General features: G+C 37.6%; 8 protein-coding genes across 12 annotated transcripts; 3 read left to right on the top strand and 5 right to left on the bottom strand.

Annotated features, from left to right (window-relative positions):
- Positions 1-4,308: 4,308 nt before the first annotated feature.
- On the bottom strand, positions 4,309-21,850 carry nhlrc2 (NHL repeat containing 2). Its single transcript, XM_056771695.1, has 11 exons — positions 21,685-21,850; positions 21,237-21,389; positions 17,124-17,579; positions 16,209-16,330; positions 15,928-16,057; positions 12,075-12,156; positions 11,409-11,640; positions 9,291-9,413; positions 8,841-9,050; positions 8,528-8,744; positions 4,309-5,369 (listed from the first exon to the last, which is right to left on the bottom strand). Exons 1-11 carry the CDS (start codon positions 21,845-21,847, stop codon positions 5,113-5,115), a joined length of 2,145 nt encoding a protein of 714 aa, XP_056627673.1. The 5' UTR covers positions 21,848-21,850; the 3' UTR covers positions 4,309-5,112.
- A 243-nt stretch (positions 21,851-22,093) lies between these two features.
- On the top strand, positions 22,094-32,347 carry dclre1a (DNA cross-link repair 1A (PSO2 homolog, S. cerevisiae)). The gene is made up of 9 exons (XM_056771639.1): positions 22,094-22,715; positions 22,847-24,235; positions 24,466-24,599; positions 24,941-25,059; positions 25,189-25,332; positions 25,596-25,741; positions 26,928-27,082; positions 28,518-28,656; positions 31,845-32,347. The coding sequence occupies exons 1-9, from the start codon at positions 22,316-22,318 to the stop codon at positions 32,006-32,008; spliced, it is 2,790 nt and encodes a 929-aa protein (XP_056627617.1). The 5' UTR covers positions 22,094-22,315; the 3' UTR covers positions 32,009-32,347.
- A 201-nt stretch (positions 32,348-32,548) lies between these two features.
- On the bottom strand, positions 32,549-37,533 carry plekhs1.1 (pleckstrin homology domain containing S1, tandem duplicate 1). Its single transcript, XM_056771640.1, has 13 exons — positions 37,439-37,533; positions 36,936-36,974; positions 36,708-36,799; positions 36,511-36,626; positions 36,060-36,215; positions 35,842-35,887; positions 35,503-35,586; positions 35,276-35,386; positions 35,144-35,193; positions 34,921-35,001; positions 33,646-33,735; positions 33,423-33,555; positions 32,549-33,340 (listed from the first exon to the last, which is right to left on the bottom strand). Exons 2-13 carry the CDS (start codon positions 36,952-36,954, stop codon positions 33,296-33,298), a joined length of 1,023 nt encoding a protein of 340 aa, XP_056627618.1. The 5' UTR covers positions 36,955-36,974; positions 37,439-37,533; the 3' UTR covers positions 32,549-33,295.
- Positions 37,534-40,264: 2,731 nt separating this feature from the next.
- Positions 40,265-54,556, bottom strand: LOC130439399 (uncharacterized). The gene is made up of 30 exons (XM_056772014.1): positions 54,490-54,556; positions 54,000-54,081; positions 53,817-53,905; positions 53,620-53,723; positions 53,386-53,538; positions 53,206-53,302; positions 52,831-52,899; positions 52,278-52,373; positions 52,081-52,166; positions 51,755-51,799; positions 51,180-51,260; positions 50,977-51,066; positions 50,773-50,865; positions 50,526-50,652; positions 50,387-50,431; positions 44,768-44,845; positions 44,305-44,347; positions 44,094-44,200; positions 43,787-43,908; positions 43,552-43,704; positions 43,368-43,458; positions 43,203-43,265; positions 42,991-43,104; positions 42,813-42,898; positions 42,616-42,678; positions 42,028-42,114; positions 41,867-41,947; positions 41,367-41,459; positions 41,079-41,211; positions 40,265-41,002 (listed from the first exon to the last, which is right to left on the bottom strand). Exons 2-30 carry the CDS (start codon positions 54,019-54,021, stop codon positions 40,934-40,936), a joined length of 2,580 nt encoding a protein of 859 aa, XP_056627992.1. The 5' UTR covers positions 54,022-54,081; positions 54,490-54,556; the 3' UTR covers positions 40,265-40,933.
- Positions 54,557-56,189: 1,633 nt separating this feature from the next.
- On the bottom strand, positions 56,190-60,417 carry plekhs1.4 (pleckstrin homology domain containing S1, tandem duplicate 4). Of its 5 annotated transcripts, none has more exons than XM_056771692.1 (9): positions 60,354-60,417; positions 59,587-59,620; positions 58,784-58,854; positions 58,595-58,710; positions 58,375-58,509; positions 57,331-57,406; positions 57,188-57,247; positions 56,612-56,722; positions 56,190-56,519 (listed from the first exon to the last, which is right to left on the bottom strand). In XM_056771692.1, exons 2-9 carry the CDS (start codon positions 59,591-59,593, stop codon positions 56,514-56,516), a joined length of 582 nt encoding a protein of 193 aa, XP_056627670.1. In that variant the 5' UTR covers positions 59,594-59,620; positions 60,354-60,417; the 3' UTR covers positions 56,190-56,513. The 5 variants fall into 5 exon arrangements, with proteins under 5 accessions (XP_056627670.1, XP_056627671.1, XP_056627672.1 ...); XM_056771693.1 differs by having other exon boundaries at positions 56,612-56,719; XM_056771694.1 differs by having other exon boundaries at positions 56,190-56,722; positions 57,086-57,247.
- Positions 60,418-61,961: 1,544 nt separating this feature from the next.
- si:ch211-28p3.4 (E3 ubiquitin-protein ligase TRIM39) lies at positions 61,962-63,854 on the top strand. The gene is made up of 6 exons (XM_056772012.1): positions 61,962-62,218; positions 62,296-62,391; positions 62,525-62,746; positions 62,830-62,849; positions 62,972-63,114; positions 63,277-63,854. Exons 1-6 carry the CDS (start codon positions 62,201-62,203, stop codon positions 63,852-63,854), a joined length of 1,077 nt encoding a protein of 358 aa, XP_056627990.1. The 5' UTR covers positions 61,962-62,200.
- A 1,123-nt stretch (positions 63,855-64,977) lies between these two features.
- Positions 64,978-71,382, bottom strand: casp7 (caspase 7, apoptosis-related cysteine peptidase). Its single transcript, XM_056771566.1, has 7 exons — positions 71,250-71,382; positions 70,394-70,516; positions 68,253-68,401; positions 68,024-68,152; positions 67,216-67,391; positions 66,880-67,018; positions 64,978-66,559 (listed from the first exon to the last, which is right to left on the bottom strand). The coding sequence occupies exons 2-7, from the start codon at positions 70,513-70,515 to the stop codon at positions 66,333-66,335; spliced, it is 942 nt and encodes a 313-aa protein (XP_056627544.1). The 5' UTR covers position 70,516; positions 71,250-71,382; the 3' UTR covers positions 64,978-66,332.
- Positions 71,383-72,789: 1,407 nt separating this feature from the next.
- Positions 72,790-88,669, top strand: nrap (nebulin-related anchoring protein). Its single transcript, XM_056771358.1, has 42 exons — positions 72,790-72,967; positions 73,125-73,219; positions 73,357-73,444; positions 75,230-75,334; positions 75,428-75,532; positions 75,873-75,977; positions 76,066-76,173; positions 76,265-76,369; positions 76,458-76,565; positions 76,647-76,751; positions 76,840-76,947; positions 77,656-77,760; positions 77,974-78,081; positions 78,246-78,359; positions 78,526-78,624; positions 78,710-78,814; positions 78,932-79,033; positions 79,457-79,564; positions 79,692-79,889; positions 79,972-80,076; positions 80,152-80,250; positions 80,341-80,445; positions 80,547-80,654; positions 80,753-81,064; positions 81,165-81,269; positions 81,999-82,097; positions 82,240-82,344; positions 82,457-82,564; positions 82,646-82,759; positions 82,845-83,042; positions 83,134-83,238; positions 83,378-83,476; positions 83,554-83,658; positions 83,836-83,943; positions 84,108-84,419; positions 84,799-84,903; positions 84,993-85,091; positions 85,168-85,272; positions 85,362-85,469; positions 86,145-86,456; positions 87,121-87,273; positions 87,679-88,669. Exons 1-42 carry the CDS (start codon positions 72,896-72,898, stop codon positions 88,015-88,017), a joined length of 5,451 nt encoding a protein of 1,816 aa, XP_056627336.1. The 5' UTR covers positions 72,790-72,895; the 3' UTR covers positions 88,018-88,669.
- The last annotated feature ends 16,274 nt before the right edge of the window (positions 88,670-104,943 follow it).

The following is a 104,943-nucleotide window of genomic DNA, read 5'->3' as shown; positions in this document are numbered from 1 at the left end:
TGTTATGAGCTAGAAAGCTTAAATAGTGCTTTGAAGCTTTCCCACATCAGTCATTCTGCTGAACAGGACAGACGTAACTTTTGATCCTTTCTTAGTAAAACAACTTTTAATCATTTCAAACGAGTCTGTTCATAATAAAAATATACATCTTAAACTTCTGTGTTAATGTTAAGCCAGCATGTAAAAACATGCAATTGTTCATTGATGATTAATAGAGTTTCCAAAGCTAACGGAAAAGAAAAAACTGAGTTAATTATTTTAAAGTGTTCTTTATTTCATTTAAGCACGTGTAAACTACAGTGGCAACTTTCCAAACATCTGGAGAAAAACACAACAACACCGCCTGACAGCACAGAGCAATTACATAGGCCCCTGAACTGATATGGTGCTTGTCTGCAAACTTCACAATGCTCGATTCAGTTGTTCTATAATTTCCACCATGTCCCAGCGCTTTCCTGGGACAAACCACCACCAGCCAAGCTAAAAAAAGAGTAAACAGTGGGCCACTTGCTTTCCTTATGAAATCTAAACAGTCCGGGCGAGAGATGTTTTTCTAGCAGTAGGAAACCGTTACTGTTGATAAGATCATAATTGCAGCTCCTTATAGCAGAGACGCAGTCAGGAACATTAGACTAATGCTGCAGCCACAGAATTTCTCTTTATCATCTACATTCCAGCAATGTAGAACATCAAATCTCTTTGCATGTTTTGAATACTCGTAACTTAAAAATAAATATTTATTTGCACAGATTTGTAATAACTTGGTGCCATTACCTCTAATACAGGGTCAACCCTTTTGTCATTGTTTGATCCATCAGATAAAGTCCTGGGACTTTTGTGAACGCAATGATCTCACTCTCTTTAAGCAAGTGAGAGGAAGTCTACTCATGTTGCCTGGCGACAGAGTCTGTTGCAGGATGCAAAGGTAATGGTGTGCATGGAGTTATGCAATCTGTGTAGCCTAAGTGCCGTTCAGGTCCGAGAGGATTTGTGGGTATGGCAGTATGATGGGTTGAACCTTTAGCTAAAATTAGGGCGGGGTCTACATGGCCAGCCAACTTAGTCACAAGACCAGGCATTTTGGAAGGGGTGACCTAAGCTGGCTGATTGGGTGTTGTTAAATTTTGCTGCACAAATCATTTAAATCAATGCTGAATGAGACTAAACAAACCTCATATTTCTCTGGCACTAATGGTGCAAATGAGGATTTGAGCAAGAAACTAATAATTTATAAAAATGACAAAATCTTTAGACATTCTGCTTGGTGAAACAAAACCTATGGTGTTTCTAATGCAACATATTCTAAAGATAAAGAAGCCAGTGCAAAGCAAGTGCTACAACAAAAGAGGAACATAGTATAAAAATATTATACCCAGAATAATTAATGTGAAAGAATAATTTCATGTGGTTTTATATGAAGTACTGTGAGGATTATATAAACAAAACAGATAGATAAACTATTTCCAGCCTATGCAGTGTAATTAGTTTTATTTAATGAATCTGAGCGCCCAAATGTAGAATATTAATACTAGATTATTCCAAACTTAAATGATCTTTCATTGCATATCTGCATATTTACACAAATACCTTTTTATTCAAGATTATAGAGTTACCTTTAATGACCTTTAATGATATGCTTAAATTGCATAGAAAAGATTGGCTAAAGAAACGGTTAAAGACATTTTGAAGTTCGAGCCATGTGCAAACGTTCACACTTTTCATCAAAATAATTGTTCCTGTTTTCATAAACCCTTTAGGTGAAGCTTTCATTTTGAGTACAGTAAACATCTGTCTGTCAGTCCATGTACTTCACACCCCATATGTTTCTTACATTCCATACATTTTACGCTCCTGGCAAATGTCAACCTCTGTCTTTCACAGATCAAAAACGGCATCTGTCTTCCTCACTTCTTAATGGACAAAAGGTTCAAAGGGCCGTTATCTGCAAAACAGCAGCCTTGGATCTTAACCACCTTAAAAACATGTTTGTTCATTCTGTAGGGTCTTCACCTATGCAAACACACGTTTCTATATCAAAAAGGTCAATGTCTATCTCGATGTTCTGGAAGTGCAGCATTGTTTTTTCTTCAGCTGATGTGTAGCTTTTTATTTCCCTGCTGTTTTATTGCTGACACATTTAGATCACAGTTAACAGCTGTTAGGATTGTAATGACATGGTTTATACTCTTAACACTAAACAACAACTTTACAACTAACAATTTTAAGCAGAGAGTATATTTATATGATTTAAATGAGGTTTAGGTAGGTGTTTAGCACAACGGATGTTTCAGTATGTATCATCCGATCAAATTGTATTCTGCGCGATCAAAATGTGTTGCCACATTACTAGGGTCGCTTTGGGTGCTCTGGGTGGTTGCTAGGATATTCCTGGTGGATCCTATACAGTTTTACTGGAACAGGATTGAAACAACCCATCCTGGTATTCTGGCTGTTCGATATGAAGCTCTGGCACGGCATGGTGAGCGAACAGTCCTTGTTGTATAATGTAGAGCGATGCTAAGGAGTTCAATCATCACCTGGAGCAAAGTTTAATGTGTTCTGGAAGCCCAATTTTTTATTTGTTGGAGTAGCTTGAATGCAGTAAAATCACCTGCCAAATGCATAATGTTAAAATGATATGAGGAAAAATTGCTAAACACTTTTATTTGAAGGTGAGCCTTCAAGATTTGTGCTTCTTTAGTCCAGATTAAACAGACATGTTCTTAGCAGTCCATTCAAATAAGTAGGGAGCTTTCAGTTTACAGAGTAACGGAAGTAAAAATTGTTCTGTGATTGAAATAAAGTGACCCCAATTTATTTGGAGGAACAAATGGCAACTGGGGACAAGCCACACTTGTTGATTGACGTTTCCGTCAACCGTCACTGTAACACCAAAACAAACATTTTCTTGTTGTTTTATTCAAACATCCATTACATTTTCCCGATTCAATGCTGTTTGAGCATTCTGGGGGTGCAGGTTAAGAAAATAAAGAAAATCAATGCTGTCCTCACAAAAAAATACGTAATAAATATTTTTAGGTAAACTCAAACAAATAACAAGTATATTTTAATATACTTTATGTAGTAAGTGTACTTACTACCTTTCAATACTTTTTAGGACTAAATTGCCCCAGTTTTTAGTTTATAAGTGTACTTTTAAAAGCAACTGTGTTTCACGAATTCTGACTTCTTTACAATGTTAAACTTGCTGTCTTCTCATGCTTAAAATGGTAAATTTGAGTTGGGTGAGAGTTGGGTGAGAGTTGGGTGTATTACGTATTATTTCTGTGGTCGATAAACTCCCGCAGCGATCGTACAGGTTTCGGAAAGTTTTTTTCGAACATATAAAATTGTTTTTATATACAACTTTTCTTGGTCCCTTATTGGAGAATTCTCCTGGAAAAGCACGCAAGCATGCTGGCCCTGGCCACAGGGCAGCAATGAGAACAGAAGGAGCATGCGCAGATGTCACTTTCACTTGTAAGCAGGAGAGAGAGAGAGCATACGTTAGTTCACTGCATTTTGGTGATGAATAATAATTTATTAATAAACTGTGGATATATTGGAGATCGTTTGAAACTGATAAATGGAGCCGTCCCAGCGCTAAAAGATGCCGGACATGAACAGCATGCCATGAGTGAAACTGATGTCTGTGTTTTGTTGACAATGGGTGCGCACGTGCTTTGGTTCTTTTTAAGCCGCACTGCAACAGGGTGTACATAGAAATATCCGATTCATTTGGCTCTCACATTAAATGTTCTTTTTTCTTATCTACCCTCCTGCAAATCCTGCAAAGACCCACGTAGGTCTCTGATTGGTCATGGGTTTCCATTTAAATATTAGCATGTAATGGGCACCGCAGTTTCTGAGGGAAATTCTTGAGTGAAAATCAACATACTGATGGCATTCAGTGTTTGTGAGATTTAAAAAGATCACTTTCAGCACAGACAGCATAAATTTCACAGCTCAGCTTTACAGGAATGCTGAGCAAATAATGCCAAGGCAATGGAGCATGGTGGCGGTTTAAGACAGCTGAGCGGGATAGCATATGGTGAGCAGGTGTATGTGTATGTGTGGACTGTAACTGAAATAAATGTATGGTCAGAAATCTCTGTCAGAACTAAACCTGTTGATCTCATAACCAAACACTTGATATCTCATTGTCACTGGCCTCTATTGTGATGTTTACATTCTGGATCAATGTGACCTACATTTCTAAATGGGATAATATTATTGATACACTGATATAGTATCAGTATGCCCTGGTTCTTTTGTGTAGTGAGGAAAATAAAATGCTGAACACACAAATGCTGAGAAAATAATCTTTATTAGTCTACGGCATCCAATTAATCTGTTAAAAGTGCAGAAATTGGAGGCTTTATAAAAGAGCAGCCAGCGGGGAGACAAATACATATATATTTTATTAAACAGGTTATAGCCAAGAAGGCTGCCATGGGAAAAGCACAACTCCATTATGCACTTAACGTGACCGCTTGATTTCCAATTATAGTGTATTGCTAATTGAAAAGGCACTAAAGCCTGCTAAAAAAACAATAAATAATGGAAATTAAATAGCATTAAGCATTAATTTATCTAGAACGCTTCCTTATGATATGATACAGTGAGAGAAATGTAAAAATATAATAAAAAACCCAATTGCGAAGTCCTGTCAAAGAGATGCTACATTTTAAAACCACACCGCATAATTTCGAACAGTATGTGCGAGCATGTGAGTAAATGAATGAAGACGGCAAATAATGATAACAAGATATAAAACAAACGCATTACACAGGCTTTATCATGTGAAATACCTCCCTACACAAACTGTTTAGCCTAACAGAACCACAGTAGCTGGGTACAAAATATTGCTGATAAAAAAGAGGCACTTTGCTCCTTATGTGTCCGGTCGGATCATTTTATACCTAGTGTGGCTGTTCATCCCACAAGTAGTAGCTGCAATCCATCAGAAGCATGATGAACATGATTTCAATTTATATATAATCAATTCAATCTCAATTATAACAGTATTTGTTAGCTATACGGCATTGTTCAATAATGAAATTAAATGTGCTCAAGACTCAACCCAAAAACCTGGAGGACAACAAGGTTGTTCTAAAAAGCATGCTCAAGCGTCACAATAACGGAGCCTTCATGGGAGGCAGAGCCAATTAAGAGAGGCTGTCTGAAGGACACCGCCTTCATCATACAAGCCCCGCCCCCTGAAAGGCAGCAGTAAATCCAGGCATCAAGCGTCAGCGTGGGGTTTGGGGACAGAGGGGCTGCTGGGATTGATGTGACGATAGAGATGGGTTCGGAGAGATGCCGGATGTTCCCGGTCACATTGTGACCTTCCAGTAACCACTCATTACCTGTGAAAAGAAAACATTGTGGGCTCAGTGTGCGGTCAAAAGCAATTCTTGTAATGTCTGATATTTCTGGCTGATGTTCGTTTGAGAGCCATTGATTCCTGTAGCACCTTGTGCTTGGGTGCAAAACAACACAGATACACCCTGCCAACATAATGAAAGATTTCTCTTGCAGGAAATGGGGACTTCACAATGCGTCCCTACCGTGGGGCTCAACAACCCATTCGTAGGGGGGTATGCCAACACAACACCCCTGGCTGTTTAGTTTCTGACTGTTCTTCCCTTTGTTCATCCTCTCTGAGTTGCATGCTGCATTTATCAGTTGTTTTCGTGCTCCTGATACAAACATGCTGCAGGGAATCAAGTGCAATTGTGGTGAAGGAAAACGCCTTTGTTTAAGGCATTGACTGTTTTGCAGTGTGTACCAGGTGTGTATCAGTGCCCTTGAATCAAGGGCAGACTACAAAGGCAAGTGCCGGATAGAATTAGGACGCCGTCCAATCAAATGATCCCTAGTGAGGTAGAACAGGAGGAGAGGAACAGAGCAAATGTCTACAGGGCTGGGATGGGTGAAACAACCATGTAAAACCAGTGTTGGTAATGTACTTTGTCATTAAAGGGATTATTTATCCCATGGACATTTGTAACCTTCGTTAGGGTTTCTCATTTTATATAGTCGTCCAAAAAAAATTGTCTCATGAGTTTGTTTAGATCCCCGTTACTGTTTATTTTCATAAATTGAAACCGGAAGTGTGCCAGTGTCTTCATCTTGCAAAGTGGTCATAAGTAGGGCTATTATAATGTAGTTTCGTATGATAGGAATAGTTCAGCCAAAAATGAAACTGCTCTCCTTATTTATCCCCCCTCATGTTATCCCATATCACTCCCATGTATATGACTTATTTTTGAAATATTATGGTTGCACGTCTCTTGACAAAACATGCATTTTACAACTAGTCATAAGACACACAAGGACCAATGCGATTTTAATGTTTTAGTGCCTGGTTGTGATTTAAACATTTCGGGTTTTGCTCTCAGTCTCTTTTTTGGATGAACGCTTCCTTTAAACGCTCAGGTTGTCTGATCTATAAAAACAGACAAGCTGAGACAAAAGCCTGGAAACAAAATCAACTACATCATGCATTTAGGGGGTCAAAAAATATAGGCCCCTCACATTTGTTTTCCATATAGCACACAAAACACATTAACAGTATTCACAGAAAGCGTCCCACAAAGTATTCACAGAAAGCTTCCCACAAATAAGCGCATACAGCGCTTCACTATCGTCAATCAATCAAAGTCAGGCAGCACCAATAATTGGGATCACGGAACCTTCATCGCCCACTGACGTTTATTTTTTTCCAATAAAGCCTAATGGGTATCTTTGTTCTGATTATGCACAATAACCCCTTGGGATTTTTGTCACTTCGATTAAGACCACCTGTGTTAACAAATTAGATGCTTGTTTATTGGATGGTACAACGTTCTTATGCAGAGCGTAGACAAATAACCCATGTGATGAGCAGCCAGCTCTGGTGCCCGGCAGGCCCGGTTCCTGCCAGGTGCAAAGGGAGGACTAGCAGATATCCTGGGTGGGCATTTACCACACACAATATATAACCGTAAATTGTTTTAAAGATCATTCCCCCCAAAAAAGGTACAATTATCATTTTTTTATCTCTGTGAAATTCTGACAACATTTCTCTCAAATTTCATAAAAAAGGTTGTATGTTTTGCAGAAAATGAACTGGAGAAAACAGAGTCAAAGCAACAGAAAAGACGATCTGAGATTATAAAACAGAAACAGGGTTTCATATTGCTGACTGTCACTCTTAAGGTTAGCTTTTGTTGGACTTCAACAAACACTGCAATATATGACTGCAAATGCAGGATTGAAATGATTTATGATGTTATAAATATAAAAAACACGCATTCATTACAGAACACTGAGAGATAAAAAAAAGAATTTTTGTTGATTGTTGCCTTTTATATAGTAATTGTGTGCGTATGATTTTAATGATGTTTTACGCATTAATAAAGCAGTAATGTAAACTGGACATAAATAGAAGCCTATAAAGTGGGCTAAGCACAATCTCCATCACTGAACGATCACAGTTTAATTTCGCCAAAAATCTCGTTTTAATGAATGAATCAATTACACTGTACAATGAACTTTACATCATATCTGCTGTTGTTTATGAGGTATGTGAGCGGGCAGCGCAGCTAAACTAAATAATTTGCATAGTGTTTCGCTACCACCTGCAGCGTGAATTGGGATGTTGAGATTGAGAGAGACAGAGATGGAGCTTTCAGTGATTACTGAGGGTCAACAGGTTAAAATCAAATAATAGCTGTTTGTTAACAACACAAAACAAGAGGGGGAAAACTCCCGTTATAATAAATGAATCAGACTTTACATGCTAAAATCAAAAACTAAAATCAAGCGTGCAGTGCGCCTAAAATTCCTTTGCCCAGTATTTTGCTTCCACCATAGCATGTAGCATGCTTCTCTGTTGCAAACTAAAGCCGCTATGTGACTGAAGAGTGGCGTTGCTTCCAGCCAATAGAAAAATACTGCAATTTTCGGTGTTATTTTTTGTTCTCATTGGGTTGGCCAGACATACGTTTAGGTGTGTTTATATATATATACCGTCCATGCCTGGAGCCGGCCCTGGTGCCCGGGCTGATTATCATTCGCTGGAGATGCGCGTTTGGGCAGAATTGGTGAAACAAATGTTGCAGCAGACGGACAGAGGATGAAGCAGAAATGATTACATTAAAAAAGCGAGGAAGAGCTAGCGGAAGCAAAAAACGGAGGCAGACGGAGATGGGTAGGGTGAGCTAGAAAGAGGGGTTTACTGTGTGGTAGGAGGCATAAAGGAATTGTTTATTTATCCTTGGACTGTCTCCCAGTATGGCCAGCTGGTCCCTGAAGCCTGCTGAAAATGTGTGAACACAGCAATCAAAGTAAGGAGCGCTACACTGCCACATATAGGCAAAACAGACGAACTACACTGAAACTGAACAGTAACTGCACTGACACTAAAGAAAGCGGTATGAAAGTTTCAACTCAAAACCTTTGTTTGGGTGAGTAACAGACTGAAATTAAGTCGCTGTGCACAAGAACATGACAGAATTATTCAGAAGTTGTCATTTTGTACCTTCTGCAGATAGGCTCCAGAAACTGGGAGCTTCTTCAGTCAGTTTGGTTCCAGCTGGAAGTGCCAGTTTCAGTAAAAGAGTGACAGAATGTCCTGCAGACACCACAACAGATGGCATGGTAAGGATCGGGGCCGATTTGGGAAGCCTGGGAACCTTTTTTACCAGAGGTGTGCTGGTGGGGATTGTGTCAACTGCTGACTCCCCTACAATGGGAAACTAACAGAAAAAAGACAAACCAGCCAGTCAGTCAAACCTTAGAAATGTGTATACACACATTCACACCTGTTCAGAAAACCCACATATAGAACTCACCATGGAGACCGTTTTGGCCTCAAGGTCCAGGACTTTGATGCAATGGTTGTTGGTGTCTGCCACATACAGAAGCTTCCGCCCTTTATCAAGGCACAAGCCTCCAGGTTCATTGAAACTGGACTCCAGGAAATTTGGACCGAGTTCATTCCCAGCCTTCCCAGTGCCTGCCAGAACCCTGCACTGCTTAGTCTTTGGATCCACCACTTTTATCTGCAAAAGAAAACATCTTTTATTCCTGAGTGCCATATAGTTAAAATACGAGGGTTTCTCGATCATGCAAAACTTCTGTATGGTTGCTAACTTGCTACCTTGAAGCTCCACATTTTTGGATAGTTGCTCTATATGTGCGCCACAATTTCTAGGCAAGTCAACTGATGTAATCTAAAAGTCATTCTTAAAAGCTGCAAAATAAACGTCACCCATTTTTTTGGTTGAGTTAAACAGACTGACCTTGTGGTTGTAAGAATCGGCCACATAAAGGAGGTTGTTGCCATCATCCCAAGACACTCCTAATGGATGCTGCAATTTGGCATCTATACCCTTGCCATCAATGTCTCCAAATGCAAACAGGTTCTGTGTGAAAACAAAACAAATTCAGATGTCATGCATACGCCCATGTCTCTTTATTAAGCAGGTGTTTTTTCAGCTGTAAGTATATGTATGTTTTTTTTTTAGAAAGGGGATCCCTCACAAAAGGCTCATCATATTTGGGGGTCCTTGGCGTTGTAATACATCTCCATAAAAGGGAAGGAAGGAGGCAGGAACCGGCAAACATTTAAACATTTAATAACAGAAATAATAACAGCCGGCGGCCCCTCACGGACGACCACCGGCGAACAAAACATAAATACAAACCACAAGAACATAAACATAAACTTAACATGTGTCCGGGTCCTGTCCTCTCTCTTCGACGGTCCGGTCTCTCGTTCCTTTTATATGCTCCCTATCTCCCTACGTGATTCGAGCCCGGTGTGCGCACAGCTGGCGCTAATTCACAATTACTCACCGGACTCGAACCACGGTCTCGCCCCGCCTACTCTACTACAGGCGTAAAAAATGTTTGAAAACACCAGGTCAAATGTACAAACCAACTATCCAAAATGTTAGCAAGGAGTGCGAAGCGCTAATTAATCCAATGACTGAATAAGATGAAGTCCAATCCATTTTCATTTCCCTGGCAGAACAAAAGTCTCCTCAAGGAATCAAGCAGCTCTAAAGAATGTCTGAAGAACTGCTTCAACGACCGGAGAAAAACATCTCATTTAAGTCGACGACGTTCATTAAATGATCAAAATTGCCCCACAACTTCATTTATTAAATGTCTTCTTGCATCACAGTAGGCTTTGGGAGCTCGCACTGCCAACAAACTTGTGGCAAAAACTGCTTTACACAGCATGCAATGCTTTTGAATCTGTCGTTCAATCATCTGCCCTAATTTATGACCTCATAAAAATCGAAATCTCTACATGTGGTGCGTTTCTCCTAAAACGATCTGGATAATGGCACCATTCTACTCTTATAAATCATGTGTGGGACAACAAAGCGCTCAGCAAGAGGAAATCATCAGATGCTGATCAGAAGACATTAATGGACCTGGGGACTCAGACAAAGAGTCTCGTATTCCACAGTACAATAATAACACTCTAGGGATGCTGACCCAAAGGAAATAAAAATAGTTATTTAATCATCTTCGTGTCCTTAATCCATGTATGTATAACATGAAACATTACTTTTTTAACAACACCCTAGTGACCCGAGGTGAGAAAAGTGCAACATTTTAGACTTAAGTACTTCTTTTCATGGTGTCTCAAACGAGAAAAGTTGAGTATACTTAATACATTAAAGTTTATCTAAAAAATACAAAAGACCAGATTTTTAAGTATATTAAGTACAAACTTAATGTGTGAAAATAGTACACTTTCATAAGTGTACTTAAAGTGCTCCAAGTGTAATTAAATAAAGTGCATTTTAGTGCACAATTTTTTACCTGGGACTCTTTTCATATAATAAAAAAACGATATACTATATAACTATATAAATAATAAACAGGGGTTGCCCAAAATTCAAAAATGACAGAAGAATCATAAAACTAGCCCAAGTTGTTATTCAATAGTAATCTTTTTCTCCAGTGGGCTGTTAACTTGTGTAACTGGATCGTTAAGTCAATAAATTTGAACTCAAGAACCAGATCAGACCGGTTCATGAACAAATCATTCAGACTGGTATTGTGAACCAGATCAACTGATTCATTGCATACTTCACTGAACATGTAGTTTAATATCGCCTCACCTACATCTTAATTTAGAAATTGGGTTTTTGATCTTTTTCAAAAACGCCGCCCTACAGCTCCTACTGAAATGCATCACATTTACAATTTATTATTTTATTAATTATAAAAAAAGCTGAACTCCTTTACGGTTCAATCTTGTAAATCAACAAAACTTCCAAAGGCTGTAAATACTTTTTATAAACACTGTAATTCATCGCATGAACCCCAGCTGTTTGGAGGCACCTATAACACATTACGCAACCATATTTGGACCTGTAAACAAAGTAGGCGGGGCTTACCAGAGGGTCTCTTTCTCCCCCCACCACATGTTTGACTGCTCCGTCCTTCAGAGAGACGCTCCGAATGGTGCTGCTCTCACTGTCCGCGATAAACAGGCACTCCCAAGGCTCCGTTGGGGCTAAAGCCAGGCCCGACGGCTGCGCCAGACCCGCTTTATGAGGGTACGCGTTATTTCTGTTCTCCTCGTTCCCACTGCCTGCAAAGCGCACACACGTTCCCTTTCTGCAGTCACTGGAATACAGATGAGATAAAGATGCTTGAGTCTGATTAGGATGATTATATGGGACGGCTGAAAATTTGGCCGACTTCATTTGGCCGACTCTAAAACGAGAGCCGGATTTGTGATAAAACGGATTTAATATCCACCATTAACATCTAATGGCATGTAAGGGCTTATCAAGTTTTTAAGCAAAATCTATGGCAAAATGTCTATTTTAAAAGTTAAATGCTTTTTTTAACTCGCATGTGACGTTAAGGCTGTTGTCTGTGAAGTAAATTAACGAACAGCATGCCAAGTTACGAAATCATTTTGTATCGGGACAATCAGATCCGTTTCCGCCAACAGAGCATTTGTAAGCCAGCCCAGAAAGTGACATCACTTGGGGAGTCTCATGGCCGCTTCGTATATGTACATCTTTGTCTGCACTGAACCGAGACAAGCTCACCTCCCCTTGGGAAGCTTTCCGTCCTCCAGGAAGAGAGCCCAGATCTGATGCGTTCCCGCCATGGCTACCCACAACAGATCACCTGCATAAACAAACACACAGTACCATCCATCCATCCATTTTCTACCGCTTATCCGAACTACCTCGGGTCACGGGGAGCCTGCGCCTATCTCAGGAGTCTTCGGGCATCAAGGCAGGATACACCCTGGATGGAGTGCCAACCCATCGCAGGGCAACACACAGTACCAAAAAAAGTAAACGATCTGCACTTTCTAGCAGATATTAATCTTTCTAAACATAACAAGATGAATTCTCAGTCGAGTGTGCATGAATCTGGAGGGCTTGAACAAGCTTCTGAAGGCTAAACAAGATGAGACATTTAATCTTTACTATGGGACAACCATCGTATTTTATCTCTCCTCATTGAACTGCATGGTCAATCTCATTATTAGATTTCATCCATGTATGCGTTTTAACAGGATAGAGGTCTAATATGTATTCTAAAAGTGTCCGCTTGTATACTGTACTGTATATAAAATAACATATGGGGTGTGCGGTAGGTGTCTGACTCGACCGTCTGTCACATGCGAATACATGTGAGCCATTGCGACTTCAATATCACTTGTTAGCCGTTCAAATTCGTATGACCGTCTCATTTTGTGTGAACTGTTCCTTTAAGTTCCTATTTGACTAATATTTGAAATCTTGATTTTTCATTTTTTAAAGTTCTACGTATCAAAAGACTATTGAAGTATTGAGTGCGCTGGAATAGGAAAAGAAAGAAAAAATAGAAAATTACGGAACGTTGACCCGAGCCTCTGCATTTACATTGCAAATTAGTTTTAGTAGCGCATTGAGTGCCACTAATACTCAAGAGCATTACCCTGCGTTCTCTCTTCGAGGAATCTGGAATGAGGCGCTCTGTACTTTCGTCTAACAATAGTCTCCTAATGGTACCGCGCTTATCAGAAACAATTTCGCTGCTGGGCTGGAGACTAACCATGAGCATTCATGAAAAAGCGAGACAAGAGTGGCGTGGGGGGAAAAGCGTGAGTGAGTGAATAAGTAGTGAGATAGAGAGGGGGGAAGCAGAGCTCTTCAAAGGGAATGGAGATGGATTGAAAGGTGAAAACGGAGGAAGTAGCAAAAAAGTAGATGAAATTGGTGATGAATGAATGAACGAGTGGTGCCGCAGGATTTACATGACACTTAAACTTTAAGGGGAAAAACAAAAGAGGTAAAGCAGACAAACTTAATGTAACATTAAGTAACTAACTGAATGATGACGGTGAAAATACAAGTTACTTAATAGACACTGTTTGTAAAAAACCTGAGCTGCGTGTATGAAAGAGATGATGAATCGAAGAAAAAAAATGCAAGATGAAAATAATACACAAAATTCTGATATTTCACAAATGTCTGATATTACACAAACTTCGGATTCAGAAAGTGACCAAGAAGTGTCTGTAGCCTCTGTAGAAGATAAGAGAGGCCACATTACAGTGGCTACAGTTTAGAAAGAATGAAAGACTTTCTACAACGTACAAAAGGATTGAGAAATGTTGAGGTGATTATGTTTTTTCAAGATCTCTCTCTGTTTGTGGACTCAGCAAAAATCCTAATGAAGCAAAAAGGTGGAAAATGTTTGTCGATTCCAGAGGTGTATAGCTTAAGGAAGATTTTGCAAAAAGAACGTGATAAGAAAAAACAAAATGGTTCATAAGAGTAATGAAATTACATTTTTTACATTTGTCTTTTTTCAAAATAATTTTGGCCAATGTTCTTGAGAAAATACAAATGAAAATGGTAAATTTTTTCTGGGACAATTTACACTGGCTACCTAGGGCGGTGTTGTATCTCCCGAAGGAAGACGGAGGACAAAGCATCGTACATCTTAAAGGGAGGAAAGCAGCCTTTAGGCTTCAATTTCTTCAGAATTTTTTATATAAGCCAAAGGTATCATGGAATGGTCCAGCGGCTTGCCTTCTTAGTAAGGTTGGTGGGTGGGGATTTGGGAAAAATCTCTTTTGGTCAGACTGTTCTAATTTGGATTTGAAGTGTATCTCTCCTTTTTATGAAAGTATGAGAAGAGCTTTGTGTCTGGTTCAGGCCAGGAGGTCTTTAGCTTACAAGTCTTTACACTGGTTTTTGGAAGAACCTCTGATTAATGGTGCACATTTGGATTTTTGTGGCAAGACATCAATTTGGCCAAAAAGAGCTCTAGTAGATTCCAACATAGTGAAAATGAAAAATCTAATTGAAGTGGCTGGTAATGCTCTGGACAATACCATTGCGGTTGCAAAAAAAATTGACATAAGATCAACAAGGACAGTTCAAATGCTGTTGGAAAGATTTAAAAAAACATTGAGTGAAGAGGACTGGACTTTTTTATCATTACAAACTATCCCAAATGAAATGGATTGTTTTCCAAGCATGGTGATACAAAAGACTATTTTCAACACAGAGAGCTCATCATCTACTTCAAAAGTTTTAAGAGACATGGTCTTTGAGTCAATGGGAGGCAAGAGTTTGTATCAAGTATGTGTTAAAATGATAAATAACGAGAAACTACAACGTGTGGATACGCCTTGGAGAGACCATTTAAATGTTGAGGATGATATTAAGCCTTGTTGGGGTTCATTGTACAAGCCACCATTGACTGAAAAAGTTGTAGATCTTCAGTGGAGTGTGTTGCATGGCATTATTGAAGTAAATGCTTTTGTTTCAATTCTGGATCCAACTGTGCAGGATAAATGTGTTTTTTGTGATGAAAAGGAAAAAAAAAATCATTTTTTACACAGTGTGAGAGACTGAGATCTTTGTTTGTTTTATTGCAGACTTTATTTTCTTCTGTTGATGAGATGTTTAGTATGACGGTGTTTATTTTTGGGTTTAAATATTGTAAAAGGAAAAAAAGGAAAGGATGGCTGTTAAACTTCATTCTGAGACAAGCAAAAATGGCTATATACTTTAGTAGAAGGTACAAAGTGACTCATGACACAAATTCTGATGATGGAACTGTTTTTAAAGGGCTTTTCAAAAAAAAGAATAAGACATGATTTTTTTTTTATTTTTCTATGAAGGAGATGGAAAAGTTCAAAGAAATTTGGAGTGCAGAAAAATTGTTGTGTTGGGTAGAAAATAATGTCTTACTCTTGACTGAGAATATTGGATAATCTCAGTGTGTAGTGATAAAGGGTTTGTTGTTTCTTGCTAGAATTCTGTAATTAAATAAAGGTGTTAAAAAATCAAAATCTCTCTCTCTCCCTGAGGGACATCATCTGGTCTTGGGCAGCTTCACATTAAGATACCGGCATTTCAAATGCAAGCCATAAAACAAAACAGCGATCAATGGCGAAACAATTTGTTGAAGGGACTGTTTATTTGCAGCCACAGCCACATGAGTTCCTATGATCATATCGCCTTCTTTTCTTTGAATTTGAACTCGGGCAACACTGAAACATCAGCTCTTAGTAGGTTAGGTAACGCAATTTTTTCTCCAGGGCCACGCCGCACAACAAGAGGCCATTTTAACAGAACAAAGCTGATTTTTTTTCTGACCCGTCGCAGTACAACACTTGTGAAAATCAAAGGCGAGTGTGGTATCTACAAAGAGAGCACTTCTGAGAATGTTCTCATGATTCAAAGATGGACAGGGCAGATAGGCAAAGATGTGAAGAGGAAAGAAGGATGAATACAAAGGCTGTAAAAACGCTCCCTGTAGAATAAAACGCAGATTCGCATGATATCACATTTTATGAACGAGGTTGAAAGAGGAAAGCAGTGTGACCCTAATTTTAAAGGAAGAAGTAGAACATACTGGAAGAGACTGAGCAGAGGTGGGGATCAGTACCTGCGTTGCCTAGGGTAACGTCCCAGGGAGAGCTGATTGGCTGTTGAAGTCCCAACGCTCCGCCTTCTTTATCAGTGCCTTGCTCCCCGATGCCAGCTAAAGTCGAGACGTTTTTCTCTAAAAGGTCGATCTGAAAAGGGAACAAACATCATCAGATTTGATTGAGGACAGACATAAATGGTAACATGAGGGGTTTTGTGTATTTGAAGCAGCAATCAGAGTTAATCTGGGTCGAGAGCTGCCAGCAGGAATTCTGTCTTGACCTGATTTCACTGATTTACCTTTCTAATAAGGTGGTTCTCTGTGTCGGCCACGTAAACCGTGTCTCCCTCCATGAAGACCCCCTGTGGAGAACTGAACTGGGCCTTGGACAAATTTCCATCTCGCTGTCCACTTGTGGGACCTAAAAAAAGAAACAAAGCAAAGATAAAGGGTTGAAAATAGCCTGGAACATTCTCTGAATCTAAAATTAGCAGATTTTAATTTAGTCCCCATTTACACCTGGCACTAACAGTAATGATTGACAAAGCTAAATACCGGTGTAAATAAGATTTTGCGTGTTTGGTGATCAGATCACTCAAATTTTTTTTATTATATCAATTTTTTTTAGCTATTAAGATTAAGAAAAACATAAAAAAAAAATTTAAATTTTTTAAAAAAAATAGTCATAATACTATAACAAAAATATATAATAAAAAAGGAATATAATATATATTATTTTTATGTAATTTTTTTGGTAAAAATATTATAATTTTTATTTTAATAAAATAACTTACAAAACAACAAAAAGAAATGTAATAATAAAAACATAATAATTATTATTATAAAATATAACATAATGACAATAAAGACTATAGTATTTATTATTATTACAATAATTGTATAATAATTATTATCATTATAATTTTTTATTTCAATTACTAATTGTGCTTTTTAATTTTAGCATCAATCGGATACAAGTAATCTATATTGTGATTAAATAATTAAATAATAACCTGATCACAAATGTTTCCGGCAAACATATTTACAACACATTGAGATGTTATTATGAGATGTTATTACCGAGTGTAAACAGCTGTCGCTCTTAGCTAACCACCTGTGAATGGATCACAAATCTTAATACCAGGTGTAACAGGATCACAAAAATGGCACATGATCCGCGGAAGAAACGAGTTGTTTGCTTTACCAACTCTTACCCCCTACAGAATGTAGCACCTGCCCAGTATTGGAGACCACCAGTATCCTGTGGTGTCCTGTGTCTGCGATCGCCATCCGCTTACTGCTGGGGTCCATGGCTATTTTCCCAGGGAAGGAGAGGATGGAAGGGAGCAGGGAGTCTTTATACAGTTTGATTCCCACACTGTGCTTCTTCAAAAGACCCTTTTCTCTGTAGTGCTTGAGAGCCGCCGCAGTAAAAAGGAAGAGTCGTTCCCGATGACCCTCGCCCACCAGGGAGAAAAGCAAATTGCCCCGGGGTCCCAGCAGCACTAGCGTGGGCCAACAGGACACATCCAGTTCCTGCCACAGACGAGCATCGCTGTCGTTCACTACGGGATGGGTGATGTCATATCTTAAGACTGCGCTGCGAACATTCTCCAAGACTTTTTCGTTGGGGAATTTAGCAGAGTGAACACCTACCATGACCAGACCATCTGTGGTGATGAAAGAGATGAGAAAGAAAGTGGGCATAAGGCATGTTGCTGTCTGACTTGGCATAAGGTTTGAACCACAGTGCACTGGCTATTCTGGACAATAACGAAAGATTGAAGAATATTTTTGAAGAATTGGTAACCAAACAACAGCAGCACCCGTTGACTTGGTTTTGTGTCCATTCAATGGAAGTGAATGGATACGGCCAATGTTTGGTTACCAATATTCTTCAAAATATCTTTTGTGTTCTGTGGAAGAAAGAAAGCCATTCAAAAAAAAAATTGAAATAACAAGAGGGTGAGTAAATGATGATTGAATTGTATTTTTAGGTGAACTATCCCTTTAAGAACATCTTCCGGAACCAGCTACAATAATATATAATATTATTCAATATGAAGTAATTAAAACAATTCAGGCCGCTTCGATAACTGCATTTAAATATATTTCTTCTAAAGCCAAAGTATTTTAATGGGGAAAACTTTATTAAAATGCCCTGAGGTAAATTTAGAGTTATTGTAAAAAGGTACTTTAGTGAAAATTTGATGAAATAATACATTTTATCTAGTTCTGGCCATAAATCAAAAGGTAAAGATAAAAAGGAAAACTTGCTGTAATTATTTTTGTGAATGTATTTTGTGCTTGATTAAGATTTTCAAGGACACTTATTTTGTTCCTGTTCAAAGAAAACCAATTCAGGTCACACAAAGCTTTTCCCCATCAACAACACATGGAAACACATTGCGTTGGAGTGTGAGTTATTGAAGTTTGACACACTTTGTGAATATAAAAATCTGAAAGAACCGTCTTTTGTCTGCATGTCAATTTGCTGAATATTCATCGTTTTTGTTTTTCAATGGTAATAAAGCAAACTATTGATAACCAACCCTGGCGTTTTCTTTCTAAGGAAACAAAGACTTGATGGATTGCGGGGCTTACACACTTTATAAAATGTCCTTACTTTTCTTTCTGAAATGAGAATATAATGCATTTGTAGACATACCCTTATAAGAGAAAAGCAAAAAATAAGATAAACATATATATATAAACAGACTGAAAGAAAATGCGGAAAAATGGCCCATTAAAGAAATATATATAAAATGACAGTCCTATAGGTAGATATCTTAACACGTGCTACTGAATGCAATGTGTCAAAACCCATCAAGAAAACACAGAGGACTTGATTGAAAGCTTGTGCAGCCCCCAGGCATTCCATTAAACCCAATGCACTCTGTTTCTCTGTTTGTTCCAGTCTTACACTGCGCTACAGTCTGGGTTTGCTTTGCATCACTTCGTCTAATTTAGCAAAAATGTCAGAACTTGTCACGAAAGTGACATTCCTCTGTTCTGTATCCCTGGGGTGTGCAATATGGCTATTGAAAAAAGAAGAAGACAGAAATAAGATGCACGCTGGGACGGCCATCCCATTTCTATATGCTTTTACCTTGCTTCCCCTTTGCCTACAAATGATTTTAAAATACACATGGTGTATTTTAAATTTAAGTTTAAAACGATAGACAAACATCAATCACGTTAACTTCACATATTCCCACATAACAAGCAAGCAGTTTAGCCATTGGTGTCCATTTGGTGTCGAGATATCAATACTGGGGACGTGATTTTCATTCTTACACTGTTTAGTGTCAAGTTGCGATCTTACACTCTCTCAGTGTTTCCCCTACCATTACCTCAGGGGGGTGCCCGACCCTTCCAACGGCACCCCCTGCCCCCCTCGAAGGTCAAAGTTCATTTTATTTTCTATATAGCACCAGATCACAAGAGAAGAGCGTTTAAGGATACCTTTCCTAAAGAACATGTCTACACCTTTTCATTACATTTATTACTATTTCTGTAGTTTAAATTGAGAAGCATGTCTACGTAACTGAGTTGTACACATCCCGCACACTTCTCAAATCTTCATATAGCGCCAAATTCACTTCATTTCAACCCTTTCCGCTCTGAAACGTAACTTCTCCCCCCAAGATGCATCGCATATAAAGACCTGCAGACACCATGAGCAGGTACATAAATGGACACTTTTACTGTAACCCTTAACTAAGTGAAATGCAGCAGTAATAAAGTATTTTTAGCTGTCAGTCAGTTTACTGTTTGCAGTATAGGTTTGTGACATTATAAACCATAACGTCCTGTATATACATTAAGCATTAATGATATTAATAATATCAATAGCATTAATAATCAGCATGTTTAGAGCATTTCATAATGAATTATGTTTTAATCTGAGATCAGTTCTAGTATGAATGGCATGGAAAGGCTACTTGTTAGTAACTTTGTAAGTACTTCTGCTCATGATAAATTCATAAATTCAGTCATTACATTTTGTTGTCAGCAGTTTTATTAAATATTAACATAGGCCGATCGCTTTGGCACCAGCCTACAAACTGTGGGTATCAGAATATAAAATAAATGGCCTGATAAAACATTAGATGGTCTTTTTATATACATATTCGACTGGGTTCAATTGATATAATATTATTTATTTGAAAAATAAAAGAATCCGGAAAATATAGAGTCCGCACATTCCCCCCCCCCAAAGCCATAAACAAAGGGGGAACACGGTCACTTGTGTCTCTTTTTCGAAGACCCGGTGCTTTGACTAAATTCACAGCTCTAACAGAAATGAAAGATTGTAATAGTGCAACAGTATGTTTTACCATATCACAGACTTCCTTCCAATGATTATCAATTAATAACCTTTCTCTCAAAAATATATTTTAATAAGGTGTGAAAATGTTAATCGACTATTGCAAGAAAAAAAATTTGTCCACTAAAACAAACAGCACACCATCTCAATGGTATGAACAAAGACAAAAGTCTTGAGCTTTAAGAAATATGTGGAAGCGGGATGAGGGGGTTTGTTCCACTCCTGCCCAGTAACAGAATGTACCGAAAGAAGTGCCAAAGATGAGGTATGCATCAATGTGTGAGATATGCCAGCAAGTGGGCTGACGGCTGCCTGGCCAGTTTCCTCTAGATGATCCCAGAGAAGTGGCTACCGATGGGCTACTGACAGCTGAGACTGATAATACTGTACACAGAGCTGCTATAATACGCCACAGGCCATCATAATGGTGTTTCTAGGTGAATCTCTGAGCCCCAGACCTGTCTCTGGGTAATTAAGTCTCATATATGTTAAAGTTCAAAGATAATACAAAGCATTGCTTGCTGGACTCTACTAAAATAGATGCAAGTTTAAGAGATTCTTGCCTTAGTGAACCCTGGGCATGAGCTACTCTGGAATATTTATAAGGGTTTAGAAAATTCATAGGAATTAGATAATTACTGGATTCGCTATTGAGAGAGGCTTCATCGTAATAGGTATTGTTTTGACCTTAACATGTACTATACAGTGTACTGTACATACAGTAGATATTTTAATGGTATGTACATTTAAAAATAATGGTGTGAGAGAGTTTTAAAGTTATTGAAAGATTGTAGGTTTAATTCCAAGGGAACAAATGGGAAAGATGTAATGCATGTAAAATGTACAACCCAGGGCATAGGCTATTGAATACATCATTCACTCGAAGCCTTTCTCATCTTCAAATAAAATATTACCCTTAATCTCCCACTTATAAAGCGCATTCTGAAAGGAAGTAAGAGCATCTGTTGTCCCTTATTTGAATTCAAGCATGCTGTACCTTCTACTGAGTGACTCTGCTCCAGCTGGTGTAGATCAGGAAGCAGGTGCATGCAGTTTATGCAGCAATATGTGAAGAAGTCTAGCATCACCACTTTGCCTAACAACTCCTTCTTGAATGACAGAGGGCCGTCTGTGTTCAGCCATTCCAGTCCTACAGGTTTAAAAGGAAATGGTTAAAAGTTATATATAAAGTTTGTTTAATCTGATCATCTTGATTTTGTATAATCACCACAGCCAAATAAGAACTAGATCACTCGCTGCAACTGCTCTTGATCGCAACATACTAAACGATCTATAATGTTATTTAAACACAGACAGTCATTTATCAATATGTCAAACGATTACGTCATGCCAATAGTCGATTCAGGATTGATCTCAAGTTTAAAGCCACTCCCAGGCTTCAGATGAACTACTCCTATCACCACTGAGTTCATTCACACTCTTACCTTCTTCAAAATCCGGGATAATCAAATCATCTTTCTCGTCTACTTTCTTCAAATACTGATGTACGAGATTTTCTTTCTCTTCTTCGGTCGTCGCGTCGTCCAAAGCGCAATCTAACTGGCTCTGAATGGAAAACAGAGCTGTCAGTTTACTGTAAGACGCCATGATTCCCACAACACACTGAGCGAATGTGCGTTGACATTCACGCTCAGCACATTCGCCAAACATCAGGAAGTCAACCACTTAAAAAATGAGGCAAGAGTATTCCACATAGTATTATAAAATAAATATCATACATTTAATAGATTTTAATTATGTTTAATTTAAGGCCCTGTATTTATTCTCGAAATGTTTACGTAACTTAACATGCGGAAAGCGTCAAACCGAATTTAAAATAGCTGTACTTTCAACAGTGGCGGTAACTGTAAGCCAGAGAATCATCGGTTTGTTTTTAACAGGTACTACATATGAACATGTTTTGTTTAAATAAGGCAAAATGTATCGTTTCGACGACTTTTAGCTGTATTTGCGAGTTTCAACATGACACGGTTTGTATGCGTCAGTGGATTTTAATTCTAAAGAAATGAACGCGTTCTGTCGAAACAAACCCGAGAGTTTTATTAACGTTCACAAATGTCACAGAGCCGGTCTGAGAGTGACATATGGGACTATAAACCTCTTAAAAAGACCAAGAGAAAATCCAACATCTCTGACGAACGTGTGGCAAAAAGGGGAAAGCGGCGCAAATCATCAGCGCAAAAAATAAACACGGAGCACAACTGTGCGGATTTAGGCCAAAATAGAGATGGTTGTCTAACCAATGAAAGCTCACACCAACAGACTCCATCAGACCAAGAACAGGCCTCAAACTCCCAGGATGTGCAGCATGGGAGATCTAGAGATGCCCAGGAGAAACAGGCCGAGTCTGGGGGCTTCTGTCCTGTCTGTCAGATGCCATTTTCCATCCTAGTGGTGCAGTCCCAACAATGGCATGTTGCAGAATGCTTAGATACCCCAGGCGAGGACTCGAGAGGTAATGCTTTTCGTTTATGTTTAATCGAAGTAATTGTGAGATACCCATAACCTTTAACAAAGAACTGTTGTTTTATTCTTCATCAATCATCACTCTAAATGCATGACAACTAATATTTCTTCTTGTTACAGAATGTCCAGATGGTCTACACTGCACGTCCACCATCCCCAGTCACTACAAGAGGTACAGCCACTCTCTCCTCGCTCACAGTCGAGCACGGAATGACAGTGTCAGTACAGTGCCGACTCAAACCTGCACAGTTAAAGCTATCTCAGACTTTAAGTCTGTTGGCAATGATGCTCCTTTGTCTAGTACGGAGAGCTCTGTGGACAGCGCTGTGAACGTATCCATCTTTTCCAGCCAAAGTTCATCTCTTGGTGAAAGCCTGACGCAAACTCCAACCAAGACCAATGCCTTGCTTCTCTTGCGCTCCCCTAACACTGACGATATTAAGAAAAAGAAAGGCTGGTCTTCTTCCACCAAGAGATCTCAATCCCAGAGTTCATCACAGGAGGTCAGAAGCTCCACTCCAGTTAAACCAGAGACTGAAGTTAAAGAGGAGTTCTCTGCATTTAATGATGATGATTATATCTCCTACTCTCCACTGTCTGAACTTCCAGGTGTTAATGAGGGGCACGCAACACAAAAAACAAAGAAAGAGCTTTTGTTTCATGGTGATACTGTACATGGTGATGAACGTGAGGTTGATGGAGAAGATGGTGATGAGGATTCTCTCAAATTGTTCAGTGATGATGATGAGCTGTTCATAAACATGCTGGACCACTTTGAGACTAACAGCCAGGAACTTGGCCCACATGACTCATTAAACTCCTGTTTGAAATCTCAGTCTTCATTAACACCAGATGACCTAATCGCTTCCAGTTTCACAGTTGTTTCTGATGGAAAATCTCAACATGGACCTCTTTCTCAGTCTGTAGAGAAACAGTTAACAGCAAACAGTAAACCTACAGACACCCAACTTCAGTCACCCCAAAGCTTGGTATTAGAGTGCCTTCGAGAACGCATTTCTAGTCCTGCCCACATCAACAGTTTGGGATCAGAAGCTACCTCTGCTAATATTAGCCAAGATTTGTTTTCCAGTCAGACACCACTATCTAATACCCAGAAGATGCTTTCCATGGCTCCAAGGAGAACCCAGACTAGAGGAGGTCCCTCTGGATTAAAGCAAACGGACATTGGGGTGTTTTTCGGCCTGAAGCCTTTGACTCGAAGCAAGGCTGTTGAGGAAGTGGATGGTAAGGAAGCTGACCAGCAAGGATCTAGAAAAGCGAGGATTGTAGAAGCTAATGGCCAAGATGCAAAGCGAGCGGGTGGGCGCCATAGGAAGAACGAAGTTTCCAACGTCTCTCCTGCTGCAGAAGATGGCACAGCTCAACCCACGCAAACAGAAGGAGGAAGAGGAGGGAGGGCAGCGGGGTGGAAAAGATGGAACCGGGAAAAAGCGACAGATGGAGATCCTGAGGTGCACAAGCGCTGTCCGTTCTACAAGAAAATACCTGGTTTGTGAATCGCTTTAATCTGAAGTTTCATGCTTTTGTTTTGACCTACTTGTTGTTATTTTACGTAAGCAACTACATTTTAAATATAAACTACAGCAGATTGTGTTCATTTGATCAGTTTACGCAAGTAAAATATATGAGAATAACTTTTTTAATATAATTTTGTTTGGGGGACAGTGTAGTGGTCCAAAGTCGTTTGGTGACTGTTATATTATATACTGTCTTTTCAGGAACTGGTTTTGTTGTGGATGCCTTTCAGTATGGGCTTGTTGAAGGTGTCACAGCCTACTTTCTCACCCACTTCCACTCAGACCACTACATTGGCTTGAAGAAAAACTCAGTTTTTCCTATCTACTGCAACAAAGTATGCCTGTCTGTCTTATATATCATAACACATAACACAGAATAGCTCTATATGAAGAGTTTGGTTCCAAAATTCTTTTTTGTTTTTAATTGTACATTCCAATTAATATCAATTAAACTGCAGTTGGTTTGTTTTGATTATAACTGATAATAAGTAAAACAATACAGCTAACTTACAAAAAAAACATGATTATCTAATTTTGGAACTAAACTCTTCATATATTGTGTGGAGTCGCTCTTTATTGCTCTCTGCCCTCAAATGAAGAAGACAAATCATGAAAATAAGGTTTTTCATTTGCAGTTGTAGATTGTTTTTCACAGTTCTGGTTTAAATCATGGCAGATAACGGGTAACCTGGTGAAGAGCAAGCTGAAGGTAGATGAGCAGTATGTTCATGTTCTTCCAATGAACACACAATGTACGGTTCAAGGGGTGAAGGTCACTTTCTTGGATGCTAACCAGTGAGTATATTGGGCGTCTGTTTTCTCTTGTTTGTAATTGCTTTACTTTATATCTACACAGTTTTTTATAATTTTTTGCATCTCTAATATAATCAAGGTTTTAATTACTCTGGCTGTTTTGCCCCCCAGCTGTCCCGGGGCAGCCATTTTGCTGTTTGTGCTGCCAGATGGCCAGACGGTTCTCCACACAGGTGACTTCCGGGCTGAACCCTCCATGGAGCGCTACCCAGAGCTGCAGGGACTCAGGATCCAAAGTCTTTATCTAGACACAACGTGAGTATTCTGCTTATTCTGTACTAAAAGGACTTTTTCTTCTTAAACTGAAGTGCTTTGCCCTTGAAATATACAATACTAAGGACTCTTATGTTCTCCGTCATCTTTTTCTATTGAGCAATTCATATCATTGTTAAGATTTTAATGAAAAATGTTTTAGGAATTTAAAAAAGAGTGCCAGACTTGCACTAGGGATCACAGACGTATGAACCCTTTTGTATACAGTAGAATTGTAATATTTTTAAGACACTTTTCATCCATAGGTATTGCAGTCCAGAGTACACCTTTCCCACTCAACAGGAAGTCATCACTTTTGCTGTAAACACGGCCTTCGAATGGGTCACGCTAAACCCTCGTACGCTTATAGTATGTGGCACCTATGCAGTAGGGAAAGAGAAGGTCTTTCTGGGTGAGTAATGCTGCTTTGTTTGTGCTGCTATCCACACTTGAAAAGAAAGTTTTTACTTTTCTAAAGAACACGACTCATGAATGAGGCTTTTACATGACCTTTGATGTCCCAACATGGAAATAGATTTTCTGTTCCACACTGTCTGAATCACAAATGGACCTTCGCCGGCAGCCTTTTTCTATCCTACACCTATTCAATTGTAAAGCTGCGTCCCATTTTATGTCTGTTGTCTCATAAGTGAGAAGAGATAAAAATAATACAGACATTGTTAGATATTGATGCAGCCCTTATTAAATGGATAAGGCGAAAAAATGTATGGAAATAGCGTAACGTACCAAAACCACGACCATGTAAAACCAAATAAAATTAAATTGTTTGTCACTGAAATCAAACATAAACATGATTACTGAAAAGTTTTATGTTCTCAGTTTGTTGTGTTTATTAAAGTTAAGGTTTAATAGAAATTTACGTGCTCGTTGTTACAATATGTTAAGCTGTTTCCTTATAACGGATTTCTATAAGGGAGAAACGCTTAACACAAGATTTATCACTTTATCCGTTTAATAAAAGTCTAATTTTTTTAACAGCAGCCAGTATTTATTATGAGGCTTTACATAAATTTTAGCTCACCTGGCTATTCTTTAGATACATTAATCCTAGTTAAGTGTATCAAAAAAGTTATCTGGCTCAGCGCCGCTATACCGCAGATTCAGGTTTACAAACCACTTTTATCTCAGTTTCTCAGTCGATACTTGCATGTTCCCCCTTCATGAACATAAACTTTTGCTGCACAATATGAACACCTTGTGGTTTCATGGTTTGATCGATTTGAACATCAACGCCAAATGCAGGCATTTTGTGTTTGTGATAAGTGAATTCCTATGGCACTTGCTGCCCTCCATCTGCACTTCACGCAGTGGCCCGACATCATGTGCAAACAACAAATTGCGAATCTCTAAATGTAGAAAATACGTTTACTTCTGCCCCATCTTACCTTCATGCATCACACTGAATCTGAAGGAATTTGTTTTAGATTAAGAAGACTGCACATATATCCATAAGTTTGACACAAAAATCACTATGATGTGCAAATAATGCACAATTTGCTTACATGCACATCCCTCAGTCATGGCTGTTTGTGCATCCCTAATAAACGTTTCTATACCTGTCTCTTCTGTTCCTCTAGCTGTGTCGGAGGTGTTGGGCTCTAAGGTGTGTTTGTCCAGGGACAAGTATAACACCATGTGCTGTCTGGAGTCTGAGCAGATTGGTCAGCGCATTACGACAGACTGGCAGGCGGCTCAAGTGCACGTGCTTCCTATGATGCAGCTTAATTTCAAAGTGAGTTGAGTTTCACTAAATAAAAACGTTGTCAATCCAAAATTAAGAAAAGCGTTTATTTTACCTTTCACAATGTTTGTGCTGCTGTGCAGTTCATAAGCGTATAAAAATACCTGGTTATGCTAAACACAATCAACGAGGGTGTTTACTTCGGTTTAGATTTTAATATTCATGCAGCGTTTTCCGTTATCTTTAATTTTCCTTGACAGCGCATTTATGCTAATTTGGGAGGAAAAATTTAAACTCTAATTACCTAGACTGAGTGCCAGCGCAGTAGTTCTGGCAGCGGCTGTGCTGATTGAGTCCGACTGAAAATAAATTTTAATGAGACAGATGCAGATCATAAAGATGAGGTACACAACTGAGCCCTCAACCATTAAAAGCAACTTTTCTCACTTGTGCCAATGTTGATGTTGATTTATGTCAATGTGGGAACTGTTCCCAATGAGCAATGTGTTTAAATGCCCATGACAAGGGGGAACAAAAAATCGCAAGGTTAATTGTAAATTGCGCAGTTTTTTTGTCCTACGACATTGTGAGAAGTCATTATGTATATTGTCAAGAAGTCTTGATTGTGGCGACTACATTGTGGCATGTACAATGATAGTGCCACTTAAAATAAAGGTCTAGACCTTTATTTTATTTATCAGATTAATTGCATTATGCCAATAAAGGTAGGTTGCAGACTTTATTACTGAAAATGGATGTGGAGGAGTCAACCGAATCTGACTCAACAATTTTACAACAAAGTAAACCTTTGCCATTTTCCCACATCAACACAAATGTATTATAAGAATACTTCCACTAGGGGTGGGAATCGTTTGGTCCCTCACGATTGATTCAGAATCGATTCTTAGGGTGACGATTCTGAATCGAATCGATTCTTGACTTACTAATTAGAATACAGAAAACGTCATTACGTGATGAATTGAACGAGCTGTTTCTCCCTGCCGCTCACTGCTCAGAGTTTATGCAGAGAAAGACCATCCTGAAATGGATTTAGTTATATTGAAATTAAGTACAACTGGGCTGAATGTTTTTTTCTTTCTCTACTGCTCGTATATGCTCCACTGTATCTCTGTGAGGTCTGCGTTTTTGAACTGGACCGGGTGCTGCACCTCTCTCTCGGTTGATTTCCGCCATTTTTGTTCCGATGACATCACGTTATTATATTTACTTAAAAAAAGAAAAAAGAAAAGAAAAAAGACTTTTTTTAATTTGTGAATCGATTTGAATCGCTAGAAGACTGAATCGCGATTCATATTTGAAAAAAAAAAATTCTCCCACCCTTAACTTCCATTGTTGCTATTTAGTCATAAAATGAGCATTGAGAGGTATTAACATAAATATTTTCATGACATGGATATTCATTTTGGGGGTTTTATCATATAATTGATCAGATTTTTGTTTTCACTTCCCATTGTTCACCTTACAGAATTTGCGGACACACTTAAAGAAGTTCTCAAGGAAGTATGACCAGCTCGTGGCCTTTAAGCCCACAGGATGGACCTTCAAGCAGACTGTGAGAGTGGAAGACATACAGCCTCAGTCCCAGGGCAACATCAGTATTTATGGTATGTCTCGGCTTCACAACAAACCTTCCATACACAGACTTAGTATTTTTTATTTTTTTATTTTTTTTATTCATTTAATGCAAGAGTTGAAAGTAAAGTATATGAAAAACTTTTTCATAAGCGCTCACATCTCACATGTAGGTCTTTGTTTACTTGCAATATTTTTAGAAAAGAAAATGTCTTTTTTTTTTCCTGCTGATGGATGTCTATTCGGCAGTGCAGGAGCTGAAAGTGGGGCATTTACACTTTAAAACCAAACTTAGATTGCTAGGATGAAAAACAATTACAATCAAGCCAAGCTGATGTTGTTGCCAAATTATGTTTTTTCGTAATATTGTATTTGCATTTTGATTTTGCAGGAGTACAAAAATACACCGTTTTGTCTGGTGACGTCAGCGGGCAAAATAAGGAGTATTTTTGTCATGCTCTTCAATGAAAATGGAAATAAGACATTAAAAGAAAATAAAAAACACATTACGGTTGTGCACCATTTACTTGCATGTATGACAGACAGTTTTATGGCAATTTAATAGGTTTCTTCTATTCTGCTTAAAGGTTAGGCCTGTACCGACAAGACAAAATGGACTAGACATGTTGTATTTTATTGATATCTGTCACACCGTCTCTTCCTTAATGAGATCTTAAAGCTTATTACTTTCCATTAAATTAAATAAGTGTAAAATAACGTAGTCTTGTCAATCCGTGGCACTGATTCGATTATGCTGAATAGCTTCACTCATACGCTTCTGTGTGTGGAATATAATTGCATTATATCGATTTTTCTTCCCTTCCTGCAGTTGTTAGAAATGCTGAATGTCGTTTAAGTCAAAGCACAGCACTGTCTTTATTATCAGAATCAGCAAATGTGATTTGACCCTGAGAAAACTCAAGATTTGGGTTTTGCAAGGCCATGGCTTCAATTTCCCAATATCAGCGGAGTGCAGAGGAGTCAGGACCTGCCTCAGGCAACAGTGCATCTCATTTTACAGACTCCACTGCAATCTGAGACATCCAACATGGGAAAATGTATGCTTGTTACTTTAGGTCTTTACACAGACACAGTTGGCTTCAGATAATATAGTTGTAGCATTGGATTAAAGTTTTTTGCGGAAGGAAATAATGTTTTGATGATTGTTTTCAAGGGCCATGGAATCAGGACTTTAACTGATGTATGGCCTTATAGATTTGTATATGCACATCTGTTCAGTACTCAGATAGTTGGTCCAACATGCTGAATGTAATTGGGAACTATGCTGATAAATGGAGGTTAAGCATCTGGTTATTATAGTAACGAGCAATTTGATTGTCAATATCAGAGATACTGTGAAATATGGTCATGTAAAACCACTTTGTACCTATTTTAGTTTTAGTTTCAAGTATCTCCTCATAAATATGGCTGTTTCACTTTCAAGTGTATTGGAAAACAGTATGACTGTCTTCAAGGGCTTTACAGGACTGCCACACAGAGGAAAAGTGCTTAGATAATAGTATTAGAATTTATAAGAATTTTCTAAGGTTTTCCAGGACCCAAGGTTTTCTAGGACTATCGGTTTTCCAGGGCTTTCCAGGACTTTCGTTTTTCAAGGGTTTTCCAGGACTTTCAATGGGTTTCGAGGGCTTTCCTAGCTTGACTACTTCAAACTTCGTACATCCGCTAAATTTCTTTTCGCTTCTGTACTCGGTCTGATATAGCAAACAATCTCCCAGATTATCTCCGGCTTCTTACCAGCCGTCCAACCAGCGAACAGAGAGCTGGCTGAGAGCCATAACGCTAAGCACCGAATTTAAGATTGTATTTAAACGACAGCGTGAGAAATGGAGATGATGTTCAACTGTATCAACTTTTACCGATCGTCAGCGAGAAACTAAGGAGGCCAAAGTCCGGCAAGGCAATAATTAGGATTTAACCCACCTCGTTGGCACTGCTCCGTGATGGCAAGTTCATTGCCTTCCTCTGCTTTTTTATGGTCCTTGGAGTTTTAGAGGGTGTATCTCGGCCTCTTTTATCTGTCAAGCTCGAACTGGCACCCTTTGACAGTTCAGTGTCTCCTTTTATTTCCAGTCCTTGAATATTGCCATATCATACTGCAATATTGCAATTAACTTGCAGCATTTCCGAAAGACTATAAATGAGTGTTTTAAAGAACTTATCCTAACTTTGACAATTGGCTGCAAATATTTTCTTGATTGTCTTTACTGTCAAATAGTAGTTAGATGCACTGATTGTACCATGGATGAATAAATTTACTTCACATAATCTGAAAAGGTCGTTTGCAGCCATCTTCACATTTTGCTCGATGGTTTTGCAGCGCCATAACAAAACGCCATAACCAAATGTTATGTGATTGGCTTACGGGTACACCAAAGATTTTAAACTTCAGACAAGCACCCCCAAAAGAGACTTTCGGTTTGCAAGGGTTTTCCAGGACTTTCGGTTGTAATGGTTTTACATGACTATCGGTTTTAATGGTTTTCCAGGACTTTCGGTTTTAATGGTTTTCCATGACTATCGGTTTTAATTGTTTTCAAGGACTTTCGGTTTTAATGGTTTTCCATGACTATCGGTTTTAATGGTTTTCAATGACTTTCGGTTTTAATGGTTTTCCATGACTATCGGTTTTAATGGTTTTCAAGGACTTTCGGTTTTAATGGTTTTCCATGACTATCGGTTTTAATGGTTTTCAAGGACTTTCGGTTTTCCAGGGCTTTTAGATTTTAAAAGTTTTCCAGAACCCATGGTTTCAAGGGTTTTTCAGGACCCACAGTTTTCCATTGCTTGAAAAGGAGAAAGGTGCTTAAATTTGTGAAGGCAATATAAATGGATTTTGTAAATTATTTTGATTAAAATTGTTCTGCATACTGCCAGCGAACACTCTTGTGTTAGTTTATATCCAAAATGCATCCAAATTCATTATGAAGTTGAGAAGAAAGGTATTGAATTGTTGGGCAGGTAAAGATTGACTGCTGTACTTTTGGTATGTGATTTTCTATGGCAGTGAGTAAGTTAATTTTACATTTTCTAATTTTATTAGATGTGGTACTTGCTCTGAAAAGTTTGAGAACCACTAATCCTACATATCCTACAAACAAACTATGTATCTTTTCAAAAATAATAATGGCTAAATATTTTTCTCATCTTCTCAAAGGTTTTAAGAGATGCATTTCTACTCTACACTCATCTGTTTCAGGTATTCCCTACAGCGAGCACAGCAGTTATCTGGAGTTGAAGCGTTTTGTGCAGTGGCTGCGACCTAAAAAGATCATCCCTACAGTAAACGTGGGCAGCTGGAAGAGCAGGAAAGCAATGGAGAGCTACTTTCATGAGTGGCAGACAGAACCAAGAATACTCTGAGATAACCAGGCTGGAATAATACATGAAGAAAACTGACCTTCACAATTAAAGCTTTGACCAGACAGTCAAACAGTGGCTTCATGGATTTATTTGAGCTGTAGACCATGTCTGAAAAGATGGTTAGAAGAATATGGGAGTTGCAGTCCTTTAAGTGCTGATTGTACTACGGTTTAGGATGTTGCCATTCCCTCTAATGACTTCTCTTTCTGTTTTCTACCTTGTCAGTGAATAATGCAGAAATGGACCACATATGTCCTCTCGTTTTAGGAGGCACGGTTTTAACACTGCTTTGTGACTTTTTATGTATTTATTTGTATTAAATTTGATCTGGTTTACAAACTTGTTTCAATGGTTATTTAAAACAAAAATAGTAATCCTAGCTGTTCTAACATGTCTTTAGACCAGTTGTTCTCAAACTGGGGGCCCCAAGATGCAGGATGCAGGAGGGCCAGAGATTTTGTGTTATTTTATGAATTATTGAAATTAATTGTATATTTCATGCAATCAAACATCAAAAAAATAAAACCACCAACCAAAATAAAAGATGTTCCAGCATTTTATCTGTAGTTCAAGATCTGTAGGATGCACCTGTAAGTTTATACAAAACAACCCAAAATACCTCCCCAGCCTCCAAAAGCCCATGTAATTGCAAAAATAATTGGTGACAAAAACAATTTGTTGTGGCTCAAGAAGCTCGAGATGAATAAGAACAAGATCAAATCGCCACCTGGTGGTTGAACTGTAGAAAATGTTGCAGTGGGTCAATACATAGAACTGACATCTGAACTGCCACAATCTCTGTGTATATATAAATTATGTAATAATTTGCTTGTAATTTCAAACATGTTTGACGTTTTCTTCTGTAGAACAAAAAAATTGATGTTTTAAAGAATGTGGGTAACCGAACACCGGCGGTCCATATAATAGTAGTGAAGGGGTACCGCTGTTGTTCGGTTAACAACATTCTTCAACATATCTTCTTTGGTGATCTGCAGAAAAATGAAAGTCATACAGGTTTAAAATTACAAGAGAATAAGTAAATGATGACAGATTTAAAATTTCTGGGTGAACTATCCCTTTAAGATGTCCGTTGTCTGTCAAAATTTGAATACCCATCTTCCCATACCAGGACATCACAAGGTACCTCCCTAACAACTTATCAAATATAAGTGTCATCTTTACCAGTCATACAGGTAAACATGAACATTTTTACAAAAACAACTGATGACAAAATAGAGAGAGGTAGCAAAAATGCGATTAGGTCATTTCTGTCTTCAGTATGTATGATCATAGTGGAAAGGAGTCTGGGTGGCGTAGGACGGTCAGTTTAACCTAGGACGAGGCAGAAAAGAATAGGTTAAACAAGTGTCACAGTGCACATCTTTGACTGCAAAGCATTTTTATTTATGAATACCTCATGTTTGTTAAGCTTTCTTAAAAACAACTGTATGTCTTCCACTGTGTATGTTAGCAGGTCATTGACAGCTAGGATCTGATCCCCCTTATGGAATAGACATGTGGTCTCAATCTGTCTACATTCAGACACACTGGAGAGAAATAGGAGGAGAGGAGAAAAGGTAAGAAACAAAAACAAACATGGAACCCAAGTCATGTTGATGGATCTGTGTGACTTGTACCGTGGTCTTCCTGCTTCGTCTGTGAAGATAACGCCTTTCAGATCTTTAAGACTCAAGCAGATCTCCTTCTCAACAGGGGTGTGCTTCTCGCTGGAGAATAAATCATTGAATTATTATTTTAAAAGTAAAGTTAATTGACAGATAAACAGATGACACTGTTTTAATAAGGGCAAGGAAATAATTTGAGGCATTTGGACAATTCCAACATTATGGACGTGACATTTTGTGTTATGGATGTGTCATAAAAATGCTCAGAGATTGAATTTGTTACAAATATATTGAACAATCTGTTTAGATTTTACTATACACTTGTTGATAGAGTCTTAACATAAACATTTCAGTCTATGAACAAATTTTCTAATTAAAAAAAGGGAAATAAACATGCGTTATGGATGTGACAAAAGAAGGAGTTGTTTTTTGGGATGACGACAAACTTTGTAGGATTTCGGTTAAATAAAATGCACAATACTAAAGCAATAATACCCAACTAATGATGAAGGGATGCCTCTTTATAGAACATCAAATAGTTTTTTATTTTCATGTGTCCATTAATGAGGAATATGTGGCGTTATGGATGTGACAATCCTGAAAATTACCTGACTATGAAAAAACATGCACTAAAAATAAAACAAATGCTTTACAAATTTGAAGAGAGATCTCACATGGGTATTTATACCACCAAATGTTAATATCTGCGCTGTTACGAAAGTAAAAATTTATTTTTTCATGGTAAGGTTGACATTTTCACGGAATTGGCTATTTGTTTTCTTTTGAAGTCCCTCAATGTAACTTCATACTGATAAGGTAGAAATGTATCTTGGTAGAGAGAGTTTTTAAATTTGTTCATTCTGAGGCTTAAACCCCCCCTGGTTGCACTTTATTTTACAGTACGTGTATCTATAGTGTACTTATACTGTACTTACCTGAGAAAGTACTGGGTAGAATAAGGTAACTACATGGTATAAGCTTATGGGTAGGGTCAAGGGTAAGTACCTAATTATTATCCAATTATTATATTTACTGTAATAACAACACTGTATGTACAAGGGAAACAGGACCGTAAAAATAAAGTGCGACCTCCTTTATCGTATTCAGCAGAACAGCTGACATGTTACTTTAATATGAACAATGATACAATTACTCAATGACTGAGCTCACATGTGACAAATCTGAAATTTGCATCTGTCTCTTTTTTAATGCATATAGTAATTTACATATAGATCATTACAATATGACACATAACATCATGCAATGTTCATAAGAAGTCATTTTTACCTTAGTGGCTGTGTCCTTAGGTCATCAAAAGCTTTTGTCACGCAATCCAAAAGACTTTCTTCATTAGGAGCAGCACTTTCACTTTAGAGGAAAACAAATCACTGAATCATAGCTATACAGGTTTTAATGACATAAGGGTAAATAAACAATGAAAAAAAATGTCCTTTTACGTTAAACTATAAAACATATTCAGTTGTGTGTAGTGTTTGTAAATTCCTCATACCTTGATGACAATTCAGGACTGCATTCCCCTACTGAATCATCCAGTTTCATCTAAATCCATTAAACAGTTTGTGTTTTATAATGATTCATTTGAAATGTTTGTGTATGTGTTTTTAAGTGTGACTACGCAAACCTCTAATGCAGATGGGCTGGATGGCTGGTGACATTCATTGTATTTCATTTCAACATCTGCAGGTGCAGACCCCCTCTTTGGAGGCAGTGGGGGTACACGGTTACCTCCATTCTACAGTTATTGAGACACACCATGAAACTCACAAAGAATTTAGGGTAGTTATGGGAACTTATTCGGACTTGTGATTATAATGAAGTCTTTAGCTAGCACAAATTATCAATGCGTACCTGTTCAATGTCATGTGAGTTGTAGTGAGAAGATTTAGGGTCATTCATGTTCAGTGGAGCGGGATGTATGAAATATCTGGGTTGCTGTGAAGAATGATGTATGAGAGTCTTTATGGTATTTATATGAAAAATGTACGTTTTTATACGAGAGGACGAAATAATCCACATTTGTTGGATCATGAAGATTTTTCTAGACACGCTACCTCTCCGGAATTGTTTTGTGGTTCATGTCCCAAATTGCTATTTTTATTCGCCGAAAAGAAACATTTCTAGATATCCTAAATGGTATATTTCTGAATAATAAATAATTGACAGATTACTGAAAGTGAAATGTTTTACCTTCTGCAACTGGAGTAAGGCAGTGTACCATCCATCTGCCACAGCACTGATGGCATCAAAATAAAATGATATAGTAAAATCAAATATGACACTAAAAAGTTAACACAACCATCAATGCAAAAATTGGTCACTTTAGAACACAATCTTATAGAGTCTTATAATTTCTGTTCTTTCAGTCTACTTTGCAGTTGTTTTAAAAATGTGCAGTCATAGTAAACCTGTTTTCTCCTATGAGGAAATACTCTCTGTGGATCTTCTCTTTAGGATTTTCTGTGTTCATCAACAGCACACAGCATGAAGAGCACTTGAAGGTTTTACAGATCCATTCATGGGCAGGATGCGTCGTAGGGCAAGCATTCAGAAGCTTTGTGATGCTAGATAAAAATTATATATAATATATTTGAAGAGCTAGTTTCCAAAATTCCAAACTCAGTTTTATCATTTTTTCAAAAATCATGATTTCATTGTGTTTTATGATGTTTATTATAGTTTATGTTATATGATAGCTTAAATCAGGACAAACCATTTGCTGTTTGATTGATATTAATTGGAATGCACGGTAAAAACATGATTATTGAAAAACAGAGTTACCTCATTTTGGAAACAGACTCCTCATTTATGTACACATAAAAAATGCTTTGAAATCTAAAAAGTGTAAATTTTCCTTACGTGGAAACATCTATGGATTTTATAAGTGAGTCCTTCTCATCACTTCGGTAATAATTTAACATGTGAGTGCTGTCACCTGTCTTGGTTAGCACAAAAAAGCGACGCTTCCATGATTTCTGCAATGGATATATAAAACGGTTTAGAGACCCATGACCTCATTAAATCTGGTGCACATTTGTGTCAGGGGAATATAATACCATGTTTCTTAATAAGCCAGTAGGAGGAGACTTGAACAGGTAGCCAGAGTACAGTTCTTCTTCTGCTTCATGGTAAAATGTAGCATTTGAATCTTTTTAAGAAAAGTAACCAACCAGAAGTTAACACTGGTTACAAGTTTCCTCAATTTCACTTGTGAACATTCTTCTTTTATGAAACAGATTATTTTGGTTTCAGTTCTATAATGTTGACGTAGATTCCAAACATACCTGGATATCTGCTGGACATCTTTGTATTATGATACTAAACTGGATAAATAAAATGCAATTAGTTACATTGTGTTGATAGATGTATTGATAGATGTTGGCAGACTGGATTCCATAACACACATCATACAAAGGGAAAATGACTGATGTATGAGAATATGCAAAACAAATAGCAGCAATGGAGGTATTTTACATAAATATATCTCTTTTCAAAGTTACAAAATGTGAGAAATGTGAGAGCCTTATTTTACAGCTCTACACGAAGCAGCAAAGTGATCCTGAATCACAACAATGATAACAACAGCAAATGTACAAAATCTTTTCTTCTGCATTTAGATAATAATAACTGTTTTTCTATTTGTCTAACATGAGTTATTCTAAACTGAAAGCTGTTTTGCACTTTGGCAGTAGTAAACTATAGACATTTTTTGCATTGAAATATCACTAGTGATACATTTATGAAATCTACACTATAGTTATAATGCTACACATTATAAATGCATTACCTTCAGTTAAAATGTGTCCTCCGTAAAGATATTCTGCATTCCAAATGTGCTTGTCAAGATGTTAGTTAGACAGAAGATTTTTGAGAGCTCTGAGGGAGGTGGAGTTTCTGGTAAAAGATTCCTCCCTTTGTGGGAAACATATCTTTCTTTTTTTTTAGGTTTACCGAACGTTTGGTTGTGGGAAATTATGTTTTTGCCATTGAAACATTGTACATGTGATAACCATGGTTCCTCTGAAACAGGTGTGCGGGTATTATACGTGTAAATTGCTATTTCTGTGGCTTATTTAATGTGGTTTAAAATGTTTTTTTCCATTATCTCTGATTACATTTGATTACATTAGATTTAATATAAACGCTATCACATATATTTAGGCTTCTGTGTTATTTAGCTCTACACTCACCTAAAGGATTATTAGGAACACCATACTTATACTGTGTTTGACCCCCTTTCGCCTTCAGAACTGCCTTAATTCTACGTGGCATTGATTCAACAAGGTGCTGAAAGCATTCTTTAGAAATGTTGGCCCATATTGATAGGATAGCATCTTGCAGTTGATGGAGATGTGGGATGCACGAAGCTCCCGTTCCACCACATCTCAAAGATTCTCTATTGGGTTGAGATCTGGTGACTGCGGGGGCCATTTTAGTACAGTGAACTCATTGTCGTGTTCAAGAAACCAATTTGAAATGATTCGAGCTTTGTGACATGGTGCATTATCCTGCTGGAAGTAGCCATCAGAGGATGGGTACATGGTGGTCATAAAGGGATGGACATGGTCAGAAACAATGCTCATGTAGGCCGTGGCATTTTAAACGATGCCCAATTGGCACTAAGGGGCCTAAAGTGTGCCAAGAAAACATTTCCCACACCCTTACACAACCAATATAATTGCATTAATGAGAAATTGAACAGGTGTTCCTAATAATCCTTTAGGTGAGTGTATATTTATTTTTCTCATAAATGTAGGTTTGTAGATTCATTAATAAAATCGTATGATGATAGGTGGCCAAATCTTATGTCTAAAAGCTTATTAGTTAGTTATTATCATCCCCTCTGCTTTTAGGGATAAATTATGTTTTTTCACTTGGTGTGTCTCAGTGTGGCAATAGTTGCATTCAGAACATTGTGGTCCTTTAAAATCTCTTGAAACATTTTATTCCAGTTTGAGAAAGATGATTTACGTTTAACCCCATTCCTCACACAACAGGATAAACATCTACATTGACATCTTACATCAGTGGTTCTCAAACTTTTTCATGTAAGGCCGCCTTTGTAGAGTGTATTGCTTTGCGGCCCCCAAATAATGACGTATAATGTTGAACCTAACAAAACCAAAAACATGGTCATCTATACAATGCTGGAACATCAATTATTTTGGTTGGTGGTCTTGTTTTTCTGATGTTTGATTGGATAAAATATATGATAAACTTCTATATTGCATAAAATTCCATGAAATCTGTGCCTCCCTGGATCCATCCTGGGGCCCCCAGATTGAGAATCACTATTTTACATGGATGCTTAAGGGTTGGACCAAGAAACATCTTTCACTCCCGCTGTTTTAACAGTCCGGTTTCAGTCTAATACAGGAACACCCAAATATCATCCAGTGCAGTTTCAGAAATCCCCACTAGCGAGATCTATTCATTATAGACGCAGAACATTAAATTAATAGCGCTGAAAGTGCCTGTCATACAAAAACAGAACAATTATCAGTTTCTAGATGATGTCACTCCTCTGGTATCAGGATACTATAATAAATCGTGCCAAGTCTCTGCCATCAGCGGAGTCTCTGGGCCATCAGTGAAAACAGGTCAAACTTGTCTTGACTAATCATGTATAGTACGTAACAACAAAGTTGTGTTGGGTAAGCTGCCTAAAGGGGATACTATTTCTCTGTTGTCTAAATTTCACGTCTGGTTTTCACAGAGCATTAGACTCCCATTGACACCTCTTGTACTTGTATAGAGAACACGACAAAACTTGACAAACAGAAATATGCACTTCAAACTGCAAGTGCTAGTTTTTGTTTGTGTTGTTGCTGGCTCTTTCTGGACTTTTTTGTACTGCTTATTTAAACGTGTTTAGTCACAAGATACAGTACATGTCATGGTTTATAATGTAACACAACATAAAATATTTAATAAAATAAACATGGACATGTTTTTACCTTTTCAAAGATCAGAATAAAATGTGTGTGAAACAGAGAGCAGTTGTGGTGGGTGATATAAAAATTCACGTGAACTATCAGTTAAACTTAATCTTGGAGCAGGATGTGATATCTTTAATGGAAAATGGAGATGTCTTTACACACCAGCAGCTATCGGTCTGAACGGTTTAAAATAAGAAACAAAAACATCTCCGGGAAGAGTTATTTTAACATGATTTTTTGAAATTGCAGTTTTTAATTAAGATTACAAATTTAAGAAATAAATTGTTTTTTTTAACTTAAATGCAAAGAGACACATTTTCCCTTAATACATACAGGCAGTAATGAAAGAAAATATATTTCATATAAATGCTTTTATATATTTAGATTTTTAACCTAAGGCAAGTTTCTTTGATGTGACGCAAATGAATCTGGACAAACTAGTTTTCCTCTACGAGGAAAGTATCTATAAAAAAATGTTTACAGGTTCACATTCTTTCGGAAAGTGTTCTTCAGAACAGACAGCCTACTATACTGTCTCCGATTCAACACTGAACATTCTATAAAAAGATTTTACCCTTGAACCAAGTACACAAATATTGACTGTTATAAAAACTTTATTAGCAGTTTACAATATAACAATGTGCAAATAACAATATGAACAATTATAATACCAGCAAAATGCCACAGTATATGATTTTTGGGCAACAAAACAAAATACAGAATGAAACATGTGCATACAAACATTAAAGTGTCTCAGTGTATTAAAAAGAAAAGTGCAGCTTTAAAGAAGTCAAACGTTTTCACAGTTGATTTTCCTACATATGTCAGTGTAATACTTGTTTATTTTATTATTTTGTGCCTCATGGTCACATAGACATACAGTTTACCCATCACCAGTCTCCTATAATTTTATCTTCATACTTTATATACAGTTTATGGTCACTATAATTTACTATCATTTAAAGTCACAATGCAACAGAAGTTTCGATTGACCTCTTTTCCACATCATGATGTGTATCCGAGTGAAACGGCTTCTGAAATTTGATAAAGGTAGGGCGGAGGTTTATTTACCTCCTTCCCATTTTGATTGGTTTGTTGTGACAATGGTGTGATAAGATAAATCATTTATAATAATCACTGCAACACTGTGTAAAACACTTCAAATTTTCCTGTTAGATTGCATTGCGACTTTATATATTGTTATATCTTAATACATAAGATACAGAAGATTAGTCGGTGCTGTATGATGATCTGCTAATGTCCTAATTTCTGTTTTCTGTCAAAGTGACGATTTTACAAATCATTCCAAGAAGAAACTCTTCATTGTAGCGTGTCGTTTTGTTTCAGGTGGTTGAAAAGGATACAGCATGGAAAGGCTGGGATCCCAGATACCGTCGAATCGTCAGTTTAACCTGCAAATAATTTAAGTAACGTTATTTTGAACTCTGTATTGTGAAGAAATTTCTCCAATTCGTGATTCTAAAGTACCTCATCCTTGCTAAGCTTTTTAATGTATTCCTGTATCTCCTCCGCTGAGTCTATCAACAGGTCATTGAATGCCACGATCTGATCCCCCTTATGGAACATATGTGAGGTCTCATTCTTCTTACATTCAGACAGACTAGAGAGGAAGATGATGAGAGATGAAGAACAATGGTGAACATTATCTATCGTAAGAAGTTCTCATGTTTATATTTTCTCTGGAACACTATATATTATATAGTATTATATAGTATAGTATTACATAGCATTATATAGCATCTATAAAAGTTGTACCATAGTTTTCCTTGTTCCTGTGTGAATATCAAACTTCCACGCAGGTCATTAAGCTTAACATAGATCTCCTTCTCAACCGGTTCCTGTGTTTCGCTACAGAATAAACATACACATTTTCAGAATTCCAACAGAGACAAAACCACAAAAATATGCTAAAAATAGCTGGAAAACATGACGGGGTAATAGTAAAGTTTAAAATTAAATTATGCGGTTACTTTGACGCACAAATGTCGTAAACACTAAAATCAAGGATGTCGATTTAATAAGACTCTTCAATTGACAACCCGTATTGGTCGAGCTAACACTGTTTCTACACCGGACGTGGTGTGATGCGATTCGACAAAAGACAAAAGAACGCATTATAACCATTATCAGTTAAAATTTTGTCCACACTTGATGTGGTGCAACGCGACAATCCCATTAGAGCAAGCCGTATGTCGTGCCGGTCACATCCGGTGTAGGTCTATGATTACAGCCCATACTGAAATGGTTAAAATCACCTCTTGTTTATCTCAGTAGAAGCAAAATTGCCATTAAAGTCTGAAAGAGAGCCCTTCGAACACCTCAGCTCTGCACTGTTTCTAAGAAGGAAACAAAGATGTTGTCAGTCCTGCTTTAGGTGAATTCACTTTAAATTCATTGAATCAGTTTGTATTTTTACTTTCTCATTGAACTCTCCTTCTTCTGATTGTCTGCAGCGTTACACAAATCCTGGCTGGACTCAACAGCTTTTGTGACTGTAGGGGTACTAGAAAGACAAAGATCTTTTAAAACCGCATCAAGATAACTGTGTAGAGAACGAGGGACAACTTCCAATGAACAAAATCCTTTCAAAATTGTTTGCAAGTGGAGGTTTATCGTCTTCTCAGAAATGACATGTCTTAAGTTTCACGATGCTAAAGCAATGCTAAGTGTTTGTTCTAATCTTAACGACCCTGCAAGGCTAGACCTGTTCAACAAGACTTGCAGTGGTGGAGTTTCTTTGAATAGCAAAAACATATCATTTTACAAAAAGATGTTTTGCATTCTTTGAATAAAAAAAGAATTGTGTAGAGACATGAGGGGCATCAGGACATGAAAAACATTTGCTTCAATGTCAAGTGTACAAAAACGCAAAGGTGTATTATTAAACCAGTGCTGAACATCACATAAAACAAAAACACAGACGCATGCATCGATTTGCAAAAACAGCTTCATACAGCTGTAAGAGAATAATGCAAACCAAAAGTGAAAAAGATTTAAAAATTACTTTGTCTGAAAACATGCATCCTCTTCGAAGTCATTCTTCACACCTCTAGCCAACACCTCTTGGCTATTTAGGAACAAAAAGAATATAATATTATATAATATATATAATATAATATAATATAAAAAATATTAAAAATTTGACTAGAAATTCGCATTTTATTATTGCAGTTTATATACGACAAAAACTTTGTGTCTTACACTGACGCCATATTCATGTATATATCGCCGTCCTCTGTATTTTCTTCTGTGTCATCTTCATCGTCATCATCACTGCAAAAATCTTCCTAATATTAGAAAGGTTTGAGTTTTATTTGCGCAAGGATTAAATGCGTTATGAGGTTAAATTTAAAACTGTGTGAAATTGTTGTTTTAAAACCTTGCATGGTGCATAACTTGGAAAGTTGCTGGGAACAGCATAATGGCTCTCTGGCGTTGTCCGGAAAGCGAATGTGGGTGCAGACAGCCGAAAGGGGTTAAGGTCATTTGCCTTCTGGAAAGAAAGACCATATTATTAAATATATTAGTGAATGTGCATTCTCGGCCAAATACATTTGAAATATATTAATGGATATGCAGGGTTTGACCTACCATCCCTTCATCATAAGGTGGAGACTTAGGTATAGGCTCAGATATTGCTCTTAATCTGCTTCCCTGTGAGAAAAATAATATGAGCGTCACTTAATTTTAAACTAAAGATCTAATGTCGAACTTTCAGTGAATTGAATGATGTCAGAGATGTCAATGTTTGATTACCTTTTGAAGACCGTCATCTTTTACTTGCACTTTATTCCCTAAAGTCTTTATAACTTTCAATAACTCCTTCTCCCATTTATCCACCTCCTCACTAAAATCACAATAATACAGACAGGCTTGGATGTTGAGTTTTATGAAAATGTGTGACTGCAATGAGAGTTGTTTTTAAAAAATCATGGCAAACCTGTTTTCTCCAATGAGGAAATAATCTCTTGGACATTTTGGCATGAAGTCTACCACCCTCAGACGCAGCACGGAAGCGGACGGACACTTGAACGTTTTCTGGATATGGTCCCACATCTGATGATTCTCAGGGCGTGAAAAAATCAAATCGACTCTTTAAAAAAGAAAACATTCACATTATATTGTAGTGCTGCTTTTGTATTTATGTAAAGGTGTTATTGATGTTTATTACATACTTGGAAAGGTCTATTTTCCTCAAAGGCTTCTCCCTCTTCTCGTTGTTTCTGTAGTATGCCAGATGATAGGTGTCCTCGCCCATCTTGTAAAGTACAAAGAAACGGCGTTTCCATGCTTTGCCCTTGCAAAAAGAAAATAAATTTAATGTATATTAGATGTCAATCGTTTGGTTCCAGAATATGGAAATGCATCATTATTACACTTTCCATTATGTCTCTCATAAGGGTCTGCAGTTGCAATATAAGTGATTGACTGTACAGACAGTGGGTATTTCATTTTCTTGCTTAAATAGAATAGGAGACATACCTTTCCTTTAGTAATGCCAGTGAAAGCAGGGGACTTGTGCATGTATCCACTGTACAACTCTTCCACCTTTGATGGTTCATTATTATTGTAAAATTTTGCAGTCGGTGCTGCCGAAAAGTCAATAACACCAACATTAGACCTCAGAGTCATCAATTCAAATCTTTCTACATAACGCTCTCCGTTATTTTTCATAAATAGCTTTCAGACTTACTTGATCTTTGTTTGGTGAACATTTGGATGCTGTTGCTTAAGTCCTAAAATAGATGTGAAATGGTTGGTAAGATTGTAATCTATTACCACATTAGGCGTAAACATACTGTATGTTAACAACACTGATAAAGGCTTATGCAAGAATAATCAGTGCCAAAGTATTCAAGGTAGAAAAATGATTAAAAATGAAAATAATTATAAACGCAGACTTTAATGACGTTAATACAACATTAACATGCCAGCACAGTTCAAACATCAAAACATTTATAAAACACAACTTATGAAGCTGAATATTTGTGAATTTGGACCACAGACTTGAAGCCTGTGTGACAACTAGCCACAGTCTCTGCTTAATAATAATAAGCTGCGTGAATGCAATAACGTCGCATGCTAATGCCATCAAGTTATGCGTGTTCAGTCTTTAAGAGTCATCAAATCAGTAGTCATATACTTAACTACATTACCTTAGCAGATGTCACACAGTGTCTTCTGTTATCTTGCACTCGCAGTGTGCACGTTCCTATGGTAGTTTTAGGAGGAAGCTTGAGTGCTTATGTTTTCTTTCAGAAAGCTATTGACAGTAAGAGGAGGAGTTTTTACAAGCTCAGGTGAAGCTCCCTACCTTGTTTTTGATTGTGTTTTATAGAACAATAACAGTTTGTGGAAAACACCTAACCAATTTTGATAATGGATTCATTAATATCAATACTTGGGTATAGTTTGCCTATTCTTGAAAATGTTGTCATAGCCAAGCGTGCATGATCATTTAAATAAAATGGTTTAAAGTAAAACAAATTCCCATTGACTGCATTAGGTTACATTAATAAAGATATTCTAAGGGTTAGATTAAGAAGATGCACTTTTAAAATGATGTGTTCATTTTGACATAGTGTTGTGTTATTTATTTAACACATTATGTGTCACTGATTTCAACACAAAATGTGTTTTCCCACAAAAAAACAGAGAGATGTGTTCAGTTCAGTACGGCATGATATTTTGTTCTTAACTGAACATAAAATTTGTTATTTGACATTTTTTAGAGTAGATCTAAAAATGTATAAATCTTAAAGATAGCACATGCTTGTTATGCATGTTGCCACTTTTCCATACTTGTGAAAACTTAACCATGACAGGAACGACAGGTTTAGCTTATGTACAACGCAGAAATTTTCTTGAATGTACATATGTTTTGAAATGCTTTCATAGATACAGTAGTTACGTGCCTTTATCATGCTTCAGATTGCAAAGGTTAATGTGTCAAAGCTTCTTGTTTCCTTGAGAAGTTATTTTAAGCTTTCCTCTTTCTGCATGCAGCTCCGAGAATTTTTGAGGGATTTCCCTTCACATCATTGCAGTAAAAACGTCATTAATTACTGATGGTTGCCTTTTTTGGCTTCGATTTTCACCAAGCACTTCATTTTCTTTAGGATAAGATGCATGTTTATACGGCTTTAGGGTTTTTAAACAGTTAATGCCATATACATATGTGCACTAATCTCAAAATAAAAAACATAAAAATATAAATCTCATGTGTTTCTGCACTTATTTGAAGGTCATGTAAAATATGCATTTTGTTCCTGGCAGTGTTGTGATAAGGAGGTGGAGTTTTGGGTTTAATAATATTGGTTAAAGGTGCACCTCCCACAAATAAGCATCATCTCTGTAATGAATGAGTTAAGAGGTATAGGCACTTATTGCTGGTAGGTAAAGTTCACCTCAAAATCAAACTTGTGTCATATTTTACTCACCCACATGAGGTTTTGAGACCTCCCAGCGTCTTCAGAACACAAATAAAGTCCTCCTCGAAGACGTCATGGTAATAGTTGTTGTCAAGGTCCAGAAAATAACTAAAGACATTTTTAAATTGGTCCGTCCACCCATAGTGGCTCAATTGAATTGTTTTGATGCGTCGAGAATACTTTTTGTGCAAACCCCCCCAAAATAACGACTTTAATCGATACAGTATATTCTCGTCTGTCTTTTCTGTATGGTGCTTGTTCACGAGAGTACTTCGACACATGACCGAATGCGCAGGTGTTTATTTGAGCATTTGTTAATCTGAAAGTATCTTCGGTTATGTTTAAATATGTAAAATAGCATATTTTACTGAGTGTTCGATAAAGTATCTCTTACTTCCTATAACTTGATTTATAATTAAACGTACAATCTGAGATCATCATTCATAAAGTTTAATAACACACTTTATTATAACGATGTAGTACAATCCGAATATTCAAGTGTGTGCAGCGCATTTCACAGATGTTTGCTTCATGAACCTGAGAAAGATCAATGCCGGGCTGTGCACAAAGCTTTTGTTAAAAGTGGGGAAATTCCAACCATTACAACTTCGCAAGAACAGTCTGGTGCAGACTTACTTCTGAGTAAACGCGTCTTATACAGTCTTAAACAGTCTTGCTCTTGAACGCAAGTACAACTAATATCACCCCAGTAACAGAAAGCAATGTTTAACAAGGTTCAAAGTAGGGAAGGAAGGAGGAAGGAACCGGCGAACATTTAAATAATGTTTAATCAAAATAAACAAACAATAACACGGAAGTGAAATACAAACGTAAAACATATGTTCGGGCCTGGTCCTCTCTCTTCAGCAGTCCTGTCACTCATCCTCTTATGCTCCCGATTGTCTCCTTGAGATATGCGGGACCGGTGTGCGCACAGCTGATTCAAACCATCACTCACGCCACCGGCCCTGCCTCACGGCTCCCGTCCCGCCTTCCTCACCACACAATGTTTCCAAATTATGTTTTTATAATGAAGACTCTAGGCAGATTGTTTGATATTGAAGGGTAATAAGGGTTTCAAAAAGTTCAGTGTTGCATTTTGAAAAGGTACAGCTTAAACATAAAAATTAGTTCAAAGAGCAAAGAAATATTAAAAACCGTGAATTAACAGTTGATAAAAGAGCTAAAATATCAAATGATATTACTGCACTACTAAAGAAGCCTACTCACTACTAAAGAAGCCTACTCTTAATCCTACACTGTTAGAAAACTACAGACCGGTATCCCTACTTCCCTTCGCTGCTAAAACTCTAGAACGTGTTGTATGTAACCAGCTCTCATCCTTCCTCACCCAGAACAACCTCCTGGACAGCAACCAGTCTGGGTTCAAGAGCGGTCATTCCACTGAGACTGCGCTGCTCTCTGTTATTGAAGCCCTGAGACTGGAAAGAGCTTCCTCTAACTCATCTGTTCTCATCCTACTGGATCTATCTGCCGCCTTTGACACTGTTAACCATCACATCACATCCTCCTGTCCACTCTCAAGGCTATGGGGGTCTCCGGAATGGTGCAACAATGGTTCAGGTCTTACCTCTCGGGTAGGTCATTTAGGTCACCCCCTGGAGGGGTGAGGTGTCTGACTCCCAACATCTCGACACAGGTGTCCCTCAGGGCTCAGTGCTTGGTCCGTTGCTATTCTCTGTATACATGACATCCCTTGGCTCTGTCATTAGGAAACATGGCTTTTCCTATCACTGCTATGCAGATGATACACAACTCTACCTGTCTTTTCGCCCAGACGATCCGACTGTTTCTGCACGCATCTCAGCCTGCCTAGCCGACATCTCGCTCTGGATGAATGGCCATCACTTACAGCTGAACCTTTCAAAAACAGAACTGCTTGTAGTCCCGGCTGATACAAAGACTTATCACTACCTTTCCATTCAACTGGGTTCATCAACCATCACACCTTCCAGAAAGGCAAGAAACCTGGGAATGGTGATCGATGATCAGCTCAACTTCACGGATCAAGTTGCCAGCATCGCGCGGTCCTGTAGATTCATCCTCTACAATTTCAGGAAAATTAGACCCTTCCTATCAGAGCATGCTACGCAAGTCCTAGTGCAGGCTCTAGTCCTGTCCAGACTGGACTACTGCAATGCGCTACTGGGTGGATTTCCAGCTTGCACAACCAAACCTCTACAGATGATCCAGAATGCTGCAGCAAGAGTTATCTTTAATGAACCAAAGATAGCACACGTCACTCCTCTATTCATTGAGCTACATTGGCTCCCCATAGTCGCTCGCATCAAACTCAAGACTCTGCTCCTGGCCTACAAGACCACCACTGGTTCGACACACCCTTATCTTCACTCGCTAATGCAGACATATGTACCCGCCAGATCCCTAAGCTCTGCAAACGAACGACGTCTTGTGGTGCCAACCCCAAAAAGGTAAAAAATCTCCCTCGCGCACCTTCTCCGGATCTGTTCCACATATGTGGAATGATCTGCCCGCTGCTACAAGATCTGCAGATTCTGTAGCCATCTTTAAGAAACACATCTCTTCCACCAACATCTTACTGATCTGTTCTGACTCTGTATATGATTCTGTATACTGTGTTAGGCTATATGAGACCAGTCTTCTTTTTGATTGCACTTATGCTTTTGTTGTACTTGTGCTGTCCCAATTGCTTCCATTACCTACCCCACTGGTAAGTCGCTTTGGATAAAAGCGTCTGCTAAATGACTTAATGTAACAATCCTATGTACTATCCTATGTACAATGTAAATGTACTACATTTATGTATTTGGATGTTTCCTGCTTAAATGATGTAATTGTCATACGAGAGCGATACAAGAGTAAACGGCTCATTATGGTTTTTTTAATCACCTTCTCGTACATTATCATCCTATAGCCTATCGTTACACACGTTGGATTATGTTTGACAAACCTGGAGTAGTTTTGGCTGCGATGACACACGCCTGCACAAGTTTTTTCCTCTCACGGAGGAATTTAAACAGTCGCATAATATACGTCATGCTTTCAGTTCTGCACTCTGGTGCGATTTTGTGCTCACACTGCATGTGTACCACGCCCGAGGCCAACCACACCGTGCTCTTGCTCACCTCTTTCAAGTGAGCCAGCGACCACTAAACGAACCATGTCCGGGCGCGATACGGATCGTTCACACTTGTCAAATGAACGGGGCTTTGGAGGTCAAACGTGCTTGGGCACAGTTCAGATTGCCTAATGAGAGTACACCCTAATGAATTAATTAAACTAAATCACTGATTATACTGATTTACATTTTGTGATTCACACAAAAAGGAACTATAAAGGATTAGATTAAGAAAAAAACATCCTAAAGATTACAAATATTGCAGCTATTCAATTTTATAAAAGTGATTTAGTTTTCTCTAAATGAAAGCAGAGATTGTGTGTGTTCAAAAGGTTAGGGTCACTGATAATTCTCTTTTATTTTTTTCAAATTTCAGACATTTAAGTGATCCATAGAATTACACAAATTTAACTGACATTTTGGAAAAAAACAAATTGAAAAAAATCAGAACAATCATATATTTTAGCATTTAAGCAGACCAAATTTGCCCTCTTGGTATTTTATCTATACCAGCGACTTCAAGTTTTACCCTAGGATATCTTTTTATTTAATAACAATATTGAGTTTACATTTATTTTGGGCTGTTTTTTCTTTATTATTTGGTCCATTAAAAAAAAACATTTTACATACAATTTTGCGTAAAGTTGTAGCAAAACAAATTACAAGCATCACAAATGTTATATACATTAAATAAAAGTGTCTGCTACCCTTGAACCGATTTTAAGATACAATTAAACATCTTTTTAAAAACTTTAAAATAATTTACAATTTTTGTGTACAAATAAAAAGTTCAGCTTTAAAGAAGTTACGAAACCTTCAGAAACGATTAACCTTCATGTGTTTTTATACATACAGTATATACCAATCACCAGTGTCACATAGCCTACTCTAGTCTATACTCTACAGTAGCCTATATACAGTCATGTAACTCATTTATGCACATCAGTAACATTTAAAAATCAATACATGTTATACATAAATATTGCTTAATACAAACTGTGTTGTTGTATCACAGTGCAGTTTTTTAAATCACTAAAAAATATGTATTTTTGCATCTTTGTATGGATAGGACAGTGGAGAGTGAGACAGGAAATTATGGGATGAGACAGAGAGAATTGGTAGCCGGGAAAGGCCCACTCGCCGGAAGTGCTACTACACATTTCTAATGAACAAGTAACTTGTCATTTTCTTTCACATCATGAATGTGACAAATAGGATTTCGCGTGGAGAGGCTCGGATCCAGGCTGTCTCAGAACAGTCAGTTTTGCCTGCAAATAATTTAAGTAACATCATGTAAAGCTGTCTTCTTACATTGTACTGTTTAAAAATATTTGTTACTCTTGATACTATTGTTCTTGATACCTCATCCTTGCTAAGCCTTTTTGTGAATTTCTGTATCTCCTCCACTGAGTCTATCAGCACGTCATTGAAGGCCAGGATCTGATCTCCCTTATGGAACAAACTCTCAGTCTGCTTACATTCAGACACACTGAAGAGGAGGAAGAAGAGAGATGAAGAATAATAAACCATCTATTGTAAGTAGCTCTGATGTAACTTAGCCATATTGATTTTAACACACTATACGTTAGATGGTAACGTTTTATTTTACCGTAGTTTTCCGTCTTCCTCTGTGAAGATCAAACTTGTATCGAGATCATTTCTTGTAATGCTGATCTCCGTCTCAACAAGTGCTAGTGTTTCTCTAAAAACATGCATTTGCAAAATTACAAAACAGATACAAAACAAACGTTTTTATAACCAAACAGCTAAACATATTTGCACCTTTTTATAATCTTATAGAGATTAAAATCACCTCTTGTTTAGAAGTACTTCATTCATGTCAGTAGAGACACAATTTCCATTCATTTCCGAAATAGAGCCCTTCGGACGCCTCAGCGCTGCACTGTTTTTAAAACAGGTTAAAAGTCAATATGGAACACATGTTGTCAGTTCTGCTTTAAGTGTAACCAGAAATCTCTTACAATCTATCAATCTTGCTTTCATTGGAAGTTTTACCGTGGCATTGGTCTTTCTTTATCCTTGTTGTGTACAGCATTACACAAGTCTTGGCTGGAATCAACAGAATCAGCGCTTTCACTATAAAGGACAGACAATGATCTGTTAAAACAGCCTCAAAACATGGGTTGTGTAGAGTAGAGCAAGGGTCAGCCCCCACACAACAGAATCCCTCACATCTAAAACAATGCCGAGCAGCCCAAGGTAAGACCTGTTTAACATGACAAACAATTTTGGAATATCTATCTACAGATTGTTTAGTAATGCTGAGTTTTGCTTAGACAAATATGGGGCATCAAAGAAATGTGAATCATAAGATAACAAAAAAGTACACCTAGGCGATGCACAAAGTTTATTCTCAGTAGTGTTTGAATATGAACTTAAGACTTCACGTCTCACACAGTCTAAAAGCAAAGCAAAATTGTATCACATTACCAAAGCTGAACATGATACTGTAGAAAACACACAGGCATGCACGCACGCACATACACACACACACACACACACACAAACACGCAATTGCACAACTAATAAAACAGTGCAGTATAATGTGGTAAACAGCAGTGTGTCATTACTTTGTCTCAAGGCGATCCTCCTCTTCCTGTTGGAATGCCTTACGCCTATATAGTTAAATCAGTAAGAAATACAATTCATCATAGGAAATTATATATTATCAATACATTTCACTTTTTATGTTGCATTCACGTTCAGTCAGTTTGCTGTATTATTATCGTAACTCATATAAGCTGTTTTTTATGGATGACATTTAAATATTTATTCACTACATTAATTCAGCTTTGTATGGTTCAGCAAGTTTAAGAACAAAGACAAACCACAACAGCATTGAAGCGAATGCACCAATACTCTCAAAGCAAAACTTTTCAAACAGAGGGTGTCTTACACTGATGCCATATCTATGTATGCACTGTCCTCTGTGGTTTCTGGCTGTTCCTCCATATCATCACTGTCATCATCACTAAGTGTTATCTGTCAGACAAAGATTTGAGATTTATTTGTTAATTGTGAACGTATATTAAAAAAAGGTGTGTTTAATATTGCAAAACCTTTGTTAGGTGACATTGCAGTACAAGTACGTACATCACTTAACTTGTCAGAAACATCGCCCATCATTGGCTTGAAAGTGAATATACATAGAGAGTCTGACTGCTCAGAGAGGCATTTTTCCATACGACTCTTCAAAAAAAGAATGATGTACAGGGTTATTACATCTGTTGGATCTATGTGTTCCTACATAGACAAAAAGTTCATGAAATTAAAATATATGTACAGGACTGTGCAAAAGTCTTAGGCATGAGGTTTTTGCACCCCAAACCTGATTTTAAAACAGTGATTCATACATTTAAAAGAAGTTAATTGATAAATAAAATTTAAATAAGATAAAATTAAAATATACAACATTAATTTTGAAGCATCCCCACTTTACAGAATGTCTACACAAGTGCCTAATTTCCACAGTCCTGTAGGTATCTTCAGGTGTCACAGTTCTTCAGGATTTAGTGTGTCTCTTTCCCACTGAAACACTCTAGCGAAATGTATAAATAACTGGCTTGAAACAATTTCTAACAAAAATTCTGACATGACTAAGACATTTGCACAGTACTGTATATGCAGAATGCAGGATTTAACTTACTCTATTCCTAACCAACTCTTCATCACAATCTTCAGAGTTGGGTAAAGGTGCAGATATTGATCTGTTCTTCTGTGAAAAGAGGTCGACCAATTAAATACTTTGAACGTTCGTTTTGTAGGCAAAAATGTAATTGTGCTAACTTATTCATTTTTATCACAAAACAAACATTTCATACTTTTTAAATGATTGTGAAATGGATGGCTTAAAATAAGCTGGTTGATAAAAAGAGTACAAACTTGAAAATTCAAATGGTCATTTTACTATTAATCTAAATTGTGGAAAAACGTAAATAAATGAATAGATATCAATAAACACGAATAGTGAAAAACATTTAAAATATCTTTGGGAGGTGAAAAAAATGTTTATTTGGTTTACCTGCTGAAGACTGTCATCTGTTACTTGCACTGTATTTTCTGATGTTTGAGTTTTCAAAACTTTTAGTAACTCCTTAATCCATTGATCCACCTCCTCACTGAAAACACAAGAAAACATAACATAATACAGGTAAACATGCTTTCCGATAAAATATTATTTTTAATTTCAAAATAATCAAACCTGTTTTCTCCAATGAGAAAATATTCTCTTGCATGTTTTGGCATGAAGTCTTCCACCCTCAGAAGCAGCACGGAAGCAGACGAACACTTGAAGTTTTCCTGGATCCAGTTCCACATCTGATGGTCCTCGGGACATGTACCAATTTTACTGACCCTTAAAAATGAAAAAATCTCATTATATTATAGTGCTTCTTTAATTATTTATGCAAGGAGTCTTCGATGGTTCATTCTTCACCTTGAAAGGTCTATCTTCCCCTTCTTATCATGGTTTCTGTAGTAAAACAGATGATATTTCTCACCCGTCTTAGAAAGTACAAACAAACGTTTCTTCCATGATTTCTGCAATGGTCAAACAAAAACTGATTACAGAGGGGCTATGTTTGAAAGACTGAGGACATTTTATGGTAATGTTAGAAAGCAGTGAAGACGTACCATGCCTTTTGAGAGAAATGGGGACTTGTGCAAGTATCCAGTGTACAACTTTTCCTCCGTTGGTGGTTCACTGGAAATATTTTGAGTTGCTGTCGAAAAGCATGTCAATTTCTTTGAATGTTTTTACGATACACCCTAATGTTATTTCATTATGATATTTTTCTTAATAGCTTTCAGACTTACTTGATTTATTTTTGTTGGGCATTTTGATGTTATTTCCTAGTGCTAAATAGATGAAATGTTATTCTATTTGCATATGTCAGATCTAAACAAAAGGAAAACAATAGTGAATGCATGGATAAAATAATAATATTCAATGCAAGGTCAATAATAAAGAACAAAGAGGTGTGATACAAATACAATGGAAGCAAACCTTCCCAATTATTTAAGCCATCTCAACAATGATTTTAAATGGGGCAAGTTGTCACTCTTGTTACTCCAGTGTAGGTAAAAGTCCAAATAAAATCAAAGCAATCGAACAGTTGCATGTTCCCCCAACAAAAAAACTAATTCCTGAACACATATTAACCTTTTGCGAATACATTATTAAACAATAACATACAAGGTTAACTCCTGAATATAACAATCAATGAAATTGTTATATTCATTGTATGCATAATAACAAAGCATCGCCATTAAATATTTGCCATATACTATTACTGAGCTTCATTACCTTATCAGATGTCAGTAAATAGAAGGTCTTCTCTAAAGGTAACTTGCACTCAAAATGTTCATGTCATGAAGTAGGAGGAAGGTTGACGTCTTTTGTGTCGCACTAAATCATATTCCAGTAAGAGGAGGAGGAGTTTCTGGTTATTCACAAGCTCAGGTTAACCTCCCCTGCCCTGTTTACATTTACATTAAGTCATTTAAATAAGGGATTTAGAAAATGATTGATTGAATACCAGTTTGTGGAAACCACCAAACAAATGTTGAAAATGAGTCTTGCCATAAAAGTAATTTAATTTAGTTTTGTCTACATGAAAGCAAAAAAAGGCTTCTTCATTTTTCAAAATCCACAGGTTAACAGTATTTGTCAAAGCATTCTGGTTCCTGAAAGCAATATAAGAGATATTTTACTAGGGAATTTTTGTTTCATCAGTTTAGTTCTCTTGATTACAACATTTGTTAAACTTTTTGCCTACACTGTAAAAACCTTTTTTGCTGCCTTACAATTGTAAGTTTTGGCCAGTGCTGAGTTGATATAACTTGAAAATGAATTGATAACTTAAATAATCAGTTGAAATGCTTCACGTTTGTGATGTGTTAAAGTTATGTAAAAAATCTTCAATTTCTTGTAAAACAGGTTTATTGTAAAAACAATTTTACAGTGTACATTTTTCCTCAAGCACAACATATTTCACTGTCTTAAATAAACTGTATAGATCTAAAAAATCGAAAGCGTGTTTGTGTGGCTAGTGGTTTCAGGCATCATTATGGCTTTTAAACCTATAATATATTGTGTACAAATCTCAAAGTGTTCAATAAAATCATGCGATTTTACAAAAATATTTAATTGTAATTAAAATCAAGGTAGCCACACATCTTACACTTAAGATGTGTGATAGAGGAGCTCAATACTCAATGTCTTTCAAAAATGGATCATAAAAAATTGTATTCTGTACTATGGGGAGGTGAGGGATTCCACATTCCTTCACCTCCCTATGTGCTTGCAAAAATGTTTTCCATTTCGCATTTAAGAACAAATCGCATGGCTTATTCCTGGCATAAAATACATGCAACTTCCTTTGCCTGATTTATTTGGTCTTAGTGCAGAATATGAGGAAACACATTCCGCATATAGCAGTCTTTTCACTATTTGCCCCCAAAAAAATCATTCCCATAAGGTGTTATTATACAACAACATTTTAAAGATTCAGGGCATGATCCAAAGGCTACCGTCACATAATAAAGAATACAAAACAATTTATTGTAAGTTCATGTCGGTCAAAACATTGACTGAGCTAAAGCATTAATCTTATTGTAATGTGTTACCAAAATAACGAAGAAGCGTATAGTTTGTTTCAAAGCATAAAAAGGTGAAAATATGAAAGGCTATTATTTGTCATCTCATAATTTTGGAAGTCATTTTTAATAGTAAAATTATTAGGAAACAGGGGTATTGCCCACGGCTACGGAGCATAAATGGGTGACTTCAACCAAGTCTATAAATCCATTTAAACAACACATTTGATATCACAATTTCAGAACAGAAGTTTATGTTAAAACAGATTGTATATTTATTATTTACATTATGCTTTCACATCACAGCAACTAACAGGACTGCACAAATGTAAAAAAAAGGCAAAAAATTGTATTTATTATATTTATTCATCTATCAATAAGTAAATCCAACCTTTGTGGTTCTTTGCTGAATATGTTTATTTGTGTAAAATCAAACATTTTGTTTACAACATTTTTATTCAAAATTCTCTAAAAATGTATGGTTTAGCACAGTGCAGCATATTATCAAAGTAAAAAACATTCTTTCTTACAGATAGAATACAAAAACAATACATTCAGTCTTTCTTTACAAACTGTTGCTCTGACCACACAGTCTGTTGTGACATACACCTCTCATAGGCAACAAAAAGTACAAAAACTCTGGAGTCCAGGATAAAACCTGAAAGTTCTTATTCAATCTGTCAATGGAGGCGATGTCGCAAACAGAATCTTCTCTACACTCTGTCTCTGCCATCAGTTCTGTCAAGTGAGCAAAAGAAGCACAAAACTAAGCGTGGATACTTGTAAGTTTGTAGTAGTTTTTGTGAAGTTTGTACTGTCTGTGTATCTACCTGATCGCTTTTGTAATCTACAGGTCTGACATAGACAGGCTCGTGGATCACAGATGATGACATTTGCATCTGATGTGTAACATATTGTGGGAATCCCCACTCAGCTTCCTGCTATAAGGAGAATTAAGATGATGTCATCATATCACCTTATTGCATCAATGCACATCTAAATTGTAACAGAGTAAAACTGTTTCTTTGAAAATATACTTGAGACTCTATTAGAAAAAAATTGGATGTAACAATATATAAATGTAAAAAAAATGCTCAGAGGGCTGCTTTAGAACAATGTAGGCACGCATTAGAAGCAGTGCTTTACAAATGAATGGAGATTCCGGTATTGTTCCCATAAGTGTTGCGGCCTACAGATCTAAGTGAGATTAACCGGTCTTGCTATCTTTCTCAAAAGGAAGCAAGAAACAAAACCCCTCACATGAACCGCATGCAATGTTTCAAAAAAATGCAAGACTGGAACACCTGATACAATCAAGGCTGCAAAACGGCATTTTTGAGAAAGTGGTCTTTATCTCCAGGAAATTCTTCATTGTTTTCAGTAGACGGTCCGTTCCATTCACACACCTGGTTATTGTCATTTGTAGATTGTGGAAGTTCACCGATATTTCTGATTGTGCCAAATTCCTGCATGACAGATATTTAGGTTATCGAAAAATACACAATTTGCGAACACTGAGAGACACATTACCTTTCATATCAAACCTTACCTTTGGATTTTGTAGTCTGTGTGGACGGTTACTTAGGGCATCAAATAAAGCTGTGAACCATTTTTCCATCTCCCAACTGCAGATATATATGTTACATTAACCATATAACTAGATGAGGTAAAAGTTTGTTAATAAACTTTATGTTGGCTTATGAAAGAGAGAGGGAGGGAGAGAGACAGAGAGAGAGATGGAGATGGAGAGAGAGACAACAACGTGGGTTATTAAGTTTCTTATAAGAACTTATAGATAGATGATAGATAGATGTGTGTTTGTATGTGATAGAATGATAAAGAAACAGAAAGAGAGTGGACCGATTTATAGAGCGAGTGTGTGTGTGTCTGTGCGTGTGAGTTTCTGTGATAGAATGCTAGAGAAACAAAAAGAGAGAAGGAGAGGTTTAAAGAAGGTGTGTGTGTACATTCACATGTGTGTGTTTGTGTGGAGGGGGAGTGAGTGTTTCTGTGTGCATGTGATAGAATGATAGAGAGTTGAGAGATTTATAAAAGGTGTCTGTGTGATAGAATTCTAAAGAAACAGAAAGAGAATGGACAGATATTTAAAGTGAGTGTTTGTGTGTCTGTGCGTGTGAGTTTCTGTGATAGAATTCTAGAGAAACGAAAAGAGGGATGGAGAGGTTTAAAGAAGGTGTGTATGTGTACATGCACATGTGTATCTTTGTGTGGAGGGGGAGTGAGTGTGTTTGTGTGTATGTGAAAGAATGATAAAGAAACAGAAAGAGAGTGGAGAGATTTATAGAGCATCTGTGTGTGTGTGTTTCTCAAGCCAATATAATAATGTATTTTGTTAACAAGGTGTGTTATCTAATCTAAATCCTTTATCTTCAGAGGGTTTTTTACATGAATGACTTTGATTCAAATAAACACGTATTGCAAATAACAGAAACACTACATGCATATTTTAACCAATAGCTGTAAACAAAGACAAATTTGAATGTCATTTTTACAAAACACAATCTTTTTCCTTTTAAAAATATTTCAATTGAAAAAAAACAACACATGGCTAACTAGAGCAAACAGGACAAACCTGTTTTCTGCGATGAGGAAGTAGTCCCGTTCTGGTACTTTCACAAACATTACACAAGAAGGGGAGCATCTGAAATTGTTCTGAATCCATTTCCACATATCGAGCATCTCAGGGTGCAAGAACATGTATGTGATCCTGAAAATGATAGACAGAAAAATGACTGTTCTATCCACACCGAACAGCAATTATTGAATTATTAAAATTCAATTATTTCACATACGCAGACAGGTTAATGTCTCCAAGTGGTTTGCCTTTCTCTGGACTTTTGTAGTAGTTGAGCTGGCATGTGTGGTTAGTGTATTTTAAGAGTACAAAATACCTGCGCTTCCATGATTTCTGCAGGAGTGAGAAATTAGCAAAATCTCTCATCAAAATTGGATAGAATTAATTTGATTTATTCCAAACTTACCATAGTCTTGAACTGATTTTCTGGGGGAGATTTGTAAAGGTATCCAGCACACATTTCCTGTCCGCCCCCATCTATGTAAAGTACATAGTCTGAGTCTGAAACTGCACACTCGTTCACTATTTCCTATATAGCACGTGCTAAATAGTCCACTATATGGTTAAGAAGTGAGCGAAAACGATTTTGGACACTGACTTAATATAACCTGCACCTGACAGTACTGTCACAGACATTTGTCATAACGCTAAGATATGTGTTCTTTTTTACCATACAGTATATGTCACGTTTTTGTATTAGTTTTTAATAAAGAGAAAGAAACAACTGTTTACCACGTTTATTTTATTACAATTAAATGACTTTTAATAATATTTACTTTGATATATTTAAAATATATTTTATAATATATTCTTGAGAATATTGTTTATTCTCAAGAAGTAGAAAATAACTGTCAACATGAGCAAAGTATAAACTCATTAAAGTATTATAAATTTTGAACATGCATTCATGTCATTAATGGTCACACGCGCTGCCTCATGGGAAATATGAGTGAGCGAGTGTACATCCGATGTCAGAATCATGCATTATGTGTAGAAAGTAGTGAACGAATACAGAAAAGGAGTTGTTCACTCCGGTATCAGATACCAAAAGGGAGGATACCCAATATAGTGCACTATATACGAGATAGGGAGCGGTTTCAGACACAGACATAGTTTGAATCTGCATGCACAGCATTGCTTGTTACTTGTTACAGTAATGAATATAATACACAAACACTAGACTGCATAGTAAAAGAAAAAAGTACCTACCTGCCATTATACAGTTGTGGTGAATAACTACCTGCTGAATGCAAACATGAGAGAAGAACAAGCCATTTATTGACAGAGCAAAACAATATGAACTATTATAAATAGCTAAGACAAGGAAACCAAAACATTAAAAAAAATTGGTTTTAATACAACAGTAAAACAGCCCCACATACTTCTTAGTTGGAATAATTTGAAATCTATTTGTCAGAGAATCAAATAATAACTACTTTTTCAACGAACACTCTGAATGTGATTACTGATGAAAATGTAAAACAGAAATTTATATAACGTGTAGACATTAGACTTTTTTGACAGCTTAAATAAGCATATTTTTGCGTGCAGATTTTATTCTGCAGTTTGCTTTACTTTACTTGTACTGCATTTTTAAGATCACGCCCATCAACCCCTGACCCGTATTTCATCAGCAGGCTGATATAGGAGCAGAGATGGGAGGGAGCAGACGGAATGGTAGCGAATGACAAAAAAACATTTACCCTCTAAAACTGTGGGAACCTCTTGTTACATTCAAAGATCACAACAATGTTAGAACCGTTTAATAGCAGTCAAACTAAATCTTAAACTAAGCATATCATACAATATTTTTTCAGGACATTTTGTCACCTCAGCTATTATTAACCCTGCTGTTGTGTTACGTCATGTAAAGCACAGAGCAAACCAGAAGGTTTCTGCAGCAACTATTAATAAACATTCTTATGCAAAAACATTATAGTGAAATAACTATTTAAATAAAAAATGAAATCCAATACCTGACATAGATGCTCCCTGCCTTTATGTGCACAAACTGTGAAGAAGACATGTGACTAAGTTTACACCTTAAGGAAGAATTAGAAATGACGTCATAAGGAAGGCGGTTTGTTATGTTGGTTCATTGTGAATGCTGCTCAATGAGAACTTAGATGTTATGTTAGAAAAACAAAGATAGAAAATTATAAAGGTGTAGTCAGCCAATGTCAAAAACAAATATAAACAGCAACAGTTTCAATCAGCATTACACAGACATTGGAATTGCTCACAATTTTTTAAAAGGATATTACTTTAGAAAATATTGACATTTATGCATTTTGCAAACGCTTTTTTCCAAAGAGACTTGCATTGCGTAATACAATACATTTGTTTCTAAGTATATGCGATCCCCGGAATCGAACCCACAACCTCAGCTTTGCAAGTGCAATGCTCCAACCACAGAGCTAAAGCAAAGGGAACGCTTGGAAATCCTTTTGTTAATTTATATAAAATGGCATTTATTTTATGAAATAACTGTTTACAATTGTGTTCAGTGTCTTGTCTGCATATTTTCTGCAGTACTATAAATAACTTGTTTGTTGTAGTTTTTTTAACTATTTTAAGTTCAGTATTATTTTCCGAGTTAGTACCTCTAAATCTCAAATAGTTTGAATTGTTATGGTTCCAAAAGATTGAAGGCAAGACCAGTTCTTTGAGCATTCCAGGTTGTCACGCTACTATAAATGTTAGTACACTATGCACGCTACACGCCAAAACAATGGTAGTACAAACAGTAATGTATTTTACGGTAAACGGCAGTGTCTGCATTGATAATGTAAGAACATTGGAATGGAATTTTATCAGAGGTATTTACTTGAATGTCACCTTGACAAAGAACTAAAATGTCAACCTGTTGCCGGGCTTAACCCGGACTATAGCTTCTGATGCATTACGCAACTTGAAAAACACACACATGAGAGAAAGCACTAGAACGTTACACTTGCTTGCAATCCTTTAATTTTCCTGTATCAATCTATCAGCCATTAAACCGCTTGGTGACATCAGTCCAATCACATAGCACCTCGTCCATTAGCACCAAACTGAACTATTATTGCTCAATGCCACTTGGCTGCTGTCCCAGTTTTTTAAGTGTATGTTGTGAGCAGGATGTGGTGAATCAGAGATCTTCTCGAAGGGTGGGACTAAAGAAAGACAAGAGGCAGCTGGAGGTTGTTCGGCACAGGCATCAATCCAAGAATTCCCACGCACACGCCATTCATAGAATTTCTATCAGTCATTATGAGAGCTAACAGGGTCATGGCTAAAGCCCATTATTGGTGCCGCTTGCACTATAAACGTTTCTGAACTATTTGGAATTTGTCCCAGTTGCGAATAAACTCTAGCAGACAAAGGATCACACAGTGACAGAAGCTTCTGTGCTTCTTTATAATTGAACATCATAACATTTGCTGTTGCGACACCTGCATCAATGCTTTCATAAGATTTTCATGTGACATAGTGATATAAATAGAGGCATTGAAGTGCAGCTTTGGCTCTCTGTTGGGTACGATGTACTTTGACTCCCGTAGGCTCAGGACAGCTCCATCAGTCCTGTAGAGTCATGCCTTGGCCTGCTCACCCCAGACAGATTTACGCATCACGGTCAAACAACGCAAATGCTTCCCATGCCACAGGAACAACAGATGGGTCATATAAGAACCACTTCACCTCCTGTCACCTCCTCTATCCTTGGCATCCTAACGGTACGGTATAAAGCCTGAAGTTGGGACCTTTGGCTAGTCAGCTGCTGGTGCGAAACGAGTGAAGGTGAAAACAAGAGAGTAAAACTTGAAGTTGAGAACTGGCAACTATGAAGAGACAAACCCAGGTAAAGATTTTTTTGTTCACAACACAATATTGTGAAATACATACCTTTATGTAACTCTATAAAACATCGCATTTAAGGACACCCCAATTAAACATCAGGAGAATCTGAAGAGACAACGAGACGTTCTGGCTTTCCGAATGAAAAAGCTGTCATCGAAACGATCAGACTTCCATGTAAGTTGGCGAACTCCCACAAACGTCTGTAAGTACAAAAATAAATGCAGTTCTGTGCTTTCTAAAGATGCTTGTGGAGACTACAACTTGTTTGATAGTTGCATATAAAGCACTACTTTCTTATTTCACACAGTCCAAGACAACCGCCCTTAAAGAGAAAGTTAAAAAGAGATATGACGAGATGAAGAGGGCTTTGGATGAGGATTTGGGAATTACACTGAGCCAGCTGGACATCGAGGCTAAAGCCGTGGAGAAAAATATAGAGGACGGCATTGAGAAGTGCTACCATCTCACCCAGGAAATCGATCAACAGCTGGTTGAACTCTCGATGCAGTTGGAGAAAGATCAAGAGAAGGTGCATGTTGGTTCATAGCTAGACTAACTCAAAAGTTTTTATCAGTCCTTCACCCATGAATCCTCTCTCTGTCTCCTTTACAGATGGCAGAGATGGAAGAAAGGTAGGGATGGTTGCAGAAATTGTATATTTATGTGAAGCCCATGATGGGTTTAGTGTCACTATAATATTCATAGTTTTTCAGAGATGAAATGTGTCCACGTCTATGTGTTTCATTGTCAACAGGATAAAAGAGACCCTGAATACGACTGATCCGGAGTTCATACAGATGGATAAGTTTAAGAATGAACAGCTCCTCAGCTTAACACTTAACCTGTTGTTGTTCATACGCTCTCAGGTTCCTGTCACTAAGAAACTCTTCCAAAGCTGTGAGGATCAAATTGAACAACTAAATTAAATCCATACTTTAAAAATACAAAAATTAAGTGAAATTCTGTTAGAATGTTCAGTAGATACTTTGTTTGCATAGTATTAGTGTGCAATTCTTGGAATGTTAGTCCATGATCTATTTTTATATATTTTTCTTTCAGATGCCCAAGAAGTCGTTCTGGATACTGACTCCGCTCACCCGAAACTTGTTATTTCCCCTGAGGGCGACTCAGTCAGTTACACAGAAACCTGGCAAGATGTTGCTGAAACCCCTTCTCGCTTTGACACCACCCTTAATGTAATTAGCCGAAAGGGATTCAAGGATGTTCGCAACTACTGGGAGGTACAAGTCGCTGGTAAGACATACTGGGAGCTGGGACTCACGTACCCCAACATCCCCAGGAATGGAAAAGAGGAGGACTGCTGGTTAGGTCGGGGCCCGACGTCATGGTGTGTTGAGTTTTTCAATGGTGACTACACAGCCTGGCACAACGGTGTTCCCCATGAGCTCACCCACGCAAGCGGGAGAACCTTTCAGCGTATTGGCATCTTTTCAAGCTTGGAAGGAGGTTTGATTAGTTTCTTAGGGGCGGACACCATGACACCCCTTTACAGCTTTTGTGCTGGAACCTTCACGGATTCCCTCTTCCAAGCTGTCTGCCCTGGTCATGACAACCAGGGGACGAACCGAAACCCACTGTTGATTTGTGACGCTTCGAGATCCTGCCCTATCTTTTGATGTACATCCAGTGAATCAGGCTTGAATTTGAAGAGGTTGATGTTATGGAAGCACATTTACATTTGCTTAATTTAAGTTTGATTGGTATTTATTTCAAGATATGATTTGCTAAAACGAATCTGTGCTGATTTAACAATACATTTTACAACATACTTTTTTCCATGTACAGCTCATCAAACATATGTTTAATAAAAAAATTAAATGATAAAATAAGGCTTGCAAATGAATTTATTTGAAGTTAAGCAACTTAATACAGTATTGAGTTAACACAATGTAAACTCTTCCAGCCTATTTGTGCCAAACAAATTGCCTTTTGCCATATGCTTCATAAAGTTTAAAAAATAAAATCTTTAAGCATAATCTGTAAAACAATTTGAAATAAAAACAAACATCGTTGTCCATTTCTAAACAAGTTGGAACACACCCTTTAGCATAGTTAATATAATATATGCAGAGAGAGAAGACAACTTTGTCTGTCCTGCAGGTTGGCAGATCCTGTGTTTTATGGATGAACATACTATTGTGAAAACTAGAGAAACTGTAACGACAAACAGAAGAACAAAACCAAACTCAGACTTTGCATTAAGGTTGAAACAGAACACCTGCTTGACTAAAATGTGTGGGTGATAATAGGTCACAAGTAATAAAATTGCCGTCTCTGTAGATTACAGATGGAGTCAAAGCAAAACTTCAGTAAACACCTCATGACAATGTAAACGCTATGTGTGCTCAAAACTGTACCCTGAATGCAAAGTAACATGTGAGGGTTAAATGAATAGCTTTTAAAAACAGGCACCTGTCAGCAGTAGGTCCCTATGTGCCTCTCCATTTCTTTTCATGCCCTGTGAAAAGCATTCTAGACTAAAAAGCCAAACCAAAATGCTACGAAACTGACAATTAATACTTTTAAACTCAAGTTCAGGGTTTAACTTTTTGTCAGGAATTTTTTTGTTTGTATTATTTTAGTAATTCTTGTATTAATCTTCTGAAGGGGCCCCCTGCTATATGATGAGTTCTTCTATACGTCATATTCTTATTAGTTGTGTAATGCTGCGTTCCAGACACCTCGGATTGATTGTGGATATTTCCCAACTAAATAATTTCTGAAACAGCGCACTTTAAATGTTGTTAAAAAAGTTTATTGTTCAAATGTTACTTATTATTACTTAGTATTGTGCATGTAACAAACAAGGTATGTACGCAAAGGATTTCAACTAATAGGAGTGGACACTTGCTTATTTCAACGGATTTATAGATCGATTAGATTGAATCGAACATTGAATATTACACAGCTATTTTAGAAGATAAAGTTTGAGCAATTAACAAGGAATGAACACATTCTGGAGAGATTATATAAAAATAGATGTAGGACATGAAATTTTCAACAAACACATGAATAGAGCCTTGGATGATACACTAGTGGAAGGCAAAGATTTTGGAAGTTGTATAAAAGTAAACCCTAAGGAAGATAAAAAAAACACGCAGAAAAAAATTGATAATGAAAAAAGCAGGCGCCAATAGACAGAAGTGCTGAACTGCCACAGGTATACTCAGAGGATGTAAAGGAATTGTAAACATATGAACTTTTCCTGATTGGATGTCAAAATGAAATTAAAGGTTTTATTTATGTTGATAAAGAAATCGAGAAGCAAAGCTTTAGAAATTTAAGAACACTTAAGGTGGACTTTGTAGACAGAGAAGCTCAAATAGTCACAGATCCACTTGGAGTAATTAAAAGCTTCCTAAACCAACCTCAAAGAAATCATATATAAAGGGTAATGCATAAAATACTCAAAGAGGATATTACAATGAGTAATTGTCCAAACAAAAACCAACACTTTAGAAAGACCTATTTTCTAAGCTTTGTTTGCTTGAAGAGACCGTTTAAGTCAGCATTTTGACAAAAAAAGGCAAAAAAAGGATTGAGTGTTTATGGCTCAGTGCAAGTGGAATAAAAACTGGTCATTTGAATCCAAGTCAAAATGTCTAAGAACTAATTCACAGAACTCCAAAAACGCAGATGCCTTTGAGTCATTGAAATGACTGGTGTTTTATTAAGATTTTGTTTATATCTTCTAGAGTAAAAAGGCAGCAAACTCGAACATAAAGCATCACAGAGGAAGAGCTATTCTGTGTCCATATTCCCAGCACAACGTAAAAAATTGCTTTCACACACGAACAACACAGCTTCCCTGAATGTTCTGACAGATTGGTTGAAATTCTACCATGACCAATGTGTCTTCGACGCCTTCCAGAAATGTGCACCGTTCAATTAGTCCTTTAAAATCCCGTCTAGATTTATATATAAAAAAATGTTTCAAGTATCAGACTGAGGTGTTCCTCTGTATGGCAGATCACAAAAAAAAGCATTACAATTCGGTTAATATTTACTGTAATAACAAAAATTTAAAGTCATTGGCAAGAAAATCTGTGTTCTAAGAAAAGTCTGTTGAAACACTGCACGTAAACATTGTGTACTCAGTTGAAGTAGAGTTCTTTAGTCAACATGGAGACCATGCAAGGTATTTGCTTCTTCTCACTATAACGGGGGTCTTCCGACCACGACTCGAACCTAGTGGCCACCATGTAGTTGACCCGCGTGAGGATCTGCATGATCTCAAGTTGTTTGCCAAACTCATTAAAAACGTTACAAAGGGCCTGAACAAACCAGGAGCCTTGGCCCGGATTCCTCCAGGAGTAGTAACCTGTGAGAGCAAACACAACAACATGTTACAATACAGTAAAACTACAACATAGAAGAATCCCAGAATGCATTGCGACAAGCACAGTATCCACAAGTAAGGTAAGAGTTATGCTTCTTAAAGATTTCTTTTCAATGGTAAAAAGTTGATAATGTAGTTAATTTTGGAACATGTTAACATCAAACTGAAATGAACTACAAATTGAGTCCATTGTGCTGAATGCTTTTTTGTGTTGTGTGCAGATTGAAGCTCTAAGATTATAGAATTGTGCATTTATGCATTTGTTTTATAATAAAGCACAGTGACAAAAAGTACTACATTACCTGGTACAGTGGAGTATGCAAACAGGAAGTCCGCCTCTACTGGAATCTTTTGTGTTGGATTGGCATCCGTCTCTAAAGTGTCATTGGGCGGCCCCGAGTCTGTCTGTATGCCCTCATCAAAGTCTGAACCCCGACATGCCTGTCATCAAAGACCACATCACCATGTCAACATCCACCTGGAATGTAACTCCAAAGAGAACTCCAGGTAGATTCATATATATTGCAAATGAGCATTAAAACAATAGACACCATTGTATGTAGGTGCTGCATTCTCTCCTCCACCCCTTCCATCTCCTCTCCCCTCTCATAATCCTCTTGTGGCCCTGCTCCTCTTACCTGGATAAAGAAGAGCTTGGGCTTGCCCACGAGGCTCATGCAAATGTCTCCTCTGAAGAGCGAGGTCATGGTCTTGATGGACATGGGTCCATCCGTGCCGTAAATCAGGCCCTCCTCGCCATGGCTCAGCAGAATGCAGGCGAAACAGGAGCTGTCGCTGTGGTCTTCTTCCGAGACTGAAAATATGAGAATAATGTGAGAAAGCGGAAACTTGCTTCTAGAGAGAAAACCATTGGTCCCCATTGACTATTTGTCTTTTCGTCATTTGTTTTGTGTCGATACTATAGAAGTCAAGGGTGACTAGCGGTTTTTGGTTTCTGACATTTTACAAAATATGTTCTTGTGTGTTTTGGAGGAAAAAGAAAATCAAACAGATAATTTTGAAGGTGAACTATTCCTTTAAGCAACAGCACAACAGGTTCTCAAAACAACACAGACACCGATTGAACAGTAGAGGGCAGCACAAACAATGAAAGCTAGAACAGGTGAAATACTGTAGCTACAGTACACACATAAAAAACACACATTTGAAAAATAAATCACAAAATTCTGCCTCAAGACTTTTCTAGTTTCAAATATAAACACAAAACATTTTGGGGATAGTTTTTAGCTCAACGAAAACAAAATGTCATGATACAATCCTTTAACCGTCAAGCAGGCCAACCCCATTCCACAAAGTTTCCATGAAATGGTTTTAGACTTTTAGGTTGTTTCGATGATTTACTTGCAGTCCTTTCTTAATATTCAACTGCTAGGAAAATTTGTATTTGTAAATCAGAAGTCCAATTTTAATCCTTTGACCACTCACCCTGTTTAAGGAGTTGTTCCATATTCTTACAGGTCTGATCATTGTAGATGACAACATCAAAACCCAAGCTTTTAAAGCACTTGAACAGCTCTCCTGCATCCCGATCTGTGCCGTTGCGTACATTCATCCCTTAAACAGAGCACACAGCGGTGTCCAGTTTAGTAACGTAATGATTTCATACATTTTCACTATTCCATCAAACCATCAGCTTTTCTCTATAAATATGCACCTGTGTCCTTAGCAAAGTTCTTGTTGTTGATGATGATGCACTTGCCCATGCGCCGGTGGCTCATCTTATACTGGAATGTCGGTGAAACAATCCTGTAATGGCTTTCATCAGATTCCCCTTTCTCATGCGACTTGCCATCCTGCTTTTTACTAAGTGACAGAGAAAGACAGTTAACTCATCTGCTACGTGACATCTCTGGTTAAAACTGTGGCATTGAGTCATAAATACCACAATTATCAAATTCAAACCACAAATATATAGCAATCTTACTAAAAAACGAAACCCTGATACTCAATTAAAAAGAAGATTAGATATCAAACCAATAAATCCCGTTATCAATCAAAATATAACCTGTTATAAGCCTACACCCTCTCCCCAAGAGATAATATTTCACATGCCTGAGGGAAAATTCTCACAGACGTCTCATATCTCCATTGTCAAATTTTCAAGTGATCCATCCTGTTTGGGAACGCCATAGTGGCCACTGGATGTCGAACATGTGCCTGTATTCCAGAAGTGCTTACTCAACACGTTACCCAACCACAACAATGGGTCCCTCTCTATACACACACTCTCTCTCTTAAACACACTGGAGCGAATCACTGTTTCACAGATGTCCCATGTGATCTAGGGCAGAAGGCTAACAGAGCCTCCCCGCTTTACACCCTGGTCCCTCCCTAGCTCATACCCCATCCTAGAGCTCTCCTACCTGGGCTCTTCATTTAAAGGTACGCCACTCTGCATTGAAACGTGTTGCTCGTCTCTATCTCGGCTGAATTTGTTCCAAACTCGGCCTCTTTGGGTGGATTTTATCTTCGTCGTGTGGTGTGATGTGTGCTAGGATCCTGGATGAAGAGTAGACTGGTGGCTCCGCTTGGCAGGGGTGGTGCACGCTACCTGAGTCAGCACCCACGTCAACCCCCAGAGCTTTCGAAAGACCTATTCATACCCCTCAACTAGGGTCATGCAGGGCATTGACAAACCTCTACTGTCAAACATACAATGAAGACCAGGCCCACGTAACACATCCATGAAGTTACACAGAGCATACATTGCTACACAATGGTGGTAAATAAACAGCTTAGCTATCAGTTTAAATATGAAGAAAAGTGACGTTACAAATGGTAAACGTCCCATAGCAATGATCCTACAAAAAGCACTGAGTACATAAAGAACCAGTTCCCGGCGTGATAAGTCTATAATTCACTTAGCTACACCTTGCCTTGACATTTACAAAACATCGTGTGGCGCCACCTAGAGTAGGACTTCATGTTTGAGGAATTGCATCTTCAAAGTAATGATGGCCACAAAAGTTGCCTTTTGGTAATAGTTTTCTATACGAAGCAGATTAGTTCTACTTCACCTCTTTAAATGTGTTAAGTTACAGAATATTTTCCTTTGTAGACCAGTGGACTTGTCACCACAAATGGACCAGATTGCGGATCAAAGTCTTATTTAAAATCAAAGTCTTAAAAGGACAGTTAACTCAACAATAAACATTTTGTAATCATTTACTCATCCTTGAGTTGATATATATTTCTGTATACATTTCTTTGTTCTGTTCTGGGACACTTTTGACTACCATTGTCATTTTTCCTACATTGGCAGTCAATAGGCCTATTTCACAAAATGGCGACAGAGACCGGAAGTAGGGGAAAACTGTTTCCGGCGGCACTGCTTCCACAGCATTCATTCAGCTTGTTTTCTCACAGGCATTCATTATATTTACCAAAAGTACAATATGATTTATCCATGGTTTACTGGGAGATGTAAAAATAGGGAAAACTAACATTACAAAAACATTGTTTATTGAGCGATTTATTTATTATCAAGGTCTGATATATGTTAGACAAATCAGAATAGAGGGAGCGCCGCTACATGCCGTGTAAACAGAGCCAGAGCATTGACCAGACAAGTGTTTACCCTACTTCCGGTTTGTACACGTCACGCTGTGAAATTGGTCTATGATGGTCAAGATCTGTTTGGTTACGAGCATTCTTCCAACTATCTTTCTCTGTGATCATCAGATCAAAGAAATGTATCCAGATTTGGAGCAGCTCGAGGGCGAGTAAATGATGACAGATTTTATTATTGGGTGAACTCTCCCTTTGAGGTGTTTCTAAAACTTCACTTAATCTTACCTGCCAAACAGGAAAAATCTCCCTTTCCTGTCAGGTTTCGCATCAGTTACATCTCCTTCCCCATTAATCTCTTGTTCCTCTTCTGTCATCTCAGTTTTAGCATCAAAAGTTTCTTTATCCATTCTAATGACAAGAATGATAATCAATATATATACAACATGCACAGAAAACAGACCCAACTCATGTTTACAACAATAACTGTACTAAATATTGTATATGCTTTCCTGTAGCTAAGTGGTAAGGTTGTGGGTTCGATCCCAGGGGATTGCATATACCTATGTAAAATGTATAGGATAAAGCAATGTAAGTCGCTTTGGATAAAAGCGTCTGCCAAATGCTTACATCTAATGTATTTTAAAATAAACTACAGCAACCTGTCATGATATATTTCTTTAGGGCCTTGTCCTTAGAACTTTTTATTACACCCCTTTGGAACCAGAACCAAACTTTTCCTTTCACTTTGTAAAACAAAGTAGTAACATTGAATATACAGTTACATTAGCCATTATTGATGCAACGGGCTGCATTATCGAGACCTGTGTAATGTATCGTAAAAGTTATAAGGATTTATGAGATCCATCTAAAGACCTCCGCGCGCTTAACTTTGTTGATGACGTAAGTTTTTATAAACGTAAGTTAAGTTACTTTGTCATTTCCCCCATTTAAGCAACCCGAACGAACTTGTTCACAAGCAAAAGCAATACATAAATAGTAACATGTATTTATGTGAACATAAAGTGCTAATATCCTTCACGCATCGGTGCGTCAATGTTACGCAAAGTTACTAAAGCTAAACAAAGTTTAGCGAATGTAGATGTTTTCAAAACATAACCAAATCTTTACAGTCATAACTTACATTTCTGTCGGACTAGCTTCTGTTGTGTGAGGTGTGGTCGATCAATATTCACTGGCTACACTGACGTTACACTATATTGAGAAAACGAAAGTAAGTTACTTAGGATCTTCCTGACTAAAGAGCGGCTTTTTACATTCGCAACGTTTTATTTAAAGAAACAGTGCCACTTAAAAGGAAACTTCATGTTTATTTATCAAATACAAAAGAAACGCCACAAACCATCACTATGAAGTAACTTAACAATATCAAATAAAGAAATAATACATACAGTGTTTTATGTGCTTAATTCTTTATTTTAAAATTTTAAGGAAATAGAGTAAAAAACATCCTTGGCTCTTATTGGCTTCTTTTCCAATATACAGTCAAAGTCATCTATTTCAAAAACAAGATTTAGTTACTGAGGTAAGCCTCTTTGTTTAACTTCCCTATAGGCCTATTTGTCAACCAACTCCAGATTCCACCTAAACTGTGGAAGAGCCTTCCCGATACTATTCGAGGGTCAGACACACTCTCCCAATTAAAATCTAGTTTAAAGACACATCTTTTCAGCCAAGCACTTAGTATTTTCTCATCGCTTGCTAGAGTTTACGCTATAGCTCCATCTGAACCTCCCGTGCCATCCTGCTGCGAGAGCCTGCGGACTGACTGACCATCCCAGCTCGCGCTCAGGCAATTCCATCCACATCCAAGAGCAAAGATTTGGATTTTGGATTAGGATTCAATTTATTGTCATCACACATATACAAGTACAGTGTAACGAAATGGATTAAGAAGAAAAATACAGCATAACATGACATAACAGGGAGAAAAACAAATACACATAATACACCATAGGCATGACTTGCAACAGTGGAAGTTTATCCAGCTCCGGCAAGCAGCCATCCGGTCCAGCAGCCATTACGCCGCCGTTCACAGACCCGCTTGTCAGGCTGGTGGTTCAAAGCGACAAGATGGACAACTTGTCACATTAATGCTAAACTTCCATCACATGACAGCTATAGCTACAATTTTCCCTGCTTATAACATTCCTCTGTTTTCTGATACCGATCACAATATAAGACAAAATTAGACCTAAACAAATACAACAAATGAAATTTCCTAAAGCCCAACTAGTAAGCTCTCCCTATCTTTCTATTTTTTAAGCTCCTTTGGAACAATGCACATTGTGAAATGTGCTATATAAATAAAATTGAATATTTAGTAGGCCAATAGCAAAATATTACGTACTAGCCTATATAACTGAGCAAATATCTTTTTTGAACAGATGACAAATAAATAATGGCTCATACATAACAATGTAATGCTTTTTATTCCATGTGCAACAAAGAATAGCCGTGACTTCATTACCCTATTTAGAGCCAGACTCTGTGGTCACTATTTAGTGACATCCGTCACCCCTTTACCTAACAGACAGCTGGACAGCCAGTCAGCTGCAGGACAACAGTCAAAGTGGGATGGAACTTTGCACCCAGTGACATGTAATAGACTGGGTCCCTGTCAAAGAGCAGATCTAAGTTTAACACGGGACGGATACAGAGACTAAAGCCAGAATAAGGGACTGTCTGGGACACCTTGTTTTCACTATACTAATTGTTAGTACGAGTTGTAGTTTTTTTCTGGAGTTGCCGTTTTAATAGGACAAAGACATGAATGTTCAAAAGTGTGCCAGGTGTGGGTTTGTGGTGTACCCTGCGGAGAAGATCAATCTGATCGGTCAGGTAAGATTGTACGGATATTGCTCTACAAACTGGAATTATTACCATCTTCATATCATGTTGTAAGGAGGACTGGTTTGGATCCATTGGCTGAAATTCAGATTCGATTTCAGATTACATTCAATCATATTTACAAAATGTCATTCATTTTATCTTTCAGAATTGGCACAAAGCATGTTTTCACTGTGAGGTCTGTAAAATGGTTTTGACTGCCAATAACTATGTCAGCTTTGAGAAAAGGCCTTTCTGCCAAGTGTAAGTTCTTATTGCTTCTTATTTTTTAGTATTAATTTAAAGTAAGAGAAAACTGTCTTTACATTTCCATCACTAAATGTTTGAATATATAATGAATACAATTTTAAAGTCTTCAATATATTATTTCTTTCTCATAGCCATAATCCAAAGAATAACACGTTTACTAGTGTCTATGAGACTCCAATCAACATCAATGCCAAGAAACAGACTGAGGCAGTCAGTGAGGTGAGCTTGTGATGATGCCACAGACACCACAAACACAACCAAACTTTGCTGTTCCAACTGCGAATGCAATAAAGCTGTCAAAATTATATGGTAAACTATTAATTACACCTTCAGGTTGAGGTTGAGGATATAAATGTAAAATGGAAGCAAAATTGCATTAACATTTTGGAATATACCAACTGCTTTGGAATACAGCACTGCTTTGGTCTATAAAAACACGAAACATTACTTAAAAGTACTTCGAAAAAATTAAATCAATTATTTATAAATGTACAAATTATGAGTTTGGTTCAAAAAGTGAGATAACTCCGTTTAAAAAAAAATCAATTAATATCAATCAAACTGCAGTGGGATTGTTTTGATTTAAGCCATCATAACTAAAGAAAATCATGATAACATAATAAAAACCTTATTTTAGATTTTTCTTAAAAACAGGTGTTATTTTGCAACCAAACTCATCAAATATAGAAGTTTGATAAATGGGCTGTTCAATAGACATTTCAGTGCCAAATGTGGTTGATTAAGACTTGTTTACCCAAGAGCTATAGCAATAATATGATATAACTATATAATAATTTTTGTAAAAATTTACATTTTATAAACAGAAACATCTAGTAGGTGAGTTATTTGATGGAACACCAAGATTGACCAATCTACAGTATTTACTAAATACTTACCTCCTGACTCATAGACAAAATATTTAAAGAATCAAATATGGGTCACAATGCTTGTAATACCAAGATTTTAAATTTTACATATGAGTTGGCTTATCGAGCTGTTTTTAGGAAAGCTTAAAGGCTTGAGTGACTCCACAGCTTTGGAATGGGAACGGCATCATGAGAGTTATTTCTGTGGTGTGACATGATACCCTCCTCTGGCTTTATGTATTTGCTGTTTAAATTTATACCTCATGAACATGGACCACCTCTTATGCTTCCTAGCTTCATTTCCCCCCTCACTGTCTGCCACTCTGAGGTATCCCAGCTGTCCCTGTCAATCAGAGGACTCTGGAGGCTGTTATGTACACTGTTTGCAGACACTTTGCATTTCACGTGTGCAATCTTCATTTTTTTATTGGAAAATTAAGATTAATCTGTGGAAAGTGAAAATAGCACTTACTTGGACTTGATAACGATGACAAAGATCTTAGGATTCTTCTTTCCGTGTTGTTCATTGTTGAATCCCTGAAAAATATTTCATAATCATTTCTTAAAGAAATTACATTACATGAGCGGCACAACCTGATTGGCCCAATGGTAGCTCACTAATAATACAATGAATAATTTATTTTTTAGTTGTGTTTTGCTTACATTCTTAGTTTCTTTATACGGTTTAACATGATTACGAAAATCACATTATTTTTTCCATCGACAGTACACTAAAAAAATCTAATAATAATTTCACACATTTGGGTATAAATTGTACACAGAAATCACAAGGTACTCAAAAATAAACAGTTCAACATAATAGTTACTAGAAAATGAGTCTCCCAAAACGCCAGAAGTGTACATTTGATCGTTTTTTGTCCTTCGCGACTAATATTATCCTCACGAACCAATTTCCAGATGTAGTCACCCATCATTGCTTCATTCAATCTTCTCTGTGCTACAGAAATGTGTATAATTTTCTGACAGCGACAATTGGAAAGTAATTTAAAAAACATGTGTAATGTGTTTTTGTTTATTTGCAATATACCATATATCATAATGATTATATACGTTAAAAATTTGTTTTGTGTTCGAAACAAAAAATTGTTACACTGTGTAATCGTTTTTTTTTTTTAAGAATAAATACAGAGAGGAAGGAGAACGTTATATGTCCACTTTCCACTATGACATGAGATCGAAAGAAATCGATCAGGCTCGTAAAGCCAGCCAGCTTGCTAGCCAGGTGAGTAACCTAAAAATAAAAACAGAAAAGCTTCAGGTGTATCTGTACATGCATGTGCCATATGTGACCTGTTTCTAATCTATCCCAAATCAGCAAGGTTACCAAACTGAATTTGTGGGCCAACAGTCTTGGTACTCCGGCAGTGTCACCAGCCAGGAAATTGTGCGGGTTTCCCAGGCACAGAAAACCATCAGTGATGTAAGTGATATGTCACTTAAAAGAATAGGTCACCCAAAAATTAAAAGTTTGTTACCATTTATTTACCCCTATGTCATCCAAAACCTGTAAAGGACTCTTTCTACACAAAAGAAGATATTTTGAGAAATATACAATGGAGGTCATTGGGGCCGGTGTAGTTTGTTTACCAAGGTTCTTCAAAATATCTTCTTTTGAGCTCTCCAGAAGAAGGAAAAGCATACAGGTTTGGAATTGCACGGAAGTAAATAAAGGATGAAAGAATTTTCATTTCAGGTCAACAATCCCTAAAGGCAAAATAAATGATCATAATAAACAACTGAATTATAATGATGTATTACAGGTTGAATATAAGCGAGGCCACGAGGAACGTGTGACACAGTTTACCTCTGTGGCAGACACACCTGAGAACTTACATGCCAAGACTGGAGCCTCACTGGCTAGTGATGTAAGGGTTTATTCGACTCCCGACATGAATCCTTCTTTGTGAATTGCCTCATTGTGTGTTTCATATAATGCATTCTGTTCATTTACAGGTGAAATACACAGAGGAATATGAGCAGACTAAAGGAAAGGGAAGTTATCCTGCCATGATCACTCCGGGATATGAAATGGCAAAGAAGGCAAATTCACTGGCTAGCAAAGTAAATCTCCACCCAGTCAGGTCCACTGTAACTTTACTATAACACAACTGTATTCTTACATTCATATACACTTTTACCATTATTATTTCAGTTGGAATACAAAAAAGGACATGAAGAAAGACTGTCCAAGTACACCACCGTGACAGACACACCAGATGTTCTTCTCGCTAAAAACCAAGGGAAGATCGCTAGTGATGTAAGCAAATACCACAACCGTGACTATTCTTCAAGGCCAAAACACTGACTTACATTATGTCCTAATTTTGCATCTCCTTCATTAAAAGTATGTCTACACGGAGGGGTATGAGCAACACAGAGGCAAAGGCAGTTTCCCTGCCCACTTCACACCTGGATACCAGGTGGCCAAAAAAGCAGGAGACATGGCCAGCAAGGTAAGTGTCCAAATGAAGCATGTGCTTTTATGTCAGCTGTTCTTGTATGTTGGTAGTAAAACCAGCAATGTTGGCATGCAGGTAAAGTATAAACAGAAATACGAGCAGGAGAAAGGAAAGGTCAGCACTGATGCAGGGGCCGCAGAATTCGCTCTGGCCAAAGAGCACGCAGAACATCTCAGTCAGGTCAGGCTTTATTTACGTACATCAAAATATTCCCTTTGGGAAACAAAGTGTCATATGATTGTAATGAATCAATATCTATTTTCTTCAGCATGTCTACACGGAAGGGTACGAACAGCAGAAAGGCAAGGGCAGCTTTCCTGCCATGATAACCCCTGCATACCAGATGGCTAAGAAAGCCCACGACATGGCCAGTAATGTAAGTATTACTATTGCTGAAGTGATCTTCACTTTGGACATTGTTTCAATTATTCAATATTTCACATTTCAATATGGGAATTGAAAACAGCTAGGCTAAATAAACAAATACTTTTTGGAAATTCAGGTTAAAAATAAGCCCATTATCACATTATATTAAAGCATTCTTTAAATGATTTATTTGCATAACATTTCAAACTACTTTGTGTGAAAGTTATTTATAGCAACAATTTAGTCAGATGCTTTTTTCCAAAGCGAGTTACAAATGAGATAAACAATAGAAGCAATTGGAACAACATAAAGACAACAAAAAGTTTAAGTGCAGTATGCAAAGCTAAGATTTTTTTTAAATATGTATTAAGGATGGAAAGAGTAGAAAATATATTTTGAATAGAAATTCTGGGATGGTGCAAAGACAGACTGGGAAGTTAAAAAAAACATATCGACTCAGACATACAGTCTCCACAAGTGAATTATACAATGAGCCCTGTTGAGAGATCACCAGCCGGGAACCTGACATCATCGTTCCATTTTGACCCATCCGTCTGCATGCCACAGTGTATACCTGCTGATTCTTAAAGCACCTCATCATTATCCTGCACTGATTTACAAACAGATGACAACTGGGCACCGAGTCACTGTGTGGAGACCATAAGGTCATTGAAATAGACAGAGATGGTAAATTCTTGAACTTCCTTCCATTTTTCAGGTTGAGTACAAGAAGGACCTTGTGACCACCAAAGGCCACAGCATCAACTACTGTGAGACGCCACAGTTCAAGAATGTGTCAAAGATCGCCAAGTATACCAGTGATGTGAGTGACTCATCAGTGATATGACTGCTATCTAATGAATGACAGCATGTTCTATATTTAAGGTGGTCCTGTATGCAATTACCTACAAGTTGGTTGACTCAATAGGTTTCCGTCATTCTGTGAAGTTGGACAACTTGGTTATATAAACATCTAAACAGATATGAGAACACTGCAGGTTTGGCATCAGAGTTTCACTTCTATGTTCGATTACAGAATAAATACAAAGAGAAGTATACCAATCAAATGAAGGGGCACTATGAAGGGGGTGGCATCGACAAGACGACCATGCACGCCATGAATGTCAGAAAGCTGGCCAGTGATGTAAGAATTCTTTGGAACACTTTATCTCTCCTACAGTACATCATTTTGTGTGTTTTTATGTTTAGATGCTTAAAAGTTCACCAAAATTACCTTTCTGCTAACTTTTGACTCTCATTTTGAAAAGAGAAAGTAAAAACTTAATTTCTTGTATTATCTGGTTTAAGATTGCCTACAAGTCAGAATATGAGCAAGAGAAGAATGTACAGGGTGAGTACAACTACCCAGCCACTATTACCCCATCCTACCAGTCCCAAAAAAAACTGGAGCCGCTCAAAGATGTAAGTCTGATTTTCTGTTTACTTTATTAAATGTTTGGGAAAAATAATTGTATTTCAGTTTTATAATCGCGTCTTTAACTATTTAAATAACATGCAAGCTAATCTTAAACTAAAACATACACCGTTAAATAAGATAAGCTAAATTTAAAGTTACTTTTTCACACAGCAAAACTACAGACAACATATTGACAAACTGAAATTCAGCCATGTTACGGATACCCCTGAAATACTGCAAGCCAGAATCAATTCCCAACAACTTAGCAATGTAAGAATAAATGATCCTTCTCATTGAGTGTATTTGGTTTAACATACATAGAACTTCATCGCAGCATGTATCTCTAACTATACAGTTGAACTACAAAGCCAACTATGAGAAGACAAAGAACCAGTACACATTATCCCAAGATACACCAGGGTTTAAAAACGCCAAAGCCAATGCAGAGCTTGTCAGTGATGTAAGTCTACACTGTACTTACAAATACCAGAACCTTGACACATTGTTTGTTATCCGTATACAGTATATAGTTTACAGGTGTTGATTGAATTGCTAAATGACCTCTGAACCTTCACAGATCAAATACAAGGAGAACTGGGAGAAGAACAAATCATGTGACTTTGGCCTAGACACATTGACAGTAAAAGCTGCCAAAGCCTCCCGAGATCTTGCCAGCAATGTAAGAATATCTTCAAATGTGAAACTTCATCGAAATAATTCATTTCTGTACTTTAAGGTAAAGTTATTATATATTCATCTTTATGTCATTCCAAACCTGTGTATGACATTTTCTTTTCTGGAACATATGAATGTCTCAATGGTTGTGTCCATGCAATGGAAGTTAACGGGGATTGGGGACCATGTTATTTGGTTGCCAACATTCTTGGAAAATCTTAATTTGTGTTCTGCAGAAGAAAGTGAGTCATACAGGTTGGGAATGTCATGAAGGTGAGTAAATGAGGAACAAATGATCAGTTTTGATTAAACTACCCCATTCCAAATAATTAAATGATCTGATTCAGTCAATTGTCTTGAGCCCAATGCATTTTTGTTAAAAGTGTCTGATAGGTACCTTTAATAAAACAAATCCTGGGTTGTACAGATCAAGTACAAGGAGTCACATATGAAGAACAAAGACAAAGCTATTGGAATGGATGTTAGTGATTCTAAAACACTGCATTCGCTTCAGGTGGCCAAATTGAGCAGTGAGGTAGGTCCATTAAACACAGTACATTAAACACATCAACGCATCGCTCAGACTAACATGATCAAACTCATCATTTACAAATACCAAATCAGGAAATTCAAAACAAAGCCATCACATTTCTTTACTCCAGGTTGCCTATAAAAAAGGATCTAAAGAGACTCAGTCCAAGTGCCACCTCCCTTTGGACATGATGAATTTTAGCCATGCTAAGAAGGCTCAGGCCCTTGCTAGCGACTTGGACTACAGGAAGAAGCTACATGACTATACCGTCCTGCCTGATGACATTACAGTGCAGCAAGCTAAGAAGGCCTACCAATTACAGAGTGATGTAAGATTTGCTCTATGAGTCTACAACAGTATGATAAAATATACATACATCTACTACATGCATATTGAATCGGTTGTTTTAGAACCAGTACCGATCAGACCTCAATTGGATGAAGGGAGTGGGTTGGGAGGCTGACGGCTGTCTGGATGTGGAACAGGCCAAAAAAGCAGGAGACCTTCTCAGCGAGGCAAGTCATTACTGAGCGTGTTTTGTGTGTATTGATCTATTTTGCAGTTTCTAGAATTGTGGGTTTTATATGCAGAAAAAGTATCGCCAGAAGGTGGACAGGGTTAAATTTACGCAGGTCGCGGACACCCCATCCATCAAACATGCCAAGAAGAGCCAGGAGCTACAGAGTGATGTAAGATACTGTATCATCCTGTATGATTGGATGTCGTCCATTTGATTATTTTAAATCACCCAACATGAATGAACCTTTTCTCGTCCTCAGCTGGCATACAAAGCGGGCACAGAGTTGCTAATGCATCAATACACTATGAGCAAAGATGAGCCTCTCTTCAAACAAGCCAAAGCCAATGCAGAACTTCTTAGTGGGGTATGATATGAACTAAATCCTGGTTGAACCTACGGTGTATAAACAACCTTCACAGCAACTAACATCCACTGACCACTTTGTTTCGACTCATAACTTTTCAGAAGTCTTACAAGAGTAGCTGGGAGGAACAGAGGGAGAAAGGCTTTGAGCTTGGCATGGACTCAGTTTCCATTCTCACCGCCAAAGCCACACGAGATCTCGCCAGCGATGTGAGTGATAGTACACCCTGCTAACACACATGACCAACTGACTGTTACTGTATGTCAGGTATGTGACTGCTCTAAATGTTTCCGGCTAATGTATCTAGGTGAAATACAAGCAAGAATACGAAATGACAAAAGGGAAGATGATCGGCGTGAAGGCAGTTTCTGATGATTCTCAAATGGCTCATTCCAGCCTGGCATCCAAACTCCAGAGTGACCTCAACTATAGGAAAGAGCACAAGGATACCAAGACCAAATACAGTGCCTCACTTGATATGATGACACTCACCCATGCAAAGAAAGCCCAGGAACTGGCCACCGAGACAAACTATAAAACCTTCCTACACAAGTACACCAACCTACCCACTGATATGAAACTGGAGTGGGCCAAGAAAGCTTACGGGTTACATAGTGATGTAAGACTTGAATATGAGATTTATCCCAGTAGGCAATTTTTGGCATTTACCCACAAATTAATATTGCTTTCTAACAACAATTTGCATGTTTTCTTCATAGAAAAAGTATCGTTCTGACCTGAACTGGATGAAAGGGGTGGGCTGGGAGACCACAGGATCTCTTGATGTACAGCAGGCCAGAAAAGCTACAGATTTGGTCAGCGAGGTACAGACTGACTTGTCTTACTCCAATTTTTTTTAGGTTCAACCGTAGCATCTTAAGCAGTATATGACCATCAGGAGAACATTCATGTAATCCCTGTAAACGGGGTTATATTTATCAGGTATAAGTTTAGAAATGAACTCCCTCAGCACCTTGTATAGTTTTTATGAACCCTCTACTCAGCAAAGACAGCTATGAACTAAATATAATGTGTTCAAATATAATTTATGTTGTACATGTTATTCGCATTCATAACTGTGACATTGTTGACATTTTCTATTGAATTTTTGTCTGTATTTTACTGAAGACTTTTACTATGCCTTTTAGTCACCAGCTAATACACAGAACAAACGTTTTAAGATTTCTTTAATTAGGATGTAAAACCACTGAGAATCACTTATAATTCTGCATTATTTAGGCTTATTTAATTCTTGAACTGAAAATTTCATTTGAAATATAAAAATTTGTTTACAATAACAAAAGCAAAACAGAAATATTTCAATAGTGGTCTCAGACAGGACCCCACTGAATATTGAAAAGGTGCAAAATTTGCAGTTAAAATACTTTTAGTACAGATGTTACCTGAAGTCGGCTTAAAATTAAAAACATTTCTGCATGTGAATACAAACTGTATATTCTGACACCTAAAAAACACAGTTGAAGCATACTAGGAAATGCTTGTATTCCTTGAAAATGGATACAAATCTTTACAATGTCACATGTATTTTCCAGAATAAGTACAGACAACATGTAAGTGCTCTGAAGTTCACAAGCGTGGAGGACACACCAGAGATGGTGCAGGCCAAAATAACCAGCAAACTGGTGCTTGATGTATGTAAAGGCATTTATATCATATACGGTTTCAAGACTCATGCATGTCTCTGCAATTTAAGCTGAAATAGAAGAACGTTTTTTTATTGACATCTGTTCATCTACAACATCAATCTAACTACATATCCTGGTCTTCATACAGAGGTTGTACAGAAAGAAGGGAGAAAACGAAATGCACAAGTACACACTTACTGGAGACTTACCAGAGCATGTGCAGGCCAAGATCAATGCTGTGAACATTAGTGAGGTAAGAATCCATTACACACCTCCTGCTGTTTCTGTTTGAGAAGCTGTTAAAAACACACAAAAGCAATTTAAATCCCACATCAAGTTGCTAAATGGAGATCTCTTGCGTACAGTCACGTTACAAAGAGTCCTGGACAAAGATAAAAGATGCTGGCTACAAGTTACGTCTGGATGCTATTCCATTCCAGTCGGCCAAATCCTCTGCAGATATCTTCAGTGATGTGAGTATTCAGGACACAACAACAAAAATCCTCCGTCAAACTCTTTGTCTATATATCTGACTGTCTAGCTATTATATCCAGCAAAAGTACAAAGAACAGTTTGAGAAAACCAAGGGGAGGATGATTGGTCTAAAGGGACTGGAGGATGACATAAACATCGCACACTCTGTGCATGCCACAAAGATACATAGTGATGTGAGTATTCGCAAAAATAACCAGAACCTGATTATATCGAGTTGTATGAAGTAACATGAATGAAAATGATAATCTCTCTACTTAGATCAAGTATAGAAAAGACTCTTCGAAGGCACTTTCTCAGTTCCATCTGCCCATGGACATGCTGGACGTGCTCCATGCTAAAAAGGCTCAGTCTCTGATCAGCGATCAGGACTACAAACTAATATTGCACAAATACACAACACTGCCCGATGACATCAAAGTGATGGCTGCCAAGAAAGCATATGAACTGCAAAGTGAGGTAAAGGCTTACTCAATACTACTGCACTAAACGACCTCTATTACTTCCATTAAAACGTTGTGATCTTTAACTTTTTGTGTTGATATCTCAGAAACTCTACCGATCTGATCTGAATTACTTACGTGGTGCCGCCTGGATTGCCACCGGTGCTCTACAGATTGAGGGATCCAAACGGGCCACAGATTTAATCAGCGAGGTATGGTTGATCTCTCCCTCTCTCTCTACATTTTGTTATAAATGGCAATAATATATCTCTTCAACCCACAAAAGCAACCAGCTTTATTTTTCTAAGAGTCAACTTATATTTTAATATTTATAATATATGTATTTTACAGAAAAAGTATCGCCAGCAACCCTACTCTTTCAAGCACACATCTGTAACGGATTCTCCAGACATGGTACATGCTAAGATCAGTGGCAAGTTCAATAATGAGGTAGGTGGGCATCCCTAATATTCTCATTATGTTTTGATTGACGGTTACATAATAATGTCTTCTGGTTTGATCTTTAGCGTTTGTACAAAGAAAAGGGGGAGAACTTCAGGCACAACTACACCAGTACAGCAGAGAGACCTGAAATCACGCAGGCCAAGATTAACGCCGCGAACTTCAGTGATGTAAGATGAGCCATCAGTCTATTTTTGTGTTTATGGTTATTCCTCTCATAAAATCTACTATTCCAAAACTGACAGCTTATTTAAACACTATTTTTAAAATGAAGTAGCACAGTAAAAACTAAATTGAGTGTATTTGGAAATACTATTTTAATGCTATAATTCACTGTTATATTTCAGGTTAAGTACAAAGAATCCTGGCATACACTCAGAGCTCAGGGTTATAAACTCACCATGAAGGATATCCCCTTCCAGGCTGCCAAAGCTTCCACCAGCATTGCTAGTGATGTAAGAATAACCTCTCTAAATTTACACGGTTAAACATCTATGGGCAAAAAACAAGTCTGATCAATTCTTGCATTAACATACTTAACCAATCAAACAGCCTTGTTTGTGATGACTAAACCGTCTAGAATACAATTCAAACACTAAAATCCAATCTGCTTTGACAGTATCAATACAAGCACAACCACGTCTTGGATAAGGGCAAACACCTTGCTGCCCGCAGCGTTCTGGAGGACTCGCATTTGATGCACTGCTTGGAGATGGGCCGTCTTCAGAGTGACCAGAACTACCGTAAAGACGCCATGTCCATCAGCAGTCATTATCAGCTGCCCCTAGACATGGTGAACCTGGTTCATGCCAAGAAGGCCCAGGCCTTAGCCAGTGACCAGGATTACAAGACCCACATGCACTCTTACACCACCCTGCCCGATGACATGAAGGTCCAATGGGCCAAAAAGGCATATGAACTGCAAAGCCAGGTGAGAAAGGAAAAAACATCAATCTTACCAGCACAAAATTACCCACAAAACTAACTTTTTGCTCACTAAAGAAGAATGCAGAATTGTACCTGTCATTGTAATACTCAAATATGTCAAACAACCCAAAAACTTACCATGAATTTAAAAGAGATTTTTGTGTAGTCCTACAACTGAAACTTTAGCATCAAGTCAGAATTACATGAAGAGAGAAAAACAATAATATGAAGTTGCTTGGAACATATTTAGTTATCAGATGCTTATTGATAAAAATATATTAATGGCATTATACGTCCTTGCAGTTTTTTGTTGGAGATGTTTTCATCCTATGCAATTTAGTGTGCCTATAAATTATCAGCGAAATGTTTTCTGTTTCTTAAAGAATTTATACAAAGCAGATCTGAACTTCATGAAGGGAGTGGCTTGGGATTCAGTGGGTGCAGCCCAGCATGAGTATGTAAAGAAAGCTGGAGAACTGATTAGTGATGTGAGTAAAACTGTACGTACGGTTAATCATTACACTACCACCAATAGTTCTTGATAACAAATGCTTTGCTCGATACATATCCTCTGCAGAAGAAGTACCGTCAACATCCAGACAGTCTAAAGTTTACCCAGGTGGCTGATTCACCGGATATCATGCATGCAAAGAACAGCTACATGCAATGTAGTGAGGTAAACAGTATACAAATCAATGTCTCTGTCAGATGTCAGTAGCGAGTTAATGGCACAATATCTGTCGCTGTTTCAGAGGATGTATAGGTCTGGAGACTCCAAGTCCACGCACAAGTACACTTTACACCATGATCATCCAGACTTCATCAGAGCAAAGATCAACGCACAGCAAATTAGCGACGTAAGCTTGCTGTTGTTACATATCCTCAATTGCCGTTCCATTGCATCCTCTGTGGTTATCTAAGCTTCTTTTTCTCTCTACTTTTTCAGAAAGTATATAAACTGTCAGGTGAGCAGGTTAAAGCAGCAGGTTATGACCTCAGGTTAGATGCCATCCCCTTCCAAACAGCCAAGACTTCTAGAGAAATTGCAAGTGATGTAAGTCAAAATCAATATTAACTATTATTTATAAAAATATTAACAAATTCATTGCAGTGATATCAAAGTTTAAGTGAGTAAATTCGATGCTACAATTTGTTACCAAACCATTCATGAAACTAATGTTTTTAAGCACTTTCCAAACCATTTCCTGTTTGCCAGGAGAAAATTAGTGGGCGTGGCCTGCGTTTTTCCCTGCGAATTGATTGGATGTGTAAAACAGCCGTTGCATTGATTTTGAAATGAAACTGATAGCAGACTGACAGTTGAAGGGCAGGAGTTAACGGATGCTCCGGCCAATACATCTAATCATTTGAGATGGATAGTCATTTCAGGGCAGAAGTGCATTTTCAGATTTTGACTGAAGATTATGAGGATACTTGAATTTTTGGAAGAAAACGACACACATTGATAAGCTATTTATTATAAACGCTGCAAAATTTCATGAAAAAAATAAGAATTGTCATTTTTAATTTCACAGGGACTTTAAACTACACTGTGTGCATTTATACATTTGGGGAAAATCAACTGAGTATTATATTGCTTATAGTTCTCTTTGCAATATTGATCTCGAAGTATATAAGCACGCATACTTCACCTTTAAATAAATCTAAATTTTAACATTCCCTATTAAGCAGTATTTTGATTTGATGTTTTTTGTACCTTTCTTCCCAGTTCCGCTACAAGGAGGCATTTGTGAAGGATAAGGGCCATCAGGTTGGCCTCCTTAGCGTTGAGGATGACCCCAAGATGAGACATTCACGGGCCGTAGGGAAGCTCCAGAGCAACAACGAGTACAAGAAGCAGTCCCAGGAGACACGCTCTCAGTTTAAGATCCACGCTGACCAACCTGGATTCCTGCAGGCTAAGAAGAGCCAAGCTCAGCTCAGCAATGTCAACTATCGCCAGAAGCATCAAGACTACACCAGCTATCCTGATCAGCTCAACGTCCAACATGCAAAACAGGCTTACCAACTGCAGAGTGATGTAAGGGCGGATTTCGGGATTGCTTTGTTGTAAATAACTGTTTTGCGGCCACCGTATGCCAAAGTTTATCATTGGTATTGTGTTGAGAGATAGTTTATGATTTCTAGATGACACAAGAATTGAACACATTGGTGACTAACAGGCACATGACATGTATTAAATTATGAAAAAAAACAATACATTTTCATTTTTAATTTCATCGAGAAGATGTTTATACGAAGTGATGAGAGTTATGATATCACGGTTTTGAATGACACAACTGTGAATAAAAGATGAACTATCCCTTTAAGAGCCAACCATTACCATACTTATACAAGGGTCAGTTCTGGTCCTTGATTCTGATTGGTCGAGCAGAGTTCTGAGCCGTTATTAAATACCCCTATTTATAACGGCTGACCGCATTACATAGCCTTATATCACTCTATTTACTTTGTTTTACGAAACCTTGTTGCTCCGCATATGGAATAACCGCTTTATAAAAGCACAAAGCCCCGCAAAGCCACAACGCCCTTAACTGGTATAAAAGGCATTGTAACCCACTGCTTCTTGGGGCTTATTGCTTTAATTGACAACAGTTTCCCAGAATCCAGTAGAAAATGCATTGTACTCACAGTTTTCTTCATGTAACAAGTTTGAATAAACCTGAATATATGTCTGTTTGTAGGTGAACTATAAATCAGATCTGAACTGGATTAAAGGAGCGGGCTGGACCCCTCCAGGCTCCCATAAAGTAGAAATGGCACGCCGGGCAGCAGAACTGGGCTTGGCTGAAGGAGTGACCACTGACGAGGCTATTGCTCAGTACCAACAACTGTTGGTGAGACAACAATCCTACATCACGATTTCGCACATAATGTTGAAAAGTGTAGAAATTGTGTTACAAATTTTCTTCAACAAAGAAAACCAACACATGCATTGCCCGTTTGACACGAGTCTAACATCACGGATGAAAGATGCCGACGAAGGGGTTTGGTTCAAGTTTTTCTTCTTGTTATTTTTTCAATCGTCATTTGGCTAGAATAGAAACTCATGCGTTTTACGAGACACCTTTTTTGGGTCTCGTCATTCTGGGCTCTTTTTTTGTCCATCCGTGTCCATACAAAGTTTTTTTTTGTAATAAACATGTCGGGGCAAATATAAAGTGTAGATGTATGCAGTTTGTGTGGTGTGAATTTTTTTAAGTTTTTAAGTTTTGTTTTCATAGTTATTCGCTGTATTTCAGATGCTCCAGAGACAGGAGCAGCAGCATCAGTCCACCACTGACCAGACGGAAACTACACAAGAGTTCCAGCAGCCTGGAGTCAATCCCGATGCCATGGAGATCCTCCACGTCAAGAGGAAGAAGACCATTCACACCGCGTTCAAGCAGGCCAAGACCACAAAATCCATAACGTCACAGTCTGTTGCAACCCAATCGACCGCAAGTCAGTCTATCACTAACCAGTCCACAAAAAAACAGTCCATTACCAGCCAGTCTCATGCTGACCAATCCAGCAAAAGGGAGATCAGTGAAAACCGGGCCATCACAGACCAAGCTGCTGCGAAATCAGAAGCAATGTAATCTGGTATTTTGTCTTTATTTTTATTTTTTACATTTAAATTATGGACATCATCATGTATTAGTGGTTCTTAACTTCTGTCCTGGAGACTCACTGCTCTGCACATTTTGTGTGTTTACCTAACGGGTCCCCAGAACAGGAGTTGACAACCGCTTGTTTAGTTATTGATAGATCTATGACTATGGGATTTTAGATGAAAACTTTAAGTGACACATAAATGTGAAGATGGCTAGAGTAAGTTTGACTAAAGGATAAAGACTGAAAACCTACCAAGCTACCTGGAATTAAATGAAGGTTATTTTGGTTATGTAGAGGTATCAAAGTGATCAGAGCAAGTCGTCTAGAAGTGAAATGAACAAGTATAAGTATGAGTTTTGAAGAGGTGCCCTCACAACTTGTTGTGATTTTTATTTATTTAATGAAAATGTTAACAAGAGTATGTTTAAATACCTGGCTGGTCATATAAGACTTATACAGTAACAAAATAAATTGTTTCTCTAGTGAATTTTAAGGCCGCCTTTTGTGGTGCTGAAATACAGGAGGTATATTTAGATAATGGATGTATTGTAAAGTCCGAAAAGCTGAGCTTTATGTTATATAACCGTAACTCTGCTAGCAGAGTTAAATGGCTGGATTGTAAGTAAATGTGTGAATTTTAAAACATGAAAAATAAAGGTTTTGATCATAAAAATGCTTGCACTCTTTGTTAAACAGCCCTGAGCGCTAGAGGGCAGTCAAGGACAGTTTTAATTCAATCTCAGATCCAATTGGAAGTTTAGATGTTTTGTTTGATTTTTTTATTTTCATGTTCATGTTTAGTCCCATGATAAACAGTGCAACTAAAGAATTTAACTAAATTATACAAAGATGAATGATTCATAGCAGGTTTATTTTTTCGTTAAGCAGTTTCATTTCTCATTCAGGCATACATGACTGGTACTGGGACATAATTAAAATCAGTTTAAGGAAATAAATCATGATTATTTCCTTGTTTTTCCAATGCAAGTGTTAACCCATAATGCCTGAAGCAGAGGTGCTGAGCAACTGTTGTCAAGGAACTGGGTTTGCCCCATATAGCGAAGCTTGGCTTGCAATGATCTTTGATGAAAGTTCACAGCTGAGGTCTGGGTACTGGGAATCTAGGAGTTGGTACTGGGAATCTACTATGTGGACCCCCCCAAACACACAGAAGAATGGTCTTTTTTAGTGATGTTTCTTAGTCTGTTCCAGTGCATTTTGGGATATAGGATGAAAACAGTATTCTATGAATCAATTAATGTTGGGGCATGTTTACTTTGCTCCTTACAGGTTATGTATCATATCTATGTAATGGTACTAGATTAGACATTAAATTAGATATTGAACTAAAAAACTACACAGATTTTGGCTTTAAAGACCAGCTTTTATTTAAATGTACTTTACATGTCTCATTTTATTTATATTGCATCATTTGATGTGTTTCTGTTTAATAGTAATTTTTAAACCTTGATGGTGTAGTTACAATGTTTACCAGTAGGAGGGAACACGGACAGTAGTCAAATCAGTGCCAAACCAGCACGAACCACCATAAACCAAGTTGGACCAACAAGGAAACTCAGCGTGACTAAAACTTCAAACTCAATGCAAGGCAGCTGGACTGAAGGCTGGTAATGTTTACCTTATTAAAAGCGGTGGCATGATTTTGAACACTTTTCAAAGGCAAATGCGTGCTGTCATTTCTGGTATTTATCTCAAAGGAAAGCCGTGATTTGAAATTGTTTGAACAGAAGTTTTATGATCTTTCGTGATGGAGAACAATTGCTAAACTCATAACACAACCAGTGTAACCCAACAGCCCCAATCTCTTTCTGGCACAGCCGCTAAGTTGCTTTTGCAGTGAACGTTAATTTGCCAAAGATCTTAGGAAACACTGCCCCCAGAGTATAGTTTACACATGTTGTACATTTTGAATGTACCTTCAAGCTCATTTGGAAAGAAAAAAATACTGGACCCTCTGCATGGTCAGCGAGGGGAGGGTGGGGTGCACTTAATACACGTAATACCTGACATGGTGGCGGGTTTGTTCTGTCCAGCACAAAGTGAACACCGTCCGTTTAAAGAGAGCCACATGGCTTGTATAAAGAAGCCAGACCTAACGTGTTGTATTCCGCTGGAGTATTGCCTTTCATGAGCCGGCCTTTCCACATGGAAAATAAGGAAATTCCTGAGTCTTCTGAGGTGCACTGTCAGAATTAGATCCATAGATGGAAAAATGAACATGCGCCTAAGACCTGTAATGCAACACCATTGATATTTACAGACATGTGGTCCACCGTTGCTTCCTTCTGCATGTTTACACCGTTAGCTCTTCCTTCGGGTGCCATATTGAATGTGTGTCTCCCTAATTTTCTCAGTGGTGTTTAGAAAGATGGGCAGAATAAATTAGTGCATGAAGTGTCTGGGATTTGGGTCTGGGTGCCAGGGCATGGTGACTTAAGTGTGAAATGTAGAACAGGATGCATGTGAAAGCCCGCTATGACAGGCCTCTGGGATTCCCAGCAGTGTGCGGTTTTCTTATGAGTTTTTACTGGACACCGTTCCACTGGAAACCAACCTTTGTAATGGCTGTTACTCATGTGCACAAATAAAAAAGTGCAGCATACTGTGCTTTTGCATCACGGTTCCATGACATGACATTTAAAGCTAATTCAGTGGCTGGCTGTTTTTACTTCTTCTTTGCCACAATGCCCAAGCTGCCCATGTGTGACTCACAGGGTCACAAAGCCGCACCATGGGACCCTGCGGAGGGGAAAACAGGCATCCCGGGGCTATAAAACCAAACAAGCCACGTAAGTGTTATGAATTATCAGTTATTTTACACTGTGAGTTCAGTGATAAGTTAAAGGAATAGTTCACCCAAATAAAAAATTACTGTCGTTATTTATTCACTCTAATGTCATTCAAAACTCTATGTGAGTCGTTTTTCTGTGGAACACAAAAGAAAATCATTTGTGTGCTTTTGTGTCCATACAATGAAAGTCAACGTTGTTAAGTTACTAACTTTCTTAAAAAATATTGTCTTTTTTACAGAAAATGTTAAGGGTGAGTAAATGATGAAAAAATCTCTTTAACAAATTTTCAGACAGATCCGCATGTGTTAAAGATAGTTGGTGCATCTAAATTGAGCCACTGCAGGCTAATCCCAATTACGGCCACCGCATTTAATGCTGGGGTCACTTCCCAAAATCTTAAAAACAATCTTATTTCTTTTGGCTCAAACACCAAGCCTGTCTTTAACAAATATGCCCCTGGGGTCCAGTTATAGCTTGGTTTGGTAAATTGCATTCTCTCATGAGGTAATCAAAAGCATTAGGGTTGGCGGAGAAACTTGTGGAAAATAGATATCCAAAACGGGTAAGTTTTTCCATACGGTGCTATGCACAATGTTTGACATATAGTCGTGTAACCTTCACCAGCAAACATTAATTTAACAAAGAGGACAATGAGTGTATAATGTACTTCAACTGCTGTGATATTGGCTCTCTGGATAATTTTATAAAAAAAAAAAGTCCAATTTTTGTTTATTAATTAATGTTTCCTACTGATGTCAGGGTGATTCCCAATTAAAAAGTGTCCAAAAAAGTTGGGCTAATCAATGTTATGTTTCCTACTGATGTTGACACGGATGCCCTGTGGTGTTTGAATTATGAAGAGATTATAAAGCAAGCGCTGTAAAGTACCAGTACATTTTCAATCTAAATTGCTGCGGTCGCTAGCTTTTGACACAACTTTAGTTCAACAGCTACTTTTACGATCTCCTTACTGCATCGTAAAGTAGACCACTGCTGTAAATTCACAGAGAGCTTGAGGTCAAAAATTGGGCATAATTTATATCCTTATTAAAATTACAAGCCAATTATTAGCTCACAAATGTATAACATTGTATAACAAATCATCTGGGCAGATGAGTTTATATTCTGAGTTATTTGTTATATTTGAAGCAATAAGTGGAAACTTTGCTTGATTTCATCTCAAATGTTATTTAACTGTACCTTTTGCATAATACACTTGTGTTCAGTCCATATGTTTCAGAATTTCTATGAAACTGTAAAGAACATTTCTCAGTGATGAAACATTAAAGTTTAAACAAAGATGTTAACAAATGCATTTTAAAATATGATATCTGATAAACCAGAAGAGGAAAATCTTCAAAAGCTCAGCATCTTTACTTAAATGTTAACTGCAATTTAAATCTATTTTGGTGCTAATATTCCCAACCCTGGGATTAGCTCTGGAGACGGAGAAGCCGAAAAGTAAAACATCCACAGAGAAAAGCGCTTCTGTCGACAGATGGTACAGTGGAAAATGATTTTAGGTTTGAACTGCCATGTCAGCGCATTCTTGTGCAGCTGGCAGTTAAAGCTTGAAACATCATACTACCTTGTTTCCTCGGCAGAATTGCTTTGGATAGTAGCCGCTGTCACATGGCCGAGTTATATTTATTGGTCCGAAACAGCGTCCTTAGCTGAACTCATGTTGCAGGTTTGCCATGCCTGATAGCAAAACCCGTCCACACCCTCTATCAATTCCCTTTTGAAATACCTTCTTACCTCTCAGCGTTCCCCACATGGCTTTAATCAGTCAAAATGTTTTCAAAGAGGCTCAAAAACTTGCTCTTATTTGGACTTGCTCCGCAATCACGTTGATTTACAATTCAATATCTCATGTTATCAAGGTATATAAAACCTTACTTTAAATGAAAAAGCTTTAAAGGAAAAATCGATTTGGTATTCTCTACTCAACATACCGAACAGGATACCGTTGATTGTAAATCTTGATAACAACATGCTAACCATGATAGAGTAGAGCTATGTGCCCATTGGGATCCCCTGCTCAAACGGATATCTCTCTTTGCAGTGTGAAGAAATGATTTGTTACTTAACGTGTTTTGAGGAAGAAGTTGTTTTTGATGCACATTTGGAAACAAATTTGATACACCTTTGGTGTAAATATTTTATTACAACTAATAAAAGTTCTCTGCTTTTCCCTTTGGTCAGAGTTTATGATTAGTAGCTCTGAAACAGAGATGTGGTCGGTGCCCCAAACCCACCCTGCTATTACAGAGCAGCAAAATATCAGTTAGGCAGTTCACCCTCAGTTTCAATAAGGGGTTATTCTTAGGGGTTATTCTTTAAACACAGACATGTTTTTCTCTAAAGTGTATATTTAGAAAGCAATTTTTAAATGGTGGGACTAGATCATTTTGTGGTCGTTGAGTTGTCGTAAGTGATTCCAAATAAAGAAAACTACTTAGTGAGTGAGCACCAGTGTTCCCTTTCATTTATGTTTGAGCAAAGTGAAGTTCTGAGTTTTTAGTGTGAGCCATAGACATACTGTCATATTTTAATAGTCTTAAATTATTAAGGGAATAGTGTACCTTAAAGTGAATATTCGTTTATCATTTACTCCCCCTTGTGTCATTAAAAAATCCTGCTTTCTTTCTTTTGCAGAACACAAAAGAAGACATTTTGAAGAACATCAAAACATCATTGGACCCCAATGACTTACCATATTGACTCAAACCACTGAGACATCTCACAATATCTTCTGTTGTGTTTTAAGAGTAGCAATTCACACCAGTTTTGAATGACAGGAGGATGAATACTGTAAACAAGAACAGAATTTTTATATTTATCTTTTTGGTGAACTATCCCTGTGTATTGCGGAAAGACGCTTAAAAAAATAACTCAACATTTCATTGTTGAATTTTTAATGTAAGAATGTGTATGAATATATATTCTTTATTTTATTTCTTCAAAGTTGTGCTGTATCCTGCGGGGCCTTCTGCGTGCAACCAGTGGTTGACGTAGTTTGAAGAGCCCTGACATAAATGATTTCATACAATTTGTCCAATTTGCTAGCTTTAACTACTTAATTAAATCGGACAGTTTTCTGATTGGAAGAAAGAGTAAATGACCTTTGACCCATTCTAGTGTTTTGACAACCCCTTTGTGTTTTTCCAGAGAGTCCACACCATAAATTGGCACCGTAAGGCCGTTTTGTCTTCACAGGACTACCCACGTTGCATGACTCAAACAGTAAATCCGATCTGAGAAGTCCCAAATCGTGATACTTCCTGTTTCTCCCGATTCGCCTTTAGCTATTCGAAGATGGCTTGATGTAGTGTGTTGCTTTCCTCCAGATGATTAGTTCCAGATAACCAGTGTGACTGCGAATGGATCAGGCATCTTTAAGTACGCCAAGTAAGGCAGTGATGGAAGACTGACAGAGAATTGTGGGTTTTAAATAACCCAAAAAGTTTCCTAGTATTTGATTCCCTGATGCAGATGTGCTCACCATAAAAACTCTCAGGATTATCTAACAACGCTTTGTATGATAATATATGTCTTTTTAGTTGCTAAAAGCTTTTTTAGACCAAAACAAGAGTGCTCATTCTAACACCGTGTCTACTCCGGACGCGGTGCGATGTGCCTTTAGCGAAAGTCTTAGCGCCTTGAATGAAAAGTTAAAGGCGCATTATAAATAAAATGAATTATTATTAAAAGACAATAGAACGTATTAGAATAAATGTTTTATTTCGTCCACACTGCATGCAACACGACGTGGCAATCCCATTAAAACAAGCCATGTGTCGTGTCATGCCACATCCGATGTAGACACGGTGTAAACCAGTGCAGAAATATGTGACAAATACAACCAATCTGTTTAGCATGTGTAGATATGTCATGCAACGGTTGACTGATTTGATGCATTCTATCAGTCTTGAAGATTTGTTTGTCTATGAATAATTCAGTTCAGTTCTGCTGCAATGATTCTTCGCTCTCTGCACTGAGCTATGGTCTCTGTTTTCTTCATTAATGATGCTGAGAGAGTGTACTCTCAACTAGGGCTTCATTTCTTCCCTGGTATGCCAGCACCTTAACCATGCATGGTATGACAGTAATTACAAACCCAGATTTCGGACATATGTGATCCCCTTTAGAGCTTAAGCCAGCCAAACCAAATCAAATTCTTTGAAATACAGACCAAGTTTGAAAGTCTTTAATGCCAAAAAAGGCCAAAGCATATGTAGGTCATTTTTATTTGCCTTGGTGATAAACTGACTTAAGCAAATGCTCCCTTAAAAGGCTTTTCAAAATGAGTTTTCATGAGCAGAATTTCATGAGCCGTCCCCTACATCCTTGGTCTTTTTTCTCAGTTTAACTGCTTTCACACAACCTTACATCTAAAAAGGACAAATAAAGAATTTGTTAGGTTTTTGAGAGCTTTGCAAATTATATGTGGGTACGCACTGACCTTAATATTCGTGTAAACTGCCAGACCGAGGAAGATAGTCTACAAATAATATTCCCTCAAAGGCTGAATAGTTCCAGAGGACACTGACAGGCTAGTTTGAAGTTATCGTGGGAGCTCCAGTTGACTTTTTGAGTTCCCTTCATATTTTACAACACAATTTTGCTGAAGGAAAATCATGCTCACTGAGTCACTGTTTTTCATATCAATGCTCAAAAATAGCTATTGTGCAGACCCAGGTTTCCTCGGATGTTCACAGTTACTGCTGCTGAGGAGATTTTGGAGAAGATCGGTGGTGATTGGGTTTCGTGTGACTACACGAAGGAAGGCGAGATGAGCTTCCCGGCATATAATGTACATAATGCAAATAGCTAGAGTAGCACTGTATGTTGCCTTGAAATAAAGCAACTGCACAAAATGTAAATGAAAGCCAGAAGAATGTCACTCAGCTAAGATGAGCAAGGAGACGGATCTAGTGTACTTAAAGGTAAATTGTTCCATATTGTAATGAACGCCTGTCCTCAGTGGTCCTCTCATTACAATGTATAAAACTCATTAGCTACATTAACCGTGTCTGTTTTTTGTGTCAACCTTGCAGTGACAGATATCCAGGACGTCCCTGTAGCTGCCCTCAAGGCCGCCAAAATGGAAAACACCTGCGTTGATTCCGGGGATGATGCTCCGTCTGGTAGAAAGTCTCAACATCTGGTTTGGTCTAAAAGATCATTTTTAATGTCTTGTCCCTTTCTCTCACACTTTAATATCCCTCTTTCCTATTTCCCCTTTATTCAAATATCATGTGGAACATTTTTCTTTTCCCCAAAGGACTGAAAAAAGACCTCTGGATTCTTCCCCAGCAGTGGTGGTGATTGATAGAGATGTAACTGTTTTCGTCTTAAAATTGTTGGACAAAACAAATAGCCATAAATCTTCTCGTGTGCAAATGGGGAGACGGCGACTGGGGAGAAAGAAGGGACGAGCACAACGAAAGCTTTATGGCAGCAACTACGGTAACAGCAGCTCTGGATCCTTGCAGCACCCCGGTAGAATCAGACTTGAAGTGCTAAAACCAGTAGATGGTGATTTCATTCATTTAACATTTATGTACTTGGCAGACGCTTTCATCTCCAATAACAGATGTTTTTCCTTATGTCCCAGTTTGGCATACCACTATGCATTTACTGCACATTGCTATAGTTTATTTAACATGAACTGTATGGTGCATAACAGTGTTTTATTTAGTCTAAATATGCCCTGGAGTTTATTTGATTTGCACCATTGAAGTGTTTGAGAACATTGTGAGTCAGTATGTGTGTGTGTTTCTCTAGAAAGTAGCATCTAAAGTGAGAAAAGGAGAAATTAATTTCTGTCTGGAAAACACGCTTTAACTTCCACAGGTGCAGAACAGTAAGCGAAGGGGACATCTTGTGTTTTTCCTTAAGCTTCATGGAATTTAATATTGGGCCCAAAGTCTACTGTCATGGCTAAACTCCATTTGTTAAACCATTTACAAATCAAAATTAAATCATGTAGCCATAAATGTGTAGCCTATTTTACTTCCAACAAACCATGTATTATCAAGGGTCATTTAGGTCTCCAGTCAACATGTCCTCCAGGTCTACTGTACCTCTCACCAAATAAGCTAATTGTCCACCCTCGTGGCTGACTTGGACACATAAAAAAATGTGTTCTTCTGTTAGATGCTTCAATCACTCAATAAGATCATATGTCTCATGAAAAGCAACTTAAAAACGATTTTTAGTGAAGCACCATTGTGACTTCTTTCAACAGTCTGGCGCTACTCTTTGACAACTAATTACAATATGATTGAAGAAAAACAAGCCAGACTAGGGAACATTGGATCCTTCCAAGTCTGCTCCTGGAATTCCCAGCTTACGCTGAGGGTTTAGTTTTTAATGATATCTCAAGGCATGTCTCCTGTGCTGTTTGGATGGAGATTGGCACAATGAAGTCTTGTGTGATGACCTCACGGGTTCAAAATAAGTAGCAAACCTTGTGTTATGATCTGACCCTGGAGAAGGACCCGGAGAATGCGATGGACCTAATGGTTTTGTATTTATTGTCTTAAACTCCCTCACTCAAAGACAGTCCCTTAAAAAAAGATAAGATTTCCATTTGTTTATATCTCCAGAAAGTAATGTCTTACAGATGTGTACTTGATTCATCTTTGCATAAAAATAGTAGAAGAACATAATGTGAATTATAAAAAGAGAGCTAAAATATAATTTAAAATATTTTTGAACAACATACAAATGTTTTGTATTTACATGAAATCTATGAATTTTTAGCCAAACATGAACAAACTAAGTGCAACTTGGAAGCAAATTTGATGTTGAACCACATATTCGAATACAACAAATGAAATATTAAGATTTAATATTATAATATACATATAATATTTTATTGAAACACAGCTGGTGTGATGAAAATTGCTGGAAATTTTTCATGTGTATATAATTTAAGTGTTATGCAACCTGAGGCAGGTTTATCTTTCCTCTCATGGGGACTGGGAAAGATAAAATGTGTGGTTACATCACACATCCCTTTTCACAAGTAAAAATAGAGACTGATAATACTGCAAACTTGGAACATCATTTTAAATGTGTAATTCACATGATTAAAGAAAAATAAAATAATAAAATAATAAAAAAATAAAAAAAAGGCTACAGGTAGGCCTAAGCAAGAGGAAAATGTGAGCTTCTCCCGAGACACGACCAATGCCTTACTGATTTTTGCCGTCTTGTTTCTTCCCCAATACTGGACAAAATGCATTTCAAGAGGGAGCTGGGACTCACAGCCTGGTAAAGTAATCATATTCTGCTTGTGAACTTCACCACAACCTTGGGAGCTCCCTCCAGGGCTTTTCCTGAGTCACTATATGGAGAAACCACTCAATGTGCATCATTAACCCTTTCTGCTAGTAAGAAAGCTGGCAAATGTATAATAAATAGACAACATCAGTATGCTCACATCTTCTCAACCTAACATAAAAAATGAATGAGCTGAGAATGAATTGAAATTAAAATACAGCGAGAGTGGTCGAAAACATAGGTTTCAAATCTCTCTCGCGGTATTTTGCACGGACGTCGCACTCCGATCTGTTTTTTGCAGCTCCAGCTCGCAAAAGGGTCGAACACACCTCAACTGTTTACTCAACGTAACTGTGATTTTTATGAATACAGGATGCTCTGTTATGTATAATTGAACCCTATTTAGAACACCATTAAATCTTATTGGAATAAGGCCCGAAACATCGCTGGTGAAAAAAATAATGGATACCATTAAAGGAGTTATAGTGGCTTTAATGGTTTTATGTAAACACAATTGCAATGTACCAACAGAAAATATTTATTAGGCCAAAGATTACTGTTTTATACAGTAGAATTCAACAAAACCATAAACATCTGTAAACAAGCGTCTTCGTCCTCCATGATATCTTTGCCTTTCCACTCTGTACAGAATTGAAACACAGTATGTGTTCAGCATAGGAACTTCAAACAACTTACAACACAAACTGTAGTACAGCATGATAACAAACCTCATTCATTCAATGCAGTGCAGTAAATGGATGGTTTAGAATTACAAATGTTTATGCAATACTATGTAGTCATAGGTATTTTTACTGTACATTACTTTATAGCAAAAATAGTCATTAGATAGTTCCACACCTGTTCTCATTTCTGAAAGTTCGAATGATTGACGCCACTGTAAATCGACTCAAGTTGGGCTGGACTCTCATTCCAGCCTCTCTCATGGTCAAACCGTGGTTGATCACATGATCAACAAGTGTTGCCCTAATCTCATCAGAGATTGCTCTCCTTCGTTCTCTTCTTTGCCCTTGCCCTCTTCCTCCTCTTCTTCTTCCTTCTCTTCCTCCTCTTCCTCCTCTTCTTCTTCCTCCTCTTCCTCCTCTTCCTCCTACTCCTCCTACTCCTCCTACTCCTCCTACTCCTCTTGCTCTCTGTCCATTGTTGGCATCCATTGTTCAAAACAGGTAAACTGACCTTCGATCTATTTATAGGCCAATACTACCATAAAGCAGTGATTGGATAGTGATCAGTTAAGCAATTAGTGTGCACATGTGAGGAGTGTGTGTGTGACCTGGTGATTACGTGTAGCAATTTGATTGGTTGTGTTTGGAAAAGGAAAGCAAATCACTTCCTGTTAGATTTTTGTGTTTTAGGTAGAGAATTGTGTGTAGTGTTTTGAAAAAAGTGTATTATGCAATAAACACTGAGTCAAAGGCTGAGAAATAGCTTATGGTTTTGGAGATTTGGTGTGTAGTTTTGCACTTTGAGTGAGAGGTTTCAAAATGGGATTTGTATTGGTTTTAATGGAAACTGTAATGGTTCTACTGGTATGTGATGGATTCTACTGGTGGGATGTTAAATCCTATTGGAATGATGCCCAAAACACACTACAAAAAGGAATTTTGTAATTGTTGTAATGGAAAAGCTAATGGTTCGTAATGGTATTTTAATGGAAAGCATTAGATTTTTTGAAATGGTTTCAGTTGGGTTTCTATAGTTTTTTCAGCTATGATGGAATTCTGTAATGGCTTTAAAGGGAACCAGCTGAAGGTTCCCAATAGGGATTCAAATTTGAATTGTATTGTCAGCAATCATGTATGCGGGCACTCATTTATGTGCATGTAATTGAGTCTGTCTTCCTATAGCCAACTGGTTTGATACATTGTTATTGTTGGAAAAACACAATCAACTTGGCGGTAAAGATATTGTCATGAAGATGAACTTTAGATGATCAGAAGGGCTGATTGGTCTTTCGGGTCTGTTAGGAATGTTTTGATACAGCTGCATTGGGTTTTATTTGTCAGGTTTTCCCTCTGATCTCTGATTAAATGAAAGAGATCGATAACATTACCTAAATCACAAAGTATCTTGTTTAGGCAATCACATGCATCACTCTCTCTTACAGAATTTATGTCTGAAAACGTTTTAGACGACTTTCAAGAATTATTTTGTTTGACAGGTGTGCACTATTCCAGTAAACAACCGATGCCTCTTCCAGGATTTTCCCATTGGACGTTTACAACACCAGAGATAAAAGGAAAAGCCAGTAGGCCATACGGTTTTCATACTTCATGCATTAGACCAGCATTTTCAAAGAATGTCTGAATTTATATAACTGGGATTGTGTGAAGAGAGACTTTTTATTTACAAGTGTTCAGTCTGCTACCCATAAAACAAGATTCCTACCGTCTCAGATTTATGATAACACTCCTCAGATCGTACCAGGTTTTTGATAACATGTTTTTAAATTTTGCACATTCCTGCTGAAACCCCCCCCCCTAAAAACCCAATAAAACCCTCACAGGAATTCTAAAGGTTTCCATTAACATACCATTTTATGAACCATTAGCTTTTTCCATTAAAACCATTACAAAATTCCTTCATGAAGTGTGTGTTGGGCATTATTACCATTAAGTCTATTCCATTTTTGTAATGTGTTTTTGGCAGGGTTCTATAGTTTTTTTTCAGCATGGATAGCTGTCTATCGAACATAACTGCACTAATATGTATTTTCTGTAAAGCTGATTTGAAATTGTGAATGCACTATAGAAATATAGATACTGTGTGTGTAAAAACGCTCTCATTTGTGCTTGTACGAGTTCGAACATATTTCCTGACATTGCATTCATGCAAACCTCCATTGCTGGGTAAGTGTGTCAAAGACTTTTACTGGGGCACATTTGTGGAACAAACTGTGGAGAAGGGCCTCTGATTTCCTTTATTTGTGGTGGAACCCTGGAGCGAGAGCTGTCACTCAAAGTACGTTGGCCTGCAAAGAGTTGGGTATCACCACAGGAAGCTGCTGCTGATTATGGGAAATGGCTGCTGATCTCATGTTTGGCCTGAGCAGACGTGTACTTACAGAAGAGTTTAAAACAACAAGCCAACAAGAAATAAATGGAATATCAAGTCTCCCTTAGTAGATTTCTACATCTACGAATGTGTGATTTAGGCTCGGTGATATCAATCACCTGACGTAAGTTCTAAAGTATGACCATTAGAGTCTTGCAGAAGGATCAAGATCATACTGAAAATCGCTTCTCTCTACCCCTCTCTCTCTTTTTCTATGCAGGCGTTTTCCACTCTCTGAACGTGCCTTTATCGCGCAGTTAGCCGTTTGGGTGCGTCAGGCTACAAGAGAGCCATGACTCACCATCTCCAGTGCCTCTCCACAGGAATGTTCCTCTACCTCTCTGTGAGGCTGAATCCACATCTGGATGTGCCGATGAAGCCAGCCTCCCCGTCTCAGCACTGGAACCTTATTCTGAATGACACAATCTGCATACATCACCTGCTAAAGCTTGGTAAACATTCTAAACAATCTCTCTAAAGGAAAATGTTATTGATCAGAGGTTGCTCTTTTTCTCACGACACTTAGGGATAGTTCACCCAAAAATGAAAATTCTGTCATAATTTACTCCGCCTCAATTTGTTCCAGACCTGTGTAAAGTTTGTTGTTTTGGTGAAAATAAAGATGAATATCTGGAAGAATGTTTGTAACCATTGTAAACTATGGTAGTCAGTGCTGCCCCAGAACTGTTTGGTTTCCACATTCTTCAAATCATCATCTTTCGTGTTAAACAGAACAAAGACATGTATGCAAGTTTGCAACAACTCGTTTTTGAGTGAACTATCCCTTTAATCAAGTTTTCGATTAGTTTACATCAACAACGATCCCAGTTTCTTTTGGAAACAACTGTTGACATACTGTACAGTATAGAGAACAGAGCTTCAAAACTCATATACGTAGCATAGTTCATATGTTTTGGTCTTTGAAGAACTTGATTAAACATTTTAACAATATTTGACGATGATATTTGAGTTCTTATGGTGGTGTCTCACCTGGTTTCCACTTTTGTCTGCTTCAAAGACCTCAGAAAAACATGTGGATGTCAAAGTGTGGTGAGATGATGTTCCACAGCCATGATTAGCTGGATATTTATGTTTCTTCTCATAATAGTTACCCATCATGTACATGGAAGCCTTTAGTGCTTGACTCAATGTGTTGACAGAGGCCAGAAGGACATATCAAACCAAATAACGTACGAATACGCTAACTAAATAGAAAACAGATTTAGTTGCACATAGCGCTGTAAAAGTTCAGTCAGAACGCAGTTGTACACGTGAGCAACTCGGTTTGATGTCCTCCTGGCTGTCCAAATTCTCTACAGAGAATCAAGCATGGGATTTTAGCGATTTGAGATTTTGAGAGCATTTCGCAGAGTTCTTGAAGGGACTTCCACTACCAAAATTAAAAGTAGCGTCTGGGTTTGGTTAGCTCCAATTAAACCAGTTCAAGTAGTCCACACAGAAAAGAGGGATCAAGTCCTGGGGAAACGCTCTCCCTAAACTGATGGTTTTAGGTTGATCCCCATCACACACTCCAAGGGAGGTTAGAGACTTCGGACATACTTCACGTCAGAAAAGGATATAAGCCTCCGTACGATAACTAGTGCACAGTTTTGATTGATGTGTTCACACCAAGGTCTCCCTGGCATCTAAATGTGGCAGGGTGGAAGGAAATTTAAGTTGAATATTGTCCCATCCATGAGGAAAGTCTGTTTTATTCCTGCCAAATTAAATCCTGTCGTGGAAAGATCAAGTGCATCTGGACGGATCAAAGGTTTTGTTTTTGGGTCGCCAGGTTCAAATTCCTCCTTGAGGTCTCTGACAAATGAATCCCCAGGATAACAAAATGACTTCGAAAAGCGACCCCATTTACCACCAGAGATGTGATCTTATCGTCATGAAAACTGCCTGGTAGCACTTTTTTACATAGTCAGCCCATTTTTCCGGTTTAAAATCTCAAGAGTAACACAGTGGCTAAAACTTTGTTGTTGTATATGTAGCTCAGTTGGTAGAGATTGTGTTAGCAGCCCAAAGTTTGAGAATTTGATTCCAAGAAAACGCACATAAGGATTACATTTATAGCATGGCATTTTAAGTCAAAAATGTAAGTGTTTTTCACAGTGCATAAGCATAAAGTAAATGACACAAGATGACAAAACATCTCTGATTATCTGTAACATAATATCAGTGTTTTGGTGATCCTCTGTAATTCAGGAGATAATGGAAACGGAGAATGTCCAAATTGCATGTGCATGTGCAAACTTCAAACGAATTAGAGTTGCATGATAAAAAACATAACTCAGCTTGTGGATTAGTGGTACAATGCACTGCCAAATTGTTTAGTCTCAAACAATTATCTGCCCTTCTAATGCCGTCATCAAATGTTTGAGCACAAGAGCGTTATTGGCGTGGACTGATGTTTGCATGTGTTTGCACACGATGCCTTGTGTATGACCAAATCGTGCGTCTTCTTTTAATGACATGAATAAATAAAAGGATGCAGTACATTTTATTATGTATTTGCTGAGTAATGGACAACTGTCTCTCCCATGTTTATCTTTTCTCTTCCAGTGTTTTAGTGGACTATACAGTATTCCTATCATAATTTAACATTTAACACATACAGAACATCATTATTACCTACTAATATTATTGGACAATATAATATTATAATTCTATTGGTGTTTCTGTTCTTGTAATGTTTTCTTGAGCGCAACAGAAAAAATACAAATTTTTTTGTATGTAGAATATATGTTCAATATATGTAGAGATTTTAGGGAGTTCATAACATGACATTTTCCCAAAAATGGGAAAGATTATTTAAAAAGTGGTTTTGGAAAGTGGTACACTATGCTGACTACACAAAGTCGAATGAAAAGAATGTATTTAAGTGACGCAAATACTTACAAAAGGTTGTAGGAAAACTGCCATATACCATTATTGGAAGGTTTGGCCAAGTTACCCAAAAATCTACTTAATGTGTTAACATCTAAATGAACTGGTGTTTTATAAATTGAAAATATTATTTAATATGACATATTCAAACGAACAGCATTAGGTTACACAAAGAGAAATTACTTGGTCAGAAGAGGCAGAAATAGCTTAACAATTAGGTAACGACTGCACAATTTCACTTTTAACACCACATGTCCAAAAACATCAATCGAGTGATACAATTTATAAGGAAATATCATTTAAAGTTAATTTACAGTATGGTTTCTAAACCACCAATGCAGCATTGCTCTTTTGCAAGTCAAATAGTGAATTTAGAAAAGTTGAAATAAAAGTGAACAACCACAGGCCACACTTTTCCACTTGAGCAGGGAAACTGGATTTATCTTGCTGACTGATCCAATGACATCATCTTTCTTTTTCCTTGACTAGGAAATATTACACATATGCCTGATTTAAAGGTGTTGCGCTGTCAAATAGTTTAAACAAAGGAACCAGCTTGTGTAACCGGAGACACAAAACAAGCAATTGGCTTTCTAAAAGAATCTCAAACAGTTGGTTCGAAACAATTTATTTACCAAACATATATTTCATATTGAAACACAATTAATACAGTTTTTGAAAAGTAATCAATTTTCCACATTACGTGGAGAGAAAAAAACAGCAAAATCTCAATTTTTAAATAACTGTACGGTAGATTTGATTTAATTGATGGTGTCTTCAGAAGACATATGGAACAGATTACACTTACTTCTTCAAAACTCAATGGAAAAACATTATCTT

The sequence above is a fragment of the Triplophysa dalaica genome, chromosome 17, assembly GCF_015846415.1.
Source record: "Triplophysa dalaica isolate WHDGS20190420 chromosome 17, ASM1584641v1, whole genome shotgun sequence".
NCBI classification, from domain to species: domain Eukaryota; kingdom Metazoa; phylum Chordata; class Actinopteri; order Cypriniformes; family Nemacheilidae; genus Triplophysa; species Triplophysa dalaica.
This window is presented reverse-complemented; position numbering and strand designations above follow the sequence as displayed.

What these genes read in the sequence shown, in the direction of transcription:
- LOC130439399 (XM_056772014.1), bottom strand. Translation starts at nt 54,021, where the DNA reads ATGCCCAACAAAAATAAATCAA. An exon ending in GAAGTACTTCTAAACAAGAG is followed by an intron (nt 50,866 to 50,976) that starts GTGATTTTAATC and finishes GCATGTTTTTAG; the next exon opens with AGAAACACTAGCACTTGTTG. An exon ending in GAGGAAGACGGAAAACTACG is followed by an intron (nt 50,653 to 50,772) that starts GTAAAATAAAAC and finishes CCTCCTCTTCAG; the next exon opens with TGTGTCTGAATGTAAGCAGA.
- plekhs1.4 (XM_056771689.1), bottom strand. An exon ending in TTCCTCATCGCAGAAAACAG is followed by an intron (nt 57,407 to 58,374) that starts GTTTGTCCTGTT and finishes ATATATCTGCAG; the next exon opens with TTGGGAGATGGAAAAATGGT. An exon ending in CTACAAATGACAATAACCAG is followed by an intron (nt 56,723 to 57,187) that starts GTGTGTGAATGG and finishes TTCTCCTTATAG; the next exon opens with CAGGAAGCTGAGTGGGGATT.
- nhlrc2 (XM_056771695.1), bottom strand. Translation starts at nt 21,847, where the DNA reads ATGGCGTCTTACAGTAAACTGACAGCTCTGTTTTCCATTCAGAGCCAG. An exon ending in CGTTACCCTAGGCAACGCAG is followed by an intron (nt 12,157 to 15,927) that starts GTACTGATCCCC and finishes TTGTTTATGCAG; the next exon opens with GTGATCTGTTGTGGGTAGCC. An exon ending in AGGCCAAAACGGTCTCCATG is followed by an intron (nt 8,745 to 8,840) that starts GTGAGTTCTATA and finishes TTTTTCTGTTAG; the next exon opens with TTTCCCATTGTAGGGGAGTC.
- casp7 (XM_056771566.1), bottom strand. Translation starts at nt 70,515, where the DNA reads ATGGATAAAGAAACTTTTGATGCTAAAACTGAGATGACAGAAGAGGAA. An exon ending in GAACTTTGCTAAGGACACAG is followed by an intron (nt 68,153 to 68,252) that starts GTGCATATTTAT and finishes GCTCTGTTTAAG; the next exon opens with GGATGAATGTACGCAACGGC. An exon ending in CCAAGCTCTTCTTTATCCAG is followed by an intron (nt 67,019 to 67,215) that starts GTAAGAGGAGCA and finishes CTTTGATGACAG; the next exon opens with GCATGTCGGGGTTCAGACTT.
- nrap (XM_056771358.1), top strand. Translation starts at nt 72,896, where the DNA reads ATGAATGTTCAAAAGTGTGCCAGGTGTGGGTTTGTGGTGTACCCTGCG. An exon ending in CAAATTCACTGGCTAGCAAA is followed by an intron (nt 76,174 to 76,264) that starts GTAAATCTCCAC and finishes TTATTATTTCAG; the next exon opens with TTGGAATACAAAAAAGGACA. An exon ending in ATGCAGAACTTCTTAGTGGG is followed by an intron (nt 80,446 to 80,546) that starts GTATGATATGAA and finishes ATAACTTTTCAG; the next exon opens with AAGTCTTACAAGAGTAGCTG.
- si:ch211-28p3.4 (XM_056772012.1), top strand. An exon ending in CGAAACGATCAGACTTCCAT is followed by an intron (nt 62,392 to 62,524) that starts GTAAGTTGGCGA and finishes TATTTCACACAG; the next exon opens with TCCAAGACAACCGCCCTTAA. An exon ending in ATGGCAGAGATGGAAGAAAG is followed by an intron (nt 62,850 to 62,971) that starts GTAGGGATGGTT and finishes CATTGTCAACAG; the next exon opens with GATAAAAGAGACCCTGAATA.
- dclre1a (XM_056771639.1), top strand. Translation starts at nt 22,316, where the DNA reads ATGTCACAGAGCCGGTCTGAGAGTGACATATGGGACTATAAACCTCTT. An exon ending in TTCCTATCTACTGCAACAAA is followed by an intron (nt 24,600 to 24,940) that starts GTATGCCTGTCT and finishes AAATCATGGCAG; the next exon opens with ATAACGGGTAACCTGGTGAA. An exon ending in TGATGCAGCTTAATTTCAAA is followed by an intron (nt 27,083 to 28,517) that starts GTGAGTTGAGTT and finishes TTCACCTTACAG; the next exon opens with AATTTGCGGACACACTTAAA.
- plekhs1.1 (XM_056771640.1), bottom strand. An exon ending in CTGGCTTATTAAGAAACATG is followed by an intron (nt 36,627 to 36,707) that starts GTATTATATTCC and finishes TATCCATTGCAG; the next exon opens with AAATCATGGAAGCGTCGCTT. An exon ending in AAATCCATAGATGTTTCCAC is followed by an intron (nt 36,216 to 36,510) that starts GTAAGGAAAATT and finishes ATTTTTATCTAG; the next exon opens with CATCACAAAGCTTCTGAATG.